General features: G+C 46.6%; 14 protein-coding genes, 1 long non-coding RNA gene and 1 pseudogene across 17 annotated transcripts; 6 read left to right on the top strand and 10 right to left on the bottom strand.

The window, feature by feature from the left end:
* Positions 1–6,310: 6,310 nt before the first annotated feature.
* LOC101768932 (tetraspanin-8) lies at positions 6,311–9,989 on the top strand. Its single transcript, XM_004965642.3, has 2 exons — positions 6,311–6,919; positions 9,449–9,989. The coding sequence occupies exons 1-2, from the start codon at positions 6,419–6,421 to the stop codon at positions 9,755–9,757; spliced, it is 810 nt and encodes a 269-aa protein (XP_004965699.1). The 5' UTR covers positions 6,311–6,418; the 3' UTR covers positions 9,758–9,989.
* A 1,255-nt stretch (positions 9,990–11,244) lies between these two features.
* Positions 11,245–12,721, bottom strand: LOC111257021. Its single transcript, XR_002677394.1, has 2 exons — positions 12,076–12,721; positions 11,245–11,708 (listed from the first exon to the last, which is right to left on the bottom strand). It is a non-coding gene; the product is annotated as an uncharacterized LOC111257021 (long non-coding RNA).
* Positions 12,722–21,191: 8,470 nt separating this feature from the next.
* On the top strand, positions 21,192–22,549 carry LOC101753002 (transcription factor bHLH150-like). The gene is made up of 3 exons (XM_004967069.1): positions 21,192–21,278; positions 21,332–21,767; positions 22,542–22,549. Exons 1-3 carry the CDS (start codon positions 21,192–21,194, stop codon positions 22,547–22,549), a joined length of 531 nt encoding a protein of 176 aa, XP_004967126.1.
* Positions 22,550–28,030: 5,481 nt separating this feature from the next.
* LOC101752587 lies at positions 28,031–34,003 on the top strand. The gene is made up of 7 exons (XM_012845288.2): positions 28,031–28,192; positions 28,547–28,729; positions 30,359–30,431; positions 32,099–32,406; positions 32,493–32,571; positions 32,663–33,213; positions 33,589–34,003. The coding sequence occupies exons 1-6, from the start codon at positions 28,031–28,033 to the stop codon at positions 32,773–32,775; spliced, it is 918 nt and encodes a 305-aa protein (XP_012700742.1). The 3' UTR covers positions 32,776–33,213; positions 33,589–34,003.
* Positions 34,004–35,621: 1,618 nt separating this feature from the next.
* Positions 35,622–37,582, bottom strand: LOC101767587 (transcription factor IBH1-like 1). Its single transcript, XM_004965640.3, has 2 exons — positions 36,596–37,582; positions 35,622–35,927 (listed from the first exon to the last, which is right to left on the bottom strand). Exons 1-2 carry the CDS (start codon positions 37,188–37,190, stop codon positions 35,833–35,835), a joined length of 690 nt encoding a protein of 229 aa, XP_004965697.1. The 5' UTR covers positions 37,191–37,582; the 3' UTR covers positions 35,622–35,832.
* A 6,821-nt stretch (positions 37,583–44,403) lies between these two features.
* LOC101786729 lies at positions 44,404–46,950 on the bottom strand (annotated as a pseudogene).
* An 834-nt stretch (positions 46,951–47,784) lies between these two features.
* On the bottom strand, positions 47,785–50,840 carry LOC101767192 (U5 small nuclear ribonucleoprotein 40 kDa protein). Its single transcript, XM_004965639.2, has 2 exons — positions 50,601–50,840; positions 47,785–49,182 (listed from the first exon to the last, which is right to left on the bottom strand). The coding sequence occupies exon 2, from the start codon at positions 49,152–49,154 to the stop codon at positions 48,120–48,122; it is 1,035 nt and encodes a 344-aa protein (XP_004965696.1). The 5' UTR covers positions 49,155–49,182; positions 50,601–50,840; the 3' UTR covers positions 47,785–48,119.
* Positions 50,841–62,194: 11,354 nt separating this feature from the next.
* LOC105914302 lies at positions 62,195–62,698 on the bottom strand. Its single transcript, XM_012845472.1, has one exon. It carries the CDS (start codon positions 62,696–62,698, stop codon positions 62,195–62,197), a length of 504 nt encoding a protein of 167 aa, XP_012700926.1.
* A 4,140-nt stretch (positions 62,699–66,838) lies between these two features.
* Positions 66,839–73,350, bottom strand: LOC101766365. Of its 3 annotated transcripts, XM_022826002.1 has the most exons (7): positions 73,123–73,350; positions 72,891–73,006; positions 69,760–69,842; positions 68,849–69,587; positions 68,387–68,766; positions 67,712–68,029; positions 66,839–67,639 (listed from the first exon to the last, which is right to left on the bottom strand). In XM_022826002.1, exons 4-7 carry the CDS (start codon positions 69,585–69,587, stop codon positions 67,118–67,120), a joined length of 1,959 nt encoding a protein of 652 aa, XP_022681737.1. In that variant the 5' UTR covers positions 69,760–69,842; positions 72,891–73,006; positions 73,123–73,350; the 3' UTR covers positions 66,839–67,117. The 3 variants fall into 3 exon arrangements, with proteins under 3 accessions (XP_022681737.1, XP_022681735.1, XP_022681736.1); XM_022826000.1 differs by lacking the exons at positions 68,387–68,766; positions 68,849–69,587; positions 73,123–73,350 and having other exon boundaries at positions 67,712–68,050; positions 72,891–72,928; XM_022826001.1 differs by lacking the exons at positions 68,387–68,766; positions 68,849–69,587; positions 72,891–73,006; positions 73,123–73,350 and adding an exon at positions 70,581–70,651 and having other exon boundaries at positions 67,712–68,050.
* A 541-nt stretch (positions 73,351–73,891) lies between these two features.
* On the bottom strand, positions 73,892–81,108 carry LOC101765956 (ubiquitin carboxyl-terminal hydrolase 19). The gene is made up of 11 exons (XM_004965636.4): positions 80,383–81,108; positions 78,920–79,079; positions 78,743–78,837; positions 78,566–78,651; positions 78,321–78,489; positions 78,116–78,239; positions 77,805–77,962; positions 77,083–77,167; positions 76,787–76,996; positions 76,633–76,694; positions 73,892–76,005 (listed from the first exon to the last, which is right to left on the bottom strand). Exons 1-11 carry the CDS (start codon positions 80,724–80,726, stop codon positions 74,448–74,450), a joined length of 3,051 nt encoding a protein of 1,016 aa, XP_004965693.1. The 5' UTR covers positions 80,727–81,108; the 3' UTR covers positions 73,892–74,447.
* Positions 81,109–83,371: 2,263 nt separating this feature from the next.
* On the top strand, positions 83,372–84,781 carry LOC111256938 (probable histidine kinase 1). Its single transcript, XM_022825656.1, has 3 exons — positions 83,372–84,047; positions 84,170–84,226; positions 84,590–84,781. Exons 1-3 carry the CDS (start codon positions 83,862–83,864, stop codon positions 84,650–84,652), a joined length of 306 nt encoding a protein of 101 aa, XP_022681391.1. The 5' UTR covers positions 83,372–83,861; the 3' UTR covers positions 84,653–84,781.
* A 7,148-nt stretch (positions 84,782–91,929) lies between these two features.
* On the bottom strand, positions 91,930–92,405 carry LOC106804280. Its single transcript, XM_014805049.1, has 2 exons — positions 92,109–92,405; positions 91,930–92,067 (listed from the first exon to the last, which is right to left on the bottom strand). Exons 1-2 carry the CDS (start codon positions 92,403–92,405, stop codon positions 91,930–91,932), a joined length of 435 nt encoding a protein of 144 aa, XP_014660535.1.
* Positions 92,406–99,840: 7,435 nt separating this feature from the next.
* LOC101765545 (probable histidine kinase 1) lies at positions 99,841–107,010 on the top strand. Its single transcript, XM_012845411.2, has 13 exons — positions 99,841–100,145; positions 101,052–101,971; positions 102,119–102,175; positions 102,364–102,591; positions 102,854–102,947; positions 103,021–103,227; positions 103,493–103,623; positions 103,815–103,864; positions 103,992–104,305; positions 104,439–104,542; positions 104,921–105,640; positions 106,107–106,286; positions 106,472–107,010. The coding sequence occupies exons 2-13, from the start codon at positions 101,270–101,272 to the stop codon at positions 106,598–106,600; spliced, it is 2,916 nt and encodes a 971-aa protein (XP_012700865.1). The 5' UTR covers positions 99,841–100,145; positions 101,052–101,269; the 3' UTR covers positions 106,601–107,010.
* A 7,366-nt stretch (positions 107,011–114,376) lies between these two features.
* LOC111257016 lies at positions 114,377–115,398 on the bottom strand. Its single transcript, XM_022825932.1, has one exon. It carries the CDS (start codon positions 115,168–115,170, stop codon positions 114,715–114,717), a length of 456 nt encoding a protein of 151 aa, XP_022681667.1. The 5' UTR covers positions 115,171–115,398; the 3' UTR covers positions 114,377–114,714.
* Positions 115,399–121,071: 5,673 nt separating this feature from the next.
* On the top strand, positions 121,072–122,757 carry LOC101764735 (PTI1-like tyrosine-protein kinase At3g15890). The gene is made up of 2 exons (XM_004965633.2): positions 121,072–121,321; positions 121,459–122,757. The coding sequence occupies exons 1-2, from the start codon at positions 121,269–121,271 to the stop codon at positions 122,666–122,668; spliced, it is 1,263 nt and encodes a 420-aa protein (XP_004965690.1). The 5' UTR covers positions 121,072–121,268; the 3' UTR covers positions 122,669–122,757.
* A 1,703-nt stretch (positions 122,758–124,460) lies between these two features.
* LOC101764330 (zinc finger protein CONSTANS-LIKE 5) lies at positions 124,461–126,267 on the bottom strand. Its single transcript, XM_004965632.3, has 3 exons — positions 125,428–126,267; positions 125,196–125,327; positions 124,461–125,093 (listed from the first exon to the last, which is right to left on the bottom strand). The coding sequence occupies exons 1-3, from the start codon at positions 126,100–126,102 to the stop codon at positions 124,782–124,784; spliced, it is 1,119 nt and encodes a 372-aa protein (XP_004965689.1). The 5' UTR covers positions 126,103–126,267; the 3' UTR covers positions 124,461–124,781.
* Positions 126,268–129,713: the final 3,446 nt, after the last annotated feature.

Here is a 129,713-nt window from a genome sequence, read left to right as displayed (position 1 = left end):
TTCATATGGGGCGCGCCGATGGGTATTACTATAGTACCAGCTTATCCAGATATCCAAGCATTTAGAAGGTAACGTCGTCCCCCCCCCAAATGATAAGGGTGGGCCACTTCCATAAAGAAAGGATCCCTATGCCCTTACTTACGTTGTCCCCCAAATCATATTTAGGGAGGTAAAGAGTCTCTCACCCTCCTCCCCTACCACCGGTTGTTTACAATGTGGGGGGGATGACAAATTAGCGGAGCCCAGCGTGGTACGCACAGCCAGTCAGAAGAAGGGACTGCTCCTTTTTGGCTGTAGCACGCTGCAGTGAGAGCTTCGAAACCTTAAAATTTCACCATGACCTGTCGTTAGCGTTTACTTCGCCGCACAGGCTGGCTGGACCGCAGGAGCGTGCCTGGCTGCACTACAGTCCACAGCACTATACCCGTCGTTGCGTACCGGACGAAACTGCACGAATGGCGTTTCTCTGTTGCAGGCACCGTCTCGAAACACCACGGCCAAAAGTACTAGTAATTGGTACAGTACATGACTTTGTCAGGGCTTTCTTTTTTTTTACTATACATCAATCACACTGCCCTCAATAACAATAAGAGAAACGGCCTGACAAAGTCACGGTAAACATGTATCAACACGCGCTGAACTCAACTCAACTCAAACAATTTAGGCCGGTTAGATTGGCACATCGACGCAAGCTGCGCAACTCGTCTCCACGAGACAACTTTGCCCGATCGGATTCATCGACACGGACCTCAATAAGGACTCCACCCGATCGACTAGAACGTCGACACGAAACCAAAGCCTTGCCGCGGCGCCTATCAACCTTCTTCCGCTTATGTAGTCGTCATAACCTCAAGGCGTGGCCCCGCGCCGATAGGGAAGCGAGAGAAACAGACCGCACCGTACCGAGAAGGTCACCGTCATGCGGGACCCATCGTCATAGTGCCGTTGCAACACTGCACTCCATCCGACATAGTGAAACTACCATATCTTGATCTCTCGCAGGCTGCCTCGCAGTCGCCACCGCGATAGCACAAACACGCGAGGGCCTTGCCACACCCGCCCGCCGTTGGACTCCACCTTGCTCTCGTCGCCTCGAAGAAGACACCGCACGCGGGGGGCCCGCCACGTCCGCCACAATACTCCATGTCGCGGATACGTTTCTTATGTCGCCATCAGAATGATGAGCAGTGTTTCCCCGTTTCCCAAGATCACCATCGAATAGCCGAAACAAAGCCGCAGGTCGACATCATCTTGTTGCTTCATCCGCGCACATAGCCTCCGCCACCATGCCAGCATGCCAAAGAAGTCGCTTGCGCCGTCTTCCGACAATGTACTGCACCGGAGTCGCCGAGCAAGGCAGAGCAACCAGTTGCAAGCCTAGTCGTCCCACGATGTCGATTGCTGTAAGCGCCATCCTCCGACGCAGTCCCACGCAGCATTGACAGCTACCAAGCAGCGCCAGCCGCCGCGGTTCGCCGCAAGCAGTCAAAACTGACACCCATGCGACAACCCCTGGCCACCACCATAACTGCGATCGCCTCCACGTGAGTTCGGCAGCCCCCTTCGAGCTCACCATCCTGCACCAAACTGCCTCTGCCACCGGCTGCAGCCTCCTATGACCACTACATCATCAGCAATGCCACGGCCGAGATGGATCTCTAGAGACGACGCCTCCAAGGAGGTGACGACGCCAATGGCACCTCCGTCACTCGTCCAGAGTCTGGACAGGGTTTTCACCTAGAGAACCTTGTGCAACAAGGATAGGGCTCCAAGATGACGTCCCTAATGAGAATAACGACGCCCTCGGGCACCATCGCCACCATCAGGATCGCCGACAAAGGCTTTCGCCTAGAGAATCCTATCCCTAGCTGCACGCTCACCGACGCCGCTGCTGTGCCTCCTCGCGCCGCCGCGCGGCCATCTCGCTCCACGCTGACTCCTCCCAGCCGCACCTCCGCCTCGCACCCTCGTGCCCAGCAGCCCGCATGTGCCGCCCGCGCGCCTCCGGGACCCACACCATCCTTCACAGGCCATCATCGGCGCGCCACCGCAGGGCCACCTGTAACGCCCGTAAAAAAATACACCCAATTAAATCACTCGTTAAAAATGCATTCCAAAATTTTTCCGACCGCTGAGCTCCGTCAAATCTTTTCCCTTCCGTCGGACCCGTCGTTCTGGCCTGACTCGTCAACCCTTTTTTTCCGTCCCCGTGATTTTCGCCGCGTGCCCGTCAAGTCCATCACGCGTGCAGTCGAATCCCGCAATTCGCGCCATCTTTTTCCCCTCCCTTTTCTCCCTTCTCCTTCCTTCTTTCTTTTCCCTCCTCTTTCTTTCCCTTCTCCTTTTTCCTTCTCTTTCTTCCTTCTCTTCCTTCCTCTTCCTTCTCTCTCTCCTTTCTTTCCCTGCCTACTTTTCCCACTTGCGCCTGGCGCCTGGCGCACCACCCCCTGCCGGCACGCGCACCGAGGCGCTCGGGGCGCGCACGCGCGCTGGGCCGCGCCGCGTCGGGCCGCGCGCTCGCGCCGCGTCCGCCGCGCTGCCCACCACGACGCCCCGCGCCGCCGCGCCGCGCCCGCCACCCGTGCCGCGCCACGCCGCCCGTGCCGCGCCCGCTCGCACCTTGGCGTCTAGTGCTTGGCCGGGTGCGTCGCGTCGTGTCGCCGGTCACCGGTCGCCGCTCCTGTGCCCTCGTCGACCACGCCGCCACGCCGTCCACGAGCTTCACCACCCCGGCACACCACCGGCCAAAGGTCCGACCGCCATCATTGCCTCGGCCTTCGCCCGCCCGTGCGCCGCCTATGAAAAGGGGGGAGCCGAGCCCTGCACCTCCACACCTTCACCACGAGCACCTTGCCTTCCTCCACCACCACCACCAGAACGCCGCCGGCCATCCCTTCCTCCACCTCCTGTTGTCTCCAGGAAGAAGAAAGGGGTAAATCCCTTTCCTCGCGATCCAACCCACCAGTTTCCCTTATTCGCGAACAAGTCCTCCCACCATTCCAAAAATAATTACAGATAGGCCCCTGCTCTCGCGGTTCAGTCCTAAACCTCATTTTTAAAGCCCCTAATACTCCTTTAACCCGTCATTTCATGCGCCAAATTTCCTCCAATCAATCCCAAATTCGACCACAGCCTCCTCTCATATATTTCCGCTGAGGCATATCAAAATTTCATGAAAATACTCTTCCTACCTATTTTCCGTTCCTACTTCCTGTTCAGAGCTCAACGGGTAAAATCTTTTTCCTTTTTATTTATTGTGTGCTCGTTTGTGTGTGCCGTAGATCGCGGAGTACCCGAGGAGGAGCGCGAGGAAAAGTTCGACCGCGAGCCCGAGCCCGAGGACCAGTACCGCGAGCAGGAGCTCCCGGAAGGCTTTGAGAACGACAAGTCCAATCTCACCCTTTGATGCATATTTAATACCCAGTTTTTCAGACACAACCTATTGGCCTGTTTTATAAAATGCATATTGTTTTATCGCAAGATATGGTTGGATAGCCACCCCTTGATTGTTATGATTATTCCTTGTTGTCCCATATTTATCTCTAAATATAAGTTGCTCTGTTTAGATGATAAATACTGCTAGAATGCTTAGGAACTCATTATCCAAATTCAATCATGACTACATCTGTTTATTCGGAAAATAAATGTGTGAGTATGTTCAACTGAGGAGTTGGGTTTTCGGGTGTAAAGAGAGGTGGTGGATGAGATGGATGGGCGTTTCTTGTGTGGAATGCCAGGTTGTTGGGCTCGTACCTTAGTGGTTGAGCGGAGTGGGAGATATCCATCTTGTCATGGCTAAGGACCGAGTTGATGTGTCATCTTGCCTGATTCCATCATCGTACAACCACTCGACCGTTGTATGGGCAACGGCTTAGCATGAACCCCACTAGCTAAACTGCTAGGCTTCAGGTGTGCTGGTGAGCAACGGGAGCCCTTGGAAAAGGACTAAGCTCTTGGTGACTTAGGTCCCGGTTTCGGCCCCGTGGATGGGTTGCTAACCCCTTGGGTGCTTCCGTGTTGACTAGTCAGTATTGGCTAAGGTGGGTAATGGCTTTGTTAGGATCCGTACCGTCACTAAGGTGATCGCGATACGGTACCCTACTTGTGGGAAAAGTGTACAACCTCTGCAGAGTTAAAACCTATCCGGGTAGCCGTGTCCACGGCATTGGACGAGTTACGACTCGGTCACACAACTAGCTTTTGGGGGATGACTGGTATTTACGGTGTGTATGGGTGTGTGGAATTTTGGAAGTGTCCGGCAGTTGTGCCGTGCGCTACGGCGGACGGGGAGTCCGGTAACGATAAAACTTGGATCCTTTGTGTAGGATCAACCCCACTTGATATATCGTTTATTAAAATGTTTTCATGAAACTTCTTTAAAATGAAACCCTGCATATGTCTAAAATTCAGCTTTATTGCAAATAAACCATAGCTATATCCTTGATGATTCATATGCATATTCTTGTTGTATCTCCCTCCGTGGATGGGGTTGGACTTGCTGAGTCCTTTTGTACTCACCCTTGTGTTGTTGCTTCAGAGGAGGATCCGGATTTCGTCGCCGAGGACTTCGAGTAGGAGGTTGCGTCTGCACCCAACGCTGCCTACGGTGTTGGCCCCTTTTGCAGGATGCTTCCGCTGACGCTTAGTTCCGATTGCAGCTCGGAGTCCGACTGGACTGCAACTTGGATTTGTATTGTTATCGCTTTAGTCTTGCTTTGGGTGTGGCTTGCCCGCCCGCTCCTTCGGGAGTTGTACGGTTTCTGAACTATCTGTTGAATAAATGTGTTATCAGCCTCCTGGCACTGATAATTGGATCACATTTAGTCTCTACTTATGTAGGGACGCTTCACCACCGCTGGTGCCCTCCACACTCTGCCCGCCACACTCCGCTTCCTTTACCGCACAATCATCCTCCTCGCGTCGCGCTCTGTGCCGCCCTGCTCGCAGCCTACGCGCAGCACCTTTTCCATGCCGGCGCCACCTCTGCGCCGCTGTCCTCCGCGTTGGTGTCACCTGCGTGCCGCTGTCCTCCACGGACGCCATGGCCGCCAAGCTGCCGCGCCTCCTTCGGTGCGTCCTAGCGCCTTGCAGCGAGGCCGCGCCTACCACGGGCGACCCCGTGGCCTCGTGTTGCGCTCGCCGCTATGGCACAGGGCCGCCAGATCCGGGACCCATGGCCGCACGCGGCGCTGAACTCACCCGTCGCCCCCCGCGCCTAGGAGCATCCTGCCAGCGGATCCAGCCTTGGGGACACTGGATCCACACCCATCGGTGCCGGATCCGGCCGCCCTCGTCGCGGCCGCCACGGGCCGCCCCTCCGACGACCGAGGCAGCCGCGCCTGCCTAGTCACGAAGGAGGAGAAATGCCACCCTGCCACCGCTGTCATTGCGGGCCGCTCGGACTTCCGGCGGCTGTCTCGAGCGGCGGCGCGACGAAGGGAAGGGAGGAGGGAGGGGGTGGTAGGCGGAACGCCGCCCGTGTCGCCCACACGGGAAAAAAAGGAATTGGATTGGACTTGAGAGATTTGGCACGGTTCAGTGCTTCACAATCACGGCATTGCCGGAACAAGGAAGGGAACCATGGACTTTGCAGTCTCAGTTTGCACATGCTGCGCTAGCAAACAAAGCTTCCTTTGAACCTGAAGTCTGGATGGATGAAATGCTGAGGCGTCAAGGCAACACAAAGCCAAAGGTGCCAGAAATGTTTCGTCAACTGGAGAAAAGGGAACGGCCAAGCCACCGCTTCATCTTCGAGCTTTGATCATGAATTCGTCGGCCCGGAATTCATATCGACGGTGCTGTACAGCTGCTGCTCACATTATTTTTGTTGCGCAAAAAAAAAAAAAGTGATCTCAGACTCTCGGTAGTCATTTCTGCCCCGTTTATTGCAAGGGAAATCATTTGTATCCCTACCAATTTGCACTTCAGTTACTTGCCAAATTTACGCCTCAATAACTTGCAGCTCAGCCAATGCTACAGCTGGGGGGCATGATTACTAGTATAGTAGTAACTTAAACTGACGGGTACCATACCTTGGGCCATCGTTTCGAAAGTTTTTCTCCAAATCTTATGGAAACCAAAGCTTTGCCATTAAATTCCTGTAAATTTGTATGGAAAACCTTGCGTTCAGAAGCCCCAAAAGCATACATGCAATCCACAAACTTTCCAAGAGTCCACCTGCGAAATCTCCCAAGACAAAAAAAAAACAATTGAGCACCGGACAAAAAGGATTAAAGGAACAAAGCCAAAAAGGGAGCCTCCTTTCCAAGTTCAAAATTCGAAAACCACCTTAAAAACCACCCACCCCACCCCACCGTTCCGGCCGCAGAAGCGCACGCCCCCCTCGCCGCAACTCCTCCCCACCCCGAATCCCCACAACCCCCGAGTGGCGGCGGCGGCGGCGGCGGCGGATTCGGCCATGGTGCGGTGCAGCAACGGCCTCCTGGGCCTCCTGAACGCGGGCGTGCTGGTCCTGGCCGTCGTCGCGCTTGGCGGCGGCGCGTGGCTGAGCCACCGGGCTTCCACCGACTGCGAGCGGTTCCTCGAGCGGCCCGTCATCGCGCTGGGCGTCCTCCTCCTCGCGCTCTCCCTCGCGGGCCTGGCGGGGGCGCTCTGCCGCGCCTCCTGCCTCCTCTGGCTCTACCTCCTCGCGCTCTTCCTCCTCATCGTGCTCCTCTTCGCCTTCACCATCTTCGCCTTCGTCGTCACCAACCGCGGCGCAGGGTGGGTCGTCTCCGGCAGGGGGTACAAGGAGTACCGCCTCGGGGACTACTCCACCTGGCTGCAGCGGAGGGTCGAGAACGCAGGGAATTGGGCCAAGGTCAGGAGCTGCCTCCAGGACGGCAAGGTCTGCCAGAAGCTTGCGGACAGGAAGGAGACGGTCACCCAGTTCGTCAACAGCAACCTCTCCCCGATCCAGGTGGATTCCTTATTTCTTCTCCTCGCTCTAGATATTCCTCTCTGGGCTGTTGAATTTTACCAAAATTCTGTTGGAGATTTGTTGGCCAATGTTTTCTGTCTTTGAGTTGTTTAATCTTGATTACGGGGAAGTTTAGATTGTCCCTGGTGATTGGATTAGATTTTGCTCGCTTGAGTCGATTTATCTTCTCTTTGAGAGATGAGAACGTCTTGATTGGTGCACATGAACTCCTTAGCTTCTTGTTAGGTGGGATTCTCGTCAACGTTGGTCATCATGGTCTTGATGGATTTCCAGTCATTTGCCGGGGAACGTGCGAAAGCTGGTTCGAACTTTTTGTTCCCTTGTTAGAATTCACAAGATTATAAATGATGGGGGACAGGCTTATCTGTTAGTTCACATGGGGCTGGTACGGTTTTGGTGAGTTTTGAGTAGGACCCTTACAAGAATAGTTAGATTCCATTTTCAGAAGTTCGTGCATGTGGTATTTCAGTTCAGGTTAACTGTACCCCACGATTCATATGCTGCATTGTCGATTAATTTGTTAATTCCTCTTGCATTATTGTTGTTGTTACTGCAAGTTACTTGGCAAGATACAATATAAGCAATTTCTGACTGCATTGCGATGTTATTCCAGTTTGTTGGTAGATCGATTATTATCTTTTGGTAGTGACTAATGAATAGATGTTTCTGATGAATCTATGCCACTGGCATTACAGTTTGCGCGAACTGTACCCCACTATTCATATGCTGCATTGTCTGTTAATTAGTAAATTCCTCTTGCATTATCTTTGAGCGCAGTGCAGTTAGTTTATATGCAGTAAGCAAATTCTTATCCATTGCGCAGTTATACCAATTTGTTGGTAAAGATCAATTGATGTCTTTTTGGTAGTGACCAATGGATTAATGTTTAGGATGAATCTATGCCACTGAATTTAACCGCATGCCCATGTAACTCAGTAACTGTCTACTTGTACGATGTTCTGATGAAGCAAGAGCAATGTGACATAATGTGACATAATCCCACTGCTTTGGTGAATGGTAATTTACTCTTTTGCATTGTTCTTCTGAAGAATTTTTTTATGGTCATTGTACCAAATCTAAGTTGTAATTGTGGGGTACCTCTTGTTACGTCTCCAATTTATGTCTGGCATTGATCTATCAATGAGACAGATAGTGACTAATTGAAATGGTAGTCTTCCATTTTTTTGTGTGTTTGCTTTAGATTGCTGTGCTAGCTATGGGGAATTCACAATACATGCTGCTTATTCATGGTGCTGACTTTTGATAGACCTTGCTTATCATGTGGACCTCTCCCTGTTTTAACTGCAGTCCACTAGTGCTACACTTGGCCTTCATAAGTACTGATTACTGCCTGCAACTGGTATGGTGTACTGCTAATCACAGCACCTATTATATGAAGTTTCTGCCATTTATGGTTATCGAAACTTTTGCACGGCAGTACTCTTAGGGTGCGTTTGGTTGCGAGGACGAAGTGGGACGGGACGGGACGATCCCACTTCGTCCCGCGTTTGGTTGGAGGACAAGTGGGACGGGGACATCCCTATCGAGGAATATACCGTGAAGATCCGGGACGTCCCCGTCCGGGAAAAACGAGCGGACGGGGGCATCCCACTTCGCCCCCGTCACGCGCCGTTTGCGCGGGCGAGCTTCGGGCGAGCGCGGCGGGCGCGGGCGGGCGCGGCCGGCGCGGGCGGGAGCTCCGCCGCGGCCGGCGCGGGCGGGCACGGCCGGCGCGGGCGGGAGCTCCGGCGCGGGCGGGCGCGCCCGGCGCGGGAGGGAGCTCCGCCGCCGCGGGCGGGAGCACCGCCGCGGGCGAGCGCGGCCGGCGTGGGCGGGAGCTCCGCCGCGGGCGAGCACGGCCGGCCCCTGAGATTCGGCGGTTAGTATGACAGGTGGGCCCCACGAACGGTGTTAACAGAATGAGAAAACGGTGCTCGTCCCGTCTGTCGCAATCTCTCTAACCAAACAAAAAATTGGGACGACCCCATCCCATTCAACCAAACAAGAAATGGGATCATCCCATCCCGAAAAACTAGGACGGAACCGTCCCGTTCTACATTGTCTCCCAACCAAACGCACCCTTAATGTGCAGACCATCATCTACTTTATATAATCAATGTGCCTACTTAAGCCTTGAGAGCTGAATGTTCATTTAAGAGTTCTCTCAGTTTTGTCTGCACCCTTGAAAATGTTGCACTGCATGAACTAATATTTTTTGGCTGAGCTGTTATCTTTCCTAAATGCAATTTGTTTGCCGACATTTAGAATGCCAGTTTCTAGGTCTTTTTTGTAATGTTCTTTAATTGACAATTCCTTTGCAAATGCATATCTGAATACATTTTCGTTCCACCGATTTTATTCAAGCATGGCCTGTTGACCTTGCTATATCATAATGTCACAGCCCTGACACTACTCCAGCCAGTTGAATTTTGCTTGAACATTACATATTTTCAATTCACTATAAAGAAACTGTTTTTTCTGCAGCTAATTAATCTATCTTATGTCCAGTCTGGATGCTGCAAGCCACCCACCGGCTGCAACTTCACCTACCAGAGTGAGACCGTCTGGATCAAACCCACTGGCTTCAACACTACCACCGACGACCCCGACTGCACCACATGGTCGAACGACCAGACCGCCCTCTGCTACGACTGCATGGCGTGCAAGGCAGGTGTGCTCGCCAACCTGAAGAACGACTGGAAGAAGATTGCAACCATCAACATTGTCTTCTTGATCTTCCTCATCGTCATCTACTCTGTCGGGTGCTGTGCGTTCAGGAACAACCGGCAGGACAACTCGTACCCGGCCTGGAAGTGAGGTGCGCCTGGGCGTGGCAATGTATAGGCTGTCAGGCTGTGTGACTGCGTTCCTGTGTCAGGAGTTGGGTTCGCTCCTGTGTGTCTAGCAAGCTACCGTCTGTCTTAGGGTGTGGGATTATGTGTCAACCGTGACTAGTTGATGCTTGCTATGTTGCCCCCGAACGCATGATGTGTGAAGGCTCCTAATCATGATTTGCCGGAAAATTACCTTGCTCGCAAGCTGTTCATTCCTTGGCTGTTTTAACGCTTCTGTAATTCTGTTAGCAGGTGAATTCCTGAATACTGCATGGGTTCATGCAGGGAAATTCTCGATTTCCAGGATGAAATATCTGAAAGACGTTGGAAGTGGGTCGCTACTCAGTTGCTGATTCATGTGACACTGAATTTCTGAAAATAGGGACTACTTCATTTGTCTGTCTCCACACTGTGGCAAACTTGTTATGCAGAAAAGACAATACTACAGCAAATATTGTTGGAAGTGGTCGCTACTCAGTTGCGGATTCCTGTGATTGAATTTCTGGGAAATAGGGACAGCTTCATTTGTCTCCACACTGTGACAAACTTCTTATGCAGCAAAAGACACTACTGCAGCAAATATAGTTGGACCATAGAGAGTACGATTTTATTTTCGAAAAACGAATGTACTGCGGCTGAATTTGGTTGACCTATGACTTTGGATCCCACATGTGCCAGTATCACATTCAGATTGAGGCTCTGCATGTGCAATATCCTCGGAGATCCAAAATTGTTAGTCAGAGCTCAAACTCCTAGTTCGTCCTGTGGACTTGTGTGGAGTGCTAATGCTCGTGTCAACTATCAACCCATGAGCATGCGTGAGCTGTATGCTAAAGATTTCTTTATATCTTCGAAGATCTCTATAATGTCTAGCTTGTACAAGTAATCAAGGGATTCGAGTCTGCAAAATTATCGATTCCATGTATCTTTATCATCTTATTATAAACAATCTAGCTTGTACAAACAATCAGGGGAATGGAGCCTGCAAAAATTATCGATTCCAGGTGCATCCTTGATTCGATTGGTAGACCTTTTCTTTTCGCTGTTGCGAACTAGCAAGAAGTTACAATACCTGACATGCACGTGCATATGATGTATGAATATGATAGTCTTTGTTGAAACTGGCCCAGATCTTTTGTACAGGCATGTGGTGCCTGTTAAATTATCCAGAGGTAATTTCTATTTTAACTTTTATCCATTGTAGCATGTAAATGGCCGTGCAGCCGCTTGATGACGCCGACCGGCGAGCGGTCTTTTACTGAATGGAAGCATACAGATTTACTGATGAAATTCAGCATGTAGTCATTGTGCAGCTTGGTGGTTTGGATCGGTTTGGTCGATCCGTACCAATTTGTGAACAGCAGCCATCTTCTGGCAGATTTATTTTCATCAGCATTGCTGAAATATTGGCCAAACTCTGCAAAAGATCCACTCTACATTGCTGAAATATTGGCCAAACTCTGCAGAAGCTAAAATCAACATTGCTGAAAATAATTGCTCTTCAACGTAAACCGCGCATGCATGGAGGATTCGGGCAAAGATTGCCCACTGATCAATGATCATTTCGTTTTCCTCGCTGTTTTCTTTTCAACTTTTTTTTTGGGCAATGAGTGGCCAACTGGCCACGATCGAGTGAGATTAAATTGTCGCCCATTCCTCTATTGATCTACAATAGCAGTCATGTCCCTTTCCTACACGTACAACAGCAGCTGTCTAGCTAGCTTATTACAAGCCCCCATACTCATCCCCCAATAATGAAGCAAGACAAGCTCCTGAGCAATTCTTGACCACTAGCACAAACTCATAGATCTGCCTTCTGATCCCTGTCGGATCGGCCATGACCATGATCTTGTTTCAGATGCACATCCTTCTCGATCTTCTGATGAAGCAGGGACTGGAACCACTACAATTCTCCCATACTTTGAGCAGGATCCCTGCATCAACCCAAGTCAATGAACAAGTTAATTAAGTCAGAGAGGAAAACAATTGGGATGCTGCAGTCTGCCGCGAGAAGTCTCCTGTGTTTCAGTGACAAAGAACAAAGTCACAGAGTTTCATTGTGAGCTTAGTTTCTCTCACGTATTAAGTGATCGATTTAGTTCTTCGCTCTGGAGAAAATCACTCTACGATGCTAATAAAAAAACTCAAAGCGCAATCAACTATTTATTTGGCAGAACATATCAACTATGTATTTGACAGAATATAAACTGGACACGTTAGCTAACACGGCAATTTCAGCATAAAACTTTAAATTTCTGATGTCAATTCGGATCCCCAAGCACTTGCATGTGTTCAACTCACCGATCTGCAGGGTCACCCCGGATCCGCTTTCAGCTTTAGGTGTTCCAGCAGTGAGGCGTCCATGCTGGCCGGGAACAGGGCGAGCACTAGGTCCCTCTTGACATTCAGCAACTCCTCCTTGGCGCGTGCGATGTGGGCCTCATACTCCTTCGCGGGCGTGGTCGTGATTGAGCTTCGCGACCTCCGCTTGGAGTTTCGCGACCTCCGCGGTGCGCTCCTCCTGGAGTTTCGCGACCTCCGCCGTGCACTCCGCCTTCACCTGCGCCGCCGAGTCCATGAACTTGGCGTAAGTCCATGAACTTGGAGTTGAAGTCCTTGGCCTCTAGCAGCTGGCCCTCAAGCTTGGCGATCTTTATGGCGTCCTCGGCTGCCTTGGCATTCGCCGCCCGCAACTCGTCTCTAAGCCGCATCTTCTCTTCAGCGTCCATGCCCGGTGGCGCGGCGGCGAAGCTTTGGTGCGTCGTCACCGTCGGAGGGGTCGTCAGCGTCGGCGACTTAAGCTTCCTCGTCGGGTCACTGTCGCCGGCACCGGTAGATGGCTTCTTTGAAAGGAGTTCGCTGGTAGATGGCTTGCTTTGCCCCTTTGTTGGAACTCTCGTGCGTGAGAGAGAGGGGGGAGGTGAAGTCAATGAAAGACCAGAGTCAATGAAGTACTCGTTGGTATCCCACTTCCTACTCCTAGTAGGAGTAGTAGACTTTAGTAAATGCACCCGCAACAGTTATCTATATCTATTATATATAATATTAAAGTACGGTTATTTCTTCCTATCATAGTTATTTTGCAAAAAAAATCCCTCAATTTTTTCATAATTAACCCACAATCCTAGGAGTTAAACTATCGTAGTTCGTTGATGGTTTGAAAAAAAAGTTCCTCAGCTTTTTCGTAATAGCCGCGGAGGGTGAGGGTGGGGACGGAGCAGCGGTCGAGCACCTAGCGGAGCAGCGCGGCCGGCGTGGGCATGACCGGTACCGGGCTCGAGGGGTGGTCCTGGCGCAGCAATGCCACAGCACGTGTGGGATGGGGTGCCGCAGCTTCCGTCGAGAGCGGACTGGCGGCTTTCCCGGTGGTGGTGCTGGGACTCCTCGCAGTGGCGGTGCGTCGCATCGCCGTCACCCTTTGCTGGAACCTGAATCTAATACCGGCGGGGGAGGCGTCACAGGCATAACATAGTGATGACATGCAACAGATTTCACATGGTCATAGTGATATATGCTACCACCCACCAGTGTGGGTTCGCTCGCATGGCCAACAATAGTCCTCAACCAGAGGCAGCACTAGCTGATGTCATCTTCGTCAGCAACACTCACCGCCACCTGTCAGAAGAGCTGCCGCTTTGGCCTCAGCAAGAAACTCCATTGCCCACTGCTGCATCACCAGAAGGGCAATCCACAACTGGGAACCATATGCGTAGGATGACGAGCAATTAGGCCATGGCATGAAGCAATTAGGCCATGGCATGAATTGTTGTGCATATTATAATCAAGGACTGTGCATTTATTTTAGCCTTGCGGTTTTTTTCTTTTCGTAGACTGGAAGTTTTGTGGACAATCTCTTATGTTCATAATAACTTGCATATTCATAAAAAGCTAAGACAGAAGTTGCATTAGTACTGAATCTTATTAGAAATTTTAATGCACGTTTGAACTGGATGTAGAACACATTACATATGTATAAAAATTGAGATTCCACCGTTCAAATAGATCATGTAGAATTCAAAGAAGTTGTCTGCTTATTATTATCAGAGATGTATAAAAATATTATGAAACATTCTAAACCTGATTAGGAAGTGAATCAAGCGAACTAGGAGCTAGCGAATGACAACTTGGAAGCAAGTAAGAAACCGTAGCAACACACGGATATTTATGCTAGTTACCATAATACATCTATATACCACGAGTAGTACATACTAAAATTTACCTATCTAACGGAATTATTATAGCACAATTTTTGAAATTAATGTGGAGTCCACGTATCTCTATTTTTTTTCTACGATACATGATTATAAGATAACTAAGGTCTTGTTTAGTTGCCAAAGTTTGGAGGTGCCAAATTACTGTTACAGCACTGTAGCACACTGTAGCGTTTCGTTTGTATTTGTGAATTATTGTCCAAACATTGACTAATTAGGCTCAAAAGATTCGTCTCGCAAAGTACAACAAAACTGTGCAATTAGTTTTTAATTTTGTCTACATTTAGTACTCCATGCATGTATCGCAAGTTTGATGTGATGGGGAATCTTCTTTTTGCATAGTGCCAAAGTTGGGAGTTGGGGGTGAAGTAAACAAGAGCTAAGCATTTTTAACGTAAATCTAGTGACATCATTTTGTCTCTACTATTAATAAATTAATGGTTGATTAAAGACTTATTTTAAAAAAGAATAAATAGAAGAGTACATGGATCACTATAGCGACTTTAAATTGGCTTCAATCTCTAATGGAAGTTCAACCCAAGAAAAATACACAGAATACTACTCGCCGAAGCTGTAAAATGGAAGATAACACATAAGCACACGAGACACGGTCAATAGGGGGAGTTTGAACCGGAAATGAGAGAGAACCAATAAAATATGCACATTAACAGAGGGAGCTACATTAGCGTAATTTTTTTGGTTGTTTAAAATTAACTACTCTCTCCGTCCGCAAAGAGGGTCCTTCAGACGGTGCGAAATGTCCATGTTACCCCTAATAATCGGTACTAATTGTGATTGAAATCATTTTGAATCCTAAATAAATGCATGTGCATTGGAACCAGAGAAATAATATAATTAATGATTTGATTGGTTGTACACACTTCTCCATATACTTTTTTATTTGTGTGAGTGTTGTTTTAACTAGATGAGGTTTAGTAGGAGGTGAAAAGACACTTTTATGGGATAAATTTTAAAGTCTAAATAAACACTCTTTGCGGGACGGAAGGAGTACTGAGTACTCCTAAAAAGTTTTAAAATATCAGAGGGGCTCCGCAGCTGATACTGAAATGTATGAGCAGTATATATTTCCTTTCCAAGAAATAGGTTAATTTCACCGAAATACAAGCATCTAGGCATGCGCCTGGCTAGCGAATAGCCATAGCCCATGGGACAAAAGCATTAATGCAACGCAGTATCGTGCATTTGTGAAGAAAATTTGCTGCCTGTCAAGTCTTGCCGAGATGGTGTTCTGCTCTTCTGTCGTGCCTCCTCTGTTTGCATTGAGTGCACTGATACGCTGCAGATTGCAGTAGCCCGAACCGGCTCGGCTGCATACTCCTATATCAAAATCCGTTTGACTGTCAATACCTCCAATTCTCCGTCCTAAACAAAATATTTGAGGGTCTCTTTTGATCCATTGAACCATCGTGTTCTTTACAATCGCATCTACAGATCAAGACCAATATTGACTACTTACGTTTTTTTAAGCTGACAAAAACATACATGTAAACACTCCATATGCTTACCTATAAGCCTAAATTTATTTATGACAACATAAAAAGCGCGGCACATGTCGTTAGATCATAGAGATGTCTCGTGGAGCGGCAATGTCCAACCTTACCGAAACTTGATCTTTTGTTCCCAACTTTGTTTAATTCAGAAGAAAAAAATGGATGGAATGAAATGTTGTTGAATCTGTCAAGCTTTTTTTAATTTTGTTGGCTAAAGTTGCTAGCGGGTCTAGCTGCCGTGCTGGCCTGCTGGCCGCTGCGAAAGGTGGCGCATGGTGAAATGAGATGACGTGACAAGTGAGAAACGAGTAGACTAGCTCAGCTACCCTAAGCAAGTGAAAATGCATTTAGATGGCAGCCACCGGCCATTTTCATGGAGTCTGAGCCTTTACTTCCCAAGTTAGGAGGTGCCAAATTGACATTTTGCCATAAATGCGACACTGTAGCATTTCGTTTATATTTGTGAATTATTGTCCAAATATTGACTAATTAGACTCAAAAGATTCGTCTCGCAAAGTACAACAAAACTGTGCAATTAGTTTTTGATTTCGTCTACATTTAGTACTCCATGCATGTACCGCAAGTTTGATGTGATGGGGAATCTTCTTTTTGCATAGTATCAAAGTTGGGAGTTTGGAGGGAAGTAAACAAGGGCTATGCTAGGCCTACTTAGGAGTTATGATAACATGAACCAGCAATCCAAACATTGAAACCAGGGATACTGCTGCACGATCTTTGCTGCCACGCCTCTGTCTACACTTGCGCTGGTCTGGGTCTCACTTTGGCAAGCTAGAACAAAGTTGGGAAAAAAATTAGATGCGGACGGTCCCCAAAGCACTCCCGTGCGGCCCCCCTCCTGATTTCTGCCGCGTGGGTGTCCAGCGCATGAACGGAAGCGCGCGCTCGGCTTGCTCGATCGATCCGTCGCTAGCTCGCTCGCTCGGCTCATCGTCAAAACAGAAACCAGGGCATCTAGCAGAAACCGTTCGTCCGCTCGCGTTAAAACCTCCGCTAGATGAGAACCGCGCCGCCTCTCGTCAAAACCTCCGCGTGAGGATCCGTTCGTTGTCTGCCACCGCACCCCTTGTGTGCCGCCGACGCTGCCACCGTTTTCCGACGCCGTAGCCTCGATCAGGAGAAGACGTCCTTGTGCGATCCTGATTGTGGCACACGAGGACAGCCGCCATAAAAATCTTCGACGAGCATCCCAGCCGTAGCAGTCGTCATGGGAGAAGGAGGCCAGGAGGATAGCAGTCTGCATTCCACGACAGGAGAAGCCTCCTCACATATCGCAACTGCAATGGCGGTAGGAAGCCAGGAGAAGGACAACGTTCTCGACTCGTCGCTTATGGTGTCGTCTGTGCCTGCCCTAGCACACAACGGAATGCAGCCAACGCAGGTACATATTTTTTTCACATTTTTTGGTCATCATGAGTTTTCACGTGTGTTTGACCGTGTTACATGACCTCTAGCTCCGCTGATTTGTGACCATATATATGCTAGATTGCACAGAATTACTCCGACAATAACATCAGAGTTTGTTGCATGATACCTGAAGAAATAGCAGATGAAGCACAAGATAAGGTAACTAAATTACAAATAATTTATTTAACTGAGAGCGTAATTTATTTCGTATCGTAAAGGTAAGTCACATTAATTCTGACTTAATGTACAACAGATGGCTGATGAAGTTGTGCAACCTATGATCGTTCCTAAAGTTGGAATGGCTTTCGAATCAGAGGATAAAGCTTATGAGATGTACAACACCTATGCTGGTAAGATTGGGTTTAGTATTAGAAAGAGCCATACAAAGCGACGAGGTGATGGGACTCTACGTCAAAAGTATTTGGTTTGCAGTAACGAAAGTCATCGAGAAACTGAGTCATCAAGGCACACTACAAGGACGGATTGCGATGCTCGTGTTCAGTTTAGTGTCAGTAAAGAGGGGATTTGGACGGTGCAAAAGGTTATACTTGATCACAACCATTACCTTGCTAGTCCAAATAAAAGGGACAAGCTGAGGTCCCAACGAAGTGTTCAAGAAGCGGACAGGAAGCTAATTGGGCAGATGAGGCAATCCGGGATGAAGCCAGCCCAGGTTTTTGAGTTTATGAAGGAGTTTTATGGAGGAGCCGACAAAGTGCCATTCTCACGGATGGATTGCAATAATGAGATTGGCTGTGAGTGCAAGAAGTACTTAGAATCCAATGACGCACAAACACTACTGGAATACTTGAAGCGTAAGCAGATAGAGGATCCAACTTTTTTTTATGCCATGCAAATAGACAAGAAAGATGGTCGGATAGCTAATTTCTTTTGGGCAGATGGCCAATCTATCATGGATTACGCATGCTTTGGTGATGCTGTGTCATTTGACACAACGTTTCAGACCAATAAGTTTGAAATGCCTTTTGCTCCATTCCTCGGAACCAACCATCACAAGCAGACTATCATTTTTGGGGCTGCATTGTTGTTTGATGAGACTATACCATCATTTGTTTGGCTATTTGAAACCTTTCTAACAGCAATGTCAGGCAAACATCCTAGCACAATCTTCACTGATCAAGACGCGGCCATGGCAGGAGCAATTGCTTATGTATTTCCAAACACAAGTCATCGCCTTTGTTTGTGGCATATTTATCTTAATGCTGCTAAACATCTCGGCCATGTAATTCAAAAGCATCCTGACAAGTTTCTACCTAATTTTAAGAGATGTGTCTATGAAGACAGATCGGAGTTTTACTTCAAAAAGAAGTGGGATGAATTGTTGCGTGACTATAACCTTGAGGACAACAAATGGATGGCAAACCTATATGATTTGAGGGCAAAATGGGCTGCTGTGTATCGTGACTTATTTACAGCTGATATGAACTCGACCCAAAGGAGCGAAGGTATGAATAATGTATTTAAGAAAAGATTTCGTAGAAAACTGGGTCTTTCGGAACTTCTTGAAGAATGTGAGAAGGTTTCCAGTAGTCTTCGTAATAATGAGTTGGATGAAGATTTTAATTCACGTCGAAAGAGCCCAGTTACTCATATTCCGCTGTTGAAGACCGCAGCTGAGTCATATACAAGGAGGATGTATAAAGAGTTTGAGGAAGAATTTAACAAACAATTTTCATTCTCTTGTAAGTTGTTGCAAGCCGAAGGGTCAATTCTGACATATACGGTTACACATATGCATTCTGATTATGGAGCAACTGTCATATTCAACAAAGCAGACAGTACCATTACATGTGCTTGCAGGAAGTACGAATCCATAGGTACGTATATATATTCAAATTTGAAATTGCAATAATACAGCATCTAATACAAATTGATGAAACATGGCATTCATATCTGATAGGTATACTGTGCAAGCATGCCTTCAAAGTCTTCAATGTCAACGATGTTTTCATTTTGCCTTCGCAATATATCCAGCACAGATGGACAAAATATGCAAAGAGAGGATTTTATATTAAGAAACAAGGATCTGAGGAGGAAAGTTTAAAAACCCATGCCGCACGTATCTCACGGAAGGCAACATCTATTGCATTGAAGTGTTCAAAGTCAAAAGAACTTCTTGATCTTTTGGAGGAAGCTATGGATAAGTTGGATTTGGATGCAGATAATTATCTAAGCAAGATGGAAGAACAATCGAAGGAGGCTCCTCTTGTTTCAGCTAACTTCGCAACAGATACATTTAAAGGTACAATATCGTTTAGAGTTCCTGAGGTGGTAAAAGGTGCAAAGAGTAAACGAGGGACCATCTCCCTTGAAAAGAATACAGGCAAGAAGAAGAAAACTGCTAAAAATAAAGGTATTGATTGTACCAATTCTAGCATTATTGTTTTATTCTATACTTGTATTATTAACTATATGTGTTTGACTGTAGGAGAAGAGTCAAATAATGTAGCGGAAAATAGTTATGAAGGTGCTGGCCCAGATAAATTTATTGTAAGACTTTTGGCTTCGACTGCATTTATTTTTCATATTTATTTGCTTACATACTATTTTTATGAATATGAGATTTTTATGAACATTTTCATATTCTATGACAGGATCTAAATGATGGTAGCGTTGATGCTAACAGTTAATACCACACTTCAATATGCACGGGAATTCTTCTGTCACGAGCGTTCCATATATTAGAGGAGGATACACAAGTCTCTTACTTGGGGTTGATCAAGCTGCCACAATGCAGCTGCCTGCTAGAAAATTGGATTTTGATGGACCGACAAATAAAGAAAATATGTAACCTCGTTGTGTTACAGCATAAATTTATTTTTACTGATGCTTATTGTTCATCTAAGCTGTTTTAGAAGAACCAGCCATTTATGAGATCACATAATTTGCTTCTTTTTTTTACCATATTACACTCTGTTCTGTTGTCATTTTTCTTCTTTTTTATACCATCACATTCCAGAATTTGAAACATCCATATATAATTTCATATCAAAAGAAAAAATGATACATTGATCATGTCAAGAAAAGATGATACATTGATCATCTCTGTACATATGTGATTACTACAAAGTACTAACTACAACATCAAACATTCACACTCCGGACTGCTCCAAGAACTTGACTTCCAACTAGGTGGTGAGCTCGATCTCATCGAGGACAATATCACTGCAGACTTAGTCCAGGAGCTCTCGATCAGAGCATCAGTTTGTTCAGAGCCGTGCTGACATCAGGTTCTATGTGTGCATTTTGGCAGATCTCTTCTAATTCTGTCCTCCTTTTCTTGACAACTTCAGCTTCCATCTGCATGAGAAAATTAAAACCTGAATGATTACAGTAGGCTGTGAACAACGTTTAAAGACCAGTTTAAAGATCAGAATAGTGAACACCAACAAAGAAGTTAAACCTTCTCAATTTTTTCCTGGGAGAGAAGGCCAGGTGATGTGATTCCCTCCTCTGATAATACGAGACTGCTCATTACATGTCAGGCAATGAAACAAATACCAATTGCATATCAGCTTCGCAGTTGCAGTGACATAATATGGTGATAATATTATCACAACTGTGCTTCTCTTTTCAGTGTCAGGAAGTGAATTTAGCTATGCAATTACAAGGGCCAATCAGAAATCACATTCACACAAATGTAGCATGATATAGTGCAGTAAAAGATACTTTTAGACCAGTATTGGTGGATGATGATTTATGTGAAAGTAGAGAATCCAAACCAGACAATTGCACGTATCAAAATCACTTAGCTAACTGAAAAAGAAGAACCCAAAGCAGACAGTTGCACACTTATGCAATTATGCTGTTACAGCACCCTAAAACTACTAATAGCATTAGTGTGCTCTATTCAGTAGCAAAATAGACAATGAGATAATTGATCAGCGTATGGAGTACAACCAAAAGGAACTTACCCCCTGCATTCAGAAATCACAATTAGCCCCATATAGCATCAAAAGCTTGGAGGAAGTTAACATGCACATTCAGAAATCACAATAACAGATAATAGCATCATAACCCTGCGGGAACCAGTACTGCTCGAACCGGCATCTGGAAGATATGATTTCTGTCAAAATAGAGGACACAAATAAGCCAGTTAATCTCACAGTATCTTGCCAATGTGGGTGCTAGTTTCCATCAACCTGTGCGCATCAGCTGCTTCAGATGAAGGGAACGTCTTGTAAATCATAGGCTTTATCTCCACGGCGAGCAGGCCTCGGCGGACGGCGTCGTCGGCAACCTATAGGGCATGGAGGTCGACGACGCCGCAGCGGCAGGGGGCATCCTCAGCGACCTCGCTGGAGAGGAGGCCATCGAGCGCCTGCAAGCCGATGCTGTGCGCGAGAACGTCGGACACCTGCCCGTCAACGTCGAGTACGAGGGAGCAAGGGGCGCAGCGGCACGCAGCACAAGATCTACGGGCGGCGCCTGCTGGACGCGCTCCGCGCCACGGGTGGCGGGCAGCCGCGCGCCGTCAAGGCCGCGGCCGACTCGGCACTGGCGCTCACGGCGCGCGGGCAGACGCAGTGGGGCCGCGCCATCCTGCTTGCCGGCGCCGCCTGCAGCCGGCGCCGCATGCTGGTCAAGGCGGGCGGCAAGATCCGGCGGCGCCACCGCCGACCGAACAAGAGCAGCAAAGCGGCCTCTTTTTCCCAGGAGGAGGAGGGCAGGGGCAAGGTGCAGGAGCGGCTCCGCGTGCTGGGCCGCCTCGTCCCGGGCTGCCGGAAGCTCCCCGCGCCGGACCTGCTGGAGGAGGCGGTCGACTACGTGGCGGCGCTGCAGATGCTGCGCGCGAGAACGTCGGACACCTGCCCGTCAACGTCGAGTACGAGGGAGCAAGGGGCGAGGATGTGGGCGCGGATGCAGTGGCGATTTTTTTTCCGAGGATGGTTTCCGGCGGCGGACGAATGGATAAGGCGTGGCGGAGCGAGCCAAGCAAGATCCGAGCTTCCATCTGCGGAGCGAGCCGCTTGCGGAACGAGCGAGCGTGCAGCTGGCAGCCGAGCTGAGAGTCGAGGCGGAGCCAGGCCGTTTCCACGCGCGCTTCCGTTCCAGGATCGCTCGACAGCACACGCGGCGCAAATCGAGATGGGGCCGCACAGCGATGGTTATGGGGGCCGTTCCCATGCAATTTTTTTCCCAAAGTTGATGGTGCATTGGTGCTGCACAAACTTATGTAGGTAAAAAAAATTAAAATTTTGAAACAGTGACACGATGTGCTTGCTTGCTGCACATTTACATCTTCCATTCTTCTCTTATGCACCCATATTTTATCTGGTGGGATGAAATACACGTTACTCCCAGACTTGTGCGCGTAGCCAGTATGATGTAGGGTAAACGTTGCAACTATTGCAGCAACCTAGGTGGGTGGACAATGGATATGGGCTGGTTTTGTTTCATTACATTTTCTTTTGACTAATTTTTATCTAGTTTTACATCGAACAAACGCTTGAGAACAGCAGTGAAATCACCAATGATGCTTGGTAAACACTTGAAAGACTGTTGCTGTGCGGAGAAAAATTCATGGTTTTGGACAGATTTTCTTCGTCACAACAGTTGTTCATGTAGGACACATTGACTCACTGCTTTGCTCATTTAGCCAAGTAGGAGTAGGACACATTGACTCACTGCTATGATCTTCCTTTCTGCTTGTCTTTTTTTTTTTAATCAAAGACCCAAACCTAAAAACGGAGACACACATCTCCCAACAATGAAGCAAGACAAGCTACTGATCAAATCTTGATCAGTAGCACAAGCTCAGAGATCTGACTTCTGATCCCCGTCGGATCAACCATGAGTCCATGATCTTGTTTCAGATGCACATCCTTCTCGATCTTCTGATGAAGCAGGAACTGGAACCACTACGATTCTCCCATACTTTATTTGATGCCACCGAAGTCAATGAACAGGTAAATTAAGTCAGAGAGGAAAACAATGGGATGCTGTAGTCTGCCCCGAGAAGTCTACTGGAAAGCATATCCTGCAGTACTGCTCTCTGCAGTTGAGTCATTGACGGCGTGGGGCTGCTTCACATGTCAGTGACTCAACTGCAGTTATCTACTGCAGAGGAGTCTCATCAGTCTCCTCTGTTTCAATGACAAAGAATAGAGTTTCAGTGTGAGTTTAGTTTATCTGTGATCGATTTAGTTCTTCGCTCTAGAGAAAATCACTCTATGTATTTAACAGAACATATCAAACATGCTCTTAACAATCTGATGTTAATAAAAAAAATCAAAGCACAATCAGCTATTTATTTGACAAACAGAACATATCAACTACTGGACACGTTAGCTAACATGGCAATTTCAGCATGAAACTTGCAGTTTCTGATGTCAATTCAGATCCCGGAGCAAAATTTATAACAGTAATTCAGCAAAGCCACTTAAAACATATCAACTCAAATATTGCAACACATAAAACAAAACAACAAGGTGTGCAGATTAAATAACAGTAGAATTGTAGAAACATCCGCATCACTTAAAACAATTCTATAACAACATAATAATAACGATTCGATATACTAAACCATACTATCTAACATTGCATTGCCGAGTCCACCTTAGATAGTTCAGAGTTTAGACGACATAGCAGAAGATAAACAATACCTAAATAAACTTCATTACTACTTTGTGTTTAGATGCATAATAATATCTATGAACCTAGAAAAACCAAAACAACCTATAATTTGGAATTTGGAACGGAGCGAGTACACTTTCCACGGATACACTGCACTTATCACTGCTAATTGCCGTAATCGACATGCCACTCCATCTCAGCGTACCCCTTCTTGAAGAACTGCGTCAGGATGTTCTCCTTGCGCTTGATACCCAACAGGTTCGCGACTGCTGCGGCCAGGTAGACTCTTGGAGTTGCGGTTTCTTTATAAGAAATCCTTAGCGAGGGGACGGAGGGGCGTAAGCTAGGGATCAGCTAGCAGCCTCTCGATGTAAGCCTCCGACACCTTCACTGTGTTCGTCACGACCCCCTTCTTCACGACCTTGCCCTCCTTTGCCTTCGTCTTGATCATCTTCCCCAACGACGGTATGAGCCTGCCCGTGGGCACTGCCTTGACAACGTAGATGTCGCCAGCAGCGCGCGACATTGAATCCTCCACCGCCTTGGTGCTATCCCCGCTCGTCGCCTTGGCGATGCAGATCTTGCAACTGGCAGGTGACCATGGACCCTTCCTGTTCGCGATGCCAATCTTGCACACGACGCAAGACGCCGAACGCCCCACCTTGGTGACATCGATCTCCTCCTCATTGGCGTAGACCCTCCTCCTCCTTGTTGATGTACATCTCCTCCTCCTTGTCCTCCTTGACGGCGCACATCTCCTCCTTGCACTCCTTGGCGAGGGTGGGGAGGTAATTGGCGTGGAAGAACTCGCAAACGAACGCCGCCGAACCTGCCTCCTTGGACTCGGAGAACAACTTGAAAAAATTGATCTTGCAGCAGTCGGGTGGTACCCTCGGCAACTCCATCGCCATGGACGCTCTCTCAAGCTCCTCTCCTGTTTGCAACCCTAGCGTTATCGAATGCCCCACCTTGGCAACGTCGATCTCCTCCTCCTTGGTGTAGATCCCCTCCTTGTTGGCGAGGTGCATCTCCTCCTCTGTGTCATCCTTATTCGCTCAGGTCTCCCCCTTGCCCTCCATGGCGAGGCAGATATCCACCTCGGCGAGGCATAACTCGCAAATGATGCGCGACGCCAAACCCTCTTCCTTGGACTTGGAGAGCGATGGGACAGCACAGCTATGCAGATAGGGCACGATTATGCGTCACCGAAGGCGACAAACCTGCTGCAGTCGCCTTCTATCTGGCGGTACCCGCGTCAGTCCGTGGCGGGGCACGTCTAATTAGTGGCCTTGAGTCTCGCGTCCGCTAGCTCGTTAGGATTGATGGGCCGCTCTTGATCCAAACAACGACGTGTGTCCTTGTTTTACTAGTGCATGCAATAATTAGTGAAAAAATACACCTGTGCAACTGGAGAGATCATGCATGCAAATAAGATAAAAATGATGATGTGACCCACATGCCTGCGAGTATGAAAACTAAAAAATTCATAACTCATAAACCGAGCATCCAAATAAAATTTTAATTGCACCGTTATGTTTTTTACGGCAAGATCTTTAAAACAAGATCTCACTTGACTACGTTTGAATAATATTTTTTAAAAATACATTTTTCAGATACGCATTAATTAGTTCCTATTGCTGCGAACAAATGCTTGAACACCACGAACAAATGACTATTTTCTACAAAAAAAATAAATATGACGAACAAAAAATGGTACAATGAGAACAAAGACACTGAACATCACGAACATTTGATTGTACAGGATAAAAATAAACACTGGACATCGTGAACAAATAAATTCACATCACTGAACAACTTAGCCTACAAAACTAAATAAATACTTTAGAAAAATCAGTGCAAAACAATTAGAACCACACGCACACTAGATAGTAGTACAAATGAATAATTGAGTTCATATGGCGACCAAATAATTTTACATTGCGAACAAATGTTATAACATCACGAATAATTTTTTTCTACAATCGAACAAATATTATAACATTAAGAACAAATAAGTCTATAAACGTGAACAAAATACATACACACGTGAATAAATTATTTTGATACAAGAATGAAAAAATAGACATAATCATAGAACAAATTAAATGAACTCACGGAACAAAAATAATACACCCAGAACAATTTATATGAACTCATGGATCAAAACAGTAGTACACATTGAACAAATTATATGAACTAATGGAACAAAAGATCTATATACCACGAACAAATTATAAAAACTCACAGAATAAGTATTTATACACATAGTACAAATCATGTAAACTCACCAAATAAAAATTGTACACTTGAAACAAATGCATTATGAATATATAACAATATTGTAATCCACGAATCTACATGGTTGACCGGTTCAGTCTATAAACGAACAAATAATTTAACACACGAATCTATATGGTTGACCAATTCATATCATAATAGGCAAACACAAATTTTGAACAACTAACTCTATATAGAACAACTAAATATACTAAGTAACAACTAAAATTATCCAGTAGATTACTTTAAAATATAATTTTAAATGTACCACTAAAGAAATTATGTACTAAGAAAAATATACTCAGGATTATGAAAATACAACAGAGAAGAAGTAAACATAAACAAAGGAATGGAGAAACAAAAATAAAATTAATGAGGAAACAAGAAAGAAATTACGTACCAAGAATATTTATAGAAAAGATTTTGAATTAAAATAAAAAACAAAACAGGAATTAAAATAATAAAAAGGAAAACAAAACAAAAGAGAGAAAAATAAAGAAAAATGAATGAGAAAAAAGGGTGTAATCAGAAAATGGTAAAGGATAGAAAACAAGAAGAGAGAAGAAAAAAGAAAGGAAAAGAGAATAAGGAAAAAGGAGAAGGGATGAAAATAAATAAATAAATAAATAAATAAAAGAGAAGAAAGAAAAAAATAAAAAGAATAGAGAAAGAAAAAATAAAACAAAGAGACAAGAAAAGGAAAACGAAAACAAAGAAAATAACTAAGAACAAAAACGATAAGAGAGAAAAGGGGAAAAACATTTAGTTATTAAAATTGGTTCAAATTATTCACAAATCACTAGGTAGCACAGTGGTAATTCGGTGAATCTCCCATCTAGCAAGTCTCGAGTTCTCGAGTCTTGTGTCTTGCTCTATTTTTGCTGAATTTATCTGCGTATTGGGCCGGTCGAAGAAAAAACGACCAAATCATTTGGGCTCAGTTGGGCCCGATGAAAATAAACTACTGGCCGACCCGGATGACAATACGCATGCAGCCGTCATTGATCGATGCGGATGCGGACGCCTCCAGCAGCACACGGACCGCCATCGCGTTGGGCCGTTTGGTGGAAGCGGAGACCTACTTGGGCCAATTGGACCGGGCCGACTCATTTGATATGGAGGCTTCTTAAGTCGCCGGGCCGTGCGACGGGTTATGTGTCAACTGTCAGTAGTTGATGCTTGCTATGTTGCCTTCGAACGCATGATGTGTGAAAGAGGCTCCTACTGTCAAAATATGCCGAAAATTTGCCTGTGTTCGCAAGCTGTTCAGTGCGTGGCTTTGAGTTTTAACGCTTTTCTGTTCGCAAGTATAATTGCCGAACAATGCATGGATTCGTGCAGGGAAATTCTTGTCGCGCAAAAAGCTTGGATGCTCGTCGTCGAAAGAAGTGCAGGGAAATTCAGAGTCACATGCAGATCCACATGCCTCTGAATTTCTGAGTAACTGGGAGCTTTCCATTTGTCTCCAGTCTCCGTCCATGCAGCAAATAGTCTAAGAATAATAGAGTATAATTTTGTCTTAGAAAAAACCGAATGTACTACGACTGAATTTGGATGACCTGTGACCTTTGGATCCACATGTGTCAGTAGCACATTGGGATTGAGGCTCTGCGTGTGCAACATCCTCGGAGTTCCAAAATTTTTAGTCAGAGGTCGAACTCCTAGTTCGTCCTGTGGACTTGCCCGTGTCAACTGTCAGCCCATGGCCATGGGTAAGCTACTAAGCTCTACGCTGAAGATTTCTTTATCTTCTAAGACATTTATAACGTCTAGCTTGTACAAACGATCAGGGGACTGGAGCCTGCAAAAACTATTGATTCCATACCCAGTTTTTGAAGGGATTGTGTCCTTGATTCGATTGGTAGACCTTTTCTTTCTGTTGCAAGGAACCAAGGATGAAAATGTGTAACAAGAAGTTACTGTAGCTCATACCTGACACGTACGTGCGTGTCTGATGTATAAATGTACGTAGACGGAGGAGCCCCACATGCACAGTACATACACGCTGTCTGCGTGTGAATTGTTGTAATGTTGTCTGAATATGATAGTCTTTGTATGAAACTGCCCCCCGGATCTTTCGTACAACCTCTCATATCTCCATGCATACAGGTACAGGCAAGCATGTGGTGCCTGTGAAAATTATTAATCCAGAGGTAATTTCCATGCTGTTTTATCCGTGTATATATCATGTAAATGGCCGTGCCGTACAGCCCCTGATGACGGCGACCGGCGAGCATGGCGACGCAACTGACGGCGAGCGTTCAGGCGTTCAGCTTCCTGGCCCCAGCCATTCCAGAGCAAAGTGCAGGAACACCATGGCCGGGGCTGGCAATGGCGGCAGAGAGACGGAGGAGTAAGGAGGGGGCACGGCAGGGGGAGGTCCCGCGCTGGCGCTGGGTAGGGGGCGGAGGATCTTGAGGTGGATGAGGAGTCCATTCGCGACCCGGTGGCAGCCGTCGCCGTCGCCGGACTGGGAGGGGACAACAGCCGTGGGGAATAATTGCGCGGGGGACTATTTTGCTAAAATTCGCGATCCTTGTAGGGGTATTTGTGTAAATATTCTGATCGCGATCCATTTTAGGACCCGTTCGGTTTGGCCGGAATGGCCTGGATTGCAGCCCAATCCGGACGGATTGGAACGGCCCGGAATGAATACAACCCAATACAAAAATTACTGTTCGGTTGGCCTGGCCCGAAACCAAACCTGGGCTGGAACGATTTCAATCCTTTCTTCCTTGGCCCGGAATCAATCCGCACCTCATCCCTGGTGGATCGCTTCCTGGCCACACGCGACGCGAGGAGACTCCGCTGGCGGCGCGCGAGGCGACGAGGCGGCGGCGCGAGGTGGCGGTGTGGCGACGCGAGGTGACGGCATGGCGGCGTAGCACATCTTCGACGGCCACCACCGCGACAGCGACTGCCGCCTTCTCGCCGGTGAGCCGTCGCCTTCTCTTCTCTCCTACTCGCCGGCTCCGTCGTGCTGTCGTGCGCGCCTGCAGTTGGCTGCCATGGCCTGATTTTCTTGATCTCGCGTGAGAGGCATGAGAGGCACTCAAAGGCGAATCACCAGCTTTCCCTTGGCTGGTTGGTTGCCTCCGCGGCAGTTGCAACCGATTGGGGTGTAAGTCAGAACCTGATGAACTAGTCGATTCCATCACAAAGGGGATCTCCATTGTACTGGGGATAAACGGTCCAGCTTCTTTCAGACCTGGTTCAGGCCAATGCTGGTAGATTTCGGTTGGCTCCGGAGGTACCCGAAGGGCCTCAATGTGATTTCAGTGGGCAAGGCCGGGAGTGCCCGAACCTGATGAGGGCCTTCCAGGTCTGGTGGCGGCGGTCATTTGTAAGATCCGTCTCGGAGTCGTACTAGCTGAGTCGTGGATCGTCACAGCTAGTCAAGTCCAACCAAGTCCTCCACCTCCGGTTTTTGAATTCCATGCAGCGGCACAACCTGTACCGTTGCAAGGGAGCAGCAGCAGCAGCAGAATGAATCCACTGTGCTGTAGTCCATCTAGTATTTGTATCTTGGAGTCCAACCTGTACCGGCTGGTGTGATCGATTCAGGTGAATTCAGTGTTTCAGCTTGGCTCTGTTCTACCTTCCATGGAGTCATCATGTTCCAGTAGTATTTGAGTTCCAATGTATTAATTTGTCCATGGCGTGCACGCATCCATTTCCATTATGTGTTCCTGCTTAATTATTCGCAAGTTGTGCATCCAAGTAGCAGTGCTATTCTCATCCTTAGAATCAATTTCCTCGTAATATCTTGATCGCTAGATGGTCCTGGTCTGGTGGTGGCGGTCATTTGTAAGATCCTTAGGTAGCAGTAGCTGAGTGGGTTTCAGTTCTGCAATTCATCATCTGAATGTGTGCATGCGTATGTGCTTTACCTGGTGCTGCTGCTACAGCCTGCAAGAGCTGCAGCAATGGCCTGGCGTGCTCTCTGCTTGATGTGGCCAAGAAAAGAAGGCAATGAGTAGCAGCGTTAACTAACTAGTCGTAATAAGTTCTGATATAACATGTTTCTGTTAAGGTATATTTGTTCTGACTAGGCGCATGTGGCATATATCAGGTCGCAACGAGTCAGTATTGGATTGTGAAATCATGGTTGGACATATAGACATGAACTTTAGATGTTCAGTTATGGCACGAGGTCATATATGTAGTTAGACAGCCTAAGATGTGGTTTACATCAGTAAATATAAAGTTAAGTTTTTGAGAGTAATACACTAGTGAGAAATATAATTAGTTCCTGCCTACTTACTTTCATCCCCAGCATGATCTTTCCTGTAACAACCAATCATGGAATCATTGCTATACGCTTGCTGTGTCGCGCCCATCACCCTCCCTCGGCAGTTCTACTTGCTGCCTCGCATGTCTATACGAAAGCAAAGTAAGCTTTAGGTTCTTGAATAACTGTCATATTGACAGTAGCAGCTGTACTTGTATAACTCTTGAATTGAATTGAATGACTAGCTCTTCATTTCTCGGAAAGGCTACTCTTAAAATACTAGTTCCTATTTATTGATATTACTTGTTCTGACTTTTTCTTGTTACTTGTAGATCCCACCAACACCATTAAGAGTTGGGGAAGGTGAACCACCCCCTTCTTGGGATCCGGTACCAACTCCAATAGGTACATAATTCTATCTATGTTTAAGTCTATTCCAATGAGTAATTTTTTCTATTGCAATGAGTAAAATTGCCATGACAACCTGTTTAGCCTTCCATTTTATCTATTTAGCTTCTATCTGACTATAAATTTATATGCTTTAGTTATGCAATGAATATCTCATTGAGAGATCGTATTAGAAAGAGGAGGGAGGAAGAAGATGATGACATGATGATGTTTCTATTCCCTGCCTTATATCTGATGGGTTCTGCTAGAGAAGGAGGAGTAAAGAAGAAACGTCATATATCAGAAGAAACAGGAGAGGTTAAGGTTCGTCGACTCCTTGAGGGACATATCAAGAACTGTCAAGTTACATTTAGGATGGAACCCCACATCTTCAAAGAGTTGGCGACTTATCTTAGAAGGAAAAGACTCGTTGTTGATACAAGGATTACGGTGGAGGAGAAGTTGGGTTTCTTCCTATACATGTTAAGTCGCAACGCCTCATATGAGGATCTTGCAGTGACCTTTGGGCACAGCAACGACACCTTCCATCGTCACATCAACCACTTCTTCAAGAAGGTCATTCCCACACTTTCTCATCGTTTCCTCTAGTCCCTCGATCCTAATCAAGTGCATCCGAAAATCCAAGATAATCCTAGATTCTATCCATTCTTCAAGAATTGTCTTGGTGCCATTGATGGAACTCATATCCCTGTTTCCATATCCCCTGAGAAGCACTCCTTTTAGGAATAGAAAGGGCACACTAAGCATTAATGTGATGGTGGCATGTGATTTTGATCTCAACATCACCTTTATTTCTAGTGGATGGGAGGGATCGGCTACAGATTCCAGAGTGCTAAGATCGGCTATGAGTAAGGGCTTCCAGGTACCTCCAGGCAAATTCTATCTGGTTGATGGAGGGTATGCAAATACTCCATCTTTCCTCGCTCCATATCGAGGGGTTCGATACCATTTGAAAGAATTTGGAGCTGGACATCGAAGATCTCAAAACTCAAAGGAGCTCTTCAACCACCGCCACGCACTACTGAGGAACCATGTCGAAAGGACTTTGGGAGTACTTAAGAAGCGCTTCCCCATTCTCAAAGTTGCCACATTCCATACGTTAGAAAATCAAGTGAAAATACCTATAGCTGCATCCATCTTCCACAATCTAATCCGATTACTTCATGGAGATGAGAAATGGTTGGATCATCAGCCAGATAATATCGATCCAACACACTTTGTTTCTTTACCCAATGGCGATCAAAACAATGACTCAGGCACTGCACAAGGCAATGCTTTGAGAGATACCATCGCCCAAGAAATGTGGGTTCAGTACCAGCAACATGTAAATTAGTTTTCATGAATTAATAAGCTTGTATCATGAATAAGTTGATGAATAAGTTAATAAGCTTGTATCATGAATAAGTTGATGAATAAGTTTTTTCTTTTGAAAAGCGATGGTTGGAAAAGGCTCCCCAAAGCTCAATGTGATTGCAAGAGGGTCGCCAAAGTTGAGTAGGTTCCTGCCTACAACAAGTGCTATAAAAAAAAGCCTTCTCCTACATGCAGTGGGGCAAAGAGGAGTGGAGGTACGGTGTTTAATGTTTCTTCATGCTTTCTTGTCAATTTTGTATTATTGATGCTATGAAATTTCTGTTACTAATGCTTGACCATTGTTTATGTAGGAAAACAAAGAGTGGACTGGAACCCAACTCTTGAGAAATCACTTGTTGAAATTCTGCATGAGTATAAAGATAGTGGCTATAGAAGTGACAATGGTTGGAACACTGAAGGGTGGAACAAGATGGTGAAGGAGTTCCATCTGAGAAACAAGTCTGTCTCGTACACAAAGGCACAAATTCAAGATAAAGAATGTCAGCTTAAGAGAGACTACAAGATGCTAAAAGCGGCAAGAATGCAAAGTGGGTCAAAATGGAATGAGCAAAGAAATATGGTTGAAGGATCAGCCTCAATGTGGGAGAACCTCATAGTGGTAAGTTAATTTCTTGAAGTAATTTTATGGATAACCTCATAGTGATAACTTTGTATTTGATCAATGTTTTTTTTTCAAATGTGCAGACTTTCCCCAAAATCAAGAAGTTTCAAAACAACAAGGCAAGCTTTCCGCTCTTTGATGCTTTGGGAGAACTCTATGATGGTAAGTTCTGTATAGTAAGCTCTTTTCTATTTCTCTATGATGTAAAATAGGTTCTTGTCCTATTTCTCTGAATGCATTGTGCCAAATGTAGGTCATCTGGCTGAAGGGACATACAATTTCACTTCTATTGAGTCAGAACGTGTGGAAGAGCCCCTTCAACAAATTGATGTTGTAGAGGAAGAAGCTGAGGAAGAAGCCCTATAGGAAATTTATGAGATACGTGATGAAGAGGATGAAGAAAAGGATGCAAGAGATAAAGAAGAGGAGGCAAGAAGTGGACAACGAAGAATGGTTGCATCAAGAAAGAAACCAGAAAAGGAAGGACAAAGACCTAGAAAGAGTGCAAAAATTGAAGCTATGATGGAGAGATTCCTTGAAATGAGGACAAAGCAAGCAGAAGATGAAGCTCAACAGCTAGCAAGAGAAAATGAGACAAGAGAAAAGAAGGATGCTAAAGGTGATGAATACTCCATCAAAAAGTGCATATCGATTATCAACACAATGGAAGTGACCAAATAGGAAAAGGCTAAAGCTTATGCAATCTTCACCAAGAGCAAGGAAAACAGAGAGACTTTTATTTGTGCTAGTGAAGAAGATGAAGAATCCGCTTTGATTTGGCTTAGAAATGAGATGGCCTAGCAGGTAAAGTCGCTGTCTACTTACCTCATGAATTCACTGTCTACTTACCTCATTAATATTGCTATCTGAGCATAGATACATTATGAGACATCAACACTCACCATTGGAGATCATAATGTTTACTCTATTTTATATATGCTTAGACCTTGAATTAAGTCATGATCACCAGTTAATTTACAGACAGAAAGCAGTCTCATTCTAGACTTAGTTTGGGCCTTGCTGCACCTACTATCTTGCATTGGGAATTGCTTTGACATGAATTTGCGCTTATGGACTATATATTAGGCTGCAAGTTAGTTTAACTTTGTGTGTTCATGACTAATCAGTGATTAGTATTTTTGACAAACTGATGTCATTTTGAAAAATATGTTTATGCAGCACTCAAACGACAAGTGCTGGTAAGAGATCTGGAGTCGGTGCTTCAACTGCATCACTAAGAAGCATAAAATGTTGTCAGAGAACTGGTGGTTTTGTTTCTATTTGGTTGTACTAGTTTGTTCAATTAGGACAAGTGCTGGTGAGGGATCTGGAGTCTTTTGGTTGTACTAGATTGTTTAATTATGACAAGTGCTGGTGAGGGATCTGGAATCTCTTTTGTTTCTACAGCATCTGCAGCACAAAGAACTGGCAGGTGAGTTCTTGCCGCTTTGTCAGGTGACCATGTCAGGTGACCATGCAATGGTGGTTCTATTCTATTTCAGAGCCATACAATTTCACTGTGGTATTGTTGTTCATCTTCTGTTGTAGTAAGAAAGCCTTTTCCATGTGAGATGCTTTTTGAACATTGCTAGTAGTACACCGTGTGATCATAAATTTGTGGCAATGCAATGCAGAAGCTGCAGCCTGTAGATGGGCAGCGGCTGCCGTAAACTTGTCAAAGATATCTTTGTTGCAACCAGCTATTATTTTTTAGCTTGTGTAGAAATGAGCTTGTGTTGTACTACCGATAGTAACTTTTGGTTCTAGTATGGAGATTCCCGATCCAACTTCAATCATGCCCAACCGAACAGCAAAAGGTCACGGGAATTAAGAAAACGAAGAGAGGAATGAAAACAGGGGGATTGAATGAAAGGGGTTTCACTTGATCCTAGCCCGGAATAAATCTTGGTGCTGATCTATTCTCAGACAACCGAACGAGCCCTTAGGGGTTTTAGTCGGATCGCGATTATTGGTCGCGATGGGGCTTTCTGCATAAAGTCGAATCGCCGCCGCCGTGCCATGGCCGGCTTCCCCGATCACCCCGAAGCGCCAGCTTGGCACCCAGTGCGACTCCACTTCATGATACGCCCAGCTAGACTCCATCTCCAACCGATCCCCCATCCGCACTCAAAATGAAGAGAGAGGAGACGGGGAGAGATGGGGTGTCCGGCGGCGGCGGCGGCCATGGCCAAGGTCCAATCCAATCCAAGCGGAGTGCTGTGACACGACGCAGTCCGTGCCGCATGACTTCAGCACCACTGCGGAGGCCCTGGCCCTCGGCCGACCTCTGATTTGGCAACTGATGGAACCGTAACAGAAGATGAAAGGGCGGCTCACAAGGCCACGCGCATCGCGCAGCGTTGGAGTCGGATGCCACCCACGCCGAGCTGGCATGCGCAACGAGAAGCTGCTCGCGGTCAAGGCGACGTCGAGCTGGAGGGGAGCACCGGAGCATGGAGCTTGCGCGGGATGCAGGGCAGGTTACGTAAGGTTCTTTCAGTTCACACTTCACAGCCCGTCTTTACTGAATGGAAGCATACAGATTTACTGACGAAGTTAAGCATATATAGCCAGTGGTTGGTTGCTTGGATCGATTCATGCCTTGTGAATACCGGCTATTTTCTAGCATATTTGTTTTCATCGACATTACGGCACTGCATCATTCTACGTGCAATGTAAAACCAACGTTGCTGAAATATTGTCCAAACTCTGCAAAAGCTATAGTGAACAATGCTGAAAAATAAGTGAACTTCAACGTAAACCACGCATGCATAGAGGATTCATGCAAACATTGCCCACTGATCAATGACCTTTTAGCTGTTTTCCTCTCTGTTTTCTTCCATTTTTTTTTGGGCAATGAGTGGCCACAAGTGAGACTAAGGGAGTGTTTGGATCCTGGAGCTAAAGTTTAGTCCGTGTCATATCAGATATTCGGATGCTCATTAGGAGAACTAAACATAAGCTAATTACAAAACTAATTGCAGAACCCCTAGGCTAAATCGCGAGACGAATCTATTAAGCCTAATTAATTCATCATTAGCGAATGTTTACTGTAGCATCATATTGTCAAATCATGGACTAATTAGGCTTAATAGATTCGTCTCGCGATTTAGCCTAGGGGTTGTGAAATTGATTTTGTAATTAGTCTATGTTTAATACTCCTAATTAGTGTCCAAACATTCGATGTGACAGGGGTTAAAATTTAACCCGGAGATCCAAACACCCCTTAAATTGGCGCCCATTCCTCTGTTGATCTACAATAGCATGTCTCTTTCCTCCACGTACAACAGTAGCTGTCTAGCTAGCTACCTTACAAAGTCCCCACACTCATCTCCCAATAATGAAGCAAGGCAAGCTCCTGATCAGTTTTTGACCACTAGCACGAGCCCAGAGATCTGCCTTCTGATCACCGTCAGATCACCATCAGGCCATGATCTTTTTTGAAATGCACATTTCTTCTCCATCTTCTGATGAAGCAGGAATCACTATATGATTCTCCCATACTTTGAGCAGGATCCCTGCATATGCCAAGTCACTGAACAAGTTAATACGCCTGTTTGTTTGAACTTATCTGAGAATTGATTGTCTGAGAATCTGGATTTTCTAAGAATCTGTTGTCAAGAGAATCTGTTGGCTGGATAAGCTTGGAGTCCGAGAATTGATTGTCTGAGAATCTGGATTTTTTAAGAATCTGTTGTCAAGAGAATATGTTGGCTGGATAAGCTTGGAGTTTGGCAACCCTGATTATTTGTAGTTGATTATCTATTCTGAGTGTAAAATGACATCTATGCCCATGTGGCTGATGATAGCTCTTTTGATTCATGAGTATGAGTAGAAGATGATTTTGATAATATTTTTTAAGCTTGTAAAACACATATTTTGATAACATAATTAGTAATACAGCCAAGTCATTAACTCCAAAAAAATGAATTGAAGTCACAGGAATCCATCTCTGCGGTCTTGCTCTTCGGCCTCCCTGTTTGCCATCTACACGGCCTTGAACCACAGAAACGCCTGAAATTACAAGTCAGCAACAACCAGGAGCTGCAATACGAGGCACGGCGTATGTGGATACGTATGGAGGTCGGGATGCCGGTGAAGACGAAGACGGCCACCGCCGCGGCGCTTAGACCGGGCTTTTAATTTGATCTAGAAAATGCATCACAAGCAAAGCACGTGAATATACCGGAGGGAGGTGGATCTCTGGCTCTCTGCACGGCCGCCGAGACGCGGCGGAGCACGTCGACCTGGGCGCGCAGGTGGACGACGTAGTCCATGGCCTCACGGAGCAGCGCGGCCTCGTCCCTGGCGCCGCTCCCTCCGGGAATCACCTTCCTGAGCGCCATGGTCCTCCTCCTCACCAGCCTCCTCGCGACGTCGCTGCTCGTCACCGCCGCCGCCGCCGCACTACTACCAGCAGCAGCGCAGCACCCTCTCCTCATCCTCTTCGCGCCGACGCACCTCCTCACCACCCTCCTGCACCTACTCCTCCTCGCCTTGCAAGCGCCGGGGCTGCTGCTGCCGGAAGAGACTGCACCCGCCGCCCCCGCCGCCGCCAGGATGGCCTTGGGCCACCTCGCGCGTCCGCCGCCGCCCGCCGCGCCGCGCGCCGCCGCCATGGCCACGTCGGCGGAGCACTTGACGGCGCGCCTCCGCTCCTGGATGCTCATGGCGTCGAAGGAGCACGCATCCGCGCGCGCCCGGAGGCCCAGGAGCAGGTTCTTGAGCAGGTCTCGCTTGAACGCCATGGCGCCTTTGCTCGCGCTGCTAGGGCCTCGCATGTTTCTTGGCTGGCTTTAACGCCTGAGGAAAGGGATGCAATGCAAGAAATGCTGCTGCTCTGAACGCTGATAGCTAGACTGATGGTAGCAGGAGAAGAGCTCTCATGGCTGTCATATACGTGCGCGCGCCACGGCGGCCGGGCATGTCGTCGTCGCGCGCGTCGTGCGGCCGGCCTCGCTGGAACACGGCATGTGTGGCTGGGAGCCGAGACACATGCGCATAATCTCCCGTGGATGCATGCATGGTGTTAGGCTAACCTCTGCGATCGTCGAAGCGGAACATGCTCCCCCTTGTTTAATAGCCGCTGTCGGAGAATCGGATTAGATACACGAACCACAAGATCAATGTGTCGTAATTCGTAAACACGACCATCTATCACCGGCCAACCAAATCCGCAGTACAGTGATGGGTAACATGCGTGAAACTGCTGGTCACGCATGTCTGTCTGGATGTAATCCTGACATGTAAGAGTCTGCTGTGTCAACAAGGTGATGCGTACGCGTGCATGTGCGCAAATCGACCCCATGGCCGCGAGAGGCTTTCCATCGATCGCTGTGGCTCGGTGTCATGGTCAGGCGAGATTACGGGCGCGCGCGCTGGCGGGGAGGAGGCCGGCCTGGGCGGTGGGCGCTGGAGGGATCGGACAAGGCGCACATGGCTGCACATGTCGCGTCGGCGCGCGCTGGCCGGGCACTTGGCACTTGGCAGCGCCCGCCGGCCGCCGAGGGGGACGGCCGGATGGGGATGTGGTTGACGTGCATGTGATCGGCTCTGCCCAGTCGCACGGCGCAGATGCTCTCATCTAGCTAGCCCCCGGCCGGCGTGTGTATCGTCATCACCATTCACCATCATCTCTCTCTCTCTCTCTCTCTCTCTCTCTCTCTCTCTCTCTCTCTCTCTCTCTCTACGCATTGGCAATTTAGAGGATGCATTGGCAAGTTCACCACACGTTATTAGTAAGCTTGTTAACATCAGCATGGTAATATCCTTTTTTTTTTGCTACAGAGAAAGATTTGATCGGCCGGCATGGTAACTGATTTGGGCGTAGCGTATGTGGAATAATGGGGATGCGGATGGTAGCTCCGGGCCGGAAAGTTCCTGGAAACAAGGTGCGATGATGGCGGCCGGCGGCGGTCCGCTCCCTTTTCTTCAATCGCGGCGTGCCCCGAGAAAGGCAGGCAGATCGCTGGCGCTCACATGGATGCATGCAACTTTGCCCTCCCGATCCGTCAGTGTGCATGTAAACGCGCCAGCGCGTTGCCTCTCCCTCTTCAGTTGAGAGCTCCTATGGCTCTGAATACCTGATCGGCAACTTTGTTCCTTGCTGTTTTTACAAAAAAAAAAACTTTGTTCCTTGCTAAGCTAATCAAGATGGCATTGTTAACCTGCAGGGCTCTTGGCTCGTTCTGTGGTTCATTTTGGCACGTGGTAATAATCTTATTCTATTGCTACTACATAGTTTATCACTGTTAAAGAACACAGTAGTGACGCGCATCCATTAGGCACGCCACTAGCTTATCCTGCATCACATCGGACCATCAAAGTCGACATGACATCTACTATTATACACTCCTTTGCCGTCTCCGGACAATGATCGATATCCTTGTCATCAAAATTAAATTTGCACCATCATGACCGCATTAAAATAATGCAAGAAAGGCGTAGAGCTAGCGTAGTATACTGGATACACACGAGATGGCGATGGTCCCGTATACGTCGTCGTATACGGTATACCATGACAGCGAGTACGTGTACGGCGGAGACGGAGCACGAGTACAGAGCACACAGGGGCAGCGCGTGCTGGATCGCGTATTATTGTACCCGGCTGGGCCAGAAGGTGGTGCCATGCGGAATACGGCCCAGCGTTCACGTGTCCGGTTCGGGGCTCGCCAGCAGGCAGCAGCCAGCCGCATGCGGCAGAGGTGGCCGTGGTCACACCCCACCACATGTGGGGATGGCCAAGGCCTCGCTCGTCGTCCCCTGACGTGACTCCACTCGCCAAGGCTGCTACCGAACCGCTCGCTTGGCCGCATGTTCTCTCATCGCTTTTGCATTGCAGCTTGGGGGGGTAATTCGTAGGCATCGTCGAACGAGTGCCGCAGTACCAACTTTTTCTTTACATTGCATCGTGTTGATGCGAATCTTGGTTGCTCAATTGAGATGACGCAGCTTGCATTATTTTACCCGCGGCCGTGCGTGCCACTTGGGATGTTTTCAAGGAACAGGTATGCTTATAATTCTTTCCATGGAACTAGTGTCCAAAACCCTAATCACTTGATCGGCTCCGGCTAAACGCCGCCGCACTGGTATTTTCCCTGAAACACGGGGGCAGTTCATCTTGTCTCCGGCTCTCCGTGCTCCATGTAATTTGTGGCGGCATGCTGTTGGATCTCTCCCGCATGGTGCTCGTTCGATTGTGCCATTACCAATGTACCGTGTAAAAACGACGCTTGCATGTCTTCGGCTCTTCGCCGTTGCCGGCCGTGCTGCCGCACTAGTCCGCGTGGCCTTTTAACTCGTCCGACGTCCCAGTCAAGACGGATGGTCGCTGCGAAGTGCGAACCAAGCACTCGGGCTAGTAAGATTTCTTCGCGGTAGAAACTATTTTTATTTTTATTAGGGCGTCTCCAATAAGTAGGTGTTGAGCCAGTGAAATCAATATTTTAAGCAATAAACAGTGTAAAGACATCGCAGCTAGCTCTTGGTGAAGAGCTAAGATCGCACATCTCCCGATGCTCTCCTCTCTCACTGCACGAGCCTCAAGGTGCTCTCTTAGGCTAACTTACTTTTCTTTCTCTTTCTCATAAACTATCAACTATCTCAAACTGTTGGAGAAGCCCTTAAGATTCGAGTTCTCGATTCGGCACATCGGCATGGATACTCGTATCTAGACTTGTTTTAGGATTTAACAGCACCATTCTTCCAGTGGTAAGTGAGGGAGGCAACAGTGGTGACTACATCAATCTCGAGAATCCACCAGCTCATTCTTTCAGATGTCCTCATAGTTCTATGAATGTATTTGTAAAATTGACTGTGTGTATATGTAAGAGTCTGCATCTGTACCGTATTTCGATGGATGATAGCTAAGAGAACAATCATATCTAAATATCATCTTTTTTTTTTGCAAATCTCTTCTGCCCGACAAAACTTCTGCTAGTCGTTTTTTAAGAAAATCTTGTAAATGTATGTTCCTTTTTACATCTGACACATCTCAGTAGCTTACTAGACCTAATTAATTATTAGAGTCGTTCAACAAAAGAACTTAACACGCATGAGTAAACCATTTTTTTGAAATTTTCTTTGCTACTGTTCATATTTTTTAGTATCTGTAACTAACAATGATTATTGTATTATAATTTATACATTTATACACCCTTGAATATTTCTTAAACGTTCAATGTTATTATGAAAACAATGAAACAATATATTCAAAATGTTGAAAATTGATTTTTCCAAACAAAAAATAATTAAAATGTACACTTATTGAATCATATTTTGTTGCATTTATTCCTATAACTATAGTGGTTCAAATGGAATAAAAATGGGATCATGATTTAAAGGGAAAAAACATTTTAAGTTTGAGATTCAAAATAATGTACTCCCTCCATCCCAAAATATAGCTACTTCAAGAGTTTTTTAGACATATTAAGGATGTAGATTAAAAGTCTACATTGCCCCCTCATTAAAATAATTATACCTTTCCTATTTAATTGGTGATAGGCTTGCATGCAGATTTGCATACCATAATTGATTTGCATGCATGAAGGGTATTTTAGACCTCTTATGTCAAATAAGTCACTTGGGAACTAAAAAATAGCTATACTATGGTACAAATTTTGAATGCTAGAAGTAGCTATATTTTGGGACGGAGGTAGTATTTACCTACCAATCTCCCCATGAATCAAATTGTGCAAATGATAGGTTGCCTTGTTCCCCCACCTCATCTCAGCGATCGTTTGTTATAACACTAATTTGAAATAGATGTAACCTCAAATTTTGTGGGAGATGGATAGAAATTTCGAGATACTGAATGTAGAAACAACCATCCTAACAGCAACATACTCTCTAGTTTTTCAAACCAAAATTATCATAGTAGCCTCATCCCCCATTCTCTTCCTTCAGTTTCTTTTCTTCTTCCTCTCCCTCAGAATTTTTTTTCTCTCCTCGAGTGGGGAGGGGGCTTGAGCCCCCTAAGCCCCCTCCCTGAGATTCATCCTTGGGCCCATGGAAAGAGAACTTTCACAACACGCGGTACTATTATAATACTAATATACTAATAGTATTTATTATGTTATTTTAGTAACTATTTAAATAATACAGATTTTAAAAATACCTGGTGACGCACCCCAAGCCATATCCCTTAATTTCAAGGAAATCCAGCCACTAATTATTAATGATGACACTACCAATTATTTTTGTCATTATGGACAGTTGGACACTATTCACCCCTTGTCAATTTGCCACCGCAGTCCACCTATTTTCTTCAAAATCTTAGGAGACGCTAGGAACCGGAGTTTATCGTACATGTACACGCACTCATCTTCATGAATACGCCCACGTAATCTTACTTTTATGAGCATCTCTACAAATAACTGACAGATCTCGATATTGATGAATTCACCATATGCGTCTTACTGTTAATGGACATGTCACCTATTACTGAAAAATAACACCATTTAAATTCTGAAATAATCTAGAAAAATACGAGCATGTAGTCTACCATTCATTTCTTTCATACATTACCCTTACCTAAAGCGGTACTTCTCCTAACGATTGCTAGTAGTAGCAGTGGTGCTGGTACAAACCCCCGCGTCTCTTCAGACTGTTGGTTTTGTTTCGTTGGTTTTGTTTCGTGCTTCAAAAGTGCAACAGTCCTTCGTGTGTGCCTGTGCCGCCCGACAAGTTGGTAACTCTCGGCCCTTGTTTACTTCCCTCCAAAATCCTAACTTTAGCACTATGCAAAAAGAAGATTCCCCATCACATCAAACTTGCGGTACATGCATGGAGTACTAAATGTAGATGAAATCAAAAACTAATTGCACAGTTTTGTTGTACTTTGCGAGACGAATCTTTTGAGCCTAATTAGTCAATGTTTGGACAATAATTCACAAACAGTTGCGCATTTATGGCAAAATACCAATTTTGCCACTCCCAAATTAGGAACTAAACAAGATCTCGGTTCTGTGCCTGCGTGCCTTCAAATCTTTGATCACCTGGCATTTAGTACTCTCTTCGTTTCAAATTGTAGATCGTTTTATAAATATTATTATACATTTAGATAAGTTAAAACAACCTAAATTTGGAATGGAGGGAGTAATTCTTCGTAAAAATTATAATCTGAAGATGGTTAGTTACAGTTCTGATGATACGCAGTTCATGATCAGCTGACGTATTTTGCAGATCCGTGCACCGTTCCTGTGCAGGACTGAATGCGGATCACAAAGCTACGCAACTCTTTTAAGGGAAACTCTGCGTCCTAGATTCCTAGTTTCCATGCCGCGAGTTGAATGCGCAGCACTGAAGCTTGTTCACCTGAACATTTCTTCTTCTGTACTTCTCGTGCACCTTTGAGACTTGAGAGTCTCCGAGCGTTAGCAATCTGAATATTTCAATACAGCTCTGGCTTGAGATGCAGTTACTGATTAGTTGATGTTCCTTTTTTTGGCTCTGTTCGCTTCGTTGCCTGCTCGTGCAAATCCTTATTGCTCCTTTTCTAAACAGTTCAACTCTTTTCAGGTTCTTCTTTGCCTGCAGGAATTATGTCAGGAATATCCAATGATGGGCCAGTATTGTGCGTAGTGTACCGGTTCACAGCCCATGCAGAGCCCAAGGCAGCAGCACTGCAGCAGTCAGCAGACAAGGAGTACAAAGGAAGGAAGGGAGGCAAGACGGCAAGAACGATAGCATCGAACAGAATATTCAGAACCAAGTCATCATGGTGAACTAGTCGTTTCTGGCGTTCAGACTCAGGGTGTACACTTGTTACCGTCAAACAATTGGCGCGGCGCCTAGGACCCGGTACGCTTGGTTTCCTCCGTGCCGTCCACCACCACTAAGGGCACCCGAACTCACCATGTCGTGAAGACCATGCCGCACGACGCCACCGCGCCCACTCCCGCGTGCTCCGCCGTCGCCATGGCGGACGAGACGACGAAGCGCTCGGCGGTCACCGTCGCGCTGCTCGTGCTGGCGTGCTGCCGCCTCGCCCTCGACTTCTCCAGGCTCTCCCCGCCGCCGTTGTCGCTGGCGCGCGAGGACGACCACGACGATCCCGCGGCGCGCCGCGTGGAGCCGGTGGGGTACCTGGCCTCCGTGGCGTCCTCGGTCCTCGCGGCGTACGTCGCCGCCTCGGCCTCGGCCTCGGCCTCCGCCACGCGCCGCGGCTGGCGGCGCCGGCTCTCCGCCGGTGCCCTGCTCGCGGAGGCGCGGCAAACGTGGGCCCGACCCGCGGCGACGGCGCTGTACGTCGAGCTGCTCACGGCGGCCATGGCGTCGCTCCTGCACACGCTCGGGGCGCTCCTGGCCGCGATCGGTGGCGGCGGCGGCGGGAGCGCGGCCGTGGGGCTCGTGGCGGCGTCCGGGTCGGTGGCGCTCGTGGGGTGGCTCGGCCCAGTGCTGTTCGCGCACTCGGACATCGCCTGCAGGATGAGCCTCGTCGTCGCCGCCGTGGAGGACGGGTACGCGGGCGCCGCGGCGGTGCGCAGGGCCGAGGCGCTCGTCGCCGGGCGCAGGGCGCGCGGCGTCGTCGTTGGTTTGGTGGCCGGCGCGATCGAGCAGGCGCCCGCGTGGCTCTGCGGGGACGGCGCGCCGGCGCTTGTGCTCGCGCCGGCGGTTCTCGCGGCGAAGATTGCCGCGTGCTGCGCGTGCGCGGCGTTCTACTACGACTGTAGGAGGCGGCACGACATGGTCAGTAGCAGATTGAAGCTTGAAGGGGTGACGAAATCTTGCCAGATGGATGGTTGCGACATGGCAGATGAAAGTGAGGTTGAGGAATTTGGGAGTGCCTTCGAGTGCTTCCGGTTGACATAGATCGGCAAGCGAATTTGAAATGTTTTTGCGGCTGTGCAGTTTTCCCGGTTCAGCAGCTATGGTCTAAAAGCACTGCTGAACATTGAAACAATAGAATCTAAGAATCAAAAGAGTAAGAATTTTGGTTGAATGTACATGTGCTTAACTGTTGATCTCCATAACAAACTATAATTTGTACACAAATCCCAAACACTGCGCTTCATTCTTTCTTTTCAGCGATCGGAATCAACGGCGAGGACTCCAGGTAACAACCGGGAGGGTCCGGCAACACCTCAGCCTCCACTGCGCCCTCCAGCATCTGCACCACCTGGTGCATGGTCGGCCAGAGCGACGGGTTGGGCTCCATGCACCAGAACGCCACGCGCGCGTACCTCTCCACCCTCCCCAAATCCTCCCCGGCGTCGGCGTCGTCGCCCCCAAGCATCATCTCGGTCCTCCGCGCGCCCACCAGCTGCCCCGCCCACCCGAACAGCGTCACCGTCTCGTCCCCTGCGCCCCGCGCGTCCGGCACCGGCTCCTGGCACCTCCGGCAGCAGATCATCTCCAGAAGCACGACGCCGAAGCTGTACACGTCGGCCTTGGTGTCCACGCGCGCCTCGCCTCGGAGCCACTCCGGCGCGATGTACCCCCTGGTCCCCCTCACGTTCGTCACCGTCGCGTGCACCCGCTCCCCGCCGAGGAGCTTGGAGATGCCGAAATCGGTGATCCGGGGGACGCCCTCGCCGTCGAGGAGGATGTTGTCGGGCTTGATGTCGCAGTGGATGATCGGGGACGCGCACCCGTCGTGGAGGTACTCGATCCCACGGGCGACGCCGAGAGCGGCCTCGGCGCGCCACCGCCACGGCGGCCGCCGCGCCGCGCCGGGCTTGAAGAGCGAGCCTCCCGGCATGAACTCCAGCACCAGCATCCGGTGCCGGCCTTCCTTGCAGTACCCGACCATGCCGACGAGGTTTCGATGGTGGATCTGCCCCAGAGACTGCACCTCGTTCGCGAACTCACGCTCGCTGTACTCGTTCGAGGCCACGAGCCTTTTCACCGCAATGTGCTGCGTCGCCGTCGTCGTCCGGGGAGATCTCAGCTCGCCCTGGTACACCTTGCCGAAGCTTCCTCTGCCCAGAAGCTTCTCAAAGCCGTTGGTGGCACGGTAGAGCTCCTTCCAGCTGAAGGCTCTGACGCCCAGCAGCCGCTGCCTCGCCGTGTTCTTCTTGTTGATGTGGTGCTGCACTGCTGCGCCAGGAGCCCGCCGATGGCTGCCAGCGATAGGAACGCCAAGCAGCCGGTGATCATCCTGTAGTGCAGTACGGCTCGCGTTCCCGACGCGGCGGCGGCGGCGGGAGGCTTGGTCGTCCTCACCTTGATCAGCGCCTTGGTCGCGGCGTCGCTCGCCTGCCGGCCGTTCGTCAGCGCTGCCATCTCGACGCACTTTGTGCCGCCGGTGATCAGCGCGGCGGCGCAGAAGCAGTCGTTGAGGCAGTAGTCCCGGCACTGCTCCTCCGTGGCTGGCGCGAGCTTCTTGTAGTGCAATGACGTCTCCCAGGTGGTGTTGGGCATCTCGACAAGCGCGAACGCGGACGGGTCGTCGTAGTCCTCCCCGCCGCAGCTCGGCGGCGGGAATTCCGGCGCGCAGCCGGTGTCCCGGTGCTGCGGGTCGATGTGGGTGTACCCGCTGGGGCACTCGCAGCTGAGCCGGTCCTTGGTCTCGACGCAGTAAGACCCCGGCCCGCACATGCCCTGCAGGTTGGAGGTCCTCCGGCTGCAGCCGTTGCTGGGGAACGCGCCGGAGATGGTCCACGACGCGTTCCCGCCGCTGGCGTTCTTCGGGCGGACGTAGACACGGACGATGCCGTCGGGGTCCATCCTCGCGAGCTGGTAATACTTGCCGACGGTGGAGTTGGGCATGGGCGGGGCGAGGTTCTGGACGGTGCCGTTGCGGAGGGTGTAGTACAGGCGGCCGGGCTCGTCGAAGGAGACGACCGTGCCGCCGCCGCCGCCGCCGCCGCCGTTGGTGTACGCCTGCCAGTACGCGTTTTTTGGGTCGTTGCCGACGAGGAGGTCCACGTATAGGACGACGTTGCCGTCCGCCTGGACGCCGAGGCTGAACCGCCCGGTGGTGAACTCCGCGTCGGCGCGCTTGGACACGAGCTTCCCGGTGGCGCCGGCGTCCCAGGCGACGGACTGGTCCGGCAGGAGCGTGTCCCTCGGGTGCTCGAAGCTCCGCCACAGCACGCCGCCGCCGTCCGCGAGGAGCCGGAGGTCGCCGGAGTCGAGCAGCGCGAGGACCGACGCGCGCTTCGCGCTGGAGTTCACGGGCGGTGACCACAGCACGGTGTTGCTCCCGTTGGCGCCGTCCTCGAGCGCGAGCTGCCCGGCCGGCGTGACGCTGAGCGCGGACCGCGCCGTGGCGAGCGGCGTCGCGCCGGTGCCCGCCTTCTTGGCGAACCACACCACGGACTGCGGCGGCGGGGCGGGGGAGGAGCTGCTGCTGCCGTTGGCGGCGCCGTCGGCGAGGCGGAGCCACGTGGCGAGGATGAACTGCGTGGGATCGGAGTCGAGCGCGCGGAAGCCGAACGCGAAGACGCCCGACGGGCTGGTGATGTACCCCGGCGGCGCCAGGGCCGCCCCGGCCGTCAGGTTGGTGCTCTGCGCCGCGGCCGCCGGCGAGCGCTGCTGGCGCGGTAGGACGAGAAGGCAGAGAGCGAGGCAGAGAGCCCCTCGACATGGTGATGCCATGACCATGATCGATCGATATCGATCCTTTCAGAATCTTCTTGAGACACAACGTCGTCGGTTAACTTCTTTTGAAGGAGGAGGTGGTAAATGTGGTATAGATGTTCCCGAATGATTGGAACGAAGTTACAAGTCGAAAAGGGGATTTCATTAGAAACAGCAGAAATGATTATCGGAACAAAGTTGCAACTACAAAACGAAGCTGGGAATTCCACAAGACATAATGCAGGAAACAAAAAGGTAGAAAAGAACTTTAGGAGCTGAAAACGACTGAAAAGTAAGAAAATCTTTGAAACATGATGACTAGTGTGGTGTACTGTGCTGTGGCAGCTGGTCATCAGTTGCAGACGGCGGCTACTTCAACTCCGGCGACCAGTCGACGCCGGAGTCAGGTTTCGCACTGGCCTGATTCGCGCACAGGAATGGCTGAACAGATGGACGCACCAGGAGAGCCATCGGCGCCGGTGTTGCCGCCAGGCAGACGCATGGCCACCTTTATCCGGGTCGGTGGCACGGGCGCATTGGTCGTGCAGTTTGGCCTGCGACGAGGTCAGTAAGCAGTCGGTGAACAAAACAATTGTTAAGTGGGTTGTACAGACTACAGAGCACAGTGGCGTGATGCGGTGAACGCCGTTTTGAGGCGGTGACCGGGCCTCGCTAGTTGTCACGAGTCCGTGGAATCCAGGGACGTCGTCAAAGGCGCATGAATAAAGGTTACACATGGGAGCTCTCACATAAAGCCGTTAGTTGTACTGCAATGGAGCAAAACATTAGCCTAAACACAAGCGCGAGCACATACCTCAGCAGAGAACAAAGAAATTTCTGAGAGCATTCCCAAAATTCAAATCACGCGACAGTTCACAATTGCTTGCCTATTTGCTGAATTGTGTGCTATTAGCAAGTTTTTAGCATGCAATTAGCCATCTTCAACTTCAAGCATGGTAAAAAGTTTTAAGCAATCGAAAGCCAACAGGTACAAAACACGGTTCAGTTCCTAGACGGTAGACCAACTGGCCCTAACAGGCTAATACAATCTACAAATGACAAAGCCCTCGGTCAGCCCATCCAGCATTCAAATTCTCAGGCAAAGCAACAGAACTTCGACGGTTTCTTTTTCTCCTTCACATCCAATTACCACAAGAATTCTTCTAGCTGATAAAAATGGTACTCATTTAAAGTTCCCCAAGGTAGATCTGCTTGTCGCTGCCGCAGGACCCAATGATCGGCTCGGTGGGGTGGAAAGCAGTCTCGTTGACTGAACCGTTGTGCCCAGGAAGCTTGTACAGGATCCGCCTCGATGTCGTGTCCCAGATGTAGACCATGCGGTCAGCGCTCCCAGCAGTGACCTTGCGGTTATCTGGTGACCAGCTGCACTTCAACAGGTTCTTCTCAAAGTTGTGCTGGTGGCCTGTAAGGGTCTTGATGTTCCGGTTCTCTGGAGCATAAGGGCGCAGATCCCAGATCTTGAGCTCATTGTCCATTGCGTTGGTCAGGAGGTAAGAGCCATCAGGACTAAGCTGCATTCCAGTGATCATGTCCTGATGTCCTTTGAGATACTCTGTCACTTCATTCTTGCGAAGATCCCACCACTTGACGTCGTTGTCCAGACCACCGGTGAATACCTTATCTGCTGCCTCCGAGAAGCTAACGGCTGTGATCTGGTATTTGTCAGGGAGAGTTTGAATTGCACCTCTCTGACGCAAGTCCCACAGCTTTGCAGTACCGTCATCTGAACCGCTCACAACAAGAGGCGGCCACTTGCGTGCTGGGCAACATGAGTTGACAAACGACGAGTGCTCAGCCATCTTCTTAACTTGCTTGCCAGTCTCAACATCCCACACCCTCACAGTCTTGTCAGGACTTGCGGAGATTATCTGGGTCCCATCGGTAGTCCACTGAAGGTCAAGAATAGCATTCTTGTGCCCTCTCAGTACCATGAAGTTCTTGCACTCACCGTGGACATACCATAAGAAGATATCCTTGTCATGGGAACCTGATGCTATCACGGTTCCAGCAGGGTTGAACTTCATGCAGTAGATAGCACTCTGGTGGCCTGTAAGTAGCATTATTGGTGCCTCCAGACTGGATGTGCGTTGCTTTCCACCAGGCCCAAGGGCCTGATTTGGATGCTGTTGAACATTAGCCAGCTCCATCCCTGGCCTTGGGGCTGCAAGAGCCAAAGAATTGTTGCCTGGAGCAGAGAACATCTTGCCGTTTATAGAAAGGATCAAGTTCCTGTGGCAAAGAAAATTATAAGATGTCTGCAAGAATTGCATACCACGTCACACCCATAGACCAATATAGAAATGTATGCATGCATGAAAACAACCACCGAAAAATATTAGCATCAACCTTCAACCCTCGTTTTATAACCACAAGTACAATGTCACAGCTAACTCTCTCTTGTTGTCTACAAATCAGAATGGATTCCAGAAATAACTGAAGCGAAGTGCCCCACCTCAATATATTCAGATAATAAAATAAACATACCAAATGCATAACAGTAGTTCAGCAGTACAGATTAAGCCAAAATATTTGTCATATGTGAAACTTAACTAACAATAGAAGAAGTCAGTTTAGATTAGCATAAATACTCCAGTCATGTTATGGGTTGTATATGGTGAACCAAAACTTTGATCATAGTACATATTGAACCTATGGAGATGGAATGGATAAATTTTTCACAAAAGTTAGTTTCGTAATCATATTATTTTGCTATACTTTGCAAATATATTACACTAGAAGTCAGTAGTGGAAGTTGTGTTTCTGGGAACTTGTCCACGGCAAAAACCCCACTTTATTGTGACTGAAGGGGTTAATTATATACCAAACTGAACATATAAGAGGACGATCAGGAGAAATTCACAGGTATACAAGGGGCACAAACAAATGCATATATGAGGCTCAATCATGTACTGTAAGCCTGAGGCCCACAAATGTGTTGCATTATAATTACAGGAAGACATCACAAGGTCAGAGCTTTTCTCTTAGTGATGGTTTACCCCTGATCTGTTGACTCTTATTCAGGCGCAACTATGCAGCATCAGCTGCTTGGTTGGAACTGGAATGGCTTCTAGTCTAGCAGTTGGCAAAGATCCAGTATGCGTGGACCTAAATAAGAGCTGGGGAGCTAAAACACGTGTGGGCTGTAGCCTCAATCCTCATGGCCATGGAGCATAACCTTTGAGCTATTGCTCACAGAGGAGCCTAGAGCAGCTAATTGTCCTTGATGTTGCAAATGAAATTATAAACAAAACTAAAAAGCATTAACATGGCTGCATGGAATTTCTCATGTGAATGTGTAGAACAAAATGAACTGTAATGCACTTGCAGGAATTGAATTTTATCAACAACTATCTTGCATCCTAGAACCATAATTACACTCAAACGGATTACCCCTGGGCATACTGGGGTGGTGGTAGGAACAAATCCGAACAAAGCAGCTAGTACAATCAACCATAAGAACAAGACCATTAAATGTAGATTGCTAGGTTTTCGTTTGCTAAAAGAAATCTACTCCCCTAATCCCAGCACCCCTCATTCTTCTCTTCTTCAATGTCCTAACATCAAAATCCAGCAAAAACTACGGGACTAGACGCATCTCCCTCCGTACTCGACACCAGAAAACAACGAAGCGAGGTTATAGCTCATACCAGGAAGCCCTAGGTTGCTGCTGCCCAGTGCACGAGAACCACGCGCACCTCTGCCGTTGCCCGGAGGAGGGTGTGGTGCGGTGCGGAGAGCTCGGAGGAGGTGTCGCGGCCTCGCGCGTGTGGCGGCGGGAGAAGCCGGATTCGCCGATCCGGCCGGAGGGCGAGAGAGCTGGAGCCGAGGGGAGGCGGCGCTGTCGGGAGTGTAGACGACTCGGGAACTTCAGGGTCAGGCTCTCTGGAGCAGAGTTGGGCCGCCGTATGCTCTCCTTTTTTCGAGGGAGAAGTTGGGCCGTATGCTCGAGATCTGTGTGGGCAGAAAAAGAGGAAATAAAGTAACTGGGCCGTATGCGGACTGAGTCCGCATTTTCTCCCAAGATCCTGCCACCTCGTGCTTTCAAAACCGGACACAAGATCCCCCTCAACCCGATTACATCCTAGTTTTGTCCTACGTAGCGCCACGTCATCTATCACATGTGGCAAACTGCTCTATGGATCGAAACATGTGAAATATGGCCGTAGTTTCAATATTTCAAAATATGCTACAACATCTTTTTTTTTTCAGGTCAAGCTTCGGCGACGACTCTCCAGGACGTTCAGCGTACCTTCAATGGCTCCGCTAGCTCACAGGCTCGGGGGGTCAGCGCCAATTACTACTCGGAATATCTCTAATAGCTCGGCTAGTTTCCAAGCTTGGGGCTAACCACCAAATAACTATTCAACATGGCTTCTACGGCTCACCTGGCACATAAGCTCGGGGGTTGGATGCCGCAATACAACTCGGATAATGACTTGCGTGAAGACTAAAAACCCTCGGATTGATTATTTAATCATTCCAAGGCTTGGGAGCTAATAAGCTATACCCAACAATTGATTTTTTCAAGATGAAGAAAGAAGATTTAAGATTTTATTGACCCTCGGTCTGATTCTTCTATTCAACCTAAGGTTCGGGGGCTACTCCATATGGAGTGCGACTTTCGCCGCCCTCCATATCACATTCCAAAGATGAAAATTACAAAATCAAGACGATCAAGGGCTTGAGCGCACCATAACCTCATGGCAGCTTTGAAGAACTTTGAAAATTCAGCCAAACAAAGTACTCAAGAAGTACTAAACTACTCGGCGAGGATCTGAAAAGTACTCGAAGACTGCTGCATTCGACTATGAAGCGCTCGGGGGCTTGTCAGGGATCCCAGTACCCGCAAGGAAGAAAGAAGACGGACTCCTACTAGAATTCCTCTGTAATCTTAGTAGGACTCATACCATGTAATCCTGTTAGGTTTCTTACTTGTAACCGACTAGTAATCTCGCCCCTGGATTATATAAAGGAGGGCAGGGATCCCTAGATCGGTAGGCGAAGACCTCATAGAACCACAACACAGGACCAAATCCTTAACACCAAACAATACCCAAGCGCAGGGCGTAATATACAACACCCCAAATAGGACGTAGGGTATTACGCTACTCTGGCGGCCCGAACCTGTATAAATCCGTGTCTTGTGTCCTCACTTTTACCTTCGAGTTCCAGATCCGATGATCCCCTACGAACGAATCTACTACCTCGAGATACCCCTCGATAGGTTGTCGGATATAAAATACCGACACACATGTCAGCCTCTGTAATCATCATCTCCCTCCCTCTTTCTCAGTTGCCGCCCAGGCCGCGGACTCCCCAGGCGGAGCTCCACGGTGAACGCCGCAACCGCGCCCACCCCATCAAGGTCGGGGTTCCTATCCGCTTCTGGCACTCGACGTAGTCCTATGATGAGCCATGGATGCTGCCAACATCGCAGCTTGTCGCCTCGCCTTGCTAGCATTCCTTGCCACATCCACCTCTGCGCCAGTGACTGTGCGCGCCACCGCTACGCTGAGGGCGAGTCGGGGCCCCGCTTTTCGGGTGACCCCTAGGAACCACTGGTAGTCACATCACTCAGTCGCTCATCCGGGCGCACCTCCGCTCCCTAGCGCTCAACGCGGCTGATGGGATGGGTTCCCAGATGACGCGATGTGGATGTTCGTGAGCCTGATGACTGCACCTTACCAGCGGGGAGGCCATGGCGGCACGGCGCTGGCTCGCTAGTGCAACGAATCCAATCGTCACCGGCTCCAGAGCCAAAGAGCAATTAATCAAATCAGCTTGATGTCAGAAACGATGAGGACCAAACTGCATCGTGTCCGCTAACTTGCCGCGGTGATAGCTAGATTGAGCACCGCAAAGGACCTAAATCAAGAAGCTTAATGAGCACCTACATCAAATCGAGCCTCTCAGGGACAAAATTGAGTACTCTACGACCAAATTAAGAAGCTTAATTGTTCAATCGATCGATCCAACATGCCTACACATAGCACGGCTCTCGCTACCAAGATAGCCGTGTCCGCCTGCTAGCCGCGGCCCCTGCCCTAGGCTACGCTCGCAGTCTCAGTGGATGTCGCCTGTGCTACGCTCGCTGTGGCTGCCGCTATCATGGCCGATTGGCCCGTTGATCCGTGCTGCACTTGTTTGTAGCCACCTCCTGGGCCAAGTCGGAGCATGCCGACAGCAGATCGGGCAGCGCCGCCGCCAACCCCGAACCTTCTCCAATATTGCGGCTGTGCTTGCTTGCTCCCGGGGTCAGGTCCGTCGGGCAGAGCCCGGCAGAGGGCGGAGCGAGGCTATTTCTTATTATTATTATTATTATTATTATTATTGACACGTCAGCAAAAATGCATCCGCATGTCAATACCGCCGCCATGTCAATGCCACATAGGATAAAACCGGACTATAATCGGATAAGGGAGGGCAGTTGTCCGGTTTTAGGAGCACGAGGAGCTAGAATAGACGGTTTTCGAGTCTTGGGAGGAAATACAAACTTGGCCCATTATCCAGGGAGGTAAATAGGACTTTTTCCTATTACTTATTAGTTATTAGACTTGTGCGAGTGACTCAATCGCTACAATGTCAGCAACGCGTACATGAACGTCCCAAACTCCCGCGTCAATATCCACACCTATTTTAGCCAGCTCATGTGCAGCAACATTACAAATACAATTACAATACTGGACGTTACATGAAAGAAGGCATGATCTGTAATTTCTAGAGAAAAATAAATTAGATCAACCTAGAAGAAGCTAGATGATTTTTCATTAAGAAGAAGAAATAGGCACCCCAATTCGAGCTGGAGGAGACTCAAACCTGGGTGGTTAGAGTGATAGCCTCACTTCCATCTTTACTTCCTAGAGGACAACTGAAGCGTCCCCACATAAGTAGAGACTAAATGTGATCCAATTATCAGTCCCAGGAGGCTGATAACACATTTATTCAACAGATAGTTCAGAAACCGTACAACTCCCGAAGGAGCGGGCGGGCAAGCCACACCCAAAGCAAGACTAAAGCGATAACAATACAAATCCAAGTTGCATTCCAGTCGGACTCCGGGCTGCAATCGGAACTATGCGTCAGCGGAAGCATCCTGCAAAAGGGCCAACACCGCAGGCAGCGTTGGGTGCAGACGCAACCTCCTACTCGAAGTCCTCGGCGACGAAGACCGGATCCTCCTCTGAAGCAACAACACAAGGGTGAGTACAAAAGTACTCAGCAAGTCCAACCCCATCCACGGAGGGGATACAACAAGAATATGCATAAGAATCAACAAGGATATAACTAAGGTTTATTTGCAATAAAGCTGAATTTTTGACATATGCAGGGTTTCATTTTAAAGAATTTTCATAAAGACATTTTCGTAATAAATGATATATCAAGTGGGGTTGATCCTACACAAAGGATCCAAGTTTTATCGCTACCGGACTCCCCGTACGCTGTAGCGCACGGCACAACTGCCGGACACTTCCAAAATCCCACACACACACATACACACACACCGTAAATACCATCATCCCCCAAAAGCTAGTTGTGTGACCGAGCCGTAACTCGTCCAATGCCGTGGACACGGCTACCCGGATAGGTTTTAACTCTGCAGAGGTTGTACACTTTTCCCACAAGTAGGGTACCGTATCACGATCACCTTAGTGACGGTACAGATCCTAACAAAGCCATTACCCACCTTAGCCAACACTGACTAGTTGACACGGAAGCACCCAAGGGGTTAGCAACCCATCCACGGGGCTGAAACCGGGACCTAAGTCACCAAGAGCTTAGTCCTTTTCCAAGGGCTCCCGTTGCTCACCAGCACACCTGAAGTCTAGCAGTTTAGCTAGTGGGGTTTATGCTAAGCCGTTGCCCATACAACGGTCGAGTGGTTGCACGATGATGGAATTAGGCAATATGACACATCAACTCGATCCTTAGCCATGACAAGATGGATATCTCCCAACTCTGCTCAACCACTAAGGTACGAGCCCAACAATCCGGCATTCCACACAAGAAACGCCCATCCATCTCATCCACCACATCTCTTTTCACCCGAAAACCCAACTCCTGGTTGAACATACTCACACATTTATTTCCCGAATAAACAGATGTAGTCATGATTGAATTTGGATAATGAGTTCCTAAGCATTCTAGCAGTATTTATCATCTAAACAGAGCAACTCATATTTAGAGATAAATATGGGACAACAAGGAATAATCATAACAATCAAGGGGTGGCTATCCTACCATGTCTTGCGATAAAACAATATGCATTTTATAAAACAGGCCAATAGGTTGTGTCTGAAAAACTGGGTATTAAATATGCATCAAAGGGTGAGATTGGACTTGCCGTTCTCAAAGCCTTCCGGGAGCTCCTGCTCGCGGTACTGGTCCTCGGGCTCGGGCTCGCAGTCGAACTCCTCCTCGCGTTCCTCCTCGGGTACTCCGCGATCTACGGCACACACAAACGAGCCCACAATAAATAAAAAGGAAAAAGATTTTTACCCGATGAGCTCCGAACAGGAAATATGAACGGAAAATAGGTAGGAGGGATATTTTCATGAAATTTGGATATGCTTCGGCGGAAATATATGAGAGGAGGCCGTGGTCGAATTTGGGATCGATTGGAGGAAAATTGGCGCATGAAATGACGGGTTAAAGGAGTATTAGGGGCTTTAAAATGAGGTTTAGGACGAAATTGTGAAAACCGAGGACCTAATTGTAAATACGCTGAAGGGTGGGAGGACTTGTTTGCGAATAGGGAAAACTTGAGGGTTAGATCGAGAGGGGAGGGATTTTATCCTCTTCTTCCTCCTTGGGCCATAACAGGGAATGGAGGGGGGGGGGAATGACCGGCGACGGGTCGGCCGGCCTTGCTCGCCGGCGGCGTGGCCGAGTGGTGGGGAAGGGAGAGGGTGGTGTGGGGGGCCTGTTTTGGCCCTCACCTTGGCCGGCAACGGTGGGGAAGGGGGCGCCGACGCCGGTCCAGGAGGTGGTGGTGGCGACTAACGGCGGCGGCGGTCGGGCGCACGGGGGAAAGCAGGGAAGGGGCGGCGGCGAAGCTAGCAGCGTTGGTGGTGGTGCGGAGGGCCGGGCGTGGCCCCTTTTATAGGCCGGCAAGGGGGCGGCCGGTGGTGATGATGGTGGCCGGGACTTTTCCGGCCGGTGGCGTGCCGGGGTGCGTTTGCTCGTGGATGGCGTGGCGGCGTGGTCGACGAGGAGGCACAGGGGGCGGCGACCTTGTGGGGAAACGCGCCGGGACGAGACGGCCGAAGACCGGCCGGCGGACGGCCCGGCGCGGCCGGCGGCGCCGGAGCAGCACGTGCGGCCCGGGCGACGGAGCCACGCGCGCGCGCGCGTGCGGCGGCGCGTCCTGGCGCGGGCGGCCGGGCGCGGTCGGCCGGGCGCGGGCGGCCGAACGCAGGCGGCCGGGCGCAGGCGGCCGAGCTGGTGGGGTCGGGCGACGCGGCCTGGGCGCACAGGAGGCGCTAGGCGCCAGGAGAAATGGATGGGTGCGGTAGGGGAGAAGGAAGGAGAGAGAGGAAGGAGGAGGGAGGAAGAAGAAGAAGAAAGAGAAAGAGAAAAAGGGGAAAAAGAAAGGGAAAAAGGAGGAGGGAAAAGGGAGGGGCAGCTCAGCGAAAGTTGCGGGATTTAGACGGCTCGCGTGATGGATTGGACGGGCACGCGGCGAAAATTACGGGGAGCGGAAAAAGAGGGTTGACGAGTCGGGGCCAGAACGACGGGTCCGACGGAAGGGAAAAGATTTGACGGAGCTCAGCGGTCGGAAAAATTTTGGAATGCATTTTTAACGAGTGGTTTAATTGGTAGATTTTTACGGGCGTTACAACAACCGCCAGAGTTGAGGCATCTACTTCTTTATTCTAAAGTGCTTGTACCAAAACCTTACCTATGCATTGATTTAATAAGCATGTGTTCGTTACATGAGAAGAAAAGGAATGGGAATATGGGATGTGAGACAATCCTATTTTTTTTTATAATGTTTGATTCAGAGATATATGGGATGGAATCATCATAAAAGAAGGAACGGATCTTAAGGGGGCTAGAGAAGCTCTAGCCCGCTACTGCCCAATATCTCTATTAGAATCAAAGGAGGAAGATGAGGAGAAGAGAAAAGGAAGAAGAAGAAGAAAAGGTGGAGATGGAGGAGGAGGAAGAAGCAAGCCACTCTAGATCTTAAACTTGTTTCCGCAAATGTTAGAAGGGGTAGGGGTATGCCCCTACATGCAGGCCGAGCTTGCTCCCTCAAAACGAGGGGACAGACTTACCCCACTTCGACGGAAGAGGTACAGCCTCCCTCACTCGCTGCATGTAGTTCCACTGCGCAAGAGCGTTACTAATGACATTACCTTCTTTTGCCGCAATAAACAACCCGGAGTTGTATCTAATGACCCATTTTAGAAAAAGTATAATTCTAGTTTTTTTAGACATATTAGTGGGGGCGTGAAAGGACCTTCATACCCTTATTTGTTGGCCGTATGCAATTAGTTTTGGCATGCACATCAAATTCGATCACTTAATTAGATAGGTAGTTATGATTCCATTCCTATAATTGCACTCTTGTGAGATTTTTTTAAAAAAAATGTAAGAATTGCATTTTTTATAGGATAGAGCTAGGAAGTACGTCACATCCTCCAAAATTTTCTTTCAGTTTTTGTGCTCATAATCGGTTTGCATGGAAAACATGAAAAATGTACATGTGCATTTCGTAGAGGGATGGATCACTGAAGCTCACATCAATGATTAAGAAAATGGGATAAACATCACTGCTATAGTGATGGTATGTAACAAAGCATTTAGCATACTTCAGTATATAGTATATGGTATTATATTGTGAGCACACGTACAACACCACAAATATGTCAAACAATACTACTCCCTCCGTTCCAAATTGTTAGTCCTTTTAGCTTTTCTAGATAGTATCTATGCATCTAGAAAAGTCAAAATATGCATAATAATATCTATACATTTAGAAAAATCAAAACGACCAAATGAGTACATTAGCCGGTTAATCTGCTCCCAGCATTTGCACATTGCATTGTGTAGTGGAAACACGCGAATCAGTATCCGCATGTGGACAACGACACATGCATACGTGCGTAAGTGGCAACTTATTTAGTATTAGTAGTACTCCCTCCGTTCCAAATTATAGGTCGTTTTGACTTTATTAGATTCATAGATTTTGTTATGCACTTAGATATACCCTATGTCTAGATACATAATAATATCTATGTATCTAGAAAAGTCAAAACGACCTATAATTTGGAACGGAGGGAGTAGTAGACTAGTAGTACGACACGTGAGTATAGCTAACCAACAACCACACACACTCATGTTGCATGTGCAGGCTCAAGCTCAGGTTCAGGCAGTCAGGAAGAGGCAGGCATACATGTGATGGAGCTGGTGGAGATGTTAAAAGGATTGTCGAAATAGCAGTTGCACTTTGTGAAGCCTAGAAGGTTCGGCTTCGGAAAGGTGGTGATGGGGCTGCTGGCGCTGAGCTTTACAAGATAGAGAACCAGAAGGATGCGACGGTTATAAAACTCGGGAAAAGCTTGTTTGAAAGCACGTTTGTTACTGAAGCTGGCTGGGCACAGAGATTGGGAGAGGGTGCTGGCGCAGGAGTCGGAGACGGTGTCGGCGCAGGAGGTGTAGGTGCCGGGGTTGGGACAGGAGTTGGAGCCGGTGTTGGCACGGGCGTCGGTGCAGGAGTAGTGCCGGCGTTGGGACGGTAGTCGGCGCAGGAGTTGGAGCTGGCGTTGGCACGGGCGTCGGTGCAGGCGTTGGAGCCGGTGCCTGGGCCTTGACAGAAGTCGCGAGAACGAGAGCCATGGCGAGGCACAGGGGAAGCCATGGACTTGGAGGCCATTGCTTGCTGATCGATCAATGTGGATGCTAGCAGTTCTCAACCGGTGCCTGCTTCAATGGGCAGCGACCATGCAAGTATTTATAGCCCAGCGGGGCATGCAACCACAGGGCGCGATCTTATCGGCAAGCAAGACCAACTTGCTGTTGCTTGCTGGGCTGGTGCATCAGTGCTGTGCGGCTCCCGGGTCAGCCAGATAGGAGCAGCAAATTTCTCGGAGGCTCTTGTTTTACTCGATCTCCTGCTATGGAATTCCTACACCGATCGACACACCAAGGGCCACTTTGGAAGCTCACGTTAATTAACCTGGGGAAGAATGACCCTACGGGGTATTTATTTTGGATTTTGAAATCCCCCTCCTCCAACGCAGTGCTGCCCCCTTCCTTCCCAGGAGTACTGTTTGGACTTTGGAGAACCTGACGCATGGCAGTGCTGCCCCGTTCCCCTTTCCACAGCACAGCGGGAGGGAATAATTTCATGGAAAAACACAAAATACAAACAGTGCACTGCTATAAGACCATCCGAAATTCAAATTCAATACCAATGATACACGTGCAGGGGCGGATCTAGGGCCCGGGCTGCCCGGGCTGCAGCCCGGGGCGAGCTCATGTAGTTCCTTTAACATATGTGGTATTTAGCCTAACAAAAGGAGGTTTATGAGGCAAGATTAGACTGTTTTGGAGCTGATTCAGCAACTTAGCCCGGGGTGCAGCTCCGTTTTGGATCCGCCCCTGTACACGTGTACTAAAAAATCTGAGTTTAAGACTGCATAACTATAAATATTCATCCCCCTTGACTTGCACTCCATCACAAAGAACAAACACATCCAAGAAAAATTTGAATTCTCTTGTCCATACATCCATATGTATTACAATTCATGCAAAGTTTAATTTAAATATCAAGTAGATCCAACGAGTATTTGCTATATAAGAAATTCTAGCATCTCATCACCCCTTCCAGTTGACGAAACCACCATTATCCACCATTATCCAAGAGATTAAGACAACGAAACCACCATCTTCCAGTCAACACTCACTGATTCTAAAAAATAAACAATAAAATAATAATTAGGATCAATTTTTCATTATCATGAGATAATAAACACCAGTAATTTGCTACCAGTCATGAACATTCAGATAAAATTGTAAGAAGAATTGAAGTTGCCGGTTCAGTTTGACAAAAATAAGACAAATGATAAGGCGTCAAAGTACTACTGTGTTTCTCCCAGAAAGCACTAGTCTGTATAAAGAACTAAGCATAAGCGGAGCATATTTATTGAGCCATGAAACATGCATATATGAAATTTGTTGATGAAAGACCAGATTAACTTATCAGACTCAAATAGCCTAATCCAACAAACACACCTGAGCAAAGGGAAAGGGAACGTACCTGAGCAATCTTTTTCTTCAACCAAATCAGCCGGACATTTGGGTTTTTTGTGCCCACTAATATTTTTCTGTTTGTTTCACTTTGGAAAACTTCATTTGCATCAGCTTTTTGTTCATCCGATAGCCCTTCCATGGCATCCACAATGTCAATACATTTCTCGATTGAGTAGTCTTCTTCACGTCTTTTCTTCTCTTCTAACTTTTCTAGAGTTTTTTCAATTTGATCCTTTCTAAAGTCAATGTAATCCCCAAGTTTTGCAGCCATCTGACTTTGTTTGCGTTTCTTTCCACCGGTAACATCTTGGTCCTCTGAATTACGACTAGTTGGAGCAGATTGAACTTCTATACTTTCTACACCACCAAGTCCAAAACGGAGTAGATTTCTATCAATAGATGCCATGCTATGATTGCTTTGCTCTGAGATACTTGTCTGGGGAGTGGGTTCAGTTGGCAGCTCACTGCTATGGGGAGTGGGCTCAGTTCTTTGTGGTGGTGGCTGAATTGATGTAAAATTTAAATCCCCTGTGGCCACACTTCCTATTAAACAAATAATCAAGGTAACAATATCAACATCTTAGCATCTACAATAGCGAGAATTCAAACTAGGAACATAATCTACAATGAAGTGACTCTCTAAAGCACCATCCACACCACAGCACTAAAACAAGAACAGAGGCAATGAACAACAAGATGAAAGCATTAACTTCATACAATAATTCCAAGCTGTTAAATAAAGGAAATGGCTTCTTACGGAACTTGGCAACTTTGTGGTTATCCTATTGAAGTACAATAAAAAAAATATGATTAGATGGTTTGTATAAAGGTTAGCTGTTAGATAAAGGGTTGTTATATAAAGTTGATTCTCCATTTAAGAGACCTAACCTTAATCAACTTTTCCCATCCTTTTGGTTCTGCAATGATCATACCCAAAGTGTCATTCCAGCCAACACCACTTTTCCTCGCTTCTTTTATTATCTTATAGTTTCCTTTTAGCTCTTTCTCCTTTTCTTGCACTTGTTGCTTCGTGAAATGTGTCGTTGGAAACATATCATTGAATTTGTTTGTGATATTCCTCTAACCTTCAGCAGTCCACCCATTTTATCCCTTAAACATTGGGACGTTGGCAAGCTCTTTCAGAATATCCACAAGTCCCTTCTCATACGTGTAGCTCCATGTAGCTCTTTTCGTTGACATGGCTGCAAGAAATAAACAAGATTAGATAAAGGTTGTCATAAAAATAATACAGAAATAAGCAATGAAGTAAAAAAACAATACAGACTTTCATGAAAATATTTATGCTTCACCTAATTATTACAGGCAACCCACATCTGAAGAGCAATTTGGTCTCGTAGGGTGCTTCCTTCATTTGATTGAAGTTCATTTGGATAGTTGTTATCCCCCTCTGGCAACTCAACATAATCAGATAGGTTGATATTATTTGGTTGGTGATCTAGCCACCCTTCATCCCCATTTAGCCCTCTAATGAGATTATGAAATGCTGCAGCTGCCGCTGGAATTTTAATTTGATTATCTATTGGATAAAATGTCCCAACTTTCAGGATTGGAAACCACTTTTTTAGCACACCAAAGGCCCTTTCAATATGATTGCGTAGCTGTGCATGCCGATGGTTGAACAATTCTTTGTAATTTTCATACTGATTTCCATGTCTCCTAAACTCACTCAGGTGATATCTAACTCCTCGGTATGGAGCAATGAATGAGGAAGTATTTGCGTATCCACCATCTACAAGATAGAACTTCCCCACATGCACATGAAAAACCCTTCGCACGTGCAGACCGTAAGACCCCTACATCGGATGCAGATCCTTCTGTGACAAGTAAAAGTGAAATTTAAATCAAAGTTACATACACACATGACGTTCTGTGACAAGGTTCCCTTCCTATTTCTGTAGGGAGCGGCTCTTTCTTATGCAATGGTGATAGGAACATGAGTGCCATCAATGGCCCCAATGCAGTTCTAGAAGAAAGGCATAAAGCGAGAGTCTGATGCAATCTTCACATGTGTATGATTCACATTTAGGAGCTTCAAGAATCTATGAGTTAATGCTGGAATTATATCGAAGAACTCTATTATTTTCCTATGAATTATCTCACCACTATGTTGGAATTCCTTTTTTAGCCTATCGGTGCTTGCATTATGAGAGAGCATGAACATAAACATTCCTAGCTGCTCCTCAACTCTAACACCACGGGTGTCACGTAATAAGTTCTCCACTCTAAGATAATTTGCTATAACTCTAAATATCTCAGGCTCCATTCTGAACTCCACTTTGCACCAATTTTCGTGGCCTTCCAAGATTTGTATGACCTTTTCAGCACCAGGCAGAGTTGAGGTATGCTCCGACCTTTTCTCCTCATATAAACACTGCTGAAGAGCGGGAACCATAACTAGGAATAGTTCGCCATCCTCTTCTTCCTCCTCTAGCATGAATCTCCTAACTTCATCCTCCCAAGATTCCATTATCTATATGTATGTATATGGTAAGGCAAGTAAACTATGTTACTCAAATGTATATGCTCTAGAAAAAAAAAGAAAAAGCTCACAGGTTCTTACATATTTAGATGAAAAAAAAGAAACAACATCATTTGGAGAAGCAGCAGTATAGTTTGAAATATATATCATCACTACTAACATTATGAATTTGAAATATACATTATGAATATGTATGCCAACAATGAATGTATTCAGGCATCAAGATCTGTCAGTGCTCCTGCCTATGCCTTCCATGCAACACATTTCATTTTATTTATTTATTTTAGGCACCAACTATAACCACTGATTATCCACAAGCTATTATGTGGACACACTTTCATTTTCATTTGTGGACACACTTCCATCCACTGATTATCCACACATTTCCAAGCAAACACACACTTTCATTTTCAATACTACTATACTACCGCTATCATGTGGACATTGGTCAATCAATGAAATTCCGTGTAATATATCATTAGTGCCTTGCTTTTCAAAAGAAAAAATGTTAACAAGTACCTTAGGTCAGAAACCATAAATTCTGATATATGGATAACACACTATTGTTAGAACTTTCAAGCCTGATTCGCTACTTTCTTCTGTGTCGTTTCATCTTGACCCATCTCTGGCACGCGAATGTAACGTGCACAGTTAGTCAAGAACCGAATCAAAGGTGCGGCTGATAAGAACATGCCAAGATGCCCAAACCAATCAATATCCTGTGTGTGTTCATAGTGGGCAACTTCAGAATCCATGTCTGATTGCTGGTCCTAGTTGATAAAATATCTTTTTATGAAAAAATCTAGTTGAGAAAAAGGGCATTTTGCTATGGAGAAATCTAAGTTGAAAGTCATGTGTTTCCATATTCTTTTCTAGTTCTTTTGGGTTAACTAATGACCGCAGTCCTCGATTAACTAATCCAAAAGAAAAGATATTGTGCTTCCCTTTTGTTTGTTTTGCATCCATGTGGTCATCTCTGGATAAACTAGAATGACAGGAGATGCTGATGCCGTAGTGCAGGGTAGACCCCTGACGTTTTGACTTGTGACATTCTAACAATCTGTACTTGGTGGCTGCACACTGCAGATACTGGGGTACGGCTGGGCCGGCATGCTGAGGAGGTACCTGGTCGACCCTGCCGAGATGTGGTGGCCTTCTAATCTTGCCCAGGTCTCACTCTTCAGGTAACTAATCACTTTGCTTACTACTACCTCGAATCCTCGATTAGCAGTAGCACCATGCCACCAGGTAGAGCTGACCCTGTGTAATGGTCTCTGCCTCACTGGGTGGACGATGCAGGGTGTTGCACGAAAAGATTGCTTGAAAGTTTGAAAAATAATGCAATCTGAAGTGGTAAACAAACTACAAAAAATAGTAATGCGATCGATCTGGTGCCGAGCTGGAACCCAGATCTTCAGTCCTACTTGTTCTTGCAATATGAAGTCAAAGCAATCTATGTACAACAAGATAATGGATCTTGGAATTAGAACAGGAAGGCTCACCAGAGGATGAGGCAAGGTAGCACGGAGCAGTCACGGAGCCACGAAGCAGTCACCGGAGGTGAGGGCAGTCACGGAGCAGATCTCCAGCGGAGATCGAGCCGGCGTGGGGATGGGGAGGCGACGAGGAGCCGCACGGGTGACGCCACGATGGGGAGGTGCAGGAACAGGGGAGCTGCACGGACGCCGCTCGCAGGTCGCCAGCGGCACGGGGGGCGGCGGCGCGATGCGGTCGCCAGCGGCACGGGGGAGCACAGCGGCGGCGGCGGCGGGCGAGCACGGGCAGGGATGGGGATGCTGGGGGGCGCCTGGGTGACGATGCGTGACGCGGAGGGGGATGCGCCGCTAGGACCCTCGAGGTGAGGACGGCTCGCCCCGGGGAAAAAGTCGCGGATGTGGTCTGGCCTCCCCGTCCGATGAGCTCCCAAATAAGGAGGTAATTCGGCCCGTGGTGAGTTGCCCGCGTGGGCTTCCGACCCATGAAAAATAGCGGGATCCCCTCGGGGTTCTGAGTTCCCAAAGGAGCCCCAAGTGTAGATTCCACCCACATAAGAAGGTGTACTCTCGTGGACATTCCACGTCGCATTATTCTCATTTCTCAATCTGCCATCTTGCTTAGCTTGTACTTTTGGCTAGGGAAAGAGGTACGATGGTATCGACACGCGTGGGCTACAGTGTCGCTACTCTGGTGGCAGCAACAGTTGCTGTGTTGTGTACTTTTGATGGGGCTTGCAAATTGCAAGCGGTAAGTGAGAATAATGCAGGCACGCCTAATTTGCTAATAACAAGCTTGATTGGCGCGCGTACATGCCGAACTGTGGCGACGTTCAGAAACTCCGAGCTGAGGTCTAAACTAGCTTATATAGGAGTACTTCATATAGGAGAAAGAATATACTCCATCGTAGTCTCAGTACCTATGCGCAACTTTGCATAATAAGGGAGAAAAATAGAAAAGAAAAAGGAAAGGAGAAAGAAAAGGCAGGAGACGAAAAAGATTTATCGGTTAATCTACACTTATATTTATTAATCCTTTTCATTTCATACGAAAATCACATTATAAATTGAGAAAAATATAAAACTTAGAAATAGGCAAGGGCACATTGAAAATTTGAGCCGCTTCATCCATTCATGAAAATATAGAAGAACATGTTACGAACACTTTTCTAAATGATTTTAACTCCACCAGATAGGTGCTCACCATATATGAACTCCCAAGGAAGCTGTGATTTCTCAAGTCACCACAATTCGCTTTTTCCGATGCAACGAGAATATGTTCTTATAACCAAAATCTTATAAAAAAACGTTGCCAACTTACATTGCATATTGAAAAAGCAGCTTGTAGATTTTTTAAAAGCTAGATTGTGACAAGATAAATTAGATTTTTTAAGTCTGGATTGTTAGAGAACACCAAAATATTTTTTAAAGAAAAGAGACCTTTTGTATCTTATTAACCAAAGAGATACGACTTTAGGCTACGGTTAGCTCAGCTCCAATCAATAATCCCCAGGGAACCCCAAGAATTCACTAAGGCCCCGTTTGGGTCCAAGGAATTGGAATCTATTTAAGGAGTAGGCTAATTTATGTTGGAATTTGGCATTCCACAACTTTCCAAAGTTTAGATATAAGCCTATCTTAAATTCATGGGGTGGGAGATGAAAATTGATTCTATAGATTATGGTTATTAGAATGGAATTCAATTCTTATAGCACGCTCTTAGACTCGCTTCTCTATAGTAGAAGTGCAGCATACAAGTATCTCTCCCATATCACCAACCACATACAATTATATTAGCTTAATTAATTTGTGTCTAAATTATGATTATTAGGATGGAATTCAATTCCAATGATCCAAACGGGACCTAAGTTAACATATGCGACACGATGTTCAATAATCCCCAGCGAACCCCAAGAATTCACATAAGTTAACACATGCGACACGATGTTTGGTTCTGGCCTGTGATTCGCTGCCTGGACCAGGCAGCATGCTCACGCCGTCAGGCCGTCGATTTCATCAGCCTGGGGCCATGATTGCTGCCTGGCTCAGGACTGTAACCAAACAAGCCCGATATGCATCTAGTTTCAGAAATGCGAGTTTAGGAGCCATGCAAGATCCTTCACTCTCTTCTTGGCGAGCACATACAACACCTATTTTTTCAGAGATGTTAGGGTGCGTTTGGTTGGGAGACGATGTAGGACGGGACGGTCCTGTCCTACTTTTCTGGGATAGGATGATCCTATTTCTTGTTTGGTTAGAGGGACAGGGGCGTCCCTGTTTTTTGTTTGGTTTGAGGGATAAATGTGGGATGGGATGATCCCGTTTTCTGTTTGGATCAAGGGATAGCTGGTTATGATAACCTTCTGCAGAATCATGGTGACATTACCTCCTACCTGTCATACCTTCCTTCTTTCTAAGGATAATCATGGTGACATAATATATAGTCTGAAATATATACAATATATATACACAATATATAGTCTAAAACAGAGACAATTCATTTAACAGAAATATCAGACCAGTGTAGTTATTGCCTTCAGATAACAAAACTACAGGGAGGTCACTGCCATGATGAAACTGAAAACTCTGCAAGTAATATTATCCCCAATAAAGTATCATTTGAAGACGCAGGTAATTGAGAATGCAATAAACAAAAGGAAGCTTGGTAGCAAACCGAACTGTTTACCATCAAATATCATTCATATATATAGATGGCATTTACCACAGTACCATTACATCAAATCCATGCCTTACACAATATAGAAAGTTCAAGGCATACTATATGATAGGCCACAGTTAGCAAAAGAAATATGACTGACAAAAGAGACCGTTACAACTATCAGGTGTAACAAACATGGCCTAGTTAGCAAAAGAAAGCTTTACCACTATCACTAGTTGTATGTTCCAAAAGCACCTACTGTCCAGGGAACCTCTCACTAACAAACATAGCCATCCAATGTAACTGGTGCTGAAATGGCAAGCCATAGAAAGCTTTACCAATGAGAGGATTGGCCACCAGATGCGCATAGTATGTGGATATCTGAAGATCATTAAAGCCTGAAACTGAAAGGCTATTCACTTTGTCAAAGAGATCTTCTAGCAGCTCATTATTAGATTTAGCAACCTGCGTTATAGCCATGGCAAGCTTGTCACCAACTCTGTTGAACGCACCAATCAACCCCTCCTCTGCACTTTCAACAATCTTGGCCCTCTTGTTAGGTCTTGCATTAGATGTTGCCCCTTCCTCAAAAGCACTACTAGGATCCTCTTCTGTACCATTTGCAGCCCCATCTTCAGTATCACCATCTTCTGTACCAAGAGGAGCACTTGAATCCTTTGCAAACTTGCCAGTAGCCATATCCTTCCCAAAGATTGTTTCCATCTCAGCATAGTTCTCAAGAGGCTTGTTTAAATACTCGGCATCAGCCTTGTGATCCTACAATGCAATAGAAATTAGTATGAAAAATATGATAAGAACAAGACCACAAAACAATAGAAACTAGATTACGTGCACATGGCCATTGTAGTGCTCCTCATCAAGGGTGATGATGTAGTTCTCTTCATCGAATCCAGATGCACTCAAGCTCTTGAGTCGTGTTATCTTTGCCCACTTTCTTTGCCATGTCTTCAGATGGTTCTTAATCTGCTCACCATTGAGCGTAGTGTTGAATTTTTCATTGACAGCTCTAGCACATGCATTGAAATAGACCTTTTTGAAGCCCTTTCCTGTTTTAACACCACTGGCAACGACATTGGCAAGATTTTTCAGCATGAAATTGGACATTGGCGCTGTCCAGGCAGCCACACCAGTACCTCTCCCAAGTCCCTCAACATGACCATCCATTGCCTGGCATGTAACAAAAAAAACAGCTAGCATTGGATGTTAAGTTAACAAGATTTCAGCACCAAATACAACAAGGATTGTATGTCATTTAACTGGATTTCAGCAGCAAATAAGTCCTTCCAAATACAATATAGCAACAATAAGTACATACAATTGAAATATAGCAACAATATGTTCATACAACTGAAATATAGCAATAAATATGTCCATACAACACAAACACATCTAGGAAAATACTTGCAAAACTGAAATACATCAACAAACTAGTGGGTACTAACTAATATTGTTCTCTTGATGGTCTGCCCACATCTGATCAGCAATACTTTGCCTGAAATTAACCATCTCGGTATGCTCATGTGCTTGTCCACTGTATGTTGTAGCATGGTTATAACTTGAAAAATTATTGTCTTCTATGAAGAACTCATCAATTCCATCTTGTATAACCCAATTGTGAATGATGCAGCAAGCAACAACAATGTCTACTTGAGTTGGGAAAGGAAAGAAAGGAGTGGCATCATCGAGAATTTTGAATCTTCTCTTTAGACACCCAAATGCACGCTCTACTGTGATACGAAGAGATGAGTGCCTAAGGTTGAATAGCTCCTTCTCATTTTGGACAGGATTATTCCCCCACTCATTCAAGTGATAACGAACACCACGAAAAGGGGGCAAGAATCCTGGTTTTGCTCCATATCCGGCATCAACTAGGTAGAATTTTCCTAAAATGTGATGGAAAGTATATCATATTTCTATTATATTAATGATTCATATGGAGAATCTGATATGGTATTAGTGTATTACCTTGTGGCACTCGAAGTCCATTCTCACGCTCCAAAGCATCTCTTAACACTAGTGCATCATGTGCTGTCCCCTCCCAACCAGCCAATACATAGGTGAACCGGAGATCAAAATCTACGGCAGCCATTACATTTTGAGAGGCATATGACTTCCTACCACGAAAGGCTAACTCCATATCTTTAGGAACAGAGGCTCTTACATGTGTACCATCGATGGCTCCAATACAATCCTTAAAGTAAGGATCCCATCTATGGTTCCCTTGTATTTTAGTAGGAGTTTCCAATGATGGAGGCGTAATTAATTCCCCTCGTAGCTCACCAACAGCACGAAGAACCCTGTTAAAATAACGACTGACTGTTTCTCCGGATCTATCAAAATTAGTCCCAACTACTCTGTTCCTAAGGTTGTGCCCCACGGTATTTAGAAACATTGCCACTTGCTGCTCAACACAACAATGGATGGTATCTTCAAGCAAACCACGATCCCTGAATAGGTTGCAAAACCGAAAGAACTTGGCTCTATTTAGTCTTAGCATGTTCACACAAACTGTATCATCCTTCCAAATTTTGTTGTTTAAGTACTCAAGTCTCATCCTATCCCTTTCATCGATAGGTCCATAAGTAATACCTTCTCTCCTTGCATGTTGCTTACGTTTTCTAGACTCAATAATAACCATGGCCATCATTGACAACAACATATATGCAGCAGCAGTACAAGTAACAACCTTGGTTTGTTGATCCATCTATAACACAAAAGACCAAAGAATTCAGGACTATATACCACCAACTACTACCAGGAGAACCATGTGCAAGCACATCACAAAAATACCTTAAATCCTACTGCACATATGCATGTAAGCAATACCAAAATTATTGCACAAATGTATTCATTCAGAAAATATGGTGGCATAATACCTTGGGGAAAGGAAGTCAAGATCCTGTTGGAGGCCACGAACGGGGAGGGGGACAGCACTAGGGTTCCTTCTTCCTGTGAGAATCTGTGAACCCAGAGGGGGAAATATGGTGAGGATCTGGGAGATCAACTCCATTTAATACACTCATAGTTGTTAGAGCAATCATATATAAAAGAGATTTTGGAAAATATATGCAAACTGTAACATGGTATATGTATAGATTTATAGGATCATGGCAGCAAGCAAACACTGTTATCAGCGATAACAAGGTACACAAATTAATTAAAATTATAGGATCCCCAACAGTAAAATGCATTGGACGCTTTTTGGATCATTGACAGTAAGTGGGACACGTCCCAAATCGGGCAGGGAACCACCACAAATCCACAATGTAATGGTAGTTTTGTGAGAACTTCAATGTGTAGTTTTTTTTTGCTGAAATTTACTTTTGTTCTACCGTCCAAAGCAATCTCGCAATCAGGACTATGCTTTACCATTCAGATATGACACACACATTTAGCACGGATGTAAGTCAGTGAATATGTTTTGCAGACAAAATGCGCAGTCGAGGTGCTAGCGTACAAGGATAGCATGAGTGATTCTGTGCTAGGGGCCAGAGATTTCATTGACCGTGAGACGGTATCGCCGGCATCGATTGTAAATCGGTATTCGTTTGTCTAATGCCCGACCCTCGTGTCGTCCTAACACGTGATTTCAGAAACGTAGGTGTTCTTACTCATGAATACAGCCTGAATTATGAAATGTAATGCCTAAACTCACTGAAGAAAAATGCCTAAACTAGAGTTGTTAGAGCAATCTTACCACTATCACCAGGAACGGCGCCGGATCGGGCAGCAGGCGCTGCGGCTGGCGCGGTAGGCGGCGGCGGCGGCGGCGGCGGACGGCAGCAGGCGCGGTAGGCGGCGGCGGCAGCCGGCCCCGGGCGCGGTAGGCGGCGGCGGCAGCCGGTTAGGGCGCGGCGCGGAAGGCGGCGGCCATGGCCGGCCCCGGATCTACGCAGCGGAAGGCGGCGGGCTCGTAAGGCGGCACCGGCGGCCCGCCCCGGGCTCCTCGGCGGCCGCGGAAGGCGGCGGCGGCGGCGGAAGGCCCCCGGGCTCCTCGGCGGCCACGGAAGGCGGCGGCGGCGGCGGCCGGCCCCGGGCGCTGCGGCGGGCGCGGAAGGCGGTGGCGGCGGCCGGCCCCGGGTGCGGCGGCGGCGGCCGGGGAAGGCGGCGGCGGCGGCCGGTTGAGCTGCTGCTTGTTTTTCGCCCAGGGAAACAGAGCAACGGGAAGAGCACACGGAAGAAGAAGCGGAGCGGTGCGCGGTGGCTTTGGGCGGCACGCGCGCCTCACGTGACGAGCGAAGCGGAACTGGGACGCCCCCGTCCGCTCGTTTTTCCCGGACGGGGGCGTCCCGGATCTTTGGGGTATATTCCTCATATGGGACGTCCCTATCCCCTATGACTCGGAACCAAACACTGGACCATCCATGGACCGTCCCATCCCATCCCGTCCCGTCCTTGAAACCAAACGCATCCTGCTGGTGCCGTCGAGATTCTTTGAGCGCTAGGCATTCTGATTTCAGATATGCTGAACCATACCACTACATCACGGTTACCATCACACCAAAGAGCTGTACAGACAGCCAATGAACTCAGCTTAACAGAACAATATACGAAACTTTCTTTCACGACTCACTATTTCATCAAGGTCTACTCAAAATCAGGTACACAGACATCCGGAAGTCTTAACAGTACGACGATTACTCTAGTAACACGAAAGAGAAAAACTGTCTTTAACAATACTATTTGAAAGACGATCCTCGTTATCCTTCACTCTCCTCAAAAAGTATTGCACTACTCCCATGCTAGTCAGTCTGCAGGAGTACACAAAAGACTGGGTAAGTTTGTGAGTACACATATCACGCTCACACAAGAACAGTACAGTACTAATCTTAGCTACACGGATCGCACACGGCTGCTATTTATATACGCGACATGAATTTGACGGGTTTAATAATTAATACAGCAGTGCCCAGTGCCATCAGTAACAGAACATGCCTGTGGTTTGATGACATCAGAGCATTGCTTTCCTACCTTACATATCTTCCAATAATATTTTCCCAAGAATTTCAAAGTTTTAGCAGAATGTCTGCTCCTAGAATTGACAGGTGACACTTATAGCCAATATGGTTAGGAAGGCAATGCTTTGTTTTAACTTTTACAATTCATCACACAGAAACAGGGAAAATACAGTCTGATCAAACAGAAATGGGCAGCTACAGTTAGATGGGAATCAGTCCACTTTATATGCAACCATCCATCCAAAATCACAGAAAAACCTACAAAATACTTTCTGCACAATTGATCATCAGTTGTTGCTACGATACTAGATCAGGTTTTGTACAACAGATCCATATGTGGAGCGACAAACCGTCATGATTCCAGATATCGATGGACATTGCTAGCATACAACACAAACTTGAACCACCTAGTTCAAAGTACTGCAAAAAATGACTCTAAGACAAAAATAAATCAAGTCATCACTTGGGCTTAGTAATGGCTGGTTGGATCATTGGACAAGATTTTATAGGTCCTATATGGAGGAATGATTATAGCCTTATAGGCATCGAACAATAGCAAGTACTGGCAGAGACTCTCAACAGCAATTCATGGGGGAAATATTCCTAGTTGTACTCCCAAAACCTCTGGTGAACTACAAATTGATAAACTCAGGCTGACATACTAAAAACATCACCAAGTTCACAAAAACCTGTAGGAATCAACAGCATATCCAATCTGTTCCTAACTTCCTGTTGTAAATTTAACAGATGAACTTCTGCTAAATCAACTGTTAGATTTATTTCTAAGAAATATCTGACCACCAATGATGCACAGGATAAAATCCAGTGCCCAGTTACCACCTAATCGAATCATACGCCACGAACACAGAATTCACAATCGAATTGGACAATAATTCTCAGGTCGGCCGAGATCTACAAGCCCCACCGCATGCACAGAGTCAAACAAAGTCACAAACAGAAGCGCACACCACAGATCACCGAACCACGATAATAAAACAACCGGATCTAACGGAGGGGAGCGAGCGAGTAAGGGAACCAGTGGCACGCACCTAGCCGGAACCGACGATGATATTGTTGATGGGGATGAAGATGAGCTTGACGAAGAAGCCGACGAAGCCCATGACGACGAACCCGATCGCCGTCCGCGCCGCCACCTTGGTGAACTCTGCGCACACATACATACACAGATCGGATTAAACCACTGCCAGATCTGGCGAAGGCAGAACACAAAACGGCTCGGATTGGAAACAGGGCGGCGGATGGAGGGAGCCTGGCACGTACCCTTGCGGTCGGGCTTGTGGCAGCGCTTGACGAGGCGGACGCTGTCCTTGGCGAAGTCGCGGAGGGGATCCACCACCGAGTCGATCGCGTCCATGGCGGCCGGGCGAGATCTCGAGACGAGGACGCGGGGTGTGGAAGGAAGCCGCCGCGAGGATGCGGTTTTGCCTTTGGGAAGTTTGTTTGCCTTTGCTGACGGGTGGTCCCTTTATAAGCTCGGCTTCACCGCTTTGCTTGTTCAGTTTGTTTGTCCGGATTTCCTTTCCCTTTTGATCGTCTCGACGTCTCCGTCCGTCCACGACATTCCACGATTATCAACCGTAGATCAGTCTCCGATGCTATGATCTACGGTTGATAGTCACAATCCTACATTTCTCGAAATTTATACTTACTGCACCCTAAATTCTCAACATTTATACTCACTCCGGCCATAATTCTAGGTCATTTTTAAATATATGAAGTCAAGCTAATTAGCTCAATAACTTTAATAATTTCTTTTGAAATATATGATCAGATTATTCGATTGCTACAGAATCGACAACATATTAAATCAGTTATTAAAAAAACATATTAAATCAATATACATGTTTTGTACTAAACGTTAACATGACCTTTTAAGATCGCCAAATTAACGTTAAAAGGAACGGTGAGAGACTATCATTCTACAGGCGATATATGCTAACACGACAGCAACCAGCCGCAGGCATCCAGCAATCCAACAAATACATGCTGCACAAGAACAAAAAGAAGCCAATATACACCCAGAACAATATGTGGAAATCATTGAGGCGTTGAAAATTTCACGTATTTTGAAGTGACCACAAGAATTTCGTTCCGAGTTCCATCCATCATCGTGCAGTAAAGATCAAAATGGTGTTTCTAAAAGGGGATGCAAAAAGAAGGTGAAAGCCATGAGAATTTCCTCTTATCACTCTACAATTGATTCAGCTTTCATGACACGGGAGTCAGCAGTTCCAGTTTATTTAGCTATGGACCAAGTAAGCCTACGCTCAGCTATGTACCTAATGCTAATTCCAACAAAATAGCATGGCATCAGGGGAGCATCTGCGCTTCTGCAAATTGTGTGGAAGCCCAGAGATACTCCTCTCCAATCATCTGACAAGTGGGAGCCACGTGGTGAATGAGGCAAAATTACTATTCAGGCAAACAATGCTTGCTCCAATCGCAGTTTCTAACAATCAATCGACCAGCATTTACTTCCTAGCTCACAGTAGTTCAGTTTATGTACCTTCGCCCCACATGAGCACACAAGTTTACTAGTATGCTCGAATGACCATTCTCACCCGCTATGAAATGCAGCCACACTTCTATTGGGCATCAATACCATTCTGCTCAAAAAATTTTGAGGTTACTCGTCGTCGCAATCCATCATGCTCAGATCCCGTGCTTTTCTTGGAGACCAACATGGAAGGTGTGTCATCCCTTTGGCAACCCATGCCATTCACACCGGGGGTTCCATCACTGCCATTTTCTTGCCGACAACTGGTATTATTGGTGGCAAAAATTGAATGGCTATTTTCATCAAGGTGGTCAGTAGCTGCTCTTACTTGGAACAAAGAGCCATTTATTGTGCAATCTGAACACCTTTCTTCTACATGGTCAGGCACTACAGCACCATTAGATTTTTGCTCCATAGGAATGTCAGAGCTTGTGCCTAGGATGACAGATTCCCTGATGTTATTACTTGGCTTGCTGTTGCCATTCTCAAAGGATGATGATGTACCATTACCAAACGGCAAACGATCATCTACTTTGACTGAATTTCCTCTAGAAGGCGGCCTTGCGAGGAAGCCCCTGGGTAAGAATGACAGATCCCCTTGGGAAGCTTTTGATGGTTTCCCACTGCTTGTACTACTGCAGTTTTTGTTGATGCTTGATGGTTCACTGTAAGATCTTGGCTCAAAACCATGAGAAACTAAAGGCACATCTCGCCTGTCTGCATGCAAAGAGCTATTGCTAGATCGTGTATCACTATTGACCGTGCAGTAATTGCCATTACTGGATTTTTCCAAAATATCTCCATTGCACTTTTCACTTCTTGATGACGGGCTGTTGCCATAGGAATCGGGAAGAACTCCTTGGTCTGAGCCGCTGAGATATTCATTGCAATGGCCATTTAACTTTCGAGAGGAACCAGCACTATTGCCATCAACGTGATCCTCTTCGGCAAAGGAAGACCTCTTTCTTGAGGGCTTATCAAGGAAACCAAGAGCAAATGTTGATTTTGGTTTTACTGCCATCCCATTTGATAAGATTGGGACTGATGTTTTATTGTCCATCCTTCTGATTGAACCATCTAAGGCAGGTTGTTGTTCATCACATCTCTCAACTTCTGTGCCAGCTTCAGTATCAACATCCATATAATCAACTGAATCAATACATGAGGTGGGCTCCTCACGTTGCTCTGCAAAGGAATGAACTGAAGACGCTTCACTCATGGAATTGCCAAATTCCACAGAGCTCATGGTAGTAGGACCACCTTCAACCGGAGGGCTAAGTGGCACAGATCTCAAGGAAGTAGAGGCTTCCAATGGAGAACATGGAACTCTAGTATCTTCAAGAACATCTGATACTGGTGAACCTAGCAAATCTACTTCAGTGCTAACGAATTTCTCAGCCTCAATGCTTGTATGTAGATCCAAGTCTGATTCCTGGTCCTTGATATCCATTTTATGCAAAGATTTATTATTGGATTCAGAATCCTGTTGTAACAGATCTACTGAAGACTCCAAAGGTGATTCACAGTTTAATGTTGCATCCTCTGGTATCATATGGTTTTGTCCATTTAAAGGGAGCACTTTGCACTGTTGTTGCTGTTTCACAGGTTCCTCAACTGTAGCAAGTGGCCTGGGACGAGCAGTTCTCCTGTAGAGTCAAATGGAAAAGGAAAGCTTATCAATTCTTAAGTCCAGAACAGCACAAAGCTCATTCTGACAAGTACTAATTAGATATATAAGAAAGTGGATTTAATGGAGAGAACATCTAAAAAATTAGAAAGGGGACAATAATGTTCAAAAAGGGTAAAGTAATATTAGATAATTATGATTTTATTCGGTATTTAGCTGCTAGGTGAAACCATATGAGCCAATGATAATACAGAAAGCAGCACATTGTATATAACAGCAGTTCATAGTTCATACTGATACTGGTTTAGGTTGGTTTGACGATATATTTCCAGTCCACGGTATGGTGTCTATCTTTCATTTTCCGAAACAAGCAATATGAATTTTTCTTTCATTAGTGCAATTATATTTGATTGACGATGAGTCGATGCAAACAGAGCACAGAATGCAGGAAACACCAGTAGAAATGTAAAATAGTAAGAAGTACAAATGATCTACTCAAGGTGTCATTGAGCAGCAACATGGAAGTAGTAAAGGATTTCCAAAAGGTACACATGTGACATTTTCTTTTAAGGATTGCACCCGACCCTGTACGAAAATGAGACTGATGACCATAGGCAGGCATCAAAATCATTTTAACAGCAATTACCTGCTATATAGAAGCATATAAGCACCTTGAGCATGTACTTCCTCCTCATCAACAGTCATAACCTGCATATGCAAAAAAGCAAGCAAGCAAACTGAAAAATTTGCAATTATGACAGATTTATTTTTGTGGTAACAATATTAAAGTGAAAGTGTACCTTGCAATCATCGATTTTATACCAATTTCCTCGAGAACCTTTGATGTAACATATGTAATGGCCAAAAAATGACGCATTCAGCATATCCAGATGAACAACGACAGCATAGAGATCATAAAGGTCACTTCCATCAGTACTACTCATGTATGGTGTTAGATCTAACTCCATAGGGAATGTAACTCTCTTGTTCAGTTTCCCAAATCTACCACTCTGTTGCAGCCACATGAAATCTTGTTATGCAAAGTTGTTATAATACAATCAGGCAATGTTATTAGTATACTTTGAAAAAAACTGACCTGAAATCTTTTGAGAGTGATAGTGAGTATATTTGGAGCTTGATGAACTGAAAGATGCTTCCGTGCTTTCACATAGTCATTGCATCTGCATAGAAGAATGTTGAATGCTTTGATTTGAAGGTATTCTACAAACTCAAACTTTAATAAGACCACCGGGAAATGCGTATGCTATATGCTTTGAGTTGAGCAAGAATAAAGTACTTTTTTGTATAAACTTGGTCAAACTTAAAAAAGTTTGACTTAGGACAAAACTAAAATGACTTGTTTTTTGAGAAGGAGGGAGTCGATTGTTACAGAAATTATGAAAGATGCATCACCGGGTACAATATGATGTCAGAAGACATCTCATACGAGTACCTAAACTAGCAATTGCTACATGCAATTGGCTTAAATACAAATATTTCTAGTACTTCTGCATTAAACTAACCAACACACATAGATTAACCAGCTCACCAGAATATGATGCAGTTCAAGTACTCATGTCTACACAAGTACACAGTACTGTTTTGGACTTTTAGCATTCATGTCCATGCATTAACAAGAATTTTAAACGTGCATAAGAGACAGGATTATGTGCTATGTACTGATCATTAGAAATAAATAGTATTCAATTAAACTAAATTGGTCTACAAATAGACGCGCAGTAACAAAACCTGCAAGAAGTGTATGTGTCCAGAACTAAAGGTACTTTGAAATAAGCACTTGCACAAAACCACACTTACCCATCACATTTATACTTATTATCTCCATCAAGCCACTCGACAGCAGTAAACTGATCCAAGCACTTTTCCAAGGATTCAGCATCACCTTGAATTTCAACTGTCAAGTCCATCATATTGTCATAACGGTTTGAGACCATTCCGCATGCGGTACATTGAACCTGCACACATCCTTCAGGTCAGGCATTATATTTGATAAATTGTAATGGATGCATAAACAGCTGACTTAGTTCAGAGAAGAGCACAGCGGAAAGAAGACTAAATTCATTGATTTTAACCCATTGTCCTATAATTAAAGTGGAAACACAAGAAACCTGTGACTGCAGACGCCCACCAAATATGTGCTGAATTATGGTTGTCTCTTGGGTGCTAAGATCTACAGCCTTCTCACCTCCATATTCATCAAGACAAGCAGATTGCATCTTATCAATTGCAAACCTGCAAGTAACACAGAATACTGAATTGAAGATGATACAACAGAGAGCCATCCATGTAAACCAAGCAAAGAAAGTAAATCACCTCATGAATTCATGAGCATCCTCTTGCCTGCCATAGCCCAGATTGCCACCAATATTTGGCAGATGAGAAAGAATGTTCATAGGAGAAAATGGGTGTATACTTTCACTAGCTCTTTGAATATGAAATTGGAGCTCACACAAGAAACACCAATCTTCATGTTTCGTAGAACCTGAAACATAGAGATTTGAACAATTTGAAGCAAAGAACTAGATGTCAATGTATACTCATTATAGACAATCACATACATTCCCTGCTATGGTCTTTTCCTAAAAGATAGGCCACAAGTGGTCTCGTGCATGAGAGACATTGTAAAACCACGTTAGCAAAGCAACTGCACAGACGAAAAAGGATCAATGAGGTACATTTAAGAAGCGTGTGTAAAGCTAACATTGGTAACAGAAGAAAGTATTACTCAACCATACCTGTTGCCACAATTCATAAGCCCACAAGGTATGTAATCGAAGTCCTTCCAATTGTACAGCTTTAAAAATTCGTCATAAGAAAAGAGTAGCTGACCCTGTGAATGGTGCATGCACATGAAAAATGTTGCTGATACATGATGCATACATATTTCTAGGTTAAAGAGTATATACACTTACCTTCTTTATTTTTTTACTGGTGGGCACCAATGAGATGCGACCGAAACCTGATGATTTCTTGCTGTTGGCCTCAACTCCACGGGATAACTTGTCAGCATTCATCGGTTTGCACTTGGATTTATGACCAGCTTCCCAATGCTTTGTCTGACATTCTTGAGAACTAAACAAGAGCATAAACATTTAAATAAAAACAAGAGCAAAACAACAGCACTGTGACAACTGACTACTAACAGTATAACAGGGTTCTGTGACTATTATTCATTGGAAGCATAGACATGGAAGATAATAAATAGACTCCAAGCATTAGAACAACTTTTACAATGATACTAAAAATAACATGCACACTCTTGAAAAAGAAACACTACCGACATTGCACTGGAGGGCACAGATTCATCACAGAACATAGTAGGTCAGCAAGTTCCATATAGCCTACAGAGCAATATTGCCAAACAGGATAAAATCATCCCCATTACACCCAATTGAGATCCATTTTGGTTTCAAATTCAATAACCAAAGTACCTCTTAGAAATGAACTTTGTAGTGTTGTGTGGACATTATCATTTATCAGCATTTAAATAGGATATAGGAGCAGCATTGGCTACATGCTCTCATTAGTCATAATAGAAAAATCACTTGCAAAAGTTTTAAACTCATGAAGCAAGAATAAAGTCTTGAAAAGAATTTGCTTCCACTCGACAGAATGCAACAATCCAAACAAAATGTTAAGAACAGGGGAATTCCATTTCGTCACCAGTTCATCACCTTTTCCACTCTTTGTTGCTTTATTTTTCACCAAATAGGTCTCATCGGAGAGAAAATTACACTACGCTATGATGCATTGAACAGGGGGGTTACCAATTTCAAGCATGATCACCTCAAAAAATCACCTATGACTTCCACACTGGAACAAATATACAATCTCCAGCTATGTAAACGGATTATCACACTCTCCAGGACAATACGATCAAGGCTGGCTCCGTGCTTCCTCGCATAGCCACTCATCCACCACACAATCAATCAGAGGCTAAATCTCCTTTCCAACACGGGAAACCTCAATAATGACAACAAACAAGAACCAGAAATCACACAAACAAGCATGCAAGATCATGTGTTGTCTGCATCTCCCACGCAAGCACCCTGACCAAAACAGCACACTGCAGAAACCCCACTCAAGAACCTCGCAAGATCAGAGATACTTAGCGATTGCATGTACTCTGATGCACGGACAACGAAATCACCCACCCGAAACATCAATTTCCCAAGAAAATAAGCCACGATTGTGAAATCAGATTCTACAACCTTGCAAGATCCCGGTACAATCCCCCACACGATCAACCAAATCACATGGCAGAAGCGACAAATTCCGCTGGGAACTCGGCAAGAATGCAAGATCACACGCAGCGCCATACCCATTACTAGGCAATACCAGGAAGGGGCAGGGGAGGAAAGAGGAGGAGACGCACCAGTACCGCACGCGCTTGCACCGGGAGCACTTCTTGGAGGTGACGACGCCGCACGCGGCGCAGGGCCCGGACCCGGAGACCTCCCCGGCGGCGGGCCCCTCCTCCTGCCGCCTCCCCTTGGGCGACATCGGGTAGTCGGGCAAGCTGTGGTGGTGGTGGTGGTGATCGTCGTAGGAGGCGGCGAACCCCGCGGCGTCGACGACGAAGTAGCGCGAGGCGGCACGGCGCACGGCGACGACGGCCGCGGAGAAGAGCACGAGCCCGACGAACGCCGCCTGAATCACCGCCGAGAGGTCGAGTCCCAGGCCCGCGCCGCCGCCTCCGCCTCCACCTCCGCCCAGCATCTAATATAGCCGGGCCCTAGGGTTAGGGTTCCGCGCCCGGCGTCCGGCACCGACCATCCGAATGCCACCCGGCGTGAGGCGCCCGGACACGGAGAGGCGCGAGGACGAGTCCGAATCGAGGTGGTCGCGCCGCACGGCCACGCCACGCCCCCGCGCCGCACTCCCCAGCCGGAGCCGGAAGGGACACGGCCGCTTTTTCTCCTGTTGGGCTCTTCCCCCGCGCTGCCGCCGCTGACGGGTGGGCCGGGGGAGCTGTGGGGCCGGGGTGGCAGTGGAGGGGGTGGAACGAGTCAACGCCGCGGTCGCGGAAATGGTGGGGGGAGCGAGGCGTCTTGCTCGTTCGTTCTACAAGAGTCTCCTCGGCCTACGCGTCCATGCAAACAAGGGAAAAGGCAAGGTTCTATGCACAACATCCCCCTTCCTGTTTCTATTGCCTTTCTCTGAAAGAGAGTTGAGCCTTCCAGGCACCTCTGGAGATATGACGAGAGAATATTTCCTTTCCTTTTCACGAAGTAATATTTTCTATAAATAGTATTTTTTTTCTGATGAGTAGTTTGTCCTAAACATTAGAATGGATAGAATAACTCGAGAAAATTAAGGAATTAAAAGAGGGTTTTTAGCATGTTGCTAACTTGCTGCCTTCGGATAACAACACACATGTACGGTTTGTTCTTCTGCTTTTGCATACGCATCATCATAAAAGTATTGAAACACAAGTTCGTGTGCCGTCAATTTTATTACTATTCACCCCCGCGTGCCTGCCTGAACATCTCACTCACTACTAACTTTTTGCACCCGCTATATGATTTTGTTTATGTATTTTTGGTTGATCTAGTAAAGGTTTATATGTGATGGAAAGAAAAGGGAACACAGGTTTGTTGTCCTCAAGGACACAAATTTTTTTATTAAAAATAAATTGTGCTAGGCGGGAGAAGTACCCATTCGTACTTAAGAAGGATGTTGACATCAAATTTGCAACCTTAAGTAGTGGATGCGTACTTGCGGTAGTAAACCATGACAACCAATGCCCATCCAATTAAAACTCGCCACAAAACCAATACTATCTTCCCCATTCTAATCTTAAAATCTTTTTGGATGATGTGTATAAGGATCGAGTATGTATATGGTGACCTTGGGTTATTAGTTATTACCTTGTAGTCCTGTACTAGGACGGAAATTTTGTAGGTGCACGTTTTATGTGTGATTTCGCTGTCATGGCAGGTGCTACCTGCTACTCACCTGCATGACAAACTGCTGCGAAACAATTTAACGAGGAGTCTACCTGAAAACGTTGTCAGGAGATAAAATCAACTCGTCCTTAACCGCGCATATGCAAAAGGTGGCTGGAGAGATAGACCACACCATTAACTCGCTACGAATAACAGTTAACGCCTCGCCTGCCAACGCCCTAATCTGACAGTAGTAGCAAAGCTAAACACGCTGATCTAATTTGACAGCACTGACGACACATCTGTTTCGAACGGCGTGTGACCCGATCGTTGACTGACAACTGACTGCCAACGCTCCTGCAAACCTTGGCACACGAATTCAGTGGCCAGTGTCAATTCCGCTCCGGAGAGAGGCCCATGTCATTAACTCCTACCCCACATCACATTTTGACTTTTATTTCGAAGTTTTCAGCACTGCTGCCGCCTGAATTATTTTGCTGTCGACGGACAGGCCCATGCTATTATTCATTCCTCCTTTCACATCACATTGTTTATTGTACCTTTAATTTTCCAGCATTTGAATTGCCTCAGAAAATTAATGGAAAGGGGATTATTGGAGATTATTTTTTTTCTTTTCAGCTCAAATCTGACGACGCGAAGCTGAAAGCCAATGAGTCCTGGGCTGAAATGCAATGGCGTGACAAGGCCGGAGGCTATTTGAGGAGGCCCAAGCCCAATAACAGCATGAGGGGGGGAAAAAAGGAAGAAGAGATTCCCGAGCGGAGCTCACAGCCCGCCATCCGCGCAACCGCCATTTAAAAACTCTGCCTCACCTTGTCGCTTCCCAGTTCCCACTGCCCACCACCACCGGGGACGAGGCGTCGAGGACGACGGCGACCAGATCGGCGGCGAGAAACCAGAGCGGGAAAAGAAATTAACCCACGAGTCGCGCGGAGGCGCGTCGCCAGTTGCGCATTCTTTTCCTTGCATTTTTACACTCCTCCCGGAGATCTCCCACTCCCGTCACATGGCCGCTGCGGCCGGCCCAGAGGCTCGCTCTGCTCCGAGTCATTGACCTGAGACCTGACTGCACCTGATTCCTCCTCTCTGATCCGCTTGCGGCGAGAGGAGCGCCTCTCCGAGCCGCGTCTTCTTCTCTCAGGTAGGCGATCTCTTGCTTGCGCATCGTGAGGTCCCTCCATCGGTATTGCTGGTCTGGCATGTTGTCGGACGGGTGGTGCTCGTGCTGTTGAAAGCTAGAGTTTCATGTAGTACATTTTTGCTATCACAGTGTTGAGTGTTTAGATGTCAGTGAGTGTAGCTGACTTCGTTAGTTTGGGAGGTATGCGTATCTGTGGTAGCGAGTCATTTTCCATCAGTAATTCAGCATTGCTTTTTGATTCTGTTGATATCTCGTGTAACTGTTTCTACCCTCTATGTGGCCTGAAAACATAGGGAATAAACACCGGAAGCAGGTCAAAATGGAAAATTTCGGTGAGGATCGGGATCCTCTTAATAAGGATGTTAAATTTGATGACAAGCCTGTTTCTGTCGATTTCCAACGGCTTATAGAACTGACAGATTCCGAGAAAGGCCAGTCTCATCTGCAATGCCTTGTGAAGCACTGGGAATACAAGAGGGGCAGTTCTATTCAGGTTCTTGAGGAAGAGCTTGATCTTCTCTGCCAACAGAGGAAAGAGATTGAACAAAGAATTGTACAGAAGAGGCAACAAATCTTGGAGCGGCGACGAATCCATGATGAGAGTTGTGACACTGTGAAGGGGCGATTACCGGTACTAGATGGAGGGAAGATCACCCAATCTCATGATCAAGAGCTTAAAACAGATGCAGAGCACGACAGTATTTCGTATTGGAAAGAGAGGGCAATGCAGTTAGAGGAAACACTTTTCAAGAGCATAAATTATATGCAGAGTGTGACATTATTTCGTTTTGGAAAGAGAGGGTGATGCAATTAGAAGAAAAACTCCAGGCATGCCTTCAAAGGGAGAGCTCATTGGTTGAAAAACCAGAGGGAGGAACAAGGAATCCACTATCACGCACACAAATGGATGAACTCTCTGGACTGTTAAAGCGTGCTGATTTTTTCTTGCACTTGATTCTTCAAAGTGCTCTTATTGTTATTGCTCATCAGGTACATTTATCTATATCAACACATATTACAACTTGCCCTGTTAATGGGGATGCTTTTTTCAGAGAAGGCCCATATAGCAGGGTATAGATAAATCATAGATTCTTCTCTTGTTCTCTTTTCAGGATTCTGATTTGCGGTACCGTTTCATATTTAATCACTATCCAACACTTGCTGATGAGGTAATCTGATTTTATTCACCTGGTTCGTTTCAAAAAAAAAACTGATTTTATTCACCTTCACATCATTGTCTTTATACTTCATATTGTACACCCTTCTTTTCCTGGAAGTTTATTACTGTACAACTAGAGTACATTACCCTGAACATTGGGCAATAAATCAACATTACATGACAGTTCGATGTTCTAGTATTTTTAATAGTCTTTTTATCTGATGGAAAGATAACGTCGTGCTTAGAACAGTATAATAAAATTTCATTATCATCAAGTGGGAGTTCTTTTGGTTTCCAACTATTTATGATGTTTTAGCTTTTTGTTGGCTCTTAACTTGTTGCCATTATTGACCAATGTTTAACTTTTACGCAGGGGCAAAGCTACGTTAGGATTAGGGGGTGCAAATGCACCCACAACAAAGATGCAAAACAGTGATTAAGGTCAATTTTTCACCATATATGCACCCATGACATTTCAACTCTATGCACCCACAAGGCAAGCGCACCCCCCTCTAATTTGTTCTAGCTTCGCCACTGCTTTTATGTGCTATATTCCACTACTAGATTTATGGCTTTGATTTTCATATCGCTTCTCTTCCTTGATAAAATGATGCCAACATCATTGGTAGCCTTAGGGTGACAGACAGTAGACTTAGAACAATATAATAGCATTTCACTGCCATTAAATAGGAATTTTATTTAAATTTATTCATGATATAGTATATTCTTGTTGAATTTTAACTTTTTGGCATGATGGCAAGCTTTTACATGTTATATTCCGTCATTCCGTGGATGGATTAATTAACGGACCCAATTTAGCCCTATTTTCTTGTTAGCACCTAGTAATTATTGCAAAACTACTGTCGGAGGGTACTTCTGATTTGAGGTTTATTTTCATCGTTGAGTGCTTAAGACACCCTTTTGATTCAAAAAGTTCCCTGTCGAATTGAGAAAATACTTTACTTTTTTTTCGTACTTCTGAACCACAATCCATCTACCTTTTTTGCATTTTAGGTCAAAAGGAGAGAGAAAATGGTGGAAATACATGTGAGAGAAGCTGTTCAAAAAGCTATGGAATCGAAACTAGAAGGCATGAAAATTCAGGAGCCATGAAAGCTACGACATTTGGACTAAGGATAGCAGCAGCATCTCTGAATAAGCATCTTTTGTTTCAGACATTTTGTTTATACAGATTGAAACTCACCTGTCTTAAGAAAGGAAATGATGTGCCTGTTTGTAAAATCCTTGTCATTTTCTGAGCATGCGGGATCTTTAGCAATTTAGCGATCCAGCTGTCTGCAAAGCTAGATCCAATTGTTATCATCTATTACACCGAAAGCATAGTCTCTAATGCATGCTAAACAATAACTGTTTTCAAAATCTTGTATTTGCTTCTTTTCCCCTGACGAAATGGCGTCAGCACGCACGCCTTTTCATTTTCTTTCTGGAGCAAGCCCTGAAGTCTGAAGATAACAAGCCGAGCAGGCAATGAACTCACAGAACCTGAAACTCTGCAGTGCCGACTCGATTAAGAAACGCTGAAACGTAGTACCACCTAAAGAACCTGAACGCTGTATACGCGAACAAGACAATAGGAATGCCAGCCGCCAGAGGGAGAGCGATCCAGGTGGCGCTTGGATCCGATCGCACACATGAACACACACACACAGCTCGCTCCGCCTCCGCGCAGTCCACACGCGGAGAAGCAAGGGCTTGCAAGCAACGCACGGCAAGCGGCTACACGCCTCGAGGCGGCCTAGCCCCGTGCTTACTCGGTCTACTAATCAAATTTAATCCTCCTCCGGCGAATTGGTTAACCCACGGATTACCAGATTAGATTAAGCAAGCTGCACGGGGTCTGGAGCAGACAAGGCCTCTCCTGTCGCCGTGCCAGCTAGCCGCGCCGATCTGGACCTGTCTCGCTGTCCCTACCTGCTCGCCTCGCATCAACCAGCACAAGCTTCAGTTCGATCCGGCGATCCCGCCTGTGTTCATGTGTCTCCGAGTCCCCCGCACCCCCCCCCCCCCCCCCCCAACAACGAGTAATTAACTGCTGCTCGCCCGAGAAGTGTCATTAGCGGCGTCAACTGAATGGCATGCTTTGAATTGAGACTCGTCAGTTTTGTAGCTCGAAATTCTGAAGAACTAGCTAAGCTAATCAAGGTGAACTTAATTAATAAATAATTGAGCGATGATAAAGCTAGCTAGGTTCTGTGATCTTTTGACTTTGTTCTTGTTTAGGATTTTCTTCTGTCAGTTACATGGTACATAATGATGGTTGTTCCGTGAAATGGAAAGTTAGCGTCCGCTGCAAATTCAACTGAACATCGTATGTAGATGTGGTACCACTGCACCATTTTGCTTGCAGTTGCAGATGATCGCACTGGATTTTTAAAGACTAAAAGCCAGGTTGTTCAGATAAGCTAGACTAGTCCATTATTTTTCCTGCAGTCTTGGGGGATGCCATACAGCTCTGCTTTCGGCGAGGACTCATTATTTACTAAATCCATTTATCTTTCCAGAGCAGGCTAGAAGTTGTAGTACAAGATATTTTTTTGTTTAAATTAAATTATTACTACATTATAATAGGGACATGGAGTTGATTTTGTACACTTAATAATGCCGCACTCACAAGTTGTGTGGAGTTTCAGCTTGCCTTGCCAGGCTAAGGTTTTTGCAACTGTGCTGATCAAATTGTCAAGTTGCGTGCATCATGAAATCAATAATGCAACACAAGCTATAACTTCGTAGTTCCACCTCAAAAGGAGAAAAAGGCTAGACCTTCTAATTTGGAATAGTCTTAGTTAATTCCATGCTTGCTAGGCATCAAAAGCAAATAGTACTGCCAAGAAAATATGCCCTGCACGATATCCACTTGATTAATGTATTTAATTTAAGCAACACTTTTTCTCAAGTCGTCCATCACTTTGATGATCTCAAAATATTGCTCAATTATAAGCTCTTTGAGGGGGTTGCACTGAACTCTGAATATAAAATCGGATATTTCATTTTTTAGAAAAAATAAAGAACATGAAGGCCTTAGAGCTTCTCCAGTTTTGACAAAGGGCCCATGATAAAAAATTGAAATTCCCTGGGACCATTCTAGAGAAAATGAAATAAGGTTGCAGCAAGGAGCAGAAAGAAAGAGGTTCCCATAGCTTCAGTACCACTTGGTGAATTGCTGTTGTATATGATTTTTTTTAAAATAACTTGAAAAATAGCCACCATGCCCCCTAATTTTTCCTCTGCCCCATCAGTGGGCAAAGGGCCACAATGAAGAAACTAAGCATGGTGGCAACCACCTTGCACGTTCTAAGATGCCAAGCTTTAGTTACTGCGTCCATTAAGTGCTCCTGATAACTTAATTATCTCCATACATTACAAGATAATCTATTCCGGCTGCACATGGGGGGCTCAGCCTTGCTTGTTTTCTGTGTGGTACTTCAAAAGAAACAGACAATTGAGAATGGTACTAGTTTTATGGAGAAAACAAAAAAGATAATATTTTATTTGGTGATAGGCTATTTTTTTATGTTTCTGCCATCAGACGCACATACAATAAAAGAAAACTGATGCCACTGATATGGGCTGGCCTAGTTTTCATCTCTATGGGCGGCCCCATTATTTTTGGATAGTTGACTTTGTTTGAGGAGGAAATTTTTGCAAGTGAACACACCAAGTTGTTCACATGATGCAAACAATAAAAATGTGGTCACATGCTCACTCTTTTGGCTCTTTTATGTTATATATCTTTTATGGCAACTATAGGCTAGGTTAATTTCGAATGGTAGTTCAGCTAGTCAATGCTTCGAGTACTTTGATCCTTCAAGTTTGTGAAATGGCCTCCATATGTTTTTTTTTCATGCTCAAATAGTTCAGGCTAACTAATTATAGTCCTAATTTTTTTTCATATTTCTAAAATGATCAATTTAATTTTACTCCAAGTTTTTTAGTGCTCAAATAGTTCTAGGTAACTAATTATATTCCTTATGTTTCATCTATTTAAAAATGACTATTTTAATTTTATTGCAGTCATAAGAAAGAATATTCAAATTTCCTTTTTTTTATCTTCACACAAAATCGCTACCTTCAACATCTATCATTTTCAGTTCTCACATGTACTGAGGCCAACTTTCAATTTTCAGATACCTAGTTGTATTAAAGAAACTGGATTTTACATACCTAATTTCTTTGTATATTTTCTTAGGTTAACTTAGGAAACTGATTCTTCTTCCAGCATATGAAAACAAATCCTAATGGATCTAAAAATACTTTAAATAAAGCTTTTTTGGAGATTGTATTAGTATGCCATAGTAATAAGGATATTCTTTCTACAACAATTACTGTACAATATTCACAAGCTAAGCTTTGTTTTAGTTTGTTGGAATTTTCTTCCTTCCCGCACCAAAGCAACTTTGTCACATCCAAAAGTTGGCAGTCCAAAGCATTGTTAGTGGCATGCAAGTAGTAGTAGTGGAATAAAATAAAACCATTGGTGTGTTCCCGCTGGGACTCTCATCAGCCTGCTTACCCCACTTCTTTTGTGACAACAGCAGATCTAGCTGTCAGAGTGCATTAGATTATAGCTGCTTGGCTCTTGGAGTACAAATCAACCATTATACAAACCCCAAATGTAACCTAATCCCAGCTGTGTGTCCACTCAGTTAAATGACCATATGCAGACTTTCAGCATTGGGCAAAAAGCTGATAATCATAGGTGTAATGCTAGCTGAATAAGACTTCAGTGTAATTCTGACCCCAGCATGTTGGCCTATACATTGCCGCATGTCGTGGTGTTTTTTTTTATACGATCAACGGCTGTGGTGCTGCAGGGATCAAGCTGGCAGCACGTTAGATTATGGTTGCTTGGCCTCTTGTGTGAAACCATTATTGTGCAGATGATTGCTTTCCCTATATAAGCATCCAATTAGAGGCAGTGTACTTTAGGCACAGTTGCTTAAGATGACAGTACTTCTTTGCAAGTGGAATGCATGGAATCGTTGCTTACAAGGACTCAAGGAGTCCCCACTCTCCTTGATATTCTAGGATTTATGTACGGATCAAATGTCCATTTTTGAACGACAGTTAAACCGGCCTGACATAGATGCACAATGGACAGCTAGCTGTATGTTCCGTACTTGTGTTTGATCGTGTTTGTATTGTATACCCATGACAAAATATGTTGGAAGAAGATTGTTTTGAAGATGATACATTGTAAAAGAAACCAGGGATCAAAACTCGGTGTTGGAGATAACTACATGTGAAACTGCAGCCAGTAAAAGAACAATGGTGGTAATTACCACAGTATCATAGAGACATGGACAACTTGGTGAGTGGTGTGGATAATGTAAGTCAACTTGTCGGCAGAAGCATGTTCAGTCTTTTGTCTTCTATGGTGTATGTTCTTGAGAGCTCCCTCTACCTCTAAATCAAGCTAGTTCAATTAGCCAGGTTTAATTACAAAACAAGAAATAGGTTTGATTTATGCATATAAAACCTGCAGTGAGGTCAGGGCTCAATAGTATAACAAGGTGCTGTTACATTTCTCCTCAAACTAATCAAAAGTCAATGACTACTATTTTAAAAAAGATGGCCCCTGAAAGTCAATGATGGTAATCAAGAAAAACGAGAAAAATATCAGAATCCAGCATCATGATAAGATGATTGCAAGAACCGCTCCATTCCGAGATAAAGGTAGTACTAAATTACCTTATCAGGGGTGCCCAAAAATTCCTGCCGAAACTACTGGATTCTCTATCTTGAAAATAAACAATTTTTTGCTAGGTTGCGGGCTCAAGAAATTTGGAACCACAGCTAGACGCATACCTGAGTCTAACTTCTACTCAATAACGCATAGCTGAGTCAAGAGAACGCCGATGATTAGTGTGCACGTTTGAGAGAGGAGATAGCACGTAGTGCACTATTAAGAGCGTATAGTTCACTCGATACATTGAATTTGTGACATTATTTAGACGCAGACTAAAAAAGTCAAACTGCTCACGAGCATTTTCTTTAATTTTTTTTATTCACATTCCTAGGGCATTTTTCAATGTATAAAGAGGGTTAGTATACAAGAAAAGTCTTAATGCTAATAGACAAAGGGATCAGATACTTCCTTGAATTGATTGAAGCAACTCAAACTTTGTCACCGTGTCTAAGTATACATGAACATAATGATGTAGAGTGCACCCCATGGGAGAAAATAAAGATATACTCCCTCCCCTCCGTTCAAATTGTTGGTCGTTTTAGCTTTTCTATATTCATAAATATTATTATTTATGTATACATAGATTATATCTTATGCACCCAGAAATGCTAAAACGGCCTACAATTTGGGATGGAGGAAGTATATATGTCGGTGTTTCGTACTGTTGACTAATGATTGTACGCCACGCTCTTCCCACTTCCGATAGCTAGCACACAAGAGACAGGGAATTATACTGGTTCGGGAAGATCCCTACGTCCAATTGAAACATTGTCAGTCCAAATAACATAAATCAATACAATCCAACCAACACACAAGATGTAGGGTATTACGCAACATTAGCAGCCTGAACCTGTCTAAATCGTGTGTTCGAGTTCACCTTCGAGTTCCTGATCTCGGCGAGCCCCACGCGTAAAACACTACCTCAGATACCCCCTCAGTAGGTTGCCGGGTCTAAACACCGATAGTCGGGGAGCTGGAGGCGCTTCAGGGCGTGTCGGAGGCACTGTGGGCCCACTTGTTCGTGGGTGTGGCCTCGGAGGGCCCACTCACGGAGTAGCTCGGGGCTGCCCGTGGTCGGGTGGACGATCTGATCGCGGAGGCGCTCTACCAGGACACCCACACGGCCTTCACCTCAGTGGCCACGCACTGCGACGGTGTGGACTTCGCCGTCGTTGGGAGCAGCTACGCGAGGAACTGCACCTCCGAGGAGCTGATGCAGCTCGGGGAGATGGTGGCCCTTGGCGCGCAGCAGCTAGTCGGGCAGATCTCGCCAGCCGTGATTCGAGGCGAAGCCCTTCCCGAAGCCCCCTGCCGAATAGACATTTTAGTTTTCTTTTTGTTCTGGCATCGGGAACGTGGCTCTGTAATGAACTTGGTGTTTTCAGATCGTGAATTTTCTTCAAAATTTGGTTCATTTTTTGCACGTGCTTTGCCTTTGCCACTTCCCTACGCAACGAAGTCCGAGGACTAGCCCACGGAAGACTTTTTTTTGCCCTGGTCGGTCGAGTGACACAGGTTGGGGGCGTGGGCGGTGTTCACAAGTGCAGCCTAGGAATGCATATGCATGCAAGTAGCCCTCGCGAGCAGGTCGCGCCAATTGCCCTCGTTTGACGTGAAGTGCTCGGTCAGGAGTGTTAAAAAGAAAATTGTGAACTTAATCGAGCATGACGCTTCTTTTGATTGCATGGTGTGAACTGTTTGTACAAACTTAAACAACAAATCTGAGGGTAAAAGCGACTTAGCTGCTCGATGTTCCAGGAGTTGGTGAGGACGTCACCATCCTTGTCCTTGAGGCGATAAGCGGCTGGGCATAGGACCTCAGCTACAGTGTAGGGTCCCTCCCATGGTGGCATGAGCTTGTGCTTGCCTCTGGTCGTCTAAACCCTTCGGAGGACCAGGTCTCCGACCTGGAAGGCACGACCTCGTACATTCTTACTGTGGTAGCGTCGGAGGGCTTGTTGGTACTTGGAAGATCGGAGGAGCGCCACGTCTCGCGCTTCGTCGAGCTAGTCGAGCGCATCCTGGCAGGCCCCTTCCAACCTTGCCTCATTGTACGCCTTGACCCGGGGCGCCCCGTAGTTGAGGTCAGTGGGGAGGACGGCCTCGTGCCGTATACCATGAAGAAGCGTGTGAAGCCTGTGGACCTGTTTGGGGTCATTCTTAGGCTCCAGAGCACTGCGGGCACCTCGCGTGCCCACCGCCCCATGAACTTCTTGAGCCTATCGAAGATGCAAGGCTTGAGGCCTTGCAGGACCATGCCGTTAGCTCGCTTGACCTGCCCGTTGGTGTGTGAGTGGGACACTGAGGCCCAGTCGACCATTACGTGGTAGTCGTCGCAGAAGCGCAGGAATTTCCTTCCCGTGAACTGCGTGCCATTGTCAGTGATGATGGAGTTTGGGACCCCGAACCTGTAGACGATGTCGAGGAAAAGCTTAACCACGGCTGCCGATGTGACTTTGGCGATGGGTTCACCTCGATCCATTTGGTGAATTTGTCCATCGCTACGGGGAGGTGGGTGTAGCCCACGGGCGCTCTTTTGAAGGGCCCGACCAGGTCAAGGCCCCACACTGCGAAGGGCCATGTGATCAGGATGGTTTGCAGCTCTTGAGCCGGCACGTGCATCTGCCGCACGTAGTACTGGCACCCTTCACAGGAGCGAACGATCTGCTGGGTGTCCACCACCACAATGGGCCAGTAGAAGCCTTGTCGGAACGCCTTATCGGTCAGTGACCTCGGGGCTGCATGGTGGCTGCAGATGCTAGCATGTATCTCTAGAAGTAGCTCTCATCCCTGGTCGGTGGGAATGCACTTTTGAAGGATGCCTGATGGGCTACGCTTGTAGAGATCCTCCCCGACGACCACAAAGGTCTTCGCGCGTCTGGCGAGGTAGCACGCCTCAGTGGCGTCGGTGGGGAGGGTGTCCCGCAGGAGGTAGTCAAGGAAGGGCGTGGTCCATCTTGGCTCAAGCGCCGCGACCACGAGGTCAGGGGTGCCCATTTTGACCCCTGCGGCTGGCTCCGCTACTAGCTCGGGGTGGCCTGCGTCAGTGGGAAGGGTGTCCCGCGACCATGATGAAGTTGGTGAGAACCTGCGATTTGATCGCATTCCTTGGCACATAGCTGATCTGGTAGCCCATGAGCTTTGTTGCCCATTTGGCTAGGCGACCAGAGGCGTCGCGGTTCTGGATGATTTCCTCGAGCGGTGCCAATGTCACTACTATGATCGGGTGGCTCTCAAAATAGTGGAGGAGCTTGCGCTTCGAAATCAATATGGTGTAAATCATCTTTTGGATTTGAGGGTAGCGTACCTTGGTGTCAAACAGTACTTTGTTGACCAAGTATACTGGCCTCTGCACTTTGAGGGCGTGCCTGGGCTCCTCGCGTTCCACGACGAGCGCCGCGCTGACCACTTGTGTGGTCGTGGAAATGTAGAGCAGCAGGGGCTCTTCCGGGGTTGGTGAGACCAAGGTCAGAGGCGAGGTAGAAAAGGCTTTGAGCTTGTCGAAGGCTTCTTGCACCTCTTCGTTCCAGTGGAACTAGTTGGATTTCTTCAGGAGCTTGTATAGAGGCATGTCGCGCTCCTCGAGGCACGAGATGAAGCGGCTCAAGGAGTCCAGGCATCCCATTAGCTTCTGAGCACCCTTGAGGTTGGTGATCAGCCCCAAGTTCTTGATGGCAGCGATCTTCTCCGGGTTGGCCTCGATGCCACGCTCGGAGACTATGAATCCCAAGAGCTTGCCCTTGGGTACCCCGAAGACACACTTCTCCGGGTTGAGTTTGATGTTGTAGCAGCGGAGGTACTCAAACATGTCTCTCAGGTTGGCGATGAGTTGCTCCGTCTTGTGGAATTTGATGACGATGTTGTCAATGTAGACCTCCACTATATCCCTGACCAGGTGGTTGAGGCAGCGATTCATGCACATCTGATACATGGAGCCCGCATTCTTGAGCCCGAATGGCATCGTGACGTAGCAGTACACACCGAATGGAATGATGAAGGAGGTTGCAAACTAGTTAAACTCCTTCATCGTGATGTGGTGGTAGACCGAGCAGGCGTTGAGGAAGCAGAGGACCTCGCACCCCGTGGTCGAGTCGACCACCTGGTCAATGCGAGGCAACGGGTACGGCACCTTGGAGCATGCCTTGTTCAAGCTTGTGTAGTCCATACACATGCACCATGAGCCATTCTTCTTCTTCACCAGCACGAGGTTGGCCAGCCACTCAGGGTGGAAAACCTCTTTGATAAACATGGCTGCTAAGAGCCGAGCGATCTCTTCACCAATAGCCTTCCGCTTCTCATTGTTGAAGCGGCGCAAGTGCTACTTTACGGGTCAGGTGTCCGGCCTAATGTCAAGGGTGTGCTCGGCGACTTTCCTCAAGATCCTTAGCATGTCAGAGGGCTTCCATGCAAAGATGTCCCGATTTTCATGTAGGAAGTCAATGAACTCATCTTCCTATTTGGCGGATAGCGGGGTGCCGATCCGCGCCACCTTGTTGGAGTCCTCTGGGTCAATCTGGACTGCCTTGGTATCCTCCAGGGGCTTGAAGACTCCCGAGGTCGAAGCCTTGTTGGAGTCCGGGGTGACCTCTTGCGTGATATGCTAGATCTCGAACAACTCGAGGGAGCGGATGGTCTGCGTCGCCAGCTCACAGTTCTCCATATCGCAAAGGAGTGCGAACTCATGGTTGGCGCTTACCGTGATCACACCATAGGGCCTGGGAATCTTGAGCTTGAGATAGGTGTAGTTCGGGATCAACATAAACTTGGCATAGCATGGCCTCCTGAAGATCGCGTGGTAGAACCCTTCGAAGTCGACCACTTCAAAGGTGAGGATCTCGGTGGGAAACTTCGCGCGGGTGCCGAATGTGATGGGCAGGTCAATCTTCCCCAGGCTTCCCTGGGATGACCTCGTGGAAGGGTGCCCCAGTTGGTTAGCACTCTGACCTCGGGATCTTCATCTCGTCTAGGGTGGCAATGTACATGATGTTGAGGCTGGAGCCCCCATCCATGTGGACCTTGGACAGGCAGGAGTTGGCGAGGATCGGGCCCACCACAAGAGGAAGCCTCCCAGGTGTCCCGATGTGGTCGGGGTGATCCGTCCTATCAAATAGAATTGATGTATCTAACCACTTAAGGTAGGTCGGGATGGTGGGGTCAGCACTTAATACTTGCCTGGCCATGTTCTTCCTCTTGCGGCTCCTGTAGAAGTCCGAGCCGCCGAAGATCATGAGGTAATCCCGGGGTTCAGGGAAGGTGTCCTCCTCCCCGTCGTTGACGTCAGCGTCAGGTGGATGCTTCCCCTTAGCGCCGACCTTGAGGTTTCCCCTTAGGTATGAGGTCGCAGTCTTTGTAGAGGTGCTTCGTAGGGTAGCTGTGGTTCGGGAATGATCCCTCAAGCATCTTCTTGAAATGGTCAGGGGTAGGCTTCCCCCCTTTCTACTGCTTGCCGGGGTGGCCTCCACGAGGGCGCCTCGTGGCGCTTCTTGTTCTTCTTTTTCTTGCCGTTGTGGCGGGAAGGACCGCCTCCTCCCTCGCCATCACGCATGACGGCTCCCTTCACCTTGACAAAGATCACAACCACCGCCTCCTCTCCAGAGGTGTGGTTTGTGGTGATGTCCAGCAACTCCTTGGTGGAGCGGAGCTTGGCGCACCCGAGCTTGTGGACGAGGGTCTCGCAGGTGGTCCCTGAGATAAACACCCCGATCACGTCAGCGCCAACCACATCGGGTAGGTCGTTGCATTGCCGGGAGAAACGGCGGATGTATTCCTAGGGCGTTTCCCCCGGTTTCTTCTCGCAGCCCTTGAGGTCCCAAGAGTTGCCGCGTCGGGTGTACGTACCCTAGAAGTTGCTGATGAAAATCTGGCAGAGCTCGGACCAGCTGTGGATGCAGTCTAGCTGGAGATATTCCTGTGAGGAAGATCGGCAAGTACTGGATGATAAAGTCATCATCGTTGGCACCGCCGGCTCGGCAGGCGAGTCGGTAGTCCTCCAACCAGACGCTCGGGTTTATGTCCCCAGCGTACTTGCTGATGTTGGTCGAGGTGAGGAAGTGCTCGGGGAAGGGCGCTGAGCGTATCCTCCTTCCAAACGCCTTCAGGCCTGGGCCATCGGGGTCGGAGAGCGTGAGCGCTCGTAGTATCATTCACGGCGGCCACGGTGGTCGTCACGGTCATGACGACGCTATCTGTTGGACTCCACGTGTTCGTGTTGCCGTGCCTGGATCATGCGATGTGCGTCATGCACCCCACCCAAGTAGCTGTGCGCTGAGGCCGCGGGGTGCCGTGGCGCTAGCACCCCTCCCGCGTGTTGGCCAGCTTCCTACTGGCCACCTATGGTGCGGTGGGCGCGGGGACCCTAAGGGCTGCCTGCGCTCCGCGTTCGGTGGCTGCTGCTCGCTTCTTGTCTCCATTGGAGGGAGCTCTCCGCCTGCTGGACCGCCGCAGTCTCGAGCAGACCCTTAAGCTCGTGATGGATGCGCAAGCCCTCGGGGTCTTGTGGCTCAGGGATTGAGCGCAGAATTATTGCTGCCGCGGCCATGTTTTGGCTGGCACGGGCGAAGCGGTGGACTCCGTCTTCGTTGCGCATGATCTTCTCATGCACGCGATGGGAGCGGTCGCGGGCCACTCCGGCCACCTGTTCTCTGCGTTGCTTGCCGAGCTCGGCGCGCTCGCGCTCCAGCTGGGCATGCTTGCCGTCGAGCTCTGCTGCTTCGGTGGCGAGGCGTTTCGCTTTTTTGTGGAGGTACGCCTCGCTCTCCTCTAGCATGCACTGGATCGGCTTCGCGCGCTGCCCGTCAGGAGGGGTAGCCGGCAAGCTCCGCCATGAAGCACTCCCTCGACAGGCTATCGTGGTGGATAAGGTCCACCTCTAACGAGGAGCTGCTCGCGGAGTGGATCTCCATGAGGTCGTGGAAGGATGCAGGCGCGTACTCCGCTGCATTGACGAACGTGGGGTTTGCAGGGTCGAGGCGGAGCCTGCGCTCAAGGTCCATCTGGAAGAGCTAGGCTGCGTCCTGGAGACCATACGGCAGTTGAACCGTTGGGTCCCAGAACTCACTCTCCGGAGGGCGTGGGGCCTCCCCCGAGAGCTGGGTGAAAACGTTGGCCAACGCATAAAAGGTGCATTAGCAAGCCTTGAGCTTGGAGTCCACCCCAAGGTGTACGTCGAGTTGACATGCTAGGGCGTCACCATTGATAGGCAACGCGGTAGGACTGCCACTTGGCGGTGCCCCTTCCAGCTCAGGCTGGATGGGGAACCCCTCCTCGAGGAGGTACAGGTGACCTAGCTGGTCGGCGACGAAGTCCAAGCTTCCGAAACGGAATGCCTGGGCCGGAAGAAAACTAGAGACGAGCTATAACTCGCTCCCAGCATCGTCAGTGAACTTGAGGCTCCTAAAACAAATGGTGTCGCCCGGGCTGGCGCCGCCGCTGGTGCTAAGACCGAAGGAGGCCATCGAAAGCTAGCGACTACTCCTACCTGGCGCGCCAACTGTCGGTGTTTCGTACCGCCGACTAGTGATTGTACGCCGCGCTCTTCCCACTTCCAATGGCTAGCACACAAGAGACAAGGATTTATACTGGTTTGGAAAGATTCCTACGTCCATTTTCAGCAGAAGTCGTGTTTCTTGGATCAAGTGCAGTGGGCTTACAACAGGGTGCTTGCAAACAAGCGTTCGTGCGATGTGTGGATGTATGTGTCAAATGTGTGAGAGAGAGAGAGAGTGAAAGGAGGCTCGGTTCCCTTTATATAGGCCAGGGGCCAGGCGACAACGTTGAGAAATGGAGGGGGTCCCGGAGCTCAGAGGTTGGAGGTTGCGACGTGGTCAGGTCTTCCTTGCACCAAGAGACTTCCTTGTCCTATCCCCTTGGTTGGTCGTGGGCTTCGCACATCTTGTACGGTGGCTCCTGTGCAGCATGGGCTGCTTACGTACGGCCCGACCTGCTCTGTGGCGTGTCCTCGTCTCGTCCGCCAACCCTGTGGCAGTGATCGGGACGGGAGCTGTCGCTGACGTTCGTACTGGTGACGAATGGGCAGGCTTTGATTAGTGACCTGGACAGGGCGTGCTGCTCGTCCCAGCTTTCCCCGACCTTCTTGGTATGCTCATGGCCGATCCTCACCGTAACTTCTGTCATTGGGTCCCACCTCGCCTACGGGATCGTACCAGGCCTAGCGTGGTGGCATGGCCTTGATCTTGATGGGTCTCCTTGAGGGCGAAGGTGATGATGACGCCGGGGCGCGTGGGCGTGTACGGTCGCGCGTGGCCTCGTCTTGCGGGCCATCCTGGGCGGTACGAAGGGTGTAGCCTCACTCTCAGACCTCCTGGTTAAAGTTTGGCTCCCCTCGTCCGGTCATATCTCTAGCGTGGGGCGGTAAGGGGGGGGGCACGCCCTACATTTAATGCCTCTTGTACGGTACAGGTCTTCCTGAGTCAAGGAGTATGTGAGGCGCTGTGGGCCCCGCCCCTGAGCTGGCTGAGCCAACGAGTTACAGCTTTTGGCTTCCGACCGAGGGAGGTCGGGTGGTGGACCGCAGCGTCGTTTTCCAGGATGCTTCTAGCTGATAGGCCAAATCCTTTTGGTGCCTGATCGCTTAAGCCCATTTCCCGAGGATACTCGAACCCGTCAATATAAATTATAAACTCTCCGGCTCCTATGTTTACTCGTCATTTTGAACCGTTTTATTGTCAGCAATGGACACATCTAACCGTTTTATTGCGTAGATGTCTAGTTCTATCCGATAGGAACAGATGCACAAGCATGGGATCGAGACTAAATAATATCGATAGTTTTAAGCACCACAAGTTGTAGTATTTGTTATTACCAATAATAGAGATCACCTATATATACGATCTAGATCAAAATGGTCTCGTATCCCTACCGGCTACCGCATGTCGCAGAGGCTGAAAATTTCTAAAAAAATATCCTTACTGCAAAAGAAATGAAAGAAAAAAAAAGAAAGCTATAGGTCACCCAGGTCAAATAGAGCTCCTCCTCACCCAATTTTTTCTTCCCCCATGTGCACCCTTTCTTCTCCAACTCCGACCATATTCCGGCGAGATTATGGTTGCCGATGTTAGGGTTTCGGGGTTTCCGGGGTTGGGAACTCACCGGCGAACCTAGAGGGAGGGCCGGCGGCGGTAGGCTAGCCCAGCGGAGGTGGCGGGCGCGGGGGCGGTGAGGCGTGGCGGCGAGGGTGCTGCCGGCCAGGTGGTTGTGGAGGGCGGTTGGGCAAGACCGGAGCGAGGGCGACGATGGCGACGACGGCGGTGGTGGGAGGTGGCGGCGGGAGGGGAAGGAAAGGTGGTCGGCGCGGGCGGGCTAGGGCTCACCGGAGCTCTGCACCGGCCGGCATGGAGCTCCGGCGGGACCCTAGCCCACCCGTGCCTAACGGGTGGAGGCACGACCGGGCAGCGGCGGAGGTAGAAGGTGGAGTCAGGGAGAGTCGGGGGATTGGTGGGGAGTGAGGAAGGGGAGAAAAAGATAAGGTAGAAACAGATGGCGTTGATCCGAGACGTCGATTTTAGATTCAATGATCGAAAAATTCGAGTGAAAAAAAAAGTTTGCCACAGCCCAGTGCACAGCAGCTGGTTCGCCGAGTTCGTTTACCCCGCAATCCCGCACGGGACGCCACGAAGCGGCGATCCGAGTCCACCCACCAACCAGCACCCCGCAGCCGTCATTTTAAAACTGCCCCTTCCCCGCCACCCCCGCCGCGTTTTTTTTAACCCCTCCTCCCCTCGTCGCTTCTCGCCGCGCCCACCACCGCCACCACCGGGGACGGCGGCCAGATCGGCCGGAGAGAGAGAAGAGAGGGAAAAGAAAACACCCACGAGAGAGCTAGGACTAAACAAGTCGCTGTTGAGGCGGTCGCCAGTTGCGCAATTCTTTGCCCCCCTCCCCCGCGCGCGCACATGGCCCCCCTCCGCCCCCGCGGACGCGATTCCTTGCACCCGCTGCCCCTCCGCCCCCCCGCGCAAATTTTATACTATTCCCGTCACATGGCCGCTGCGCCCCCGCCCGCTCGCTGCCATTAGATCCTCCTCCGCCCTCTTCCTCCTCCGACCCCTCATCGCCTCTGCTCTGCTCTGCCTCTGCCCCGCGTCGCGTCGCATTGACCCCGCTCTGCTCCTCGCCCAGTGCTCGTCACGCCGTGGCCGTGGCGAGTCGCCGTGCGGCGGGAAGGGACTCCACCCCGAGCCGCGGCTTCTTCTCTCAGTCTCAGGTGGGTGATCCTTGCTTTGCTTGCCAAGTGGTTGCTTTGATCGGGAGTCTGCCGACCGGGCATTTCGTCGGACGGGTGGCGGGCGTAGTGCTGTTCAGTCAAGCTGCTCGGCTTTGGGGTGTTTTCGTTTCCCTTTTCTTTTTGCTACGTCTCTACTTTGATCGGGCGGGCGTTTGTTGAGGTGGGAGATTTGATCTCTAGCCTTCCAGGATCACTCACATTTCCCCGGCGTTTCTTCGAACTGCCGGGGTGGCAGCCACAGCGCACCAGAGCAGAGGAAGGCTGGATCCTGCTGGGATCAGGTCCCCGACCTGTGCTTTGCGTGTTCCGCTGCTTCCTTGATTCCCCTTTGCGCCCGTGCCGTTCTTTAGTGGCGAAGCGTTTGACTTTGTGAGCTGTATGATGTGTAGTTTAGCTGGGTATATGCTAAGCTAGTTTGAGAGATTTGCTGTCTCTGTGGCGGCGAGCCGTATTTTCTGTCACCAATTCAGCATTGCGTTTGATGATGTTCGTGAAAGCTGGGGTATCACAGAATCTTAGATTCGGTTTCGTACCTTTTTTACTGTTTCTTTCCTTGATCCGAAGATGCTCTCCAGCATGCCTTGGAGAAAGGGAAGGTTCCACCTTTATGGCTTGGAATTTCGTTAAAGGCAGAGTTCCATGTCTGCCTTCAGTACAAGTGTTGTGTCGGCTTACTTGCTTAGTGAAAGGCTTCTGCTCTTTGTTGAGATGTTCCGTCAAAGCCGAATTCCTTGCGAGGTCTTCGTTCAAACAGTAAACTTGAATATGCATGTTCGTTTCTCTTAAATTGATTTCATGTATATACTGTTTTGTTTGGCTCCTTACCTGAGGATATCATTGTTTTGTTTGACTTGATACTGAGCTGAAAAACGGATGTATATGCAGATAAGAAGCAGCTTCTGATTCTTGCTCTCTCATCAGTTAGTTGGCACAAGTGTTATGCTACCAGTTATATCATTCTTAGAGAGAACAGGGAACACTGAAATTTCAATCACGGATCAATTTCAGCGATAGTCTGTAAATCATCAGGTGGGTTCAACAGTCAACAAATGTTTGAGTAAAATTTCAATGTGAACGGGAAATTGTCCTGATTATTGATAAACATGGGGGACGATTACCTGGCTGAACCTGAGAATGAGGTTGCACAATCAATGTGGCCTGAGAATATAGGAGATAAACACCAGAGACAGTTCAGAATGGAAAAGTTTAGGAATGACCAAGATGCTTTCAAGGATGTTAAGTTCGATGAGAAGCCTGTTCATGTGGATTATCAGCGGCTTATGGAAATGGCAAATTCTGAGAAAGGTGTTTCTCATATGCAATACTTTATGAAGCACTGGGAATATAAGAGAGCCAATGCTGCTCGGCTTCAGGAGGAAGAGCTTGGTCTTCTCAGCCAACAGAGGAAAGAAATTGAGCAAAACAAGCAACAAATCTTGGAGGAGCAACGGTTTCAGGATGAGAGTTATTATGCTGTAAAGCGGCACGTACCTATACTGGATGAAGCTTATGAAGATGAATGGAAGCGTCCGAGTAAAAAGAATGATGAACTTTCTCGTAATAGAGAGCCTAAAATAGACGCAGACTATGACAGTGTTGCCTATTGGAAAGAGAGAGCAACTCAGTTAGAAAAAACACTTGACGAAAGCATTCAAAGGGAGCGTTCATTAGTTGAAAAGTTAGAGGAAAATATAAAGAATTTACAGTCACACACACCAACGGAGGAATTCTCTGGGATGTTAAAACGTGCTGATTACTTCTTGCACTTGGTTCTTCAAAGTGCTCCTATTGTTATTGCCCATCAGGTATGTTTATCTATGTCCACAACGCCTCTTACAACTTGCTGTATACATGGAGATGCTTTTTCAATCATGATACATATAGAACACTGGACATGAACATTTATATCAGGGTATAGATAAATAATAGACTGTTTACCTTTTCCTTTTCAGGATGCTGATTTACGGTACCGTTTCATTTTTAATCACTATCCAACACTTGCTGATGAGGTAATCTAATCTAATTTCATTTAAACCTTTACCTTGCCATTGTTGTTTTTATGCTTCATTATACTACATACCCCTCTTTTATCCTGAAAACTGTAAAATTAGAATATGCCATGACTCCAGGCATTCGGCAATAAATCAGTATTTTGATAAATTGTGACTATGGCTGAAGCATAACTTTTTTTAATCAGGATGTTATTGGTAAGACAGACTATGAGATATTGTCAGGTGAGGGCATAGAAGAGATGAATAGTGTCAAGCGAGAAGTTATGGCCACTGGAATAGCAACTAAAAGAGAATTTGCATTTAACACACCAATGTTTGGAGCAAAGACATTTGTGACATACATTGAGCCAGTTTTCAGCAAAGGTGGAGAAACAATTGGTGTGAATTATGTTGCAATGGACATAACAGATCAGGTACCTTTATGAAATTCACTTCTCTTCAGATATACCTTTAACATGGTGCCACCCCCCAATTATACCTAAATGCTAAAATTTCACTACCATCAAAATGGACCTTGCGATGATTGCACAAACTATTTTTAAGGGTATTTTTCACATGACTGTTATTTCCAAATACATAGAAATTCCCTGGACGAAAATTCTGTTCAAACACTACATGTTCTACGTTTTGGTTCATGTTTTTGAACTGTAATTTATCTACTTATTTGCACATTAGGTCAAAAGAAGAGAGAAAATGGCAGACATAAGGGTGAGAGAAGCTATCCAAAACGCCAAGGAAACAGAACTTAGCAGATCTCTTCACATAACAGGTTTGCATCTTGTTGCAATAACTTTGATGCACTTAAGCTAGTGGTTACTGAACACTTAGTTTTCATATTGCAGAGGAAACAATGCGAGCAAAACAAATGCTAGCTACCATGTCCCATGAAATCAGATCTCCTCTTTCGGGTGTCCTTAGCATGGCTGAAATTCTTGCAACTACCAAACTGGATAAAGAACAACACCAGTTGCTAGAAGTTATGTTATCCTCTGGAGATCTTGTATTGCAGCTGATCAATGACATCCTTGATCTTTCCAAAGTGGAGTCAGGTATTTCAAATCACATACTTCAGTCAACTTAGCCATTTATATTTGCTTGTTGAAAGTGTTTTATACAAGTTTCTAGATTAAACACTTGCTGTAGGGACATAAAGTATGACTTGAGAATCCTTTCCCATGGTTACGTGTGGCAAATAACTCAAGAATAATATTTTATAAGACTGATGTTGTTTGATGCTTGTTCCAAACTAGTTTGTGCATTAATTATTGTTTCCCTGATTAGTTATGTTTCTTGTTTACTCCTCCATCATTTCAGGGGCTATGAAACTAGAATCTACGACATTCAGACCTAGGGAAGTAGTTAAACATGTACTCCAAACAGCTGCGGCATCTCTGAAGAAGGAATTGACCCTTGAAGGGTGCATAGGTGATGATGTTCCAGTGGAGGTAAAGATAATTCCTTCATTTTCTTTTTGACCCCTTGCCTATACTATTCAAGTTTGCAAAATCTTAGGTTTTTCTTGGGAGATCTTTGGTAATTTAGGGATCCAACTGGCTGCAAACAGACATGTTCATTTTTTTTTACGTATATACAGACATGTTCATCTCATCTTGTTTTTTCTAATGTATGCGCGTAGGTCATTGGTGATGTTCTAAGGATTCGACAAATTCTGACCAATTTGATCAGGTAAGGACTTTTTATATTCTGAAGGTGCATAAGTCAACTTAAATGGTTTGATAAAACTTATTTACTTGGAAAATGGAAAATATGTGTGCCATAATCTGACGTTATTCGGTATTTTTAATCCTTTCAGCAATGCAGTCAAGTTTACACATGAAGGGAAGGTTGGAATCAATCTTCAGGTTGTGCGTGAGCAGCAACCAGGTTGCAAAATAGAACACGAGAAAATTCAAAAGCGAGCTTATCCTGGAACCCCAATTACTACTGCAGCGGAAAATCCTTGTGTCTCTCCAAGAAATTGTGATAAAGATAGTTTGAACTGCTCCAAGCATGAAGATGCTGTTCATAATGGCGTTCCCACATGTGAAAACTTCAGGGAGGATCACGAGGGCGAGGAAGTTGTTTGGCTTCGCTGTGATGTTTATGACACTGGAATAGGGATACCAGGTTTTTCCTCACATTTGTTGATTATGTTTTGCGTGACCATCTTCTCCATATCTCACTTGACACAGAAATTTTTTTATAATACTCGGAATTGTTTGTCTTTATTTCTTACCGTTTCAATGCTGACCACGTGCAGTGAAATCATTGCCGTTGCTGTTTAAGAGGTACATGCAAGCCAGTGCTGATCATGCAAGAAAATATGGTGGGACAGGGCTTGGCCTTGCAATCTGCAAGCAGTTGGTATGAATTTCAGTTCTCATGCCCGATACATTTAGAATACAAACAGTGATACAATTTTGGATTTACGAATGAGAATAATCATGCTTACCTTTTTTCTATCTGAGAAATTACGAATAATTGCATACATTGAGCACCTTGAAATGAGCTCTTTCCCCTCCCCTTTTCCTCTTGGGCATATGGCCTTGTAAACCTGTACATATTATGCTTATTTAAATAGGAAAAAAAACCAGTGGGGGCCTCCCCTGCTGTTCACCGCAAAAAAAAAAATTGAAATAGAACAGTAACATCTGCAGCTTAGTTGTAACTTGTAATTCAAAGCAGTTCCACAGTAACTTAACAAAGTGTGTAACTGTCTTTTAATTTTTCGTGATGGTTTAGGTGGAGTTGATGGGTGGTACTCTGACTGTGGTCAGCAAAGAGAATGAAGGATCAAAATTTACATTTGTGCTGCCTTGCAAAATCCCTGTAAAAGAGGAGCACAGTGATGATCCAGATGAAGTGGACAGTTCTCAGAGTGGTTTCACTAACAGTGATATAGAAGGCTCCTTCATTTTCAAGCCACAAATGCGAACTTCTCTTCTGTCGTCAGGAGTTTCAGTAATGAACAACACAAAGTTATTCGGTGCCAAGCTTATGTGCTATGATCCACCTAGTATATTAGATGATTGCAAACCATTATCAAATGGCTTCACATCAAAGGAACAGAATTCAGCAAACTGTACCTCTGCTGCTCACCAGTCAAATGGTGCTAGTGTAAGGAGCACAGCTGAAAAACAACATGATGATGCAATGGTCCTTGAACTGAATAGTCAAGCTGAACGGGTTTCCAGTTCCCGAGGAGACACAGTATCCGCTTCAGGTGCTAGTGGTCAGAAAACGGGACCATGCAAAGTTCTCGAAGAACAATCACTCCACAAGAAATCCAAGTGTTCTCCAATTGGAAACAAGGCAAAGATCCTCCTAGTTGAAGATAACAGGGTGAACATAATAGTGGCAAAATCAATGCTGGAGCAGCTGGGCCATGGAATAGATATCGTAAATAATGGGATGCAAGCAATCCGTGCAGTTCAGCAGCATCAATATGATCTTATTCTGATGGTACGACTGTAATTATTTTCAAAACTTATGTTTTTTTTTTGTATTTACTTCAATTCATCCTTATAAGATGTCATTTTAGTTCACAATTGCCTCACCTCAACATCAAACAAACTTCTTGATTTTGTGCTAATAAGATATACACCAATGAGATGAATTATAGGCAAAAGGTTATGCCAACCATCGAAATTGGCTTGGTACACCTTGGATAATGGTTCGAAGCACTTCACCAATACTGTTAAGAGTTACTATTCTTCATTTTTTCCCATCTCACTAGTGAAATAGTACAGGTGTTAGTCTTGGTAGTCCTGTACTACCATAGGAAAAAAAAAAGAACTTTTAAATCATGACAGCACCTTGTGGTTTGATATCAATATTTATATGCCACGAACCCAAGTGAAAATGTCTGTTATATGTTACAATATTTTGCTTCCACTCTAATCAAAATGTAATGGTTTCTCCTTGATAGGATGTTCACATGCCAGAAATGGATGGCCTACAAGCCACTAAACATATACGTTCTTTTGAGAACACCGGCTATTGGGACGCTTCTGTAAAGCCTGAAGATGATCAGATGATAGCTGACCCTGCTATTTCATCAGATTGTACACCTGCAAAACGGCAAGGGCAGAGGGTCCCTATAATTGCGGTAAGTTTATCTATACACAATTCTAAACTCTTACCAACTAAGACCCCGCTTTGCCTGCATGCTACTTCATATATTTGCTATTTTCTTGATCACATGGAGAATAGAATCTTCGTGTTATATTAAATTGTATTCTTCCAAGCCTAGGTTATGTCTATAACCCTGTAAAATCTCCTGATTCTTTGCAGATGACAGCAAATTCGTTTTCTGAGAGTGCCGATGAATGCCTTGCTGCAGGCATGGATTCATACATATCTAAGCCTGTGAACTTTCAGAATATAAAAGAATGCCTGCAGCGGTATTTGCCGTCCCAATGACTAACCAATTATTGTAAAGTAGAAAGGTAATTTGTAGCTTAGGAAAGTTTTGTGAAATCACATCGGTCCTTTTCTTGTAAATCAATGCGTAATAAATATAGCGTATCCTGTCTTGTCGACCGCTTTACCTTACTATTGGGAGATGGAGACAGAGCTCTTTTTTAGAGAGCATTCTGAATCTGACCTAGCCCCATCAGTAAGATCGGATAGCTGACTCAAAACTTTAGGATCCTCATTCGTTGTATGAGACATAATTCCTGTATATAATTGTTATGGAGGTTCTTATCCTTTAGCAGTTAGCCATCTATCTGTATCAGGAGCAACATCGGTTTTATGATGATGTGATGGAGAACCAAAGCTCATATTGTAGTGTGAAACAGCTATCAATATATATATGCGCGTTTCTATAACATTCAGGATTAAAGATGTCTTCTTTATGATACAAACTTATTTTAATCATTTCTGCTAATAATATGTTCATGCACTGCCAGCTATAATAGAGGGCACATTGTAAATGCTGTATACGATGACGTTAAACCAACTAAACTGATGCTGTAAAAGTTCAAACATTGATTCCATTATAGATGCAGCAACATAAGGAGCTTCTTATGTTTTCATTCTATGGGGGAAAAATTTATAGCGCCATATTCTTCACATCATGCTATATGTGAAACATGACACCAGTTGGCATCAACTAATGTGCCCGACTGCAGAAGTATATTTAAGTAATTATAACTACATCATCTTTAGAAATTTCTCAATTATAAAAAGGCCAAGAAATTATTTGTATCTCTTTTGTTCCCAATACATTCTCTGTTGGGCACTGGATAAAGCGACTGCAGAAAAAACAATTGGCCAAGGAAAACTGGAAAGACTTGTATTGAGGCTCCACACGGATAATAAAGGCTAAACGATCTCTCCCAGATCATTATGTTGGAGTAAAGCAGCCATCATCTGAATAGAGGACACTTTCCTCTTCTGAATGGGACCTGCACTGATCCCCAGTGTTATGTATTCCCCTTCCTATCACTGACAGTAGATTTGCATCAAATCTTTTGTTTTCCCTTGATGCACAAGACTGAAGCGCAATTTCTTAATCGCGATGCCCTTGTCTTTCTGGCAGATGATCCTACAGCTGCCGGTCGAATAAAGATTTTGTTCTGGTTTCAGCATTGTTTATTCCTGATTGCAAGTGCCTGTGTCACTAGCACTAGCAGCAGTTGAAAGTAGCACACAGAAAGGGACGTCGCAATGGCATGGATAAAGCTATCCTCCCTTGCTCATCATGCTTAGGGAAAGTTGTTTATCTCGGCAGTGGAGAGCAGTTGTGCACAAGGGCTGCTAGTGTTAGGGCTGATGTATCATGGAACAGGCCTGTTGTCTCTTTCATGCATTGTTTCCGCAGCTGAGGTTCTTCGTCGGCTCGACCGCAATCGCCAATCGGTGGCAAGAAAGAGCTGCAGATCACCAGCCATTTCCTCCAGTGAGCTCCAGTCGCATGATGCCATCCATCTTCAGTTACCAAAAGGAATCAGGATGACGACATATGCATTTGATCATTTGATGGATGGATCTCACTTTCTTGTATAGTGCTTGATAAGCAGCCCTTCTGCAACACGTGCTGCAACGCAAGAACTTCCATTCCATGCATCTGAAATCTGCTTATTCTGTAGATATTTTCTTACTTCGATTCACTGGGAAAAAAGAGAGAGAGCTGAAACTCTCAATCAGGCAAGAAACCGAATCGATATCCTGGAGCCAGATAACCCCAGACTTGAGACTTCGTTGAGTCTGGCATCTTCTGAAGCATCAGATGCTCGCCATCATTGTCAAGAACTCACTAGGAAGCTCACCAAACAGAAGCCGATGAATCTGTCAGGTTCCTCTGCTCTGACTTTTGCATGAGCACAGTGGCCAGTGGAGGAGGATTCCTGCATTGCACAAATCCAAGCGGCACTGAATCTGCAGCCCACAGGGAAAGGCTGCTGGGTAGCGGCATTGGCACGTCACATGGTTAGCAAGTGTACAGCAAATTCAGTTTCAGATGATGCAACTGCAGATTCAGCTCGCTGAAAAAAAAGTGGAAATGCTATTGGGATGGTGACTGGCAATAGCACACAAACACTGCAGGATTCCATGTATTCGTGCCACGTTTTGCCATTGGGTTCATGTAATCATGTAGTAGGATTCCGGTGCTCTTAATGATCCGCATCAACTGGCAAGTCATGTTGTGTTATTGCGGCTGATTAGTGCAGCACAACTTGTAGCCCGCGGTGTTGTAGTCGACACGCTAGTAATCTCAACAGGGTGATGTGTCGATGGTATCTGAGATGTCAACAGGCTAATACTTGGAGTGCCTTGTGTGTGACCATACCGAGGCAATCAAAGAGCGCACCTCCAACTTGTAATGTCAGCCATCGGATGGAGAGAGAGAGAGAGAGAGAATAGATGTGTGGTTAGGAAATTAATTCGCTTAAAATCAAGCCGAAACATCCATGCTGTATTGCTGTTGAAGTATATAAGTGAATTGCACGTTTCTTTATTAACTCGAGCTTTTAGATTAAACTGATTGGTACATACGACTCGATAGAGTATAAATTGCAGCCACTAGAATTATAGATTTCGATTGGAAGTTAGGGTTTGGTGCTTGAGGGCGGCATAGGACATGTGTATGGGGTTTGTGGCCAAGAAGTATTGGTGAAGTTAATTAGGTTTCCAGGCAACACAAGGACTTTAGCATTCCTACTGAGAAGATGTGGATTGTTTATTTTACATATGTTATTAGTAGAAGAGAAGGCTGGACCTCATCATCTCCAACTGATGAAGTATATATATAACTTAGATTTGAAGGATCGGGCCCACTGCCAATGCTATGAAGATCAAGCTAGCATATTATATACTAATATCATATCTAGCATTATTTGAGACAAATATTACGGTTAAAAGTGGAGAGACTGCAATACCCTGCTAAGTACTCCGTTCTTTTCGAAATGTAAGTTGTTTTAGTTCTATTCTATATTCTAAGTTGAAGTTACCTAACTATGACCGAGTTATAAAAAAATGAACCAGCATCTAAACATCCGTCCACCATGAAATTATTTGCAAGTATTTGCAAATAATTTCATATTTGCAAGTATGAAATGACCTATGAAAAAGGTGGTACTATGAGGATGCATGAGACTGTGGCCATGTTTAGTTACTCCCAACTCCCAACTTTGACACTATGCAAAAAGAAGATTCCCCATCACATCAAACTTGCGGTACATGCATGGAGTACTAAATGCAGATGAAATTAAAAACTAATTGCACAGTTTTGTTGTACTTTGCGAGACGAATCTTTTGAGCCTAATTAGTCAATATTTGGACAATAATTCACAAATACAAACGAAACGCTACAGTGTGCTACAGTGCTGTAACAGTAATTTGGCACCCCCAAATTCGCCAAACTAAACACGGCCTGTGATGTGTGGCTGATTGATGAGTGCTGTCGTCACCTGCCGTTATTCTGTGTTATACAGACAGTGCCGTTGCCTAGGTGACGGTGTTGCCACGGTTCGTTCGGTGGCTAGTGGGAGCAACGGTGGTGGCTCGTCTACGCACGCAACAGCGCGCGCGGTTGCGGTTCCCCGACGGCGTTGCGTGGAGTTTGCTTTCGTCAGGAGCGCATGCAACAGAGCCTGACTTGAGCACATACCGTTAGCAGACTTGCAGCCTAGCAGTAATGCAGCTCGAGTGGTTTTTGCTCGGTGAAGCCATGTATCAGGCCAGCCATCTTCTTTTTTTTCCCCAAAAATACATTATTTTTTTAGAACGTGCATAGCGTGTATTTCCTTAAATAGAATTTTCAAAATACATTGCAATGCTATAAGTCTAGAATTTGAATCTGGTTGGACAGGTTCTACTTCTAAAAATCTAATCAATTGAGCTACACTCAACTCATGAGCGAATCATCTTTGTTCGCAACACAAATGAAAATTGCTCCCCTTTCTTTGTTAAATGGTGAATTAGGATCTGAAATATAAATGCTCGAAAGTTTCAACTCATAATACAATGGTTAGTACATAAAAGTTGCATTGGTACATATTTCATATATCTTTTAGTATGATATAAATTTTATAGAAACTGATAGTGCATTATTGAAAAAATATTCGTCAAATTGCACTTTTAGTGATTTTATAAAATCTTAGCATGTCCTTAAAAATGGAGAGAGTAAGTCTTTATACATAAGAATTGTAGGCTTATTTGACCGGCGATAGCTGCCCTTTACATATGGAAATAAGAGAAATCTGGCTACAAATTTCCACATTGATCCAATAAAAGAGGATGGCAGGGTGATCCATAAACCCATACAGTTGAAAAGGGGTAGCCTAAGGACCAGTGGTATGCATACAGTTGAAAAGGGGTAGCCTAAGGACCAGTGGTATGTACGTGAGAGTATGGACATACCAACATCTCAGGGATCTAGTGAGACAGGTGGACGTATTTCTAGAGAATTCTTAGGCAAAAGATACGACCGGCTTCTAGCCCATCATTGGAGCCATCAATAAAAGACCAACAGTCTTTATTCACAGAAAAAAAAACCAAAATAGTTTTTTGGCAGCACCCCATTGGTCATCCGGGTATGATCGACTTTATGAGACACCCACATCTGAAAATGTGCCCTGCTAGCTCCTGAAGATATACACACACACACCACCACATGATTGTTGGTCGGATTCCATCTCAGGCGCAAATTTTGATTGATATACCATCTATCCACACATCCACATCGAATCTTGAAGCCATGGTAGCTAAGGTAGCTCTACCTAGATGTAATCCTCCTAGGCCCTAATTTTTTTCATTGCAAAGCGTGCCAACTTGCTTCGGTTTTTATTTATGTATTGGTAAAAAGGAACTTGGCAGTTGGTTGAGACATGTACAAGAAAAGAATTCGAAATGAGAGATTTGTGCGAAATTATGTAAAAATCTTCCACAATTTTGCTGGACCTGTTTAGACCAGAGACTAATTAATGAATGGAACCAAAATTTTATTAGACTCCACATTTAAAGGAATTGAACCAAAATTAGACTTCTGTGTTTTATATTAGATTAATTTCACTCTTTGCATCAGAGGTGTCACATCAGATCGATATTTGTTGCTGGAAGTCAAGTCAACCATGATTTTAACGCAAATCCGAACGGAACGCGACATGAACGCCTCATAATACTTCTACCGTTGCTGAGACAGTACCGCATAACCACCCAATTAGAGGTGGCAACATGCATGTGAGCCGAACCACATAAAGCAGCAGGCCCCAGCCCCCAGCCCCCAGGTGATGCACTTGTATGTGAACACGTGCTTGAGCCAAAACCAAGGCCATCATCATCATGCACTAACAAGCCAACAATTACTTAGAAACTGTGGGCTACCAATGGTATCCCTTAAGAGTGGAATCAATCACCATGGCAAAGTAAGATGATGCCACTTGATCGAGAAAAGTTCTCTCCTACAACTACAAAGCCTAACACGCAAGTAAACCCAATTAAATTATTTGATCATTTTTTATAAGAAATTATTTGATCATTTGGATTGCAAATGATGCACATAAATAAAGCATCACTCTCATCACCATCATGTCAATTTTATTGATTGCTATTCATATATCTTTGCTTTATAGTTAGCTTACGTATGTGATATGAGTATTCTTTTTTTAAAAAAAAAGTTTCAGAAGGGCTCACTGCTGCCATCAATCATATAACCAACAGAGTACATGAAAACGATCAGAGAGGATATAAGACAAGGTAATTTTAGAGGAACATGTATTTTTTTAAAAAAAATGAAAACTTCTGAAGGATATGATGATCAGATCAATCCATTCATCACATGTACTCCAAAGCCTAGCTATACTAGACACATATACATGTAGCTTCATCGGCGATACAAATGGATCGATCGAAAATGCGCTACAAAACATATATTGGTGTTGCTTTTTCCTTTGAGAGGGAGAGAGAAAACATTGGGGATGTTTGTGAAATCGAGACATTATACCCATGTCTCTGGATAAAATACAAACCCTAGGCAGTGGGCCCCCATTCTCCTGTGGATAAGCTCACACCAAGCAACACAACAAAGAAATGCACTGTGTGTATAGTACATATCCTCCTGAAGGCAATGCAAATAAAAGGGTGTCTTCTGACGCATCACTACTCTTAGATGAGCATATTAAGTTAACGAAAAGAATAATCGCAAACGAAAAGTGCTGATGGAAAGGTTAATGAGGGAATATATGTTTTGATTAAAAGTGGCTTAATGGAATACTACTGCAAGTAGAGCAGGATATGTGATTCTAAAGTATATAGAGTGCGATCATTCTATTGGGACCTGCTCTGCTTCAATGCTCCACTCACCATATCTGCCACGCTAGATCTGTTAGCTAAAGTTAGCAGACGTAATCCATATTGTTGTTGGTAAAGCTCCACTAAGTGATGGATTAAGCTAGCTAAACTGATGCTTAAGGATAAGGACATGACCTTTATTACATTGAAAGTAGTAATTGACGACTTGTGTTATTATTAAGATGCATGTGTTTCACCTAACTTCTGTAAATAAAATCAACCCCTGGTTCAAATGAATATATGCCAATGTATTGCGAATTAAAAGAAAATCAAAAACGATTAATAGGCGAGCCCAAATATGAAGGCTTGGTACGTTCTTGCGCTCTTGCCTCCTAGGAGGTAACCTTGAGTACCCTAGCAAGACCCTGCTGTAAAAGAATAAGGACATGAGTTTTGCAACAATTAATCCAAGAAACAACATTTCAATTTCCATAGGGTTAAAGGAAAAGGCATCACATGTAAATGAACCCCTTTTTTTCCTGTATCTGAGAAGCTATGAATATGCTGGATTGCTGGTTTTTGGCCTAGCTAGATCAGCTAGGTAGTTAGTTTATGTAGGACATATACTATATAAAGCTAGTACCACACTTAGGACACATCTGCAATGCTCCCCTTTGTTGGTACCAGCATATCTCTGTCTCTGCATTAATTTAGTTGCCAAAGAATTGAAGCTAGGATATGATGATGCTTACGTACCTCCTAAACCTCATCATTAACTTGATTGCTTTTATTTTTCGGTTTGGAGTCTTCCAGTAATCAGTGCACAAGCAATCATTCTCGTACAGTTCTGGATGACCTCTCCCTCCCGCCAACGTATGCCCATCCACATGAACACGCAATGCAATCGATGCGTAATTCCTACAAATTTTGCGCCTTGCAGTAGTTATATTTTCGAGACTTAACAATCAAAAGTGTAGTTCTACAACCTTCTTTTCAAAAGCAAAGTGATCATAAGCCCTTGCATTTCAGAAACCAAATTCAGAATCATGAGTTTCAGAGTATGACAAGTTTATCCCAGCTCCGAACCAATGATACATGCAAAGCTAAAGGCTTCAGCTTAACTTTTCTTTTTCCTTTTCTTTTTGCGGGTAAAAAAAAACTGTTCTTGCGCACTGCGCAGAGTAGAACCTGTCTCTTCAACACGTGGTGTAGAATCCAAATTAAATTACTCACATCCCCATAGGAAACTCCAAAACTTTTTCATCATTGCAATGGTTGCTTAATTCCACCCAAGTTAACTATCCTACAAGTTACAATGATCTCGGACATGGAAGCATATCCATCTTATCTGCTTAAGCACCAACATGTAACCTAACTGGTTAATTAAACTAACCAAAGTTGGCAACATAAAACCCTTTCCCCATTGGTCTTTTTTTTGCTATCCCCCTTGGGCCTTGGCATCACACTTCACAAGCATTTGCGCACACCTATGTGATCTCCAGCCTGTGTATAAATAGCTCCCACTCCCTCTCACCATCCCACACCACCTGCAAGAACAAGAACTCCCCTGATCTCTCCTCTGTCCTCTCTCACATAACGAACTGCAAGAGAAGAACTCAAGCAACCATGAGGCCAGGAGCAGAGTTCCCCACCATGAGCCACGGCGCGCCGACGGCGGCGCCGGGGGCGAACGGGACGGCGCCGCACTCCCCGTGGCAGTCGCCGGTGCCGTACCTCTTCGGCGGGCTGGCGGCGATGCTGGGGCTCATCGCCTTCGCGCTGCTCATCCTGGCCTGCTCCTACTGGAAGCTGTCCGGGTACCTCGACGCCGACCGCGACCGGCGGGCCGGGGAGGCCGGCGCCGACGGGGAGAAGGGATCGGCGGCCGGCGCGGCCAGGCCGGCGGCGGGGTTCCAGGAGCACGTGGTGGTCATCATGGCCGGCGAGGAGATGCCGACCTTCCTCGCCATGCCGGCGGCCAGCCGAGCCGTCGTGGAGCTAGGAGCCGTGCCAACGGCGCCGGGCTCGTGCGGTGGCTCCGGCTCGGGAGAGGAGAAGAAGGCGCCGGTGCAGGACGACAGCGGCTGCGCGGAGCAGACCAGCTCGCAGCCGCGGGTCGGAGCGGACGACGACGCCGGCGCCGTGAGCCGGAGCCGTGAAAGCAGCAGCAGCAGCAGCAGTGCGACGACGCTGCAAGAAAATTTGCAATAAAAAGCAGGCGATCGAATTATTTCTCTTTTGATTTCCTTCTCCATTTCCCTCTTGTTGGTGTGTTAGATTTAGGCATAGGTGTAGATTCTTGACTCTTGACGTGATTGGTTGGTCCTGGGGTGAAAATTTTAATGAAAAACGAGTTTTTGCAAACATTTGTAAACTTTGCGAATGTCCGAAGAAGAACTCATTTCAGAAATTCAGATGGATCGATGTTCAGGTACAGCCAACAGGGCAACAGCGTAGGCAATGTTTAAGTGAAGTACATTAACCTTGGCATAAAATAGTTCAGCTCATCTGTTTGTATGCGCTTGCTGAAGTTATCAACCAGAAGCCACTGGTTCAGACTTGAGAATAGAAAGACAGAGGATGCAGTGAGACAGGTTGCAGAGTTGCTGATGGCCATGCCGGCCTTGCTGTTGCTGGTAGTGGCATCCGTGCTGACGAGACCAACAGAATGCAGTTCCAACTTCCACGTTAATCGGAAAGGTTACAGCTCAAAGAGCCTGAAAATGGGATCACAGCCACTGCATGACCAGTGCCTTCACTCTAGATGAAAATGATGATCTGCAGGGGATCTATTCTGGCCTTCTGGGCCCGTTCCTGCACGCCTCAACTGCAAAGTGTGATATTAGGAGCATCTCTAAGTAAAATCAGTGGCTATAAGAGTTGCTCGTGTCGTATATAGATGGCACATTAGATATCCCTCCAATGAACTAACCATAGCATATGCTCTCCCAATTTAATATGGGGCAAATGTGATAGGGCCATTAAATTCAGCATGCCTCTTGGATTATGTTATATAGACTAACTACCAGTTAATATCCGGTAATCTTCCCTCTCTTTAACTCTCCTCTACTGCTCCACGTAGGACAAGTAATGGTGACGTGGATCTAACACCCAAAAACATCCAAAGATTGGAAATGTCAAAGGGTAAGGATCTGGAAACATCCAACGAGAGACGTAAGTATTTAAATTAATAGTATTAGTTATTATAAGGTTAAGGATTGATTTGAGGGGGTTGTTTTATGCTATTATTATTCATAGTGGGCCAGGTGGGCGAATTATATGTAATGGTTATTTGTTGACACCATGAGGATTTGTGTGGAGGCTTCAAAAGAATCTCCAATTAGTAATTATAATACATTTATATATCTCTATAATTGATTGATATTTAAGCTAACTTGTAATCTATATAAACCCACCCATAAGGCTCAAACAATGAAACTATTCAATTCAATTCTACACAATCATCATGTTATATAAAATAATTCATAAAAAAATATAAAACAACGATGTCACTGGTGAAGTGGTACCACCATTGTTATTGGCATATATCACAACCTAATAGATGAAATTTCACTACTTCAAATTAGCATAAGAAACATGTAAGAATGAAGAAATTTATATGGATGGGCCAAACCTATGTATTCGAGTGGTTCATAGCATATATAATCTTGGTTTCTCTAGAGCAATTTCAAAAGCACAAATAGGCTATCACATATATAAATCTTTTAAACACTTTATATGCAATGCCATGTTGTAGTATTATGTGTACTTAGAAATTTAAAGTGTGAATGTAGTCCAATGTAGTGATCACTCAACCAAACAACTGATCTTGGTGCTATAATAAAGTTCACCATCCTAATATATTTTTCTTTGTTTATTCTTATTTTTCTCTTATTTAGGTTAAATATTAAATGCATGATTAGTTTCATTTCTTTCCATTCGAGAGTGCTAACCCTTGTGTAAACTGATCAATATATTACTTTTCATCAAAAGGAGTAGCACGCCAATCAGAAAGAAAATCATTCTCATGCATTCTTATTTTACATAAATACACTACTAATGAAATGCTTACAACTTATATATATACAAGCATACTTACTCATATGAAATCATCTAATATATTGGGATGATTTATCTTGAGATTGACTAAAAGTGCATTCATCTCTTTTAAGTGAATTTCTGTGTATCAATGACAAACAAAAACTAAAGTAGTGATGAGTTTATTAAGAATATGAGAATATTGTATATAAAAAACTGTATAAAAGATTGATGGCAACTACCCCTATTTAAAAAAGAGAAAAATATTGGCGATGCTTTCAGATCTAGGTTGAAGGGTTAATTGCATTTTATTTTTGAATTTGAGCATGTGATATTGTACTATCAAGGGGATCCAATTTGAGTGTCTTGTAAAAATTTCAAAGCTAAAGTGATCACTAACAATCCCATAAATATACTCGCACAATCATCATAATAAAAATACTAACTTGTTATTCTAGCTGCTCTACCTTAGCTGGTCTTCCGGAATCTGAGTAGCTCAAGCGCCCAGGTTGCTTGTTAATTTGTTTTTGGCTCAACCAGTTTCCACTGGCTCAACTGCTCTTGGCTTGATCGACTGTTTCAGGGCTAGCTCTGTGAGATTTGCAAATTTTAGACTGACTCAAGTCAGTTTGCATAAGAGTTGACTGCATTGATTGTGTTTTGAGCATGGTTCTAGCTAACCGGTTTTTGTTGGTCAAGCATAGTAGTGGAAATGTTTTGGAGGCAGGGTATATACCCCTTCACCAATCACCATATCTCTCGTACCTCTCTTGCTCACTTAAACTAACAGAAGACAAAATGCCTACTAGCTTTTACTCCTCTTCTTATCCACTCCTGAGTATTCATTACTAGATTTGAAGTGGAGATTGTGAGAGCACCTTTGAATGGGCAAGTGTGAGCTTCCATTACATCTTTTTGAGTTTTGAAGTCTTCATCAAATATAATTTGGGTTTGTTACTCTTGGAGTCTTAAACTCCTAAACAATTAGGCATCACCATGAGCACCCAACTTGTGTGGGTAGCCCCACAAGTTTGTATTGCCCCATCCTTGTGAAGGATTTGACGCTAAGGGGAAAGAGTTAGTGATGATGTGGCTCTTTATACGCTACTCGATCAATGGAGACATAGCTTCCTTGTTGAGAGTGAACTTGGGGAATAAATCTTGTGTCTCTTGTATTCTTGTTGTTCATCTCATTTATACTCTTGTTTTTAGTTTAACTTTTGGGTTCTTCACGCAATCTACTTGCTGAAATTTATTTTAATGCAATTTCTACTGGTTGATTTATGTTGGTTTTATCCTTTGTTTGTTCCTATAACCGGATCAAACCAGCTGAGCCGATTCTGAATTTAATTCGTTGTTTTAGTTTAAATTTTCTGAAATGCCTATTCAAACACCCCACCCCACCCCACCCCACCACCACCACACACACATCAAGGGATATTTCATTGATGCAGTCACCACAAGTGTTGTCGATAAGTACATCACCTACCAGGCTAAGGGAATAATTAGTCGTAAATACAAGCACTCGTACTGAGCCAGAGACTTGGACTAGGGTGGATAGGTTCCACCACAAAACATCTAATAGCTCATTTCGCACTGCTAGGTACAATTTGACTCGAAGGATGTTGAGAGTTATTACTTTGACCAGAGGATATTGAAATTTGAAAAGGTGGAGTGGAGGACAAAACAAATACATACAAATGAAAATTAGTTTGATTTATTCTTTCAGAGAAGAGCCAACCAACAGCGGCCGAGTAGTCTAGTTTCTTTATGTTGCAGATTGAGAAAAGTTAACATGTAATCTTATATAATTATTTTGTAAAACTTGATTTGCTTTCTTCTTACGTGAATTAGCTGTGCTACCACTTCTTCCTTAAAAAAAGGACTATTTTTCTTTGAGGTTTTTGGCAACGAAACTCAGATAACCACATCTGTGTTGTAAATCTGCTGTCTTGCTGAAGAAACATCCGAAAACAGAGCCACTGAGGTGGGAAAGTAGATGAGAGATACAAAAATAGTGAGACAGGGAGTTGAGATGCAGATGGCCATGCCGGCCCAGCCACCCAGATGGTGTAACATCCGTGCTGGCTAACTCAATAGACCGCAGTTCCGCGGTAGCCTCAAAGCGTATCTGCGTATGAGACCATCAATTTCTGAAGCAAAAAAAAAAAGTGATTAAGTGAGCTTTCCTTCATGAGCTCAGCTGATCCGGGCCGCTCGCGTGATCTAAGCCAACCGTTCACATATCCGATCCGGCAATGCTGGAGATGTATATGCAGTTACCTGAAGCTAGCTGTATTATGCATAAGCGCAAGCGATCCAGCTCGCAGACGCTCGATCAGTTCACGCACAACCTTCCTTCAATAAGCAGCCTGACGCCTTCACTGGCCTGCAGATAGAGACATCAAAGCCCCTCCAAGATTGGAACGTCATCGATCGTGGCCTGTCCCATGCAGATGCAGGCAGACAGGGCGCAGTTACAACTGTGTCAGCTCAGCTCGATATGGCAGATTTCTGTTGCGGCAAGCTCCGAGTCAGTGTCAGTTCGTGCTTATCCGCCATCTCCTGCGACCGGCGCCGGATCATGCGGTCCTCTGAATAACAAAACTGCTGGTGCTGGACCGGTCGGTCTCACGCGTACGAAGAATCCGTTCGCATGCTGTTGCCACTGGCACGGATTCTTTGGATGCATCCATTCGCAATGGCCGTAGCTGGTGTTCTCACAAGCACTTATGCACTGACGGGGATAGACTCGAACCACCATGCCTATGCATGATTTCCGATTCGGTCGTTCGGATCCTCCCCATTTGCAGCCGGATTCGCACCTGGATTGCAGGAACGACGAGCCGGCGACGTAGCAGCAGCAGAGCCGCCGGCGAGGATGTCCATGCGGCCGCGGAGAGGTCGCCTGTCCTGTCCATGTCCGCTCGACGACCGATCCCGTCTCCGGTCACATTTTCCACTCCCATGGTCGATGCTGAGTGCTGATTCCCGAGTTTATCCCAAAAAATAGTGCTGATTCCCGAGTCTACGTGCGCGGCGGCTTCGGTCGTGTCCCGTGCCGATCCCAGGTCCCAGCTTATTCCGGCCCCAGCTGTGTAGGAGAGTATACGAAGAACATTTTCTCTCGGCGGAGGAATTGGTATCTCAGGCTTTCATCCAAGGCCCTTTCGCACCGTCCCTGTTTCCGTGGGGACTCGGATTCCGATTCCCGGATTCCACCTGTGCCAGGCGCCCAGGCGTGCTCCGTGCTGTGCCCTTGTATATTGTTGCTAGTGGGAGGGCACCTGAAGCACAAGGAATTTAGGAGTAGGACTGGACTGCCGGCTGGATCAGATGCCCCTGACGTGCCGGAGCGTGCCAGCCAAGTCCCGGAGGGATTTGATTTGATTCTCTGGAACGGATCGGTCTTCCTTCCATCAGTGTGATTCAGTGCCCATAACCAGGTCCTGATCCCTTGCCGGGTTTGTGCTTCGATCAGAAGCCATTTTTGTTCTGAAGTTTTTTGTTTTCACTCCATTTCAAAAAAAAAAAGTTTTTTTGTTTTCGGTGGACTCTGTTGAAATCTGGTCTCTGGATGCTGCTGCAAATGCAGGGCGGCGCAAAATGACTCAAGCTTGGGCCCTCACCGGCCCATTTTCATTCACACATGTCGGCCGTATGTATGGTGGGTGGCCCGAGGCCATGCAGCAGCCCATCGATGATGACCGCTTCCATTCTCGCGGCCCACCAGCCTAACCAGCCCAGATCAGCCAGCCAGCGGCCCAGCAGCATGGTTGCGGCCTGCGGGCCTGTTATTTGTCCAGCTGCGGAGCACGGAAACTACGGAAGCGACACAAAGTTGGCGGCAGCTTGCTTGCAATCGGCGCCGGTTTGACTGCGCCCCGCCCAGTGCCCTTGCTCCACGTGGCAGTTGTTCTACCTCACTCGCCAAAACCAGGTCAACCCAGAGCTAGTACTGGCACGGTTTTTTCTTCCAATTAGAAAAATCCCAAGAGTGCTGGCACGATTCAACAAATGGTGCATCAAGATGTCCGCCGGCCGTGGACGGTTTCGAGAGACCTGCCAACAGCATAAGTACTCCTCTCACTCGCCCCCTGTCTCTGCACCACTCTTCGTTCACTCCTAGGCGCAAACCCAAACCCCACAAGTAGCCGTTGCCAAGCAGCTAGATCAGCGTGCGCGACAAAGCAAGAACGAGGGAGACGCACGCACCGGCCGGTCGAGCTGTGCGTGCCCCTTCGTCGGAAAGGAAACGAGCAAAGGCATCGTCCCCGACGTCGTCCACGCCGGCCGGACTGCCTCCGTCGCCGCCATGGGCTCGTCGTTGAGCTCCTGCTGCGGTTCCGAGAAGGTCGAGCAAGTAGGGTACGTGCGTTTACGTTCCTGTACGACAATTTTACTTCATTGACAAAGATGCTCGATGCTTGCTGCGTACTCGAGGCTCATGAGACCATTTGATCGATCGATTTGATTTCTGCTGCGGTTTTCAATGTAATCGTCAGGTGCGTGAGCGCGTCGTCCATGAGCAGCACGTGGAGGATCTTCAGCTACAAGGAGCTGCACGCGGCGACCAACGGGTTCAGCGAGGAGAACAAGCTGGGCGAGGGCGGCTTCGGCAGCGTCTACTGGGGCAAGACGCCTGACGGCCTGCAGATCGCGGTGAAGAGGCTCAAGGCCACCAACAACTCCAAGGCGGAGATGGAGTTCGCGGTGGAGGTAGAGGTGCTGGCCCGCGTGCGCCACCGGAACCTCCTCGGCCTCCGCGGCTACTGCGCCGGCGGCCCCGGCACCGACCACCGCATGATCGTCTACGACTACATGCCCAACCTCAGCCTCCTCTCCCACCTCCACGGCCAGTTCGCCGCGGAGACCCGCCTCGACTGGCCCCGCCGCGTCGCCGTCGCCGTCGGCTCCGCCGAGGGCCTCGTCTACCTCCACCACGAGGCGGCGCCCCACATCATCCACCGCGACATCAAGGCCAGCAACGTCCTCCTCGACTCCGACTTCGCGCCGCTCGTCGCCGACTTCGGCTTCGCAAAGCTCGTCCCCGAGGGGGTCTCGCACATGACCACCCGCGTCAAGGGCACGCTGGGCTACCTGGCGCCCGAGTACGCCATGTGGGGGAAGGTCTCCGGCGCCTGCGACGTCTACAGCTTCGGCATCCTCCTCCTCGAGCTCGTCTCCGGCCGGAAGCCCATCGAGCGGCTGCCGTCGGGGGCCAAGCGCACCATCACCGAGTGGGCCGAGCCGCTCATCGCGCGCGGCCGACTCGGGGACCTCGTCGACCCGCGCCTCCGGGGCGCGTTCGACGCCGACCAGCTCGCTCGCGTCGTCGAGTGCGCCGCGCTCTGCGTGCAGGGAGAGCCCGACCGACGCCCGGACATGCGCACCGTCGTCCGCATCCTGCGCGGGGAGGATACCGATGTGCCCGGCGGCAAAGGCGGCGACCGGCCGCCGGTGAGGATCCAGAGCGTCAAGTACACGGACCACCTGATGGAGATGGATAAGAGCAGCTCGTACTACGGCGAGCCTGAGGACGGCGACGAGGAGGAAGATGACATCGATGACGAGGAGGAGGTGGAGGAGTACTCGTTGATCGACGACAAGAGCAGCATGAACTTCGGGGCGTTTGGCGCCATGCCCGCGGTGCAGACCATGCACGACCCGTACGCTAAGAGGTTCTCAGGAAATGCTAATGCCATCAAGATCTGATTATGTACTCTATCTATGAACATTCTAATTTTGTGATTAGTTTCAGAATTGGTCACCTGTTGAATCATGCATTATTTTGTGATTTGTGTAACGACTTAATTGTTGAAGTTCTTGTAAGCTAAAATTCAATTGAGTTAATCGTACAAATGACGACGGCATGTGGCAACGTTTATCGTTGAACAACCAAGTGGTGTCATTTGCAGTACCCTAGCTTGTAGGTGTAGCCGGCCGGGTAACATGACAGACAAACAATAAACGAATGAGCATTACTGTGGATGCTCTCGTTTCTCAAACTTGACCTTAGGCAAGAACATCGGTTTTTAGATGAAGGTTACGGCATACCGCTATCATTTAGATAAGTCTGCCTAGTTAGTGTACATCTTCCAAATCTTCCTCCAAAAATCAAGGAAAGCATAATGCTGTCGTATTTTGACTTTGAGGTTTGTGATTGCCTCGAATTGCTCGCAAGTTTTGTTCCTAGTCTTTGCCTCTTTGGTAGTGATGCTGATGCAGAGTGACAAATGGCAAAATGCAAAACCATTAAACTGGTTCTGACTTTCCTGTTGGACGTACACGTACATGGACGTGGAATTGTAGCTATTCTTTTGTCTTGCCTCAGTTTTGGGTTAGAGTCGTGACCCCTAGGCCCATTTCGAGATGGGCCATTTTGATACTATCATGTCGGGGGTTTTTTAGATAATGACAAGTCTTTGTCAATAAAATCGTACAGTAGCACTTCCTCCGTCTCATATTACTATTCGTTTATCTTTTTTTCATAACTTTTGCTATGCACCTAGATATATGATATGTCTACATACATAGCAAAGGTTAGGTATTTAGAAAAGTCAAAACGAATAGTAATTTGGGACGGAGGGAGTAGAGTAGAGGCTAGTGTGCTGTATATATTCATGGAATTGGGCCAGATATAATCGTCAAAAGCAAATTAGCGGAAAAAACATTGGAAGTTTGTTTAGAGTTGCTAATAAGCATTCACATATTTTAATGCCCATAACTACCGAACTATATACTCCATCCGTCCCAAATTATTAGTCATTTTAGCTTTTCTTTATTCATAGATTTTGCTATGCACCTAAATATATGTTGTATCTATATGCATAGCAAAAGAAATGAAACTGGTAATTTGGGATCGAGGGGTACGGATTTCCTAACCATTTTCTTCGATCTCCAATGGAGAATCGGAGATTCTTAATTACTATCCACTTATTTGTACCCTCAAAACTTAAGAGGAAGGTCGCGCTGCCGGTGGATCGATATTTGATTAATAGGGTACGTACATCGAGGTAGCATTGCTGTACAATATGGGTCAATTATTAAAGTATAATGAACATGAGCAAGAAAGAAAATGATGAATGAACGAATGAATCAGCATGTATGGATGAAGAATATGTGACCTAGAAACATTTTCGTTCCATATTCTTGCTTTGAGATCCGGACCATTTTATTTTCATCAGGTTTGGGCCGACTCAATGACCCAAAAAGTTTCAACTTTTTCATCCCTACACTACACGTGCCTCCCAGCATAATGGACTGGATCAAATGTGAGTTACGTTCAACAAAGACAGTCACTACTCCCCAACCGCCCAACGTAACAATGACCAGCCGAGGCATCCAATGTGCTAAGATGATGAATATTATCCAATTAGAACAATTATCAAAAACATTTTATCCAATTCATCTACGTTCTAGTCTGCAGATCTGTAGGGTAATTGACGATAAACACCATTAACTTAAGATGATGCATTGCTACGAACTTGATGATAAACACCATTAACTTAACATAATAATGGATTGCCGTTCCTCCTCAGTAGCATCTGTATATTACTGCAAATTTCTTGCAGGGATATATGATTCAAAAATACCGAGGGCAAATTCTAGCAAAAACATGCTATATAGTACTAGTAAGCAGCAGCAGTAGTATACAAATTATACATCACTAGCGTACTTAAGGCTAGCTCAATGCAGAAAGAGAGTACATGGGATTACTATTCCTCCCCTATACATCGATACAAGTACAAGGCTGGCGCGCCATCGAGAGCCGGGTCAAGCGCGGCGCCGCCGGCCGGCCATCCGTGGACCGAGACCGTCGCCATCATCAGAAGCTTGGCACGACGCCGTAGCCGAAGTCGAGCACGTACGACGACGACGGCACGGCGGCCTCGGCCTCAGCGTCGTCGGCGTCGGCGTCGTGGTCGGCGCGCTTGGCGAAGCGGCCCTTGATCCGCGGCCGCGTCTCGGCGTAGGCCTTGCGGGACGCGTACCGGATGGTCTTCTCGAACCGCCGGTTCTTCCGCTTCTCCCTGTACCGCATCAGCCGCGCCTCCCGGCTCTCCCCCATCAGCGGCACCGGCCTCGCCGCCGCCATGTCCCCCCGCTCCGGCACCACCTCCACGTCAACCGACGACACCTGCATAGAGAACCGAGTTCGCATCTACATGATCAGTACGTGTACTACATGGCGTGTCTACACGTGTGCGTCCGGAAGGTCGGAGCTTGGTTGGGGTCTTACGCTGTGACTCTGAGGAGTCGCGGTGTACGGCATGTAGGCTTGGGGCTTGGGCCGGGTGAAGTCGAGCTCGAAGCTCCCGCCGCCACCGCCGCAGAAGGCCTCTGGCACCACGCCGACCTCCGACGATGAGCCCTGCAAGAGCATCAAGGTACCGGCAAGATTCATCAGCACGCGTTTCCAGGACGTGTTTATGTGTCCGAAGGCAAAAGCAAGGGAAGACGAAGCTGCTTACGCTGTGCGCGAGGGACGTTGCCGTGTAGGAGCTGTAGGAGGAGGGCTTGACGCCGATGCCGCACGTGAAGTCCAGCTCGATGGCACCCCCGGCGCCGGCGCCGACGCCGTTGGGGACGACGCTGTCGGCGTGCTGGAAGCGCGGGATCTCGACGCTGAGGTAGGGGTCCAGGTCGGAGAAGAGGTAGTCGAGCTTCATGTCCTTGGCCTCCACGTTGAGGTTCAGCGCGTGGTGCTGGTGGTGGTGCTGGTGCTGGTGCCCGGCCGCCGCCGCGGCCGTGGCGTTGTGCGGCTCATCGGCCTCGGACGCGGCCGCCTCGGCGGTCCCGAAAAGCATGGCCTCGACGGCGGCGGCCGCGGCCTCCGATCCGATGGGCGCGACGGGGACGCGCACGTGGCGGCGCGCCAGCGGGTTGGCTTCGTGGATGTCGGCGTCGCAGGCGGCGCAGAGCACGGCAGCGTCGGCCTTGCACGTGACGGCGGCGGGCGCCAGCTCGCAGACCTCGCACATCCACACGCGCTCGTGGGCGAGCCGCGCGTGCCCCGGGCGCGCGTCGCAAGCCGTGCAGAGGAACGCGCCCCCCGCGGGGCACGAGCGGCAGTGCACCGCCGCCGGCGCCGCCTCGCAGCTGCCGCACCGCCTGCCACCGACGCCCCAGTACTTGTGCAACTCCATCAACTACCGAAGATGTCGGCAGGCAGGCAGGCAGGCAGGCAGGCAGAGGCGGGCGCCCTCCTGGCGCGGCTAGAGGCTCAGCTCGGCGCGGCAATGGCAGGTGGTGTTGACGCGGTTCTTGTGGTGGTGGTGGGGGGAGGAGAGGGGAGGGAGCGCGCGCGGCATGGTGGTGGTGGGGGCGCTACATGTAGTAGTAGGTGGGGGATGGTGACGTGGCGGGTCGGGAACACGTGGGGGGCTGGGAACCAAGCGAAATAGGATTAAATAATATTTCCTGGGAGGGGGGGGGGTGCGGGTTTCGGCGTGGGCCGTGGGGCCCGCTGTCGATTTTGTGCATGTGATGGAGGTGGGCCCCGCGCACGAGGGGGGAGAAGAAGATATCTGCGTCGCGTCGTGTGCGCGCTGTGGGCGGGGCCGGGCCGTGTTGGCCTTTCGCGGGGATGAATCGATGTTGGGGGCCTAATCACCCAGACGTGACGGTGATGCTGGATTAGACGCCGCGGGGAAACGGGACATCTCCTGGCCTCACGTTTTGCTGCACTGTTTCTATGTTTTTTTCACGAACTGCATAATAAGACAGTGTGAATTTCTGCTGATATAGCAGAAAATATTTTTATCAGGTTCCACTTTTATGTGCCTGGGGTCTTTCTCTTTCACGTCGTTGAATTGGTGCAATGGTGCTGATGCAATCGTGGTGAATCATCCTAGTACTCACTACTCAGTAATTTAGACCATGTAAATTGTCAATGATATGCAGTAGAATGAGAGTGACCCCAACGATAATTTCCTCTAGATCCACCCCCGTTTATGAGTCAACTACCAAAGTATATCTTTGGAGCACAACGAAGAGGTGCCGGATCCCGCACAAAATCACCCGTTCAAACGTCAAATGTCAAGAAACGACTTTGCTTTCCGGCTAGCACAAATGCTTTCGCTATGGATTGTATTATTTGAAGTGTCAATGTTGTGCTTTCTAGTGCTCCCTCCGTTCCAAATTATAGGTCATTTTAACTTTTTTTATATTCATAGACTTTATTATGCACTTAGATATACCCTATGTCTAGATGTATAATAATATCTATGCATCTAGGAAAGCTAAAACGACCTATAATTTGGAGCAGAGGTAGTAGGCACTAAATGATACTCCTTAGTGTCAATCTTGATTATTTGTTAAGAGTATCATGCACTAAATGAGTATTTCGTCCGTTCCAAATTGTAGGTCGTTTTAACATCTCTAGATTCATAACTTTTACTACGTATCTAGACATAAGTGTATATTTCAATGCATAGCAAAATCTATGAATCTAGAGATGCCAAAACGACTTACAATTTGGAACGGAGGGAGCAGTGAGTAGCACATGCCTACACTTTTTTGTGAATTACATCATAAAATCATGTTGAAATTAATGTTCATAGTACACCTTATCTTAATTCTTAAACCATGGTTATTATAGAGCTAGCTGGTCCATGCAGCTTTATGTTAGTTTTTTAAGACTCCAATAATGTTGGAGTGCGAAACCAACTCCTGCCGTATATATATGCCACCAGATACCACACAAGTCATTATAGTGATGGTTCTATCATAAGTTATCCTCCTAAGTCAAATTTTATCATAGACTAGAACGCAGATTGGAGCTTCGGAGCTTAACCAAAGATATTTTGAAAGCAACAGCCCGTGTAGGGTTAGGGTCACACAAAGCTGCAACCTCTTCCTCAAAGCTGAAAACGACAAAGATTAGCTTTACGGGTCTGACACCGTCAACTGCACCGTTAGAAAATTAGCGGCCGAGTATCAATAATTAGCCGGTGATTCGTTGCCTATCAAAATCAGCCCAGCTTTCTCTGCCACCTAAACGGATTTGCTGGATGAGCCAAATGTCCAAACTACCCTCCAATAGCTTGCGGTGGCAAATGTCTCGTTTATCATTGTGGTAAGGGTACTCCTATATGATAAAATAAATTCTATTCACTTTATCTTGTGTTATAATTTTTTTTAAATTTATAGATTTTTAAGTGGATGTACAATTGGATTGAAATAAGACTATCAAAAGAGATTTTTTCAAATTTGGAAATAACCCTATCAAAAGAAAATGGAGGGAGCAAAATGACAATGGATGTCTCTTTCGTTATTTCCTATCCTTTTCCCTTGCTTTTTGATGTCAACAAAATAACCTGATCGATATTCCGCTCAAAAGGAAAATAAAACAATATAGCTTGTATAGCGTGCGTTAGTTCTCACGTTTATGGCATGTCCTTGAATGTATATTGTGCTTGTCGACTCATGCTCTTGCTTCCTGAATAATTTACTTAAAGGTGTCATTTCAATTGCATCCTATAGATTTTGACCCGTGTGCATAGGAGCATAGGACATGCATTGGTCACTATAGCAAAACTAGGAGATGATAAAATCTTGCAGGAGTAGCACAAATTTTGATAACTCACTCCAGTGGTACTAGCCAAGTCAACAGTGAACGAGGCTAAGTTTAGACTTACATACATATTGGAAAAAAAATCTTGATAATAGTACTTGTGTTGAAAAAAAAATCTTGATATGTAAAACCCACGTTGTTAGGCTCCTATCTGAAACACACTTTCAATAAGAAAATATAAGTAGTTAAAAAGACAAGTTTTACTTGACTTGTTTTTTATGGTGGAACCTGGTTCATGTTCTCAACTCAATGTAAGTGTTTGTTTTTTTCCTAAATTTATTTTATAATTTGATAGGCCGTGCCTATCGGAGGTGCTCAAAATGATAATGAGTATAAGTGTACATACGAACGTCTAGTAAAAGAAATCCTTCTTCTGTGATGCTCTTTTTTCTCTCTCCTAGAGTAAGTACATTGCTACACGTCAACGGTCTCTTAGTTCGTCTCATGCAGTGCCACGTAGGATTGTTGATGATGTGGAGGAGAGAGAGCGAGGGGAGAGAAAGAGGTCGTTGTTTCACGAAACAACCGCCTCATGAGCTAAATTGTAGGACTACGAGACAACTCAACAACCACTGTACGAGTCATTGTTGCCATGCAACTCATACATTTCCTTTTTTTCATATGCACAAATTAAGGAATTATATAGCTCTACCAGATAACTTATAAGACAACTGGTTGCCTGTTGAGTTGTCTCAAGATTACGTGTCAATGCACGAGACCGCCTATTAGACGACACCAATGTACTTGCCCACCTCAACAATCTCATAGGTCATCTCATGCAATGCCACGTAGGATTTTTGCTGATGTGGAGGAGAGAGGATGAGGAAAGGGAAAGAGGTCGTTCGCAAAACAACCGCCTCATATGCTAGATTTTAGGACTATGAGACAACTAGTTCACCATTGTAGGAGTTGTGGTTGCGCAACTCATAATATTTTTTTTCTATGCACAAATTAAGGAAATAAAATTACTATATGAGACAACTTAAAAAGTCAACATATTGTACATGCTGTTTGATAAGTCATTTCAAGATTACGTGTTAATGATGAAACCAGTTACTGGACAACACCAATATACTTGCTATAAAACTCTAAGCTAAGGCCTGGTTTGGTTCCACCGACTTATTTTTAGCACCCGTCACACCGAATGTTTAGATACTAATTAGGAGTATTTAAACGTAGAAC

This window comes from Setaria italica, chromosome IV, assembly GCF_000263155.2.
Source record: "Setaria italica strain Yugu1 chromosome IV, Setaria_italica_v2.0, whole genome shotgun sequence".
In the NCBI taxonomy this organism is placed as follows: Eukaryota; Viridiplantae; Streptophyta; class Magnoliopsida; order Poales; family Poaceae; genus Setaria; species Setaria italica.
The sequence above is the reverse complement of the archived record's forward strand: the minus strand, read 5'-3'. Positions and strand labels throughout refer to the sequence as shown.

Excerpts from the sequence above, each read along its gene's own strand:
- LOC101767192 (XM_004965639.2), bottom strand. The coding sequence starts at position 49,154 with ATGTTCTCTGCTCCAGGCAACAATTCTTTGGCTCTTGCAGCCCCAAGG.
- LOC101752587 (XM_012845288.2), top strand. The coding sequence starts at position 28,031 with ATGGCGACGCAACTGACGGCGAGCGTTCAGGCGTTCAGCTTCCTGGCC. Across the intron at positions 30,432-32,098 it reads TCCGGTACCAACTCCAATAG|GAAAACAAAGAGTGGACTGG; the intron begins GTACATAATTCT and ends TTGTTTATGTAG. Across the intron at positions 32,572-32,662 it reads TTTGGGAGAACTCTATGATG|GTCATCTGGCTGAAGGGACA; the intron begins GTAAGTTCTGTA and ends TGCCAAATGTAG.
- LOC111257016 (XM_022825932.1), bottom strand. The coding sequence starts at position 115,170 with ATGGAGAAGGAAATCAAAAGAGAAATAATTCGATCGCCTGCTTTTTAT.
- LOC111256938 (XM_022825656.1), top strand. The coding sequence starts at position 83,862 with ATGCAATTAGAAGAAAAACTCCAGGCATGCCTTCAAAGGGAGAGCTCA. Across the intron at positions 84,048-84,169 it reads TTATTGTTATTGCTCATCAG|GATTCTGATTTGCGGTACCG; the intron begins GTACATTTATCT and ends TTCTCTTTTCAG. Across the intron at positions 84,227-84,589 it reads ATCCAACACTTGCTGATGAG|GGGCAAAGCTACGTTAGGAT; the intron begins GTAATCTGATTT and ends ACTTTTACGCAG.
- LOC101767587 (XM_004965640.3), bottom strand. The coding sequence starts at position 37,190 with ATGCGAGGCCCTAGCAGCGCGAGCAAAGGCGCCATGGCGTTCAAGCGA. Across the intron at positions 35,928-36,595 it reads CAGAGATCCACCTCCCTCCG|GGATCCTGCTCAAAGTATGG; the intron begins GTATATTCACGT and ends TGGCATATGCAG.
- LOC101765956 (XM_004965636.4), bottom strand. The coding sequence starts at position 80,726 with ATGCTGGGCGGAGGTGGAGGCGGAGGCGGCGGCGCGGGCCTGGGACTC. Across the intron at positions 79,080-80,382 it reads TGCAAGCGCGTGCGGTACTG|TTCTCAAGAATGTCAGACAA; the intron begins GTGCGTCTCCTC and ends GCTCTTGTTTAG. Across the intron at positions 76,006-76,632 it reads TATATGCTTCTATATAGCAG|GAGAACTGCTCGTCCCAGGC; the intron begins GTAATTGCTGTT and ends TTGACTCTACAG.
- LOC101768932 (XM_004965642.3), top strand. The coding sequence starts at position 6,419 with ATGGTGCGGTGCAGCAACGGCCTCCTGGGCCTCCTGAACGCGGGCGTG. Across the intron at positions 6,920-9,448 it reads GCAACCTCTCCCCGATCCAG|TCTGGATGCTGCAAGCCACC; the intron begins GTGGATTCCTTA and ends TCTTATGTCCAG.
- LOC106804280 (XM_014805049.1), bottom strand. The coding sequence starts at position 92,405 with ATGGATCGAGGTGAACCCATCGCCAAAGTCACATCGGCAGCCGTGGTT. Across the intron at positions 92,068-92,108 it reads TGGGGCGGTGGGCACGCGAG|GTCCACAGGCTTCACACGCT; the intron begins GTGCCCGCAGTG and ends GACCCCAAACAG.
- LOC101766365 (XM_022826002.1), bottom strand. The coding sequence starts at position 69,587 with ATGGATCAACAAACCAAGGTTGTTACTTGTACTGCTGCTGCATATATG. Across the intron at positions 68,767-68,848 it reads TGGACTTCGAGTGCCACAAG|GAAAATTCTACCTAGTTGAT; the intron begins GTAATACACTAA and ends ATCACATTTTAG. Across the intron at positions 67,640-67,711 it reads ACTACAATGGCCATGTGCAC|GATCACAAGGCTGATGCCGA; the intron begins GTAATCTAGTTT and ends ATTGCATTGTAG.
- LOC101765545 (XM_012845411.2), top strand. The coding sequence starts at position 101,270 with ATGGGGGACGATTACCTGGCTGAACCTGAGAATGAGGTTGCACAATCA. Across the intron at positions 102,176-102,363 it reads ATCCAACACTTGCTGATGAG|GATGTTATTGGTAAGACAGA; the intron begins GTAATCTAATCT and ends TTTTTTAATCAG. Across the intron at positions 104,306-104,438 it reads CACTGGAATAGGGATACCAG|TGAAATCATTGCCGTTGCTG; the intron begins GTTTTTCCTCAC and ends GACCACGTGCAG.
- LOC101764330 (XM_004965632.3), bottom strand. The coding sequence starts at position 126,102 with ATGGAGTTGCACAAGTACTGGGGCGTCGGTGGCAGGCGGTGCGGCAGC. Across the intron at positions 125,328-125,427 it reads CAACGTCCCTCGCGCACAGC|GGCTCATCGTCGGAGGTCGG; the intron begins GTAAGCAGCTTC and ends ATGCTCTTGCAG. Across the intron at positions 125,094-125,195 it reads CGACTCCTCAGAGTCACAGC|GTGTCGTCGGTTGACGTGGA; the intron begins GTAAGACCCCAA and ends TTCTCTATGCAG.
- LOC101753002 (XM_004967069.1), top strand. The coding sequence starts at position 21,192 with ATGGAGGTCGACGACGCCGCAGCGGCAGGGGGCATCCTCAGCGACCTC. Across the intron at positions 21,279-21,331 it reads AGCGCCTGCAAGCCGATGCT|GGGCGCAGCGGCACGCAGCA; the intron begins GTGCGCGAGAAC and ends CGAGGGAGCAAG.
- LOC105914302 (XM_012845472.1), bottom strand. The coding sequence starts at position 62,698 with ATGGAATCTTGGGAGGATGAAGTTAGGAGATTCATGCTAGAGGAGGAA.
- LOC101764735 (XM_004965633.2), top strand. The coding sequence starts at position 121,269 with ATGGGCTCGTCGTTGAGCTCCTGCTGCGGTTCCGAGAAGGTCGAGCAA. Across the intron at positions 121,322-121,458 it reads GAGAAGGTCGAGCAAGTAGG|GTGCGTGAGCGCGTCGTCCA; the intron begins GTACGTGCGTTT and ends TGTAATCGTCAG.